Here is a 131922-nt window from a genome sequence, read left to right as displayed (position 1 = left end):
GCTCCCCCTCAAACTGTGCATCATTTCCCTCAAAAATTGCTCCCTCTTTTTGACCGGAATGGCCAAAGGAGCTAGAATTGCTCAGATTTTGAGTTAGATCCTTGCGCCATTGTCATGTCTTCAATTTGTGACAATAATGCAGTAATTTGGCATTGGATATACGCAAAATGATCGCGGTGTGCTACATATGGGATTCGAGCATATGCCATACATCTACTCTACCTTGCAATAAGGTGATCAAGGCGATTGGCCCCCGTGCTTATGCTTGGGAAGAAGCTGTGCAAATCCCTCCGGGGCTGAGGTGAATCTATCAATTTCTTCCTTAGTGTCTCCACCTTCTTCCTCAACATCATCCCTTGGAATTTGAGAAACGTCGGTTCTTGATAGAACAGATCATAGATATTGGTTTATTTTGGTGGTTTAGTGGTTTAATTTTCTTTTTACCTTATAGTTTTTGTAACTCTTGTTTATATTTACATTCTTTCTTTTAAAGCTTTAAGTACTTTGGTTTAATATCAGTTTAATATTCAGTACTTTATTTTGTATCTTTGCCTTGTAGCATTTTTTTAGTACTTTTAGATCATGTTGCCTTTGTTGGATCTTGTATCCTTGATGCAAATACTTCTTTTATTTCGCATTGGTTATGTATTGGACATGCAATTGATTTTTGCGTTGCTCTTAATTGCATTGCATGTCTAGATGATCATCTACTAGTTAAATGATCATTGTAGTCTTTCTTTAATGATTGTTCCTGTTTGATCAAGTTGTGCTTCATTGTTTATGCAGTGCTTATTACTTTGATCGCATTTTACTAGCTTATATATGTACCTTGTATTCAATTTGTCATGAGCTTAATGAAAGTTTTGTTTATGTGCAAGTGTTTCAGGATATAGGTGTATACATGCAAGTGCTTCACAGCTTCTAGATTAGGTGTGAGTAAGTTTTACCACTGTTCCCAACTCACCTTTAAGTCTAGAGTCTGTTTTAGGAGTTTTGTCACGAAATAGCCAAAGAAGGAGATTGTAAAGTTGTGATTTTCAACTATTTTGTGTTGGCTTTAATTCTGTTCCAAATTTGATTGTAATTTTATTCAATCTTATGTACCCTGTATTTTATGTGGGATTTCTTTGTAAGGGTTATGTGTGAGAGAGAGTGTGAAGACTCAAGGCAATGGAAGACCAAAAATGTTCTCGCAGGTAGCTAGCGAGTAGCCTTCCAGTGAAGTGAAGCATGTGCTCAGCACATGATTGGAATGTGAAGAGTCATGACAGATGGTGTTATCTTGTATTTGCATTCTTCATCCCTACTCTTTTAACTTTCATTTTACTGTTGTGATTTGATGAATATGGCTTAGAGTAGTTTTTATTGTTTGTTTACTCACATTTACACTATTACGCACTTAGTTTAAGTTAGAGTAAAATCAATCGAGCTGTAATCTTTCATTTGGGGGTCTAAACAGTTCTTGTATTTTTACACATATTTGAGCTTTCAGTCACAAATAGACAAATGAATCATGAGGAAGAAGGGAAAGAAAAAGAAGATATGCATGAGGGGTGCAAGATGATGCATGAGGGGTGCAAGATGAATGAGAAAATAAAGCTCAAAGGAAAGACCAAAAACATCTAAAAAATGCTACAAAGCATAAAGTAAACATGACATGCTAAGGATGATGAAACAAAAGTATAGACCAAGGTATGACATAGACACAAGAACATATTATATGTGCTAAAGGTCTAAAAAGACTTAATCTAGCATGAGTGATTGCAAAACATGTGAAGTGTTAGAGTGTGTGCAGCAAAGATGCATCTAGTGTGCATGTGAGGTGCATGACCAATGCATAAGCAAGCACTCACGATAAAGTGTCTAAAACACACAACCAATGGTCAATACATGACAAACATGTATAATCATGGTAATGCCCAAAGTTTGGTACTCATCGGAGTCCAAAACAACGAGAAAATGTCATTTTGGCATTTTATTAAATACTTAAAATGCACACACTACACATGTATGTTAAACAATGCATGTACATATGAAAAACTTGCCTAAATACATGTTATTTTTGCCACAAGGGGCCAACATCCAAAGAAAATCATCATTTAAAACAAAACCCTCCAAAAACATAATCTAAGGATCAAAATCAATGAAGAGAGTTAAAGATTACCTTAGAAATGTTAATGGAATGAAAAACAATTGAATTTAGTTGGATTTTGATGTAGAACCATGAAAATAGGGGTTTGGGAGAAGATGGGAGAAGTTTAAAACAAATGTCCAACGAAATGCCCTTTAAAAAGCTGATCTGGAAATTTTCACGGGAAGTTGGGAATTTTTGTGAGTAAGCCTTGCTCGTGAAATTTTTCGCAGGTAAATCTTACTCGCGAAGCAGTCACGAAACTCTCTATCCAAAGTTGAAAAACTTGAGAATTGGACCATTTAACTCCTAGCTAAGCTTACTCATGAAATGAGTCACGAAAAACACCAAGAACACATGTTTACCCTTCCTCATCCAAACAGAATGATTGTTTAGAATGAGTGTCTCATGAGAAGTGAGACGAGGGTTGGAAGAATGAGAACTTGAGATGCACATAGACAAGGAGGTAAGAACATCAAAAACTTTCTTCAACAACTTACCATTTTCCTTTAAGTCCGGTTTTGCTTTTATAGCTTAACTTTCAAAAAGCTCAAGTTTCTCTTTTCTTTTCATTCTCTAAGAGTTTGAAATTTAGAGAAATGTGGTTTAAAATGACCAAAGGCACCACAATGGTGACAAACAATAGGTTTAGGTCCACTAGGTTTTTTGGAAAGGGATCTAGCAACCTAATTTTGTTCTCTCTTCAACTTTGGACATTGAGGTCTTATATGGCCAATCACACCACAATGGTGACAAGTTGGAACAAACTTAGATCCATCCAAAGCCCTAGGTTAAGGCCTAAACAGAGGCTTTGGCTTAAGAGTCTTTCTCTCCACCTTTTGATTTCTTTTGTGTGGAAGAATGTACACTAATTTATCCTTTGAGGTAGAACACACAATATGCACATAATTAGGTACCACAACATGATTGCAACAAATATTTCATCCTTTTTAGCAATAGGTTCAGCAATCAAACACTTGGCATGCATCTCAAGAGATTCATTTTCACATTTTACTCATCAACTAGTTTGTTAGACAAAACAAGTTTAGCATCCAAATCCATATTCAAACATTCAAACTCCTTCAACTTTTCAAGAGGAATTTTAGCAAGCTTCTTATACTTTTCAACAAATTTATTGGATTCATTGAGCTTAGCAATCAAATCATCCTTTTCACAACGAAATTCAAAAATTCAAATTATTGACCCATATGGAAAATTAATTAATTAATTAATTATTCAAATTAGTTAATTAAGTCAATGTCAATTTAACATGCAATAGTGCGGTAGTACAAACAAATCACTAAATAACTAAATGCAGCGAAAAATAAATTTGACAAAGGTGATTTGTTTACGAATAGTGAAAACGACCGAAGCAAAACCCCACCGAGTGAATTTAAGGTCACCACTCTCGAGAATCCACTATTATCAATCACAAGCGGTTACAAGTAAAAGGAATCTCAATAACTAATACCAACCTACAGTTGAACCCTTACCCCAATACCGAATTGGACTTCTATTGTANTTAGTCACACACATACAAAAAAAAAAAAAAAAAAAAAAAAACTTGAAAAACTTTGAAAAACATGGGTGATACAAATCACTTCCAAAAAACAAACAAAAAGAACAAAAATCTTTTTGGTTTGATCCACATATGTTGAGCACACATACATCACATTTGAACATGTACAAAGACACAAATGAAATAGGCATTCATTGAACATTAAACTTTTATATTTGTGTGTGGATTAAGTGTGGAATAGTCCTTAGTCTAGAGTGAAGCTTCAATGATCAATTCAATCATGTCATACACAACTAGTACTAAGTTAAGTGGTCTATCTCAATTATAGAAATGAACATATATGACCTCCCATAAAAAATGATTACATATCTTTGAAACTTTTCATTTGGCTTCTTTACAAATCATAACATTTGATCTTTTTTTTTTTTTAATCCTTTTCACAACGAAATTCAAAAATTCAAATTATTGACCCATATGGAAAATTAATTAATTAATTAATTATTCAAATTAGTTAATTAAGTCAATGTCAATTTAACATGCAATAGTGCGGTAGTACAAACAAATCACTAAATAACTAAATGCAGCGAAAAATAAATTTGACAAAGGTGATTTGTTTACGAATAGTGAAAACGACCGAAGCAAAACCCCACCGAGTGAATTTAAGGTCACCACTCTCGAGAATCCACTATTATCAATCACAAGCGGTTACAAGTAAAAGGAATCTCAATAACTAATACCAACCTACAGTTGAACTCTTACCCCAATACCGAATTGGACTTCTATTGTAGCGGCAATCTCTCTGTTCAAGGCACAAATCCCACTACGTGACTAACCAATGGTTCTCGGATCCCAGTACATGACTAACACACCAACTTGAAGAAGAAGTTGGCTGCAAAGTTCTTCAGTCTATCAAAAATGAAGATCAGGAAGCTCCTTGGTCACAAAACCCCTGGCGTAATGACAAAGTAGCTTCTATAGAGAGAAAGATGAACTAGAGAAAATTCTGTCTCCTGTCATAATATGCATGAATAATAACTTTGCATCAAGTGTGACAGCCTTTAAAATAATCCTTATATATGTCTAGAATTGTGAGAAAAGAAACCCTACACAAATACTCAAGGATATGTGTGTAATCAAATCTGGAATTTCTAATTTCGTAATTCTCGACATATACAACTTGTGTCAAGCTTCTGTCGAGCTTCAGCAGTAATTCTCGATAGAAAGGATTCTGTCGAGACTTCTGTCAAGCTTTAATGAGCTGCACATTCTTCACTTGTTTCTTGGTCAAATTTGCAGGGCTTTAATACTAAATATGAACACTTGTTTCTTGAAGTACTAAACTCATCATAGATCTACCCAATTACAAGTAAAGTGCATTTTGTTAAAGGATTAGCCAATTACGTCAAATATATCCTTAACAATCTCACCTTTTGGCAATCTGTGACAAAACCACAATAAACAAATGAATCATGAGAGAAGTCTTAAATCACTAAACTCATAACCACTTGTTGAAATATAAAATAAATCTAACCCTAACATAAACTCTTGAAAACTTTGCAAGAAGAGGGTTCATGGCATGGTAGACTTTCACAACCTATCTTTCTAAAACACTTAAACAAAACTTATCAATGCATCATGTGTAAAACAAAAATAAAGATTGCATACATAAAGAAACATGTGTATAAAGAGAGAAAAGAAACAACATATGGAGAGATAGCAGAAGAAACATACATCATCATCATATATATGAGAAAAAATAAGTACAATGTATGTCAATAAATGGTCACGAAACCAGTATACAAGATGTAAAAGAAAGAAAAGAAAAGTACATAAGAACCTCACTACATCCCTTAAAAAGCATACACACTCCCCCTAACAAAAATATCTTATGCTAACTCTCCCCCTAACTACAAGACTACTCTTATCCAAAACTACTCCCTTTTTTTGTCTCGAATGACAAACTGCAAGTCACCGAGAGGTCGTCATCTCATCATCACTGAAAGAGGCATCCTCATCCTTATCCTCATCATCACCATTATCACCATTCTTATCTGCCGAAGCCTCTAGAGAATGAGATGGAAAGGGAGAGAAACCACCAAGGTGATCCTGTCGTCATGCTATACGACCGATATGAGTGTTCACCTGACACATCTCATCAGTGAGAGAGTCAAGGCAAGCATCCATGTGCTGAAGCTGCACCATGATGGCCTCCAAGGTCACACTAGCTACCGAAGAAGAAGGAGCAAAGGTGAAAGGAGTTGAAGAAGAAGGAGCTATAGGATCTGCATGATCAGTCGTCTTCATCCATGGCCGCTTTAGTCGAAGCTAGGCCTTACTCTGTCGAATAGAACCGGCACTAATGGCACTTATAATGATGAAGTAAGGAGAAATAGGAATTAGGATGAAGAAGTGGCGAAGAATTCGCATGATAGCTAAAGAAAAGATGGGTTTATCACGGGTCGCCGTATCCTGATAAACATCGAGGATATATTACAAGTATTAAAACTTAAAACTAATGAGCCCTCAAAGATAGGAAAGTCTCAATCCGTGAGCCAAAGCTCATTTGAAAATAGAAAAAGGAAAGCCCAAGCTCATGAATGGGCAAGCCTTGGGCTTTAGGGAAGGAAGAAAAGGTAGAGGAAGCTTGGCCAATCCTCTGTGAGAAGAATTCCCAAAGAGCCTAGAAATAGACTGGACCAGGATATTTAGGAGTTGCCACAACCAAGGAAGGGGATTCTTGGGAAGTGCAGGAAAGAATCAGCTAGGAGTTGGACAGCTCAAGGAAGCATGCTCATGGATACAAGGAACAAAGATAGACATGTTCCATCAGCCACCTATGACTCAGAAAAAAGTTAGTGACTTAGGAATCAGCACTTGGTAAAAAAGAAGCTTGGTACCTAGGGAAAAGTAGGAAGGTGAATCATAAAGGAAGGTGGTTAGGGATCTTTCAGCTTGATAGTGGTAATTTGCCTATTTAAAGAAAATGACAAAGGGTGAGGTAGCTGAAAGGGGTTCTGAAAAGGTCTCTCTAGAAGTCTTGGAAAAAGAGATTAAAAGTTAGACCCAGGACCCCCTAAAAAAGGAAGGTTAGCTAGGGACTTTTGGGAGGAAAACCTCAAAAGAAGAACGTAGAGAGAAAATGAGGAAATGACCAATCACCAATGTTGCTGACATAATATTGGTTTTGGTACCCAGGGCAGCAAATGAAAGGAATCAATGACACACTAAAAACCCTAGGAAGGTACTATAAAAGAGGGATCATGCCCTTAGTAAAAGGCATTTAGCAACAACTAATCAGGGCAAAAAGAAGCATTACAGAGAGTCACTAAACCTCAAAAAAAAAAAGAGAAAAGAGAGAAAAACACCATGAGGGATCCTATGATAAGTACTTGAGGATACACTTGGATTCAAGGGGATTCAAACTTCACAAGTCTTGAAAGCCTACAAAGAGCTATCTAAGTTTGTGACTTTTAAACTTATTTGAACATCGTGGCATATCCCAGTGGGAAATAGGGTCCAATGTACTAAAAACTCAATATAATGAAATATCATTTTATTTTCTGAGGATCCCTAACGTCCGTACTTGCTTTTTCTTTATTTTTTAACTATTCCTCAACCATTTATTTTACAATATATATATTTGCATGTATGAATGTGTATGTGTTGTAGGACCCATGTTTTGTGCATAACTTGGTTCGTAATCAACCTAATATAGCTGTGGTGAACCAAACCCAATTCGCCAAATAACAAGTACAAAACTTTTTGGGGGCCCAAGATCCTTGTTTCTACTTAGGCCTGGGTGCTGTCCAAAATAAGAACCGACATTTTAAGGCAACTTTACTAGGGACTAGGCAAAGAAGGGGGAAGAAGCAGCCCTTTTGCAAGGCAGGCTCCAATGCTAAGGAACAACAAGGTTACTAACCTGCCACCCGCGGCATTAGAACCCATGGGAGAAAATGATGTGGCATCTAGGTGAAGAAATGAGGTACCCTTGGCAGAACACGAAGTTGCCTCAAGGCCAAGGCACGAGATGTGAGAACTAGACCCTATGGTCTGAATAGCAGAGATGATGAAGGACCTCCAATAAGAGATCCGTCTCCTCAAAGAAGGAGGAACCCAAGAGATTAGAGACAATGCCCCTCTCCTGGTCAACCAAGAAAGGGCCTAGCTAAAGGGAGGGTCAGCAGTAGGTGGGGGAGGTAATCCCTAATATCTCACCCTAAAAGACGTGAATGCCCTTCTTGAACAAGAAAGGGAAAAGCTCTTGGGAGTCCCCAAGCAATTCTCTCAGGATCCCCCCTTCCCGGTAGAGCTCCTCGGCAAGCCCTATCCCAAGGGATATGAAATCCAAAATTCCATCCATTTGATAGAAGGAATGGAAGTGTTTTAACATGTGAGCAGATCTATTCACACTATGGGTCTCTATGTTGGGGACAAAGAATTATGTTTAAGGGAGTTCGCTAAGTCCTTAGTAGATAGAGCCTTTACATGGTACACCACCTTGAGGCCTGGGTCCATCAAGACTTAGGATGAAATGATGGACAGATTCTGTGCAAAGTACTACCTAGGTGAAGATAAAGTCATTTTTCAAAGCCTTTAGATGGTGAAGCAAAGGCATGGGGAGAATCCTGTTTGGTTTATCAAAGGATTTGAAGATGTCTCCTTAGATTGTTTTGGGGACCATGAAGAAAAGGAGCTCATGGAGACCTGCATATCTAACATGCTTCTTGATTACAGGCTTAATTTGGAGAACTTATGCATAAGCTAGTTTACTAATTTCCTGCAAAGAACCAGAAGGATAACATTAACTATGAAAACAAAGAAGGTACCGGTTCCCCAAGCCATGACAGTCTCGGTAGGGGAAAAAAGGAAAAGGCCTGAGGGAAAGGTGATCGAGGAACTGCTTGTGTTCCCATGTATTACAAAGGGGCTAAACCACGTCCTAGATAAGTGGATTGGAGATGGAGTTGTTAAGCCATTCACTGTGTCAAGACCACCTACTGAAGAGAAGAGGAAGATCCCTTTATTTTGTAGGATTCACATCTATGTTAAACATTCCACCAAGGATTGTTGGACTCTTCGGAGACTTTTTCACAAAAAGTTAAGGGAGGGGACTCTAAAGCTTACCGAGTGAGAACTTGAGGTACAAAGGAACCCTTTGCCTAATCACAAAGGAAAAAGGGGTAGTGGCTATGACAATTCATAGGAACTCAGCTGATGCAAAAGAGGAAGAGGAATTTCTACCCAAACACAGTTAGGACCTTCTAGAAAAACCCAAGTTTAGGTCCCTGTTATACCAGTTGGGGTTTGGACCAGAGGCAAGAAGGATTGCAATAGAATCCCCTATGAGCATAACAATAGACTCAGGGTGGAGTGTTTTATGGTAGAAACTCATGCGAGTAGAGCTTTTTTAGAAACAACTAATGCAATAAACTTCACGGATAAAGATATGAAGACTGAGTACCCAGACCATTGAAGATCCCTCTATTTGATAGCCATCATAAATGGTGTTCAGGTCAGGAGAGTATTGATAGATATAGGAGTTTCACTCAACCTCATTGCCGTGAGTACCATAGAGGCTGTTGGCAAGGTTGGCAAGAGGATCCTGGGGCCTCCTATGGAGATAATAGGATTTGGAGGAGCTGTAAAATCTACTAAAGGATATGTGCAGTTGGCCCTAAGGGTAAACCCAATAGTAGCCTTGTCTTGGTTCCATGTGATCAACTCAGAGGTTTGAGCTTCTCTCAACTCCATTGCCTTGAATACCCTAGAGGTTGTTGGCATAGCTGGCAAGAGGATCCTAAGGGCTCCTGTGGAGATAACAGGATTTGGAGGAGTTGTAGAATCTACTAAAGGATATGTGTAGTTGGCCCTAAGGGTAAGCCTAATAGTAGCCTTGACTTGGTTCTATGTGATTAACTCAGAGGTTTCTTACCATATCTTGTTGGGGTGACCTTGGCTCTATAAGCACTGCCTAATTCCGTCAACATACCACCAATGTATGAAAGGAAGGCTGAATGGGAGACCCATAAGGATCCCTGCCAACCCAAAATCCCTTCAATCAAGGAGAAGTGAACTACGTAAAAACTATGTTTTATGATGAGTTAGCAGCAAATGACGAATGTCCCATACTAGGGACCCAGGGGGCATTTGTCTTAGAAGAAGAAGAAGAGGCTAACACTTACGATCTGAGGGATCTCCTAGATGGGAAGAGGCAAAGGAAGGAGGCCAGTTCTTCATGATCCTGGGAGTAGTCCTAGAACCTGGAGGCAGGTTGATAAATCGCTTATGAAGGTACACAGGACCTGAATGCACTCTGTCGGAGGTCCTAGACCACTAGACTACATGATGGCTCAAGAGGAGATCCTAGAGGATATAGAGAAGGAAGCACAGATTCAACCCAAAGAGGAGTTGGAAGAAGTAAACTTGGGGGCTGACCTAGGACCCCTAAGACCTATTTTTATTAGCAGCCAGTTATCAGCTAAAGGAAAAGGAGCAGTTGGTGGAATTGCTGAAAAGATATGTAGATGTGAGTGCATGGACATATGATGATATGCTTGGCCATGATCTCGAGCTAATGGTCCATTCTCTCAATGTAGATTGGGGAACTAAGCCAGTAATCCAACCAGCCAAGGTCTTCCACACTAAGGTAGAGGCTTAAATCACTCAAGAAGTCAAGAAGCTATTGGCAACAGGATTCATCAAGACTATCCAACACCCTAAATGGCTTTCCAACATAGTTCCCATGAAGAAAAAGAATGGCCAAATTCGATGTTGCGTGAATTTTTACAACCTAAACAAAGCATATCAAAAGGATGAATTCCCTCTACCCAACATCAATCTCCTCGTAGACACAGCCACTAGAAGTTCCATGTTCTCCTTCACAGATGGGTATAGTAGGTACAATCAAATTTGGATGGCTGCCAAGGACGCCGAGAAAACAGCACTTAGGACCCCGATTGGGAACTTCTATTATATTGTGATGCATTTTGGCCTTAAAAATGCAGGAGCCACGTACTAGCATACCATGATAGCCATCTTCCATATGATGCACAAAGAGATGGAAGATTATGTAGATGATATCGTAGTAAAATCAAAGACCAGAGCAGGACACTTCCAAATCCTTAAACGAGTTTTTAAAAGGTGTAGGATGTACAAGCTACGCATGAAACCCCTGAAGTGTGCCTTTAGGGTATTTGTTGGAAAGTTCCTTGGGTTCCTAGTACATTATAAAGGCATAAGTATGGATCTAGCCAAGGCCACTACAATAGTAACCATGAAGAGGCCTACGGTGGTTAGAGAGCTCAAAAGTTTTTTAGGAAGGGTCTCTTACATCAAATGGTTTGAACAGGCTTAGCTTCGGTCACTAGTGGATTATCCAAACTATTGAAAAAGGGAGCTGAGTTCACATGGGGAACTAAACAACAGGAAGCCTTCCTAAGGATCCAACAGATCATGAACCATCTGCTTACCTTACAAGCACCAATATGTGGGAGGCCTCTGTTATTGTATTTGGCATCCAATTCTCAGGCAATTGGAGCATTGCTGGTCAAGGAAGATGAAGAAAACAATGAAAAGCCCATTTATTATGTGAGCAGGGCTTTAAAGCATATGGAAACAAGGTATCCCAAGATAGAGAAAGCATGTTTGGTGGTAATTTATGCATCTCAAAGGCTGAAACGATACTTTTCAATTAATCAAATTCTCCTAGTGACAAAGTCTCACCCTATAAAAACCCTCCTTTATCAGCCCTTGCTGATCAAAAGGGTAGCCAAATGGCTGGTACTACTCTCCCAATACGATATAGGCCTAAAGACCCCCATGGTTGTCAAGAGTTAGGCCATAGTAGATCTGTTAGCCTAGTTCCCTAGGGAAAAGGAGTGCCCACTAAGTGAAGAGATCTCGGGAGAAGTGGCAGTGGTAGAGCTCCTAGGAAGAAAGTGGACTATGAGGTTTAATGGACCAGCAACAACAGCTTCCAATGGCATAGAAGCTGTGCTGAGCTGCGAAGATGGGAACACCATGTTGTTCTCCTTCAAACTTGAGTTCCCTTGCTCAAACAATGCTGCTAAATATGAAGCGTACCTGACCAGGCTAACTATAGCACTTAGTATGGGTATTAAACACATGAGAGTGCTAGGAGATTCCAACCTTGTGGTCTTTTAAGTCAAAGGGGACTTTGCATTAAGGGAACCAAGCATGGCATCCCATCGGACTTGGGCACAAAAGGTAGAAGGAAGATTCCAAACCTTTAGCATGGAGTATGCCCAAAGAAGTGAAAACCAGTTTGTTGACACACTGGCCACCCTGGGATCCCAGGTACCTTTCAAGGATGAGAGTACCCAAATAAGGGTAAACAAGCAGCAAGGTTACATTATAAAAACTCTCAAAAGGATGTTTCAATAGGAGCCAGGTGCAGAAGATTGGAGGAGTGTGATAAATAAAGAAATGGGGAAGTTAGAACATGGAGGAAGTATCAAAGAGTTAAAGGATTACACCTTAATAGAAGGAGAGCTGTACAGGAGGCTGCCTGGAGGGATCCTGTCCAAATGTATTAGTGAAAAGGAAGGAAAGCTAAAATTGGAGGAATTGCACAACCAAACCTGTGGGGTTATAGAAAAGGTTAGTCTATATAGAAGGACGCAGCGCATGGGGTACTACTAGCCTAACATGAATAAAGATGTTGCCATTGTACAAGAAAAGTGTCAAAGTTGCCAGCTCTCAATGGATAAAGAGGAAAGTTACGTAGTATTTGTTGCAGAAGATTGGAGGACCCCATTCGTCGGATACCTGACTCAAGGGATGTACTAGCTGACAGGAAGTTAGCCCACCAACTCAAAAAGCTAGTTGTTCGATATTCTCTGTAGAATGGGATCTTGTTCAAAAGAGGATACAATGGGAATCCCCTAAGATGCCTAGGGCCTAGGGAGGCCAGAGAGGCAGCAAAGGAAGTTCATTCAGGAGAGTGTGGGAGTCACCTAGGAAAGAGGAGGCTTCATAAATAGCTGCTGTGACTCGAATATTATTGGCTCACAATGAAGAAAAATTTTGAGGGGCTATTTAAAACTTGTCATGAGTGCCAAGTACTAGGGGATGCTGTACACACTCACCTAAATGCACTACAAGATATGACTACCTCGTGACCCTTCCACACTTGGGGGCTTGATCTCATAGGGCTCATTAACCCACCTTCCAACTGCCACATATGGATCTTAGTAGCCACTGAGCACTTACAAAATTGGTAGAGGCTATCCCTTTAAAAAAGGCCACCAGGGTAGTAGTTTCCAACTTCATTTGCGAGCACATCATCACACAGTTTGGGTTCTCCAGGAGGCTGATTAGTGACAACGGGGCCCCGTTTGTGAACAAGGATGTGAGGAGCTTATTGGAGAGGTACAACATCAAACACAGGAGGTCCACACCCTACAACCCCCAAGGAAATGGCCAAGATGAGGCAACCAATAGGGTGATACTGAAGATCCTGAAGAAGATGAAACATGAGTATGGGGGAAAGTGGTGCTTCCATCTGACATATGTACTCTAGGCATGCAGGAGCTCCTTGAAGACAACTATAGGATTTTCACCATTTTCCCATGTTTATGGAACATAGGTCATCAACGCAATAGAATTAACCAGCCCTACACCAAGGAAAGGTTGGTGGACTTGGAAAGGCTAAAGGAGAAACGAGAAGTTGCAAAGAGGCAAAGTCAAAGGTACCGACAGAAAATGGCCAAGGCATATGAGCAAGCAGTCCACTTGAGGATCTTTATGGAAGGGCAACTAATATTGAGGGCAGTAGAATATATGAGCAAGAATATCCCACGGCCCTTAAATTTCGCTCCAAAATGGGAAGGCCCCTATGTTGTTAAGGAAGCCCACGATAGTGGATACTATTACCTAACAAGGATGAATGGACCTCCTTAGCATATCCCATAAATGGAAAATGGTTGAAGTAGTACTACGTGTGAAGTTTTGGGTACCCTAAGCACCTTTTGTCATCCTAAGTTTTGTCAAGTACTTCTATCATCCTTTATTAGGCACTTTCACCCAGTATCTTTTATCATATGTTGTTTTGCCTAGTATTTTATTCAGTACCCCTTTTTTATGATCTATGTGAAAAGGCCATTCTATAGTTGGCCCACTTGTTTTGTGAACAAATCTCCAAGTCATTATGATGAATTACAATGAAGCTATCTTTTAAAAAAATATTAAGGCCATGATTATGTTTTAAGTAATCAATTGAACACATACATTTAGCTATGGCTATGCTTGAAGAATACTACACATGCATATGGCCTAAGTCTGGTCGAGATCTTGGTTGAGTAGCTAGGTTAGTACTTGATTCAAGAACATAATTATCTAGTACATGACCCAGGACCTGCCCTAGAATGATCCAAGTGCATGGCGCAGGACTTAGGATGGGAATAAGCTTCCTAAGTACCTAGCCCAGGAATTGTCACAAAGAAAGCCCGCCTAGTCCATGACCCAGGACTTGGATCAAAATAAATCTCCAAAGTACGTAGCTCAAGGCTTGTGTAGGAGCAAATTCACTAATTACCTGATCCAGGACCTACCATAGAATAAAATTTTAGGAACCATGGTCCCTAAAAGAAAAGAAAAAAAAAAGGGAGGTGGTGGGGGTAAAAAAAAAAAAAACATAAGAGCCTATACATGATTAAAAAATAAACATATTAGTTTGAACTACAAAAAAAAACTAAGGCTTGAGACCAGCCAACAAAGAGCCTTCTCAAAGAATTACAGGGGTAGAGGAAGTAGCTGAGGAAGAAAGGGCCTGCTGCTTCCTAGTCTTAATGTCTTGCAGCACCTTTTGAGCATGAGCTAGAGCCTTTTCAGCAACAACAATCTCAGCATTAAGGTCCTTGGCAACCTTCCTCTGAAAAAGAGTATGAGCTACTGACCGAAGGTACTCCAACAAGAAGGAAAGGCTAAACTTTGCCTCCATAAGATCCTGCACCACCCCCTCCACTCCAAGAGTCTCTCCGCAGACAAAGAATCAAGAGGGATGTCCTTCAAAGAAACCAACACAGCACAAAGAAATTCCATTAGAATGTTCCCCAAGAATTCACCCCTTCTAAATCCATTGGTGAAGTCCCTGTGGACTCTGAGTAATCCCTCCAGGAGTGGTAAGCCTTTAGCAAGCACAAAGAATCTAAGGAAGTTGGTGTAGGGTGGTCCAAAACAATCGAAGTGACTTGCAGGGAGGCTGTTGAACTCTAGAGAATCAAAATGGGTTAAGAAGGCAGGAAGCCCTGAGCTGGGGTCTGTAATAGTTGTTGGAAAAATATATGTTTGTATCGCATACAAGACATACATAGCAGAAAATTAACAAATCTACTTCATTTGCAATTGATAACATGTACTATGTAAATTTCAGAATACAAGAACAAGAGAGTGTACCTTAGTGTGGTGAAATTCAAGTCCAAAGATTAGAAGTACTTAGGAACACTTTTAATCTTCACTCCAATTCCACTTATGCCCAAGAAGCGTAGTCTCTCAATCAGTTTATATGTGTGTGTCCAAGGGAGAATAAGAGAGTGTCCTACACTCACATACAAACCATTTCATTTTACAAAATTCTATATGTTTCTCTTCTTATAACTGATTATCTAATTGAGCTAGCCTTTTAGGCCATTCCAATTAGGCTTTAGTATGTGGCTTGGAGTGGGACTAAAAGGGAACAAATAAGACTCTAGCTTTGATGGGCCTTGGGATTTTCTGTCAACTCTTGACAAGTCCAAAGTTACCGTTAATTATATTTAATACCACTATATAAATATAATTGCACTCTATGCCTTATTAATAAATTATATTCCAAGACTTTATTGTACATGTAACCCCTTTATAAAATATTCATAGTAATACAAAGTCATGAATGTAAACTACCACTTTGAAAATTACTACATCATAATCTTTGAATACCCGGTTTAATATTTTAAGGTAATCATCATATATTTATGAAATCCAATTTCATAAATATATACTTTAGTAACTCCTTACTAAAGTAGTTAGGCCTAACATTCTGAATAACCAAATCTATTAAACTTATCTCAAGGGAATATTTTATATCTCCATTAAGAGATTATGAATTCCATCTTGAGAATATATGTTTCATCAACACTAAATGTGGTTGCCCAACTTTTCTAAGATTTTGATTGTTACTTTAGATCTCACCTATACTACATGATCAAGTCCATTATTCTCTCAAGATTAAGAGTTCATGTAAATAGAAGTCATGAGATTTATTATTCATTTAATAGTCATTAGGAGAATAATAAATCTTACAGCGGTCCAGTTCAATATGTCTTAACTCTTAAAACATATCAACTAGAAGTCTCCACATCCATGATCAAGACAAATCATCTTAGTTGATATGTTATAGTCTTCACAGATGAAATGCTTAATTTCATCACCTGATTACGAGCTAAAATTCTGAGTTTACAAAGAACTTGTGATTTATATCCGTAACTAAATCACATAAATGACATACTATGCATCTTATGGACTGTATGATATGACCAAATATTTATGTTACCATTATTTTAGATAATAATAAAAACAACTTCATTAATCACAACATTAAGTCATACATAATGTCATATATAGCATTGTACAATAGGATTTAAGGGCATTAATCCTAACAATAATCATTTCTGAGGTCCCCTCCGTTGCTGTATCCTTCTCCTTAGGAAGTGAAAGACCCCCAAGCTTTAGGGTAGTTTAAGAGATCCCAGTTTAAACCTTAATAACTTGAGTAGTTAGGAGGCTTCTTTAGTAGTCACAAGCTTTGGTTCCTTGGTTCCAATCTCAATATATGTAGAATTGATGAAGTCATTAACAAGGAAAAATACATAAGGTAGAAGGAAAGGAGAAAGAAGAAAACAAAAGATAGGCACAGCTTCCTGTGTAGGGATCTACTCTTGAACCTAGGTGGCTGCCTCAGTCGCCATAGGAGATCCACTTGCCTACCCTTCTGGTTCCTTAGGGGGCTCTGTAGAAGAGCACGTGACACGTTCAAGAAAAGAGGGAGATATCTTAGCAAAATCACTAAAGGAAGGAAGGGACAGAGATGGTTGACCCATGATTGAGGGAAGAAGAAAAATAAAAAGATAGAATCACAAAAGGAGGAAACACATCTTCAGAGGCCTTTGTCTCCAAGGTAAGATCAATCTAAAGGGTGATCTAAGGGCTGGGTTAGCCTAGGAGGAGAAAGGTAGTGTCTTAAAAAAAAAAACAACAAAAGAGAGATGAACAATATAGACACACATGAATTTAGGAGAGAATGAGGGACAAGATAAGCCATACCTACTCTTGTAAATGAGGTTGTGGCCCCAACATATTCCTTAGCTACCACGGGTCTAGGAGCCTGCTTAGCAATCATAATTCTAGCTAGATCAGGAGTCTTTCTAGATGTGGGATCCTCAAGGCCAAAGGTCTGAGTAGCTCCAAGATCCTGAGCAACTAAAGCGATGGAAGCTTGCACAAACTTAGTACCCTTGACCACCTCAAGAGCTTGCTCGACTTTCTCAGCCACCTCCTTACTTGGGACTTCCTCCTCCATATCAGAGGTAGTTGGGGGCTGAGATGCCACCACCTCCTCTTGCAAAACACCACCAGCCATAGGGAGAGGCACACACACCTACAAAATAAAGGAAGAGGAGGAGAATATCAGGAAACTTAATAGAAGGAAGAGGCAAATTTTAAAGGATAAGGTTAGAGAAAGAAGAAGGGAGGGATGGAAAAGAGTTACACCACATCATCACCAGAGAAGGGCTTTTTGCTCTCTTCGAGTCGGACTTATGCTTAGACTGGAAGATGAAAACCCACTTATGAGTAAAAAAGAAAACAAAAAAAAAAAAAAAAAAAGGATGAGAGAAGAAGGAATGAGGCCTTGCCCTTCTCTCTCTCTCCACAGGATCTACAGAAGTCTTTTGCTTACTACGAGTATGCCCAGAAGGTCCTTGGGGAGATTGGGGAATAATGGCAGAATGCCCCAAAGAACCTTGGGCTAAAGAGGTAACACCTACAGAAGAAACCCCCTTAGGGGAACCCATAGGAATCTGAAAAATAGAAGTTTCTACCTTAGTCTTCACTCTGATCTTTGGGATGGGAGAATGGCTGACCTCCTTCTCAGCAGTAAAAGGGTCCACTTTCCTTGGGTCCTCAGATATAATAAGTTGCTTGCAAGCTGAAGCAGTCTTTCTCTTTTTGGTACCTTGGCCAACTTTAGTACCCTTAATACCCTCCTCAGCCTAGGATTTCTTGCCTGCCTCATTCTTGACCTTTTTCTCCTTGCTCTTACCAATACGAATTGCAGCACCAATTTCCTCAACCACCCTCTCTTGATTGGCACGCCAATGGAAGATCCAATAATCAAATCGCTCCCTGGCCAAGAAGTAGGGAAGTCACTAGCATAGGATACCCAGCCACTCCTAGTAGCATGCCATTCCACAAAACTAGTTTTATTGCTTATTGTAGTAGACACAATACCAGTAATAGGAAGGGCCAAGTGCTTGTTGAAAGTTGGAGTGGATAAAAGATAGGGTCAGGGGTCCTCCAAATTGTACCTGGACCAACATAATTTGAGAAGGATTTCTGAATTCTCCTCCAATAACCAGAAAATCTATTAGAACCAAAGATTGCCCGCTAAGAGTTTGGCACAACAAATTGGGAGCTCCTCTATGACCAATAAGAAAAGGCCTGAAGCCCCAGAAATGGATCTAAAGAAGGAAGTGAAGGGACCACCTCCTTAAACACTGGCGGGATATCTTGGTCCAAATTGCCTAAGTACCTAGTGCATAGAATAGTAGGGGTACTTAGGGCCACTTGTTGAAGGAACTGGGAGCCATGAGGGGTTGGTATAAGCAAGGTACAACAAGCTGCTCCCATCTTCCCAACAATCAAAGGTGTGCATTGGGGAATTTAAGAAGGAAGACAGTGTTGGGGTTTATGCCCTAAAATTCAATTTATTGGCATGTCATAAATAATTAAATTGTTTAATTATATGAGACTATTTATAAATGAACTAATGGGATATTATCATAGTCCTTGAGATGCATTGTATGTGATTTATGTGATTTAGTCATAGAAGATATAAATCACAAGTTCTGTGTAAACTCAAAATGTAGTTCGGAGTTGGTGATGAAATTGGGTGTTTCATATGCAAAGAATATAACACATCAACTAAGATGGTTTGTCTTGATCATGAAAGTGGAGACTTCTAGTTGATGTATTGATATGTCTTAAGAGTTAAGACATATTGAACTGGACCGCTATGAGATTAATTATTCAATCAAAACTGTGACCTGAATAATTAATCTCATAACTTCTAATTTCATAGACTCTTAATCCTGAGAGGGTAGTGAACCTGATCATGAAATGTAAGTTACTTTGAAATATCAGGAGTGAGATCTAATATTCACGGTCAAAACCTCAATATGTTTGGTAACCACACGTAATATTGAGGGAACACATATTCTCAAGATGGAATCCATAATCTCTTTTTATAGAGACATGGAATATCCCTTGAGATAAGTTTAATGGGAACTGGTTATTCAGGGCACCCACTTTAGTAAGGAGTTACTAAAGCTTATATTTATTGAAAGTGGATTTCAATAAATGTGAATGACTAAAAGATTAAACCGGGAACTCAAGGATAAAATAGTTGCTTACAAAGTGACAGTTTATTATGACTTTGTTCCCTATGGATATTAGTTGTAAAATAGTTGTTTACAAATAGTTGTTTTCTACACATATTCCTCTCTCTCAAACACAAAAAACACATCAAAGCCTCTTGATTTTTCCTTCTTCAACAAAATACAAGGTATTGTTCTTATACCCAATCTTCTTCTCCTTGGTTCTACACTTTTTTTTTTTTTTATATAAGTAGTTCTACACTTTGTATTTGGGGTTTAGGGGTTTGGGTGTAGTTTTTTAGCTAGTATCCACACCCCTAACTTTCTAAATCTTTTCTAATATTTATCTTGCTCTTTGTTGCCTTAATAACATGATTTATTGCTTTCTTAGCATGTTTCTTACTTTATCTTGCTCCTAGCATGTTCTTAGTTTCGATCCATGTTATTCCATGCTTGTTTACATGTTATTTTTCTTGATCTACATGTTTTATGCTTTATGTCATGCTTTAGATGCTTAGATCTCTTTCCCATGTGTTGATGTTCGAGTTTACATGCTCACATGCTTGATATTATGTCTTTGGCCATGCCTTGCTTAGATCTACATGTTTGTATGCATGTTCTATTCTCCTATGCCTATGTCTATGCCTCCACATGATTGTATGCTTGGATTCATGTTCTTCCATGCTTTTATGCTTACATCCACATGCTTAGATGTACATTTACATGCCTACATGCATATTTCCATACTTATATGTGTAGATCGGTGTGTTTACATGCTTAGATCAATGTTTCTACATGCTTTATGCTATCTTTCATATGCTTGTACACTCCATGCCATGTTTGTGTGCCTAGACCTAGGCTATGTTTGTCATGTCATGTGCTGTTGTAGCCCTTTTGTCGATTTTGTCTCTCTTTCCTATGTTTTGGCCTATTGGCTTGGACCTGATCTAGACCCTATGGTCTTTGTCATCATCCACGTACCATGGCCCATATCAAAAGGGTTTAGATCACCCCTATTTGCATGTCTATGCTCGGTTGCTTCTATGCTTTATGCTGGTGTTAACCTCTCTAGTTTTAGGCTTTGCCACACTTGACACCCGTAAAGTTGTAATTTACAACTATGTGTTTTGTTGGCTTTTATTTTGTACCAAATTTAATTGTAATTATGTTTAATCTTTTATACCTTGTATTATTTGTGGGATTTCATTGTAAGGGTTGTGAGAGAGAGAGAGAGAGAGAGAGAGAGAGTGTGAGAGTGAAGACTCAAGGCATGAAGACTAAAGCTATTTTCACGGATATCTCGCAACTAAGCATCCCACAAAATGATGCATGTGCCCTGCACATGACTGGAATGCGAAGAGTTAGGACAGGATGGAGACAATTGTGTTTCGTGAGTAGCTCATGGGTAAGGCCTTCTCGTGAGACACCGCGAAACATTCAGACTATCGTTTCTGATACACACTTTCTGTGCTTACATTATTTATACCCACATTACCCATAGATGTTGAGGAGTGTTTCTGAGAGAAAACCCTAGCCACAAACCTTGATAGTTAGAGATTGTTATACCCACATATCTCTACACATTTGCTTGTGGATTTTTCTCTACTCCTACCTCTCCATTTTCATACCATTGAGATGTTAATAGCCCAAACACTTACCACACCCTTTTAGAGTGTTCAGTGAGATTTCGGTGCTGCTAGGAGGCATTGGAAGAAGCCAAGGATGGCAGATGCAACATGGAGCTTTTGCGGGATCCAGAAAGCTAAACAAGACACAGTTCCGAGTAGCCTTGTAGAAGTAGGAGCTTGGAGGGCTTAGGTAGATCGGGTAGATTAGGCTTAGAGGATCCCTTGCTAACTCATGTATCCCAACTGATTGTCTAGTGGATCGATTGCCACTTGGAGAGCGGCTAAGAGGTTTTACACCGAGGACTTCGGTTTCCTCTTCGATAACACATCGTTGTGTTGTTTTTGTGTTTGCATTCTTCTTCTCTACTCTTTTACCTTTCATTCTATTGCTCTGTTATAATGACTATGGATTAGAGTAGTTTGTTTGTTTATCCACATTTACTTTATTCCGCACTTAGTATTAAGTTATAGTAAAATCTATCGAGTTGTAACTTTAATTTGGGGTTCTAAACAGCTATTGTGTTTTCAACACATTTTCGAGCATTCAATTGGTATCAGAGCGGGTACACTCGCTGTGGTTTTATTACCTAAGTGTGATCCTAGACCCCTTGGCTTGCTATGGAAAGTAATATGGCAAAGGCCAACATGAAGCATAGTAAAGGTGTTTGTGATAATGACTCTATGAGCATATTTGGAGATTGTCCCAGTAATGAGCTTTTAGAGTTATTCAAATCAAAGAAACATGCTAGAATCTTTACTGAAATCATTAGTTCATAGAAATCATGATATTTATAATAGCTTGTGTGAGTCGAATTCCTTAATTGATAAATATAGGAAAAGGAATAGACATTTGTGTGATAAACTTGATGATCTGAAAAGAAAGCTTCACTCATTTATCAATGAAGTATAGAAAGATGAGTCTTGCTTTGATGGTCAAGAATGCCTATCTCATGCTTGTCTTTTTGTTCATACCGCTTTGAAAGTGTTTAATTCATATTTCTGGTATCTTGACAATGGTTGTTCAAGGTATATGACTGGAGATAAATCCTTGTTCAAAACCCTTAAAGAGAAGGAAGATGGTTTTGTGACATTTGGAGATGCAAGTTCTTGGAAAGGGAACTGTTGATATTCTAGGACTGCCTTTATTGACTGATGTGCTATACATTAAAAGATTAAAAGTGAACTTGTTGAGTATCACTCAAATATACGCTGAAGACTTAGTCCAGTTTTCAAAGAAAGGGTGTCTAATCCTAAATGAAGAAGGTGTTCAAGTTTTGAAGGGACTAAGGACAACCGACAATTGTTATGGGGTTATTCCCAAACCTGGCATAGCATATTGAAGTGCTCGAGTGAATCTTTTGGAGTTATGGCGTTAACGCCTTGGACATGCAAATTACAAGCAAATGGAAAAAGTCTCAAAGCTTGAAGCAGTGGTAGGTTTACCAAAGTTTGGGAAAATTGAGAAGAATATTTGTGGTCCATGTTAATTGGGAAAACAAACAAAGTCAAACCACCCTAAAGTAAATGTAGTTGCTACATCTCACCCTTTGGAGTTACTACATGTGGATCTAATGGGTCTAACGAGAACAAAAGGCATAGGTGGAAAGTGCTATATTATGGTGGTAGTTGATGATTTCTCGAGATACTCTTGGGTGGAATTTCTTAGAGAGAAGTCAGAAGCATGTGACAAGATAGAAAGGTTATGCAAGAGGCTATAGAATCAAAAAGGGAGTTCCTATAGTCAAAATTAGAAGTGATCATGGGAAGGAGTTTGAAAGTGCAAAGTTTGAAACATTTTGCAATGAACACGGTATCAAGAAGGAATTTTCAGCTCCAAAAGACTCCACAATAGAATGAGGTGGTTGAAAGAAAGAACCGTGTGATTTAAGAGATGGCAAGAGTAATGTTACTTAACAAAAACATTCCACAGAAGTTTTGGGCTGAAGCAGTGAATACTTCATGTCACATTTGGAATAGGATTTACTTCTGAGCAGGAACAAAGAAGACATCGTATGAAATTTGGAGAGAAAAGAAGCCGAAGGTGAAATATTTCCAAATATTTGGAAGCAAGTGTTACATTCTCAATGATAGGGAGAATCCTAGAAAATTTGATGCTAAGAGTGATGAAGGGATATTCCTAGGCTACTCCATAAATAGCCGAGCATATAGTATACAATAAGCGCATTAAGATGGTGATGGAATTTATAAATGTGGTCATTGATGACACCATATCTGAAAAGGATATTAATGATGATGGTGAAGGACCAAACCTTAAGAAGAGTGAGGGTGATGACAACATGTCTCAAGGTGATGATGCTAAGAAAGAATCACCGGAAAAGGAGTCTACACCTCCTATATCAAGAAGGGAAACTAGATCAACATAAGGATCTTCAAGCCTACTCACCCCTCCAGAAGTTCAATCTCCAATCTCTCGTGATGAGGAACCTTCCACTTCCAAAAGACCATCGTCAAGGGTAACTCTCAATCATCCCTCAAGCAATATCATTAGGAATGTAGATAAAGGACTTCGTTTGAGAAAAGGACCGGCCTGTAGTATGAATCATGTGACATACAACTGTTATCTTGCCCAATTTGAACCTAAGAAAGTAGAGGAAGCTTTGAAAGATGAGAATTGGGTAGAGTCCATGCACCAAGAGTTGCATCAATTTATTAGAAATGATGTATGGGAGTTGGTACCAAAACCCAAGGATACACATGTAATCGGCACCAAGTGGATCTTCAAGAACAAGACCGATGAAGATGGTGAAGTTGTCTGAAAAAATTCTAGATTGGTGGCTCAAGGATATACTCAAGTTGAAGGCATATACTTTGATGAGTCATTTGCTCCAGTTGCAAGACTAGAGTCAATTCGAATTCTTCTCTCCATAGCATGCATTATGAACTTCAAGTTTTATCAAATGGATGTAAAGAGTGCCTTCTTGAATGGGTTTTTAAACGAAGAAGTGTTTGTTGAGCAACCAAAAGGGTTTCAAGACCCTTACTTTCTGGACCATGTGTTAAGGCTAAAGAAGGCATTATATGGGCTGAAACAAGCACCAAGAGCTTGGTATGATTGCCTCACCACATACCTCTTAGCTCATGGTTTTAAGAGATGTCAAGCTGATCGAACTTTGTTTGTCAAAAGAGATGAGAGATCTCTCCTTGTTGCTCAAGTATATGTGGATGACATTGTCTTTGGATCCACAATCGATCACCTAGCTCATGAATTTTTAGAAGAAATGAAAAGGGAGTTTGAGATGAGCATGATGGGGGAACTAAACTACTTCCTAGGGCTTCAAGTGAAACAATGGAAAGATGGGATATTTATCTCTCAAGAGAAATATGCTAAAAATCTTGTAAAAAGATTCGGCCTAGACTCTAAGAAACATATTTCCGCCCCCATGAGTTCCTCGGCAAAACTAAGTCATGCTGTAGCCAGTGTAGAAGTGGATCCAACATTTTATCGAAGCATGATCAGTAGTCTTCTCTATCTCACTGTGAGTAGACCGGACATCGCTTTCAGTGTAGGATGTGCTCAATTTCAGGTAGCACCCAAAGAGTCACACTTGACAGCAGTCAAATGAATTATCCGCTACATCAATGGCATATCTGACTATGAAATTTGGTATTCAAAAGACTCTAATGAGTGCTTAGCTAGATATTCTGATGCTGACTGGGGCGGGTGCATTGATGATAGGAAAAGCACTTCCGGTGGTTGTTTCTATCTTGGAAATAACTTGGTGTCATGGATGAGCAAAAAACAAAATTTAGTTTCTCTATCAACAGCTGAAGCTGAGTACATTGCAGTGGTGAGTTGCTGTGCACAATTATAATGGATGAAGAAGCTTCTACATGATTATGGAATTACTCAAGACACTATGTGTGTATTCTGTGATAATACGAGTGCCATAAATTTGTCAAAAAATCCAGTTTAACACTCGAAATCAAATCATATTGAGATCTGGTACCACTTCATTTGAGATTTAGCGAAGGAAAAGACTGTGTATTTAGAGTTCATCAACACTGACAACCAGAAGGCAGACATATTTACTAAACCTCTTGATGATCCGAGGTTTGAGTCTTTGCGTAAGACCATTGGTGTTGGTATCATTCCTTGAACTCTATCTCTTGTGTGAATCTATTTTGCTCATTGTTGCATACCTGGTGTATAGGTCTTACATGTTCAGTTAGATCATGTTTCTTTTACTAGTTTTGATTTGTACCTTTCTTTCTTTTTTTGACCTTCTTTACTTGTTTTGTTTTTGAGTGTGTTCAAAATATACAAAAGCCCATAAAAAATGAAAAATCTTCAAAAATTTTGATTGCTTGTGTTGTGTATATCACATGTGAGTTTGGCCTAGTACCTTCGTACTAATAGCGTAGTGCATTTACGAGCTTAGCTTATTTTGTATGCACATATATCTGTGTAGGAGAAATCTTGAAAACTATGTGTGATTGTTGTAAATAGATTTTCAAACTTGTCATGAATGATTGGTCAATAGTCTTGATGGTTTTGATACTTGCATAGATTTATGCCTATATATCTTCCCACTTTATTTTTATGTTTTTGCAATAGAGCTCATCAAATGTAAATCTCAAAATGAAAAAGAGATTATGAGTTGCAAAAACCTATCGCACATACTAGTATTTGACTAGGAAAAAGGGAAAGCAACTTTTGTATTGAAATGTATGTGCCCAAAAAACCAAAGGCATCTCAATGTTGAAATATCAAAAATTTCAAGCACTGATCTCAAAAAGAGATGTATTATCAAAAAATGATCAAATGTTATGATTTATGTAGAAGCCAAATGAAAAGCTTCTTTGTTTAATAATCATTCTCTTGTGGGAGGTCATATATGCTCATCTAATACTATATATAATAGCAGAAGCTTTAAGGAGGTGCTGCAGGATAGGAAAAAAGGCCCCTTAAAATGTTGCCACGTATACAGTTTTTCCTTTAAAACACCGTATGGTGTGTTTGAAGATTCACTTTAAAGTTACAAAATAGTGCATGTTGCATCGCTTGAGCGCTTTAAATTTTATCCATTTATCGTGCACACGGTTTAAAAACAGAAACATCATTAAATTGAAAGAGACTGAGAGAGACTGATAAATAGAGAGCGAGAGAGGAGTCGATTAGGCACAGAGAGAAAAATCTGAGAAAACTACACAGAGCCCATAGTTTCCGATAAATAAAAAGGGTTAAAATACTATTACGCTTGAGATACTGAGATAGAGAGGGAGGAAAAAAAAAAAAACTTGCGACACAGAGATGAGAAGGAGACACAGTTTGTACGATCAGCCATCACCATCATTTTCCCACCATTTTCCGTTCCCTTGCCAGACTTATACCTCCAGAATCGGCATTGGTAATGCATGAAAGAATTAAGATACGAACATCGAGAGAACTATCATCAGTAAGGGTTTTTTTTTTTTTCCTTAGATCTGGGTATGAAATATGAATTAGTTTTGAGAAATTTGGTTGGATTGATTTTTATTTAGGTATATGGTTTACATTAGGTTTTGATTTGATTTTCTAAAATTTGGGGTTATATATGATTAGGTTTGGAAAGGGCAAAGACAGAGAAATAAGAGAGAAAGTTCGCTATTCGGAAAGAGTGTTGGTTACGAGAGAAATCTGACATCTTCCTGCCAAACCGCTAGAAACCTTTATCAGTAATTTTTTTTTTTCAAATATTGCTTTAAATGTTGCTTTAAATGTTTAAGTTCTTAAAATTTTCTATTGCATGTTAACAATGTTCTATTCAATTTTTATCTATTTTAGATTAGTTCTATGATAGATTTGGTTTGATCCACTTCAATCTTTGTTTCCAGAGATTCTGATCAAGAAAAAAGAAAACCGTCTCCCAGTTCCTCTCAAAAAAGCTTTGTTTCCAGTTACGCTAAATCGACCTTTTTGATTTCTGATTTTTCCAAACATAGAAGTAGAAGGAAGGAGTATGAAGTCGACTAAAAAGAGTTCCCTCTGAATTTTTACTGGTTACTATTCTTTCTCTGACTTTTTTCCCCCAAATATAAAGTTAAATTAGTTCCGTTATATGTTTTCAACTTTTACAATTGCAGTTGGAATTTGGTTCCAGTAATTAGGGTTAAGAAAATTAGAATTATGATATGTGACTATTTTTTAAAAATTATTTTGGTAATCGGTTTTTTGAATTCTTCTCCTTTTGGATTTAAATCATTCAAATTCTTTTTTTGCAGAAATGAAGTGGAATATTTCTACAATCTAGAGTCTCTAATCTAATCAAAGCAAAGTTACTAATTTCTTTTCCTAATATTCTTTTCCATTATGGTTTGCTGTCAATTTAGGAATTTGGATTCATAACCCTTTTTGTTTGTTAAAATCAAGGAAAACCCTTCACAATATGAAAATCCTGCCTCATTTTTAATGGCCTCTTACCTTTTGTGTGTGTGTGTGTGTGTGTGTGTGTGGAAGGGTAAGTGAAATTGTGGGATTTTGAAATCTAATAGTATAACTTTCTTTATACTAAGTTTATTACTTTGTAGATTTTGGTTGGTATTTTAAAAAAAAAAAAAAAAGTCTTTTAAGTCTTAATTTTGTTGTTTTTGATGTTTGCTTTTAATGGGTTTAAATTGTGAAATCTGAAAGTATAACGTTCTTTGTACAAAGTTGATTACTTTGTACGTTGTGGCAAAGATTAATTTTATAAGAGTTACCTAAGCTTTGGTTTAAGTATTTGGTCTTTTGGCCTTCAATCCAACCACTTTCCCTGTTCCTTTCAGCCAATTATATATCACACTCAAGCATTTTACTCTTTCGATGCCATTTTGCTTGGAACGTTTTATCTCCTTTTCATAGCTACTTTCCCTGACTCAGTTGGAGCATGTTTTGGTCACATTGATTTCACCTTCTAATTCAAGGTTTGATTATTTTCTATTCTATAAAGTTTAATTTGTTTGTCTCTCTGCCAACCACCCCTTTTTCTCAAAAAAATTTGTTGTTGCTAGGGTGGACTTAACTAACAAACTTTTTATTATATGCACGGAAATTGTTTGATAGAATACCTGAACGTTTTCTTCTTTTTGTAGAATCTAACATTGTACAATTTCCATTTTACAGGTCTATTACGTGGACATGTTTATTTCTTCCTACAGTATATACAAGATTTGGTAAGGCCCAACAATTTAGCTCCGGGTTTTCATCCTTTGTTCAATTTTGTATCAACTTATTTTTATGTAATGTACTTTTATGTTAAAAAGTAGGAGCAAGCGTGGGCAAGTTAGAAAAGCTAAGGTCTTTCCCCCTTTAGTTGATTGTATAGACGCTCATTTGCTTGGACTCAAGCTCAATGTCTAACAAGCAATACAAACGCCAATTCATGTTCCCTGTTTTAGAGATAACCAATATGAAAATTGATTTGAAATTTTTTGTCAACCCATTTTATGTATGGTGTTAGATGAAAGATATTTTATTCTTGGTCTCAAGTTTTTAAATAGTTCTTTGAATTGTCTATATAAAATATTTTTGAAAAAATGCTCTCTAATTTTATAAACAACATTCTGGTTTGCTTGATCAGAGTTGGGATATTTGTAGTCTGATTTTAATCTAACAAGCTTAGGTTAAAGGTTTGTGATGATGCCTTCTTAGTTCTTAGTGTCCATCTATTATTTTCTTTGGAAAGTAGAGGAGACACCTAGGCTATAGGGATTAGTCTTTTGCGACAAGGACCAATTATAAGGCACTTAAATGAATTCATGTGCTTCAAGTTGAAGACACCACAAAGTTAAAGACCAAAATGAATTTGGTGAAGGTTGTGAAACAGTTGATGCCTTATAAGTTGTAACTTAACAAATTTTATCCCAGAGTGATGATGCCTTCATTGTTCTCTGTGTGTTTAATTTGATATCCTTATTGGGCACATTATTACTAGAGGTATAAGCACAAGTCTAATGATAGTTTCCTGATCACTGACATAGTTTTTGTCTAGATGAAAAGTAGTTTTCTTTTTTCTTAATATGCATGTATTTTAATGCATTTCTACTTTTAAGTTCCTACTTTGTATTTGCCTTTGACAGGCACTGAGTAGAGTTCAATATTGCAATTGCTTTGAATTTAGTGATGGTATTAACTTGACATGTGATTACTTTTGTCCAACATTTAGTTGATCTATTCTAATATTATTTATTCACCTTTGTCTTTGGATATCAGAGCACATTGAAGATGCTACTCTTTACCTTGATGCTGCATCTATATAAAGTTTCCAATTTGTTGGGGGCATTTCATGTGTTGCTAGACCTAGGAGTTTGTGTTGTTTGCAATTTGGAGAGCATGTGTTTTGTTGATGCAGTAAGCTAATAGTGTCATGTATATCTTGAAATATCTTTTATTACTTCTTTCAATCTTCTATGGGTAACATTAAATGACTTCACATGTGAACATTTCATAAATAGATATGTTTGTATCAATATGTGTGTGTGGCGTACATGTTTGCAAGTGTCCCAGCTTTTGTAGCTAACTTATTCAACCCATGTCAAGCATGTTGCAATTTACTAATTTGAATTTGCTTTGAATCCTAGGTGGTAGTTTGGAACTAAAAATCTGATGCTGGAAGGAAAATAGTGGGCATCATCTCAGCATATGTTTGTTAAGCAAGATTTGTAGCTAAATTTACCTGGTATCTCATCTGTCATCCCTCTACCACTTGAGCCAAGGCCCAATTGCAACATTTTACCTTTTTTTTTTTTTTGGTTATTTTTGGTGTGTGATGTGTAGTTACTTTTTTTCCCCTTTGGATAAATTAGTCTATTACATTACTATATTTCAATATATATTGTTGTCATTGTTGAACGCATTACTAGGACTTTACTCTAAATATTAACTTTGTGTTCCTAGATAATTAATTTCTGAAATGGTGCAAAATTAAGAAACTATTACATGTGTTTTACATGCAAGCCTCCTACAGCTTATTATTCTTTGGTCTACAGGTGTGTTTTGAGGATGGTAGGTTATATTAAAAACTAAATAAAAAAATATTAAGGATTAATATAACTAACTAGATAAGGCCTTGGGGAGAGATGGAGAGACACAAAAATGTATTAAATGAAATGCACTATTTCACTATAGCTAAAATAAAAGACTTGAGATTGACAAAACATTTGTAAGAGAAGAAAAGAGAAAAATCTAAGAGGTCGTTACCAGCATCATGTAGGTGTTTGTAATGTGAAATACACATTTTATATCAAATTGTATTCTATAATATTCATCCAAAGTTTTTTTTTTTCTTCTCATTACTTCAATAGAATAATTATAATAGATATGTGTGTGCAATTTATAATTATTACTTCTTATGATGAACTCATTATTAATAAAATTATATAAAAATTATATTATAAAACGCATTGTTTTAGAATTGTATGGTTTAAAAAAAGTGCAAACTAATACCATGTATAATTTAAACCTCTACTAAAATTTTTAATTGTACCCGTGCATGTGCACGGGGCCACATACTAGTTTCTATAATTGAGATAGTCCACTTGACTGAGTACCAATTGTGTATGACTTGATTGAATTGATCACTTAACCTTCACTCTGGTCTAAGGACTATTCCACATTTGACACTCACCCACAACACACAAGACTTTGTTCAAACAATGCTTTTCTCATTTGTGTAATTGTACATGTTCAAATGTGATGTGTATGCTCAATTACTGTTGGATCAAACCCAAAAAGATTTTTGAGTATTTTATATGTTTTTGAAAGTGATTTTATACTTTCGTGCTTTTAGTTTTTGTTCAAAATGCATTTTTGTGTTTTTCTTTAAAAACAGGTTCAGAGGCTATTTCACGAGAATCTCACAACTTAGAGCTTCCTACTAAATGTGCTTAAAGGAAATTAAAAAGTCACATTTTCATACAGAGAGTCTCACGACTGCCTCGCAAGTATTTCATGACCAAACTCTTCTTGCGAAATGTTTTTAGGCAAAAACTGAAAATTTCTCAATTTCATATAGAGGCTATCGCGATTGTCTCACGACTGTTTTGCGACTAAAAGCTTCTCGTGAAAGCTTTAGTGTGTCTCATGACTAATATTGCAACTGCCTACCCCATGAAAAACGCGTGTTTCCAGTTTTTATGTAGCATTTATGACATTTTTTCAAAATCACTTCACTTCCCTTGCACTGTCTCTCTCGAACCCCCTTCAACCCAAATCTCATTTTCTTTCAAAAACCCATCTTTTTCAAGATAATCTCTGCTCAATCACTTCAAGGTATGTGCTTTTAACATTCTTTTTATCTTTTCTACTTAGATTATATAGATTTTAGCTTAGGGGTTTGAAAATTGGGAATTTTCGGAAAAGGGATTGGGGTTCTTATTTTTGTGAAAAGTTTTTCAAAATTTTGATTGGGCTGAGTCCCATTTGCTGTGTTTGTATCTATGTTGGCCCCTTGTGGTAATCTAAACATGTATTGAGGCATTTTCACTTATGTTCATGCATTGTGCATTGGTGTAGTGCATTGTTGCGTGTTATGTGTTTGACAGAATGTCCTAGTGACATCCTTCTGTTGAATTGGACTCAAATGAGTTCCAATACTTCAGTTTACTGTTGATTGAACATGTTTGACATGTTTTGGTCAATGGGTGTGTATTTTACACACTGTGCACATTTTGTGCCTCACGATGCCATGCCATGCATCTCTTAGGCACACCCCATGCACCTCATGTTGCACTCACATGCATCAGCTCATGCACACACATGCACAGTCACTTACTTCATGCATTATGCTTCTATTTACATGTTTTTAACACTTATGGCATACTGTTTTAAGTTTGCTTGCTCTGTTTTGAGTTGATTATACTATATTTTAAGCTGTTTTACTTATGATTTGGACTAACTTGAATCTAATCAAGTTTTATGTTCTGTTTTGTGTCTGTGCACTTATTTTTGTTCTTTGTTCTCTGTGTAAATGTGCAGATGTCTCCTACCAAACATTCTGCGACCAAGAAATCCACAAAATGTGCTTACACAGATTCTAACAACTTCAAATCTATTGAGGCAGATTTGAAGTATAATGATTGCTACAAAAGAGCCACGATTATCGTGGAAAGGGTCGTGAAATTGGATACCCTTGAGTACACCTTCATACCTGAGGTGTTTAAGGAAAGGACGTGGACAAAGCTGCTGAATCCGGTTGGAATTGTATACTCGGAGATTGTAAATGAATTCTTCTCAAATGCAAGTGTGGAAGGGGATCATATAGACTGTTGGGTGAGACACAAAGAGTTTGTCATCACTAAGGAAAGCATTCAGGAGTTCTTAGAAGTTCGTCCTCCTTCACAGCCAATTATAGTCCAATATGAGGATCGCTTGGACTCTATTGAGGAGATGGTGTTGACTTTTGGTGGTACACTTAAGAAGACCTCCATGAACACAATTCCGTTCAATTCGAAGATGAGGACCTTAGCTTATGTGATGATCCATAGTATGTACCCTGTCACTAACCTCACGAAATTGTCCACTCCAAGGACAATCTTCTTGTATGATCTCTTTACTCAAAAGGAGATTGATATATGTGGACACATCTTCCATTTATTGAAGAAGAGCATTGAGAAGCAGAATTCCAGAGCAGTCATGCCATTCCCCTCACTCATAATGGGCCTCATTGCAAAATCAAGGCTCAAACTTCCGAGTGGCCTTACTGTGGTTCAGAGGGACTATCCTATTGGTGCACACACAGTGACTAGGAGCATAGCTCACATCAAAGGCTCCAAAACAGGTATGCATACGATACCACGAGCTTGTGTTGAGGAGGAGGGAGGAGATGTAGAGGAGGAGATTGATAGGTTCACTTTTGCCCCAGATACTTCAGCACAACCATCCTCTTCAGCACCTACACGAGAACTTGACAGACTTGATCGCCTTCTTGCTAGAGTGGACCAGCTGTATACTTTGCTAGACTCCCATGTGCAGCACATCGCAGACCAGTTTGCTTATGTCCAGGGTCAGATCACTGCCTTATCCTCTTAGATCGATGATTTGTCAGTCGACCAGGATTCAGATTCAGAGTCTGATCAGTTCTAGCCTCTTTGGCTATTCTAGTCAAAAAGGGGGAGAAAATTTTGAGGGGGAGCTTGCATAGTTGAGAGGGAGCATAGCTTAGACCTTAGATACATTGGTTTAGTACTTTGTTTATTACAGTCGGTTTAGCTTTATTTATGTTTGCACGCTTGCCTATATGTTTATGCATGAGTCTATGTGTCGTCCATACTCCAATCCAATGGAACTATGGACACTCAATCCAAACCTACATTTGTCCTCCTAGGACATCCCCCTTTTGTTTGATAACGTGCTTCTTTGCTTCTTTGTGTGCTTCACATGTTTGTTTTCCCCCCCGTTTGGCATCTTTTTTTAGCTTGTCTTTAGCATGCTTTTCCTTCCATTTGTTTCTTTGCTTGTCTACTGGCTTGTTTCTTTTGTTTTCGAATGTACACACATGGAGCAAGGAAACTTGGAGCAAAGGTATGACCTCCTAGGTGTGAGCAAAAAGGACAAGGATGCAAGCAAGAGGATGCAAGCCCATAAAAGGCAATGTTCAGTAGATTAAGGGTCTTAGCCCCTCTAGAGCGGTCTTCTCTTTCCCTCTCTCTAAGCCTCTTTCCTATAGCATGTATTAGGGTCCCCTTCCATGTACCCCCTTTTATTTTCCTCTGCCTTGCTTAGGCCGCATTCCCTAGGTATGACAATGTCTATTTTACATTTCTAGTACCTTGCTTGGTCATACCATTGGAACGTTGGCAATGTCTAATTTACTTTCCCGCTCTGTGTCATAGCATTGTGCATGATGTATATGTGTGTGTGTGTGTATATATATATATATATGTATATGCCTACATGTGTGTGGGTGATTGTGCACTTTGTATGATGGACTCTCGTGGCTACATGAGCAACCCTCTCTAGTCATGAGAACTGTTGACCCTGTAATATGGGTATGTGCTTAAGGCAATTATTGTTGGTGCATATTCATTCTATATTGTGTGCATGATCATCGCAGTGTGATTGTCTTGATCCATGTCACCAAGTGACATCGATTTCCCTGTGTATGCAACACACATCAACATGCTTGACATTTTGTAGGGCTTCGGCTCACCACAATGCGAGCCTGTCGATACGCACCGTATACATTGATGCGAAACCCTACAGGTGCGCCATTGCACACACAACGCGAAACTTTATCAAATTTTCACCGTGAAAATGGGCATCCCCATTGCCACATTCTCACATTGAAAGCTTGGTGAGAATAGTTTTTTGCGTGTTATGACACATTTGAGGTGAAGCACTACCCGATTTTTGCCACGAAAATAAGGCGAAATACTATCGGATTTTCATTGCGGAAATTTGGCAACGACTCCAAACACACTTGGAAAGCATCGATCGAGACCACACCCATTTCGAAACCAAACCTCAAAGCCCAACCCATTTAAAACCCCGATAGCTAATGTCAATAGCTTGTTTTCAATTTTCAATGTCCTTAAATTATGATTTTACTCAAACAAAGGAATGTCTATGGACAGGCGTTGTGGGGTGCCTAGCAACTTTCCCACACGTAACCAGACTTCCAAACTCAAGAGTCAAGATTTTTTGCCCATCCACAATAGATTAGGAAAAACGCCCTTTTTCTTAACCTAGGGTTGGTAATACAATCAAATAGAGGCAGGTGACCGATCACACCTTAGAAAAAAAACCTAATGATTAGTGGTGACTTCACTTACTCTTGGTAATTTCCTTAAAATTGACTTATATTCTAGTCACACACCCAAGTTATGACACATCTCCATAACAACTCCCGCATCGAGAGAAAGTCACGTGAGTGTCGCTGCGATGGGTGGTTAAGCAACCGCAAGGCATCGATAGATTGGTGACTCCACTAGGGACACTTAGAGAGTTTAGCCTTTAGAGCTTTTGATAGGATCCTAAACTTTGGACATTAGCTTTCAAAAACATTGAAATTGGCATTAGACTTTGGGGCTTTGTTTTTTAAAATTGCTTTTACTATATCCCAGTAAACTATTTTCAAAAATAAAAAATATTTTCCAAAAATGATTTTCAAAATGGTTTTCCAAAAACCGACTTTGAGGTATTTTTATATGTGTGAAGCTTTACCGCTTTCCTAAAGCATGCTTTACAGCTTTCCTTCACATGTGCGAACCTACGGTAGTAAGATTTAATTTCTACTTCACCTTTATTATGCATATATATGTTGTGCTTGGAAAGTGTTTCCCCTTTCATTTCAAAATGCATGACATCACCCCTCATATTGAGTCGAACCCGAGCTTAGCATTGAAGATGCTAGATGTGTATACCATAGATAGTTACTAGATGCCGAATTGTAGGCTTTTCTTGGGTCCATGGGTGGGCAAGATTATGTTGAAAAGGCCCCCTTGATCCGCTCTATCCCATAACTTCTATGAAGGGGAGGATTAGATGATCGAGGTCCACCCTAAGAATAGGACCAACTTACTAGTTAAGTTGTGTCTCATATAGTTGGCCTAAACTATGTCAAACCTGTGAAGACTAGGAAGAGCCAAAGGTATAAAGTAACAAAATTCGACCCAATGATTATAATTGAATCACAAATCGAAAGTATAAAATTTGAACGCCATAAGGAAAAATCCTTGATAAGTTCACTAATTATTTGAAGAACCAATAGAAGAAGCAAACCTCACGTTTGTCTTGATTTTCATTCAAAAGTAATTCCTTGATTACAATGAGTGCATGCTATTTATAAAACATGGCTAAAAATAATAAAGTAGATATAAATAAATAAAAAAAAGGACTAAATAATAGAAGCCTAAAATTAAGGTTGATTTGGTTTGAAATTAGCAACTCCTCCATGCCAAAAATTAACTAAAATGGGCAAGGAAATCATGCCTATGGAAGGCAAGTCAATCAGCCAATTAATTGGTATGGAATTGGAAAATAAATCAGCTCTGCCATGCCAAAAATAAACTGAAATGGGCAAGGAAATTAGGCCTAAGGAAAGGAAGTCATTCAGCCAATTAATTGGTATGGAACTAGAAAGTCAATCAGCCATTAATCCACACCATTGCTACGAAAATTACGCCCAATTAAGCAAGACCAGCCCTATCAATAGCTTGGATTAAATTTATTACTCATTCATCTTCTTTTAGGCCAAGCTTGGAATGCCCCATTTTAGAATCAGCCCAAATCTCTTAAATCAGCCCATTGAGTGCTTCTTTGATCTTCTTGGATCTTGCTCTCCAACTAGAACATGTAATGGATCCTTTAATGGCGCTTGTTGATTCTCATCAATCTCACCCTAGGTGACACAATCCAAAGCAACGCCGACAGTGGATGGCTGCATCAAGACAACTCTAGTGATCTCGTAGAGAGACCAAGCGTATGCCCTAAGATGAACCTCTGAAGAAAGGCCGGAATATTGTAGGTGCAGGGTTAGGATATACTCGTATGCCCACCATGTCAAAATCTACCAGCAACCCTTGAGGCTCCTAAAGCCACATCGTGAAGCCTACCTCAGGAAAGCGATGAAGAATCCATAAGAGAGGGACCCCCCAATCATAGGCCTTTATATTTGACACTACTCTTATGGCTCCTAGCAACTTGCAAGTCAGCACCGACCAGTTGTTGCCAAACAGGCAACCATTGATGAAATAGAAAAAGAACCACCTGAAGGAATAGGACTCTTTTAGAAATGGTTAGGTCCATGATGAGTTACTCAAATTTACCAGTTTCTTTTTAGGGATATGCACTAAAAACTGCAATGCATATTTTGAATTTAGTTCCATCAAAATCTGTTCCCAACACACCCAAGGAATTTTGGAGTGGGCACAAGCCTAGTATAAGATACCTCCACATTTGGGGATGTCCAGCACATGTGTTGAAAGGGAAGTCTGATAAGTTGGAAGCAAAAACAAAAGTATGCATGTTTTTAGGGTATTCAAAGGAAACTAAGGGTTATTTATTCTATAATCATAAAGATAACAAAGTGTTTATTAGCACCAATGCCAAATTTTTAGAGGATGATTATGTCAATAATTTTAGTCCTAGAAGTAAAGTTGTCTTGGCTAAAATAGATGAACCTATAATTGAACAACCAATGCATGAAACTAGGGATGATGTGGGTGTATTAGATACACCACAAGACATTACTCATAAGATGACTAGTACACAGGTGCTTCGTCGTAGTAGGAGAATTGTTCGGCCTCTTATAAGATTTATAGGTTTGGGAGAAACTTATGAAGCTATCCTAGAAGAGGCTGAATCGGATCCCTACACTTATGAAGAGGCAATGAATGATATAGATGCACATCATTGGGTCCAAGCTATGAAATCTAAATTGGATTCTATGTATTCAAATCAAGTATGGGATCTTGTAAAGGTCCCTAATGACATTGAACCTATTGGTTGCAAATGGGTTTACAAGAGGAAAAAAGGGATATATGGAAAGGTTGAAACATTTAAAGCAAGACTAGTGGCAAAATGGTATACACAAAAAGAAGGTATTGACTATGATGAAACTTTTTCGCCAGTAGCCATGCTTAAATCTATCAGAATTCTCTTACCCATTGCTGCTTATTATAATCATGAGATTTGGCAAATGGATGTCAAGACTGCATTTCTTAATGGCAATCTTGAAGAAGAAATCTATATGATGTAACCAGAAGGTTTCATAGCAAAGAACCAAGAGCATATGGTATGCAAGTTGAAAAGGTCCATTTATGGACTTAAACAAGCATCTAGGTCATGGAACATCAGATTTGATCAATCAATCAAATCATTTGGTTTTGAAAAAAATCTTGATGTACCATGTGTGTACAAAAGACATAAAGATAAAGTAGTAATGTTCCTAGTGCTTTATGTTGATGACATTCTACTCATTGGAAATGATGTAGGGATAATGTCATTGTTAAAGATTTGGTTGTCAAGCCAATTTGATATAAAGGACTTAGGTGAAGCTAACTTTATTCTAGGGATCAAGCTTTGGCAAGATTGCAAGAATAAGATGCTAGGTTTATCACAAACTGGGTATAAGGTTCTAGAACGGTTTAGCATGCAAAACTCCAAGAAAGGATTACTTCCTTTTAAACTTAGAGTTCCTTTGTCTGATGACCAATGGCTTAAGAATCTTGAGGAAGAAAATGTAATGAGACAAGTTCCTTATACTTCTGCAGTGGGAAGTCTCATGTATGCCATGCTATGTACTAGACAAGATATTTGTTATTCAATTGGCATGGTCAGCCGATATCAATCAAATCCAAGACTTAAACATTGGCAAGCTATAAAGCATATTCTCAAGTAACTACAAAGAATGAGAGATTATGTGCTTGTTTACCATAGTGAGGATTTGATTCCCATTGGTTATACAGATTCAGATTTTCAGTCAGTTCTTGATTTCAGAAAGTTCACTTCAGGTTGTGTGTTCACCTTGGGAGGTAGAGCCATAAGTTGGGAGTGTTAAGTAATCATGTATTGCCAACTCCACCATGGAAGTTGAATATGTTGCTGCTTGTGAAGCAACAACGAAGGATGTTTGGCTCAAGCAATTCCTTTACGATCTTGGTGTTGTGAAAATGGAGCAAGTTCCAAGGATCCAAGGAATCACAGCAGTGGAGTGGTTGCACAATCCAAGGATCTAAGGAATCACAAGAAAGGGAAGCACATAGAAAGTTAGTACCTCATTATTCGAGACATTGTTACTCGAGGAGATGTAGTAGTAGCAAAGATTGATAGTGCAAATAATCTAGCAGATCCTTTTATCAAAGCCTTGTCCCAAAAGACTTTTGAGTCACATTTGGAGAGAATGAGAGTTAGATTAGTGCACAATAGTCTTTAGGGCGAGTGGGAGATTGTTAGGATTAGTGCCCTTAAATCCTATTGTATGATGCTATGTATGACATCATGTACGATTTAATGTTACGATTAACAAAGTTGTTTTTATTATTATCTAAAATAATGGTAACATGAATATTTGGACATTATTATATAGTTCATGAGATGCATAATATGTGATTTATGTGATTTAGTCACAGAAGATATAGATCAGAAGTTCTTTGTAAACTCAGAATTTTGGTTCGTAGTTGGTGATGAAATTGGACATTTCATCTGCGAAAACTATAACATATCAACTAAGATGATTTGCCTTGATCATGGAAGTGGAGACTTCTAGTTGATATGTTGATATGTTTTAAGAGTTAAGACATACTGAATTGAACCGCTGTCAGATTTATTATTCTCCTAACGACTATCAAATGAATAATAAATCTCACGACTTCTATTTGCATGAACTCTTAATCCTAAAAGAATAATAGACCTGATCATGAGGTGTAGGTTGCTTTGATATATCAGAAGTGAGATCTAAAGTCACGATCAAAATCTCAGTATGTTAGGCAGCCACATTTAGTGTTGATGGAACATATATTCTCAAGATGGAATTCATAATCTCTAACAGAGATATAAAATATTCCCTTAAGTTAAGTTTAATGGGTTTGGTTATTCAGAGTGTTAGACTTAACCACTTTAGTAAGGAGTTACTAAAGTATATATTTATGAAATTGGATTTCATAAATATATGATGAATAACTTAAAAGATTAAACTGGGCACTCAAGGATTAAGATGTAGTAATTTTCAAAGTGGCAGTCTACATTCATGACTTTGTATTACTACGAATATTTTATGAAGGGGTTGCATGTATAATAAATTCTTGGGATATAATTTATTAATAAGGCCTAGAGTCTTATTTGTTCTCTTTTGGTCCCACTCCAAGCCACAAACTAAAACCTAATTGGAGAGGCCGAAAAGGCTAGCCCAATTAGATAACTAGTTAGATACAAAGGGAGAAACATATAGAATTTTATACATGATACATCATTGTGAAATGGTGTGTATGTGTGTGAGTAGAAGCCACTTGATTATTCTCCCTTGGAAACAGATTGAGATACCACACTTCTTGGGTGTAAAGTGGAATTAGAGTGAAGATTAAAAGTGTTCTCAAGTACTTCTAATTTTTTTTTTTTTTGAATTTCACCACACCAAGGTACCTATATGATACATCATTTTTTTTCTAATCTCATGTGGATTCCATTTGGCCATGATCGTTTAATCCTACCTATATTTCAAGATTCAATTTGACTGTGCTCGGTTCATCTCACACGGATTAAATACGGCCATAATCGTTTATTTCAATTAATCTTTTTGAGATTCAATTTGACCGTGCTCAGTTAATCTCCCACGGATTCAACTCAGCCATAATCATTTAATCTAATCAATCTTCTTGAGATTCAATTCGACCGTGCTAGTTTACTCTCATGTAGATACAACTCGGCCATGATCATTAAATTCTATCTATTGTTTCAGAATTCCATTTGACCAAGCTAGTTTAGTCTTTAGCAGATTCAATTCAGTCATGATCATTTAATCCTATCTATCTTTTTGAGATTCACTTCGACCGTGCTAGTTTAATCTCACACGGATTCAATTCAGCCATGATCGTTTGAATCAAACTATCTTTTCGAGATTCAATTCGACCCTACTCGTTTAATCTCACACAGATTCAATTCAACCATGATTGTTTAATCCTATCTATCTTTTTGAGATTTAATTCAACCATACTCGTTTAATGTCACACGGATTCAATTTGGCCATGATCGTTTACTCCAATCTAATTTTTTGAGATTCGATTCGGTTGTGCCCATTTAATTTGGTCTATCTTTTTGAGATTCAATTCGACCGTGCTTGTTTAATCTCACGCGAATTCAATTCGGCCATGATCATTTAATCCTATCTATCTTTGCGAGATTCAATTCAACTGAGCTTGTTTAATCTCATGCCGATTCAATTCGGCCTTACCAATTTAATCTTATCTATCTTTTCGATATTCAATTCAACAATGCTAGTTTAATCTAGCGTGGATTCAATATGGCCATGATTGTTTAATCTTATCTATCTTCTTAAGATTCAATTCAACCATGCTCGTTTAATCTCACACAGATTAATGTTGTCCTTGCCCATTCAATCCTATCTATCAATTCAAGATTCAATTCAACCATGCTAGTTTAATCTCACGCGGATTCAATTCAACCATGACCATTTAATCGTACCAGCCTTTTCAAGATTCCATTTGACCGTGCTAGTTTATCTATCTTTCTGAGATTCAATTCGACCATGCTTGTTTAATCTCACACAGATTCAATTCAGCCACGATCATTTAATCCTATCTATCTTTTTGAGATTTAATTCGGCCATGCACGTTTAGTCTCATATGGATTGAAGTTCGCCATGCCCATTTAACCTTATCTATCTTTTCGAGATTCAATTCGACCGTGCTAGTTTAATCCCATGCAGATTCAATTTGGACATGGTCGTTTAATCCTATCTTTCTTTTTAAGATTCAATTCGACCGCACTCATCTAATATCATGCGAATTCATGTCGTCCATGCCATTCAATCCTATCTATCAATTTGAGATTCAATTTGATCATGCTAGTTTAATCTCACGCAGATTCAATTCGGCCATGATCGTTTAATCGTACTTATCTTTTCAAGATTCAATTTGACCATGCTCGTTTAATCTCACAATTATTCATTTTGGCCATGATTGTTTAATCCAATCTATATTTTCGTGATTCAATTCGGCCGTGCCCATTTAATCATGTCTAACTTTTTGAGATTCAATTCAACCATGTGCATTTAATCTCATACAGATTCAATTTGGCCATGATCGTTTTATCTTATCTATATTTTCGAGATTCAATTCAACCGTGCAAGTTTAATCTCACATGGATTTAGTTCAGCCATAATCATTTAATCCTATCTATCTTTATGAGATTCAATTTGGTCGTGCTAGTTTAATCTCATGCGAATTCAATTCGCCCATGATCGTTTAATCCAATCTATCTTTTTTAGATTCAATTCAACTGAGCTCGTTTAATCCTATCTATCTTTTCAAGATTCAATTCAACTGTGCATGTTTAATCTCACGCGGATTCAATTCCACCCAAATCGTTTAATCCTATATGTCTTTTTGAGATTCAATTAGACCGTGCTCGTTTAATCTCTCGTGAATTCAATTCGGCCATGATCGTTTAATCCGATCTATCTTTTTGAGATTCAATTCGACCGTGCCCGTTTAATGTCATGGGGATTCAAGTAGGCCATGCCTGCTTGATCCAATGTATCTTTTCGAGACTAAATTCGTCCGTGCTAGTTCAATCTCGCATGGATTCAATTCGGCCAAGATCGTATATTCCAACCTATCTTTTAAAGATTCAATTTGATCGTGGTCGTTAACTCTCTCCTGGATTCAATTCAGCCATGATCGTTTAATCCAATCTATATTTTCAAGATTCAATTCAGCCATGCCCATTTAATCCTGTCTATCTTTTTGAGATTCAATTCATCCGTGCACATTTAATCTAACGCGTATTCAATTTGCCCATGATCGTTTAATCCTATCTATCTTTTCAAGATTTAATTCAACCATGCACGTTTAATCTCACACAAATTCGATTGAGCTATGATCGTTTAATACTATCTATCTTTTTGAGATTCAATTGGACCGTACTCGTTTAAAATCATGTAGATTCAATTCAGCCATGATTATTTAATTTGACCTATCTTTTTGAGATTCAAATCGACCCTGCTCGTTTAATCTCACACAGATTCAATTGGGCCATGATCGTTTAATCGTACCTATCTTTTCGAGATTCAAATCGACCCTGCTCATTTAATCTCACAAGTATTCATTTTGGCCATGATCATTTAATCCAATCTATATTTTCGTGATTCGATTCGGCCATGCCCATTTAATCATGTTTAACCTTTTGAGATTCAATTCAACCATGCGCATTTAATCTCACGCGGATTCAATTTGACCATGATCATTTAATCCTATCTATATCTTCGAGATTCAATTCAACCGTGCACGTTTAATCTCACAAGGATTTCATTTGGCCATCATCGTTTAATCCTATCTCTCTTTTTGAGATTCAATTCAGTTGTGCTCCTTTAATTTCATGCAAATTCAATTCGGCCATGATCATTTAATCCGATTAATCCTTTATAGATTCAATTCAACTGAGCCCGTTTAATCCTATCTATCTTTTCGAGATTCAATTCAACTATGCATGTTTAATCTCACGCTAATTCAATTATGCCTTGATCGTTTAATCCTATCTATCTTTTTGAGATTCAATTTGACCGTGCTCATTTAATCTCTCGAGAATTCAATTTGGCCATGATCGAAAAATCCTATGTATCTTTTTGAGATTCAAGTCAACCAAGCTCATTTAATCTCACACGGTTCCAATTCGGCCATGACTGTTTAATCCAATAATCTTTTCGAGATTCGATTCGACAATGCTCATTTAATCTAACGCAAATTCAATTTAGCCGTGCCTATTTAATCTTATCTATCTTTTCAACATTCAATTCGACCGCGGTAGTTTAAACTCATGCGGATTCATTTCGACAATGATCGTTTAATTCAACCATTTCGAAATTTCATTTGACTATGCACATTTAATCTTATATGGATTCAAGAAGGCCATGCCTGTTTAATCCTATCCATCTTTTGGAGATTTAATTTGGCCATGCCAATTTAATCCTGTCTATCGTTTTGACATTCAATTCGACCATACTTGGTTAATCTCACACAAATTCAATTCAACCATGGTCGTTTAACAAAACCTATCATTTTGAGATTCAATTTGACTTGTTTAATCTCACAAGGATTAAATTCAGCCACGATCATTTAATCCTATCTATCTTTTCGAGATTCAATTCGACAGTGCTCATTTAATCTAACGCGGATTCAATTTAGCCACAATTGTTTAATGCGATCTATCTTTTTGAGATTCAATTCAACCGTTCTTGTTTAATCTCACGCGGATTCAATTCAACCATGATCATTTAATCCTACCTATCTTTTCGAGATTCAATTCAACCTGCTCGTTTAATCTCCCACAATTCAATATTGCCGAGATCATTCAATCCATGTATCTTTTTAAGATTCAATTCGACCACACTCGTTTCGTCTCACGAGGATTCAATTCAGCCATGGTCGTTTAATCCTATCTATCTTTTTGAGATTCAATTCAACCGTGTTAATTTCATCTCATGTGGATTCAATTTAGCCATGCCTATTTAATCTTATCTATCTTATCAAAGCTTGATATATATATATATATATATATTTTTTTTGTTGTTGTAATTTTGAAGAAAAAAACTTGGCCTCTTGCATGTCTCTATGGAAAAACTCAGTTGCCTGCCACCCGATTTATTATCTACACAATTAGGTGGGAGGTATCAGAAAATGCATGCATGCCCTTGTAGGGATGGGGACCCTTAGGACTTAGGTGGATTCTAATGCATAAGCGGTTTTGGAACCGTCTCTCTTAGGGTTTTTCAATGTTATGCAAGTAGGTAAAGATCATACCTTTATTGGAGAATTGCTACCCTGCAAAAAAATTAAAAAATAAAATAAAATAAAAAATGCTTAAGGACATGCTCCTATCATTTTTAGAAATTGGCTTTGCACCCTTGCTTGGGTATTTATCATGGTGAGTTTCTACTATGATGTAAAATTAAGGCACAAGATTGGCAAGTAACCGAAATTTTAATGATACGCTTGGCAATGCGGGATGGACCCTCTTTTGATTATATGCTTCTGCAATATTTACTTTTACAACATTGGGTTGATCGGCTCCAATAGTGGGCCTTTTACAATATAGGGAAATGCAATTATGAGGAAAAGCTCAGCTTCTGACAATGTGGAGTTCTCAGGGGAAGCTCTTGGACACTTAGATCTCTTGGTAACTTGGACAGTATGGATCTCTTGGACCTTTGGATCTCTTTGATGATTTAAGCTTCTACGCAATCTTTTTGGATCTTTTCTAGGAAAGCCCTTGAACTCTTAATGCTTTGGAATTCTTGACAGCTTTTCGGCAACGTTTCCTCTTGAATGGAGTTTCGCCTACTTGCCATGAATTTTATCTTTGCACAATTAGGTGACGGAACCAATTAGTGTATGCATGGGCCCTTTTAGGGTTTTAAACCCTTAAGGATGAGGTATGATCTAGCATGTACAAGAAATGAGGTTGCTTTCCCTAGGGGTTTAATCATGGATGTTGTGTAAGGAGGATAGAAAGAACCTGGAGTAGAGCACACCTGTTACAAAACACTTTACCTTGACTTCTAGTCCTAGAAGGGTAACCTTTCCTAGGCTTGGATGTTATAGTTCTCATGGGTTTGACATAACTAGGCCAACTGTATGCAAAGGCTTAACTAGTAGGTTATTCCTATCCTAGGGGGACTCAATCGCCATAACCTTCCCTTCATGGAAGTTGTGGGGCAGGAAGGATCAAGGGGACCTTTTCAGCTACTCCTGTCCACCCATGGACCCAGAAGTGCCTACAAAGTCAACCATAGATCTAACTATGGGTAACACTACCGATGTTTGTGTCTGGGCATCTGCAGATGGGGTGATGAAATCCCCAAAGAGATGTGACTACACCAGCAGTGCGAAGCCCAAGTTTGTCTAAAAAAGGGTGTATATATCATACAATCCTTAATGAAGGGGAAAGACTTTTCCAAAGCACAACAAATATATATATATATATATATGAAAGCAGATAAAGGTGTAGTGGAAATTAAGTTTGGCTACCCTATGTTTGCTTGTGAAGGAAAGCAGTAAAGCATGTGAGGAAAGCGGTAAAGCATGTGAGAAAAGCTATAAAGCCCCAAGAAAATACTTCACCCTTTTTGGAAAACCTTTTTTGGTCTTTTGAAAATAGTCTACTAGGATATAGTAGAAGCCTTTTTGAAAAAGGAAAGCCCCGGAAGGCTAATGCCAATTTCTATATTTTTGAAAGCAAATGTCCAAAGATTAGGGTTTTATCAAAAGATTTAATGGCTAAACTGTCATCAAACACTGGTGCAGTCACCAGTCTGTCGATGCTCGGCATCGATCGGAGAACCATCGGGGCCTTTGCTGGACCACCTGTTGTGGCGACGCTCTTGTGTGCGCAGGGCCCGTTAGAGGCCCCTCTCAATGGTTGCGCGTTGTGTGTGGCTTACGTAGGGCTTCGGGTGCTATCCCTCTTAGCAGAGGAAGGTAGGTCTACCTTTGGAAGTTTGGTAGGAATCTGGGCCAAATTTTAAGGGTTTACCAAAGGTAAGTAGAGTCGCCACCAATCATTGGGTTTTTCTAAGGTGTGATTGGTCACTTGTTTCTAGTTGATTTTATTATCGATCCTAGGCTAAGAAAAAGGGTATTTTTCCTAATCTAATGTAGATGGAAAAAAATCTTGATTCTTAGGTCCAAAAGTTTGGTTATGTGTGGGGAAGGTGTTAGACACCTGACAACACCTGTCCATGGAAAGTCCTTTGTTTTGATAAAGCCTTAATTTTCGAAGATTGGCAGTTAAAAACATGATTTTGGCATTGGCTTTCGGGGCCTTGCATGCATGGGGGCTTTAAGGTTTGGGTTATGAATAGGTGTGGTCCCAATCTATGCTTTCCTAAGGCATTTGGGCAAAGTGCCAAATTTTCACAGTGAAAATTTGGTGACATGTCACCTTACTTTTGCAGCAGAAATTAGGCATCGCTTTGCCTTACGTGACATGGACTGTGACAGTCACACCAGAAGGGGGGAGCAGGTATATATATACATACATCATGCACAATGCAAGCATACAGAGCAAGAAAGTAAATGCCTACATCCTTAGAGCATGGCCTAAAATATAGGTGTAGGAAAGTAAACAAAGGTTCCCATAATCAAGAGATGAGGACAAATGGTATATGGCATGATGTACCTAATACAAACCATTTAAGAGAGAAAGAGGGGAGGAAGGAAGGGGGTTTAAAAGAGTACATCACCAAATGGGAAAAGCTAGACCTTTAAACCTACTGAACACAGCAGTTTGGCTTATATTGCCATGCTCGCATCCGCGCCCTTTTTGCTTGCACTTGGGAAATCATGCCCTAGCTCCATACGTTCTCGCTCCATATGTGTACATCCAAAGGCAAAGACAAGAAACCAGCAGGCAAGCAATGAAAGGAAAAGATGTAAAGAGCACAATATAGAGTCATGAAGCAGACAAACATAGTAGATATGGCAAACGAGCAAGATAGCAAGTAAACAAGAAAAAAGGCAAGCAAGCAAACAAAATGTGGTGTCTACGAGGGACAAATGTAGGTTTGGATCGGGTGTCCATAGCTTCATTGTGTTGAAGTGTGGACAACACACTAGCAAGCAAGACTCATGCATGGACATGTGAGTGAGTGTGTAAAAATGCAAAGAAAGCCAATGGGTGGCACAAATAAGCATGGCAAACATAACATTGCACAGAGCGAAAATGGGGAAATGTGTGCACGAAGTAACCGTCATCAAGGTGATGCATCCCAAATGCTTACACCCAAATGGGGCCTCATGGGCATCGGATGTAACCACACAAACACAAACCCGCTAAGAGCGTCAAGCGTGGCAAAGCCTAGAACAAGAAAGGCTAACACAACCATAAAGCATAGAGGCAAGCAAGCATAGACATACAAATAAGAATGATCCAAACCCTTTGATGTGGGTCAAGGTGTATGGACAATGAAAAAGACCATAAGGTCTAGATCGCGTCTAAACCGATAGGCCAAAATATAAGAAAGAAAGACAAAGTGACAAAAAGGCTACAATAGAACATGGCATGGCAAACGTAGCCTAGGTCTAGGCACACAAACATGGCATGGAGCACACGAGCACATGGAAGATAGCATAAAGCATGTAAAGGACATAGATCCAAGCATATAGGCATGTGAAAACATAGATCTAGACATATAGGCATAAAAACATACATGTGAACATGTAGAAACTTTGCACATAGACATGGAAGAACATGAATCGAAGCATATAAACGTGTGAAGACTTAGATCTAACCATATAGCATGGAAATAAACACAAACACATAGATCCAAGCAAGGCATAGCCCAACAACATCATACAAGCATGCGAGCATGTAACCTTAACATCAACATAGACCAAAAAGAGGCACAAAATGTAGGAAAACATGGCATAGAGCCTAAAGCACATAAATCTAAACATATATGCATGTAAGGGTGTAGATCTAATCATAAAACATGGAATAAGGCATAAAAGGCAGGGAGATTTAAGCTAGAAGCACAAATAAAGCAAGTAACATGCTAGGAAAGCAATAAATCATGTTATTCAAGCAAAAAAGAGCAAGATAAATGCTAGAAAAAGATTTAGAAGGTTGGGGGTGTGGATAGTAGCTAGAAAGCTACATTCACACCCCTAAACCCCAAATCCAAGATGTAGAACCAAGGAGAAGAAGATTGTTTATAAGAACAATACCTTGTACTTTTGGTGAAGAGAGAAGAATCAAGAGACTTTGATGTGTTTTTTTGTGTTTGGAAGAAAGGATAAAAAGCTCAAAAAATGTCCAGGCAGAGTGCAAAAACCCAGAAAAGTGGTATCCTCCTTTGGTCTAAAGGTGCTTGGGGCCTTTTATAGCCTCAGCGCATTTTTTGAGGTAAAAGGCCGCCTCCTTCCAAAGGCCTCGGATCGGGTCGATCATGACAGCCATGGAAAGATCCTGATTTTTCAGTTTCTAGAAAGGTATGGAACTTGAACATCCAACGGTCAGATCAAAAGTTATGGCTCTAGGAAGTTAGCGATGCATCAATCAGTGTGTTAACCCAGTTTTCATGATATCTCGGCCATTCTAACTCCAATTTCGACCCATGAGTAGTCGGTGGAATGAGAATTTGATAATCTTCGTGATGACATTGGTTTCAACCCGTTCTAATAGCCAGATCAAAATTAGGGTTTTTAGGGCCCACAAAAAGTCGACTACAGGTCAAATTTGGTCAAAGTTGCTAAAAATATCCAAGAAGCTCGGGTTTGATATAAAACCATGAAATATGATGTTTTGTAAGGATTTCAACCTTGTTTGACCTTTGGTCAACCCAAGAGTTAACCAGGGACATTTTGGTCATTTTGGTTGAAAAAGGAACTTTGAGCACACTTCGGCGTTTGAACGGGTTGTGCCACACCATTATATATGTTCTCGTGACTCCATGGAGAGAAAATGATATATTTTTTATTTTATTTTTCGGGGTTCGTCACTCAAATCGATGGCGGAAAAAATACGATATCAACACATGTTTCTGAAAAGGTATGGATCTTGAAAGTTATGACTCTTGGAAGTTAGAGGTGCTTCAATCAGTGCGTTATTTCAGTTTTCATGATATCTCAGCCGTTCTAACTCCGATTTCAACCCATGAATAGTCGTTGGAATGAGAATTTGATAATCTTCGCAATGGCATTTGTTTCAACCTGTTTTGACAGTTAGATCAAAATTAGGGCTTTTGTGCCCACCCATAGTCAACTTAAGGTCAAACTAGGTCAAATTTGTTAAAAATCTTCGAGAAGCTCGTGTTTGATGTAAAACTATGAAAAATGCTGTTTTGTGATAGTTTTGACCTTGTTTGACCTTTGATCAATCCTAGGGTTGACTAGGGTTATTTTGGTCATTTTAGCTGAAAAATGCACTTTGGGTGTTTTGATGTCCAAATAGGTTACGCAACATCATTCTGGATGTTCTTGCGGCCCCATGGAGAGAAAATAATATTTTTGAATTTTTAAGGGTCCAGTATGCAAATCGAGGGTGGACAAAATACGGTATCAACATCTAACATTCAAATATGGAGAGAGACACTTCAAACCCTAAGACGCTGAATCAAATGACCCATCAAAAATTGCCCACATCACAAGGTGGGGAGACACTTCAAACCCCCACATCTAGAGATAGAAAGCCCGGTAGAGGCCTTGAACAAGTCAACCCAACAAACACCCAATGAAGAGGATGAGGTCCTCAAGCAGTTGCAGAAGATGCAAGCCAATATATCTTTATAGGGTTTACTTATGGCCTCATACAAGCCCCGCTAGAACCCGATAGACCTTCTCAATCAAATCAAGTCCTTACAACCACTACTTCTCAAGATCTGAACATGATGATTCAGTCTATAAGTAGGGAACTTACTATTTCCTACTCCAACAAAGATTTGACAAAGAAGGGTAAGCGCCACAATGACCCATTGCACATTACTGTAGATGCCAAAGGCGAAAGGATACCAATGGTCCTAATTGATGATGGAAGTGCCTTGAATGTGTGTCCTTTAAGGATTGCAAGTTGCCTAGGCTTGAGCAATGAAGATTTTGTGCCTATTGATTCGCATGTGAAAGCATATGACAATACTAGAAGGGAGGTTTTAGGAACTGTGACACTAGAACTCACCATAGGGCCAATGATCAAGAAAGTAGAATTCCAAGTGCTAAACATAGCTTTGTTCTTCAACATGCTCCTCGAGCGACCAAGGATCCATGATACAGAGGCTGTACCTTCATCCTTAAACCAAAAGGTTCGGTTTTCGTAAGAAGGAGCCATAGTTACCATATATGGCGATACTTTGACGATACCGAAGCCCATTTTTGTTATTTACTCTTTGAAGGAGCCATTAACCTTGGATGGCTTTGAGATTGAGAAGCTTGGTGAAAGTTCAATATCGGTATGAAACACCTTTGAACGTTTAGACCCCAAGATATAAAAATACCAATTCAAGCTTTATATCAAACAATTAATGTGCGGAACATAATAATAAGCCAATAATAGAATTGATAGAAAATCTAAGCCAAATATAAACACATCCACAGCAGTAAATATAAGGTAAAGATAAAGCAAAGAACGATGCAAACACATGGACAACACACGATATGTTATCGAAGAGGAAACCGAAGTCCTCGGCGTAAAACCTCTCCACCGCCCTCCAAGCGGTGATAAAATCCACTAAAGAATGTAGTTGGGATACATGAACAGTAGAAGACTCTCCAAGCCTAATCTACCCAGGTACCTAAGCCCTCCAAGTTTCTTGCTCCAACGAGGTTACGCCGAACCTATTTCTTCTTTAGCTTCCCGGATTCCGCTACTTCACTATAGCATCAACCAATGTATATTGGTTCCTTCCAAACTGCTTCCCTCAGCACCAAATAAACCTTCTCATAGACGTGGGTGTGGTGAGATAAGGATTTGGTAAAGGACCTCTCAAAGGTATGACAATGGAGAGGAAGAGAGTAGAGGAATTTGTAGAGTTTCTTAGATGAAGATTGAGGATGAGGCAATCTTGTTTTTCTCTAGGGTTTTCTCTCACAAAATTCTCTCTAGAAGCTCTACACATTTAGTGGGTATAAGGGTCTATATATAGTGAGGTGGTATGAGAATACGAAGAGACACATTTTTGCCAAATAGGGTAAATTGGCGGCTTGGTCTCACGGCTTGTCCAAGTCGTTAAATCAAGTCGCGATGTAACGGCCTGGCCAGCCTGGGACTTTTGTCTTGTAGTGCGACAGCTGGCACGACCCTTCAGCTTCCCTGCGTGTATCTCACGTGCCTGAAGTTGGCGACTTGCAGCCGTGAGCCACCTGCAAGTCCTAGCCGCGAAATTCTGCTTCTTTGCACATACTTGAGCTTTTCTTCACAACTTCTCACACACTACCCTTACAATAATCCCACCTAAATACAGGGTTACTAAATGCTTAATCTACAAGCAAATTGGCATGGAATAAAGCCAACACGATGGTTGATAATTTTCAACCTTATAATCTCCCTCTTTAGCTATTTCGTGACAAAACCCTAAAGCAAACTCTAGACTTAACGCGTGACAGTTGGAAAACTCACTCACACCTAACTCTAGAATCTGCGAAGCTTTAGAACCATAAGAACAAGTAACTCCTGAAATACAACAACACAATAAGTTCATTGTATATAGAAACTTGTAATGCATATGGAGCAAGCACAATGTGATCATGCACAATGGAATAAAGCAATAAACCATGGCAAGACCAAAACAAGTAATCACTATAGCCAAGTGATCACAATGCTTATTCACACTTGGAATGAACATCCGGACATTCAAGACAATAAACGCAAGGTAAAATTTCTTGAATGACCAACACTCAACCAATGCATAGTACATGAAGTATGTGCATCTAGGAACAATCCTACAACGGGCACAAGAGTGACAGTACTTAGAAGAAAATGCAAGACATTTAGTTGGAAGTACTAATTTAACAAAGCACAAAGGCTGCTTAAAGCATGGCACAAACCACAAAGGCCTACAAAATGTGCATAAACAAACCCTTAAAGCTTACAGAAGCAACATGGGTACAAAACACAAAAACATAAAGTGCTAAATGATATAAGATGGATACAAAAATATGGTAACAACTAAAGATAGACAAAAAATAGTAAACAAAGAAACTGTTAGCTGAAATCTCCCCCTTACATTGAGCTCTCCTCCTGCCAACAGCATCTCCCCATTTTTGTCATGGAATAGCTAGTCGTCATTATCTTCTAGTTTTCTTTGAATTTCATCCAATTGAGTTTGAATCGAAGTGAACTTCGTATCCCATCGAATGCTGAGATGATTCAAGGTGGAAGTAAGGTTGGATATATTGGAACTCAGTTCATGAACAGAAGCTACAATAGAGTCTAGCTTCTCGTTAGCGGGAAGCGAACTGGAGCACGAGCCACTGTAGGACGCGGAAGCTTCTATTTTGATTCCCTTCTTGCTATGACCAATGCTAGCGTTGAATATGCGCATGTTGATTGGACATGGTTTTGTGTAGGGGAATTCATTCTCAGACGGATGGAGCCCTTTATGCTTCATAATCCATGAGATAAGACAGCAAAATGGGATGCACATCCTTGATTCGGTTCGTAGAATAGTTTTACGAAGGATATGAAAGATATGAGCACAGATGTCAATCTCGACATCAGAAATCGATCATGAAGAAACAGTGCACGCCCAAGATTCATATACCCTGTGCTGGATAGGAGATACAAGTTGTGAAACATGACCATCGTGAGCACCCTCAATTTTGGAGGAAGAGATGAAACACTAACTGAGTTCCCATTTGAGGGAAATTCCAGATTTTTCCCAAGAGCTGTTTTAAGTAGTTCTTCATCCGGATGTAGATCATCATAAACTGGTGGGACCCCAAGAATTGGTCTGTTGATATGCAGAATCTCTGCTAGGTATGCAGGAGAGACCGAGAAACTTTTTCCTTTAACCCAGCACTTAAGTTCATCTCCTTCAACAATTGCATTGGCATAAAACTCTTTGACCAGATCTTCATATGCATCATCAAGGTCAGAGAGGAGATAATTCCAATCCTTGCATGCAAACCATTGAGGAATGTTGGTGTTAAACAGAGAATGTTGGTCAAAGACTCTTTCAATCAAAGGTGTAGCCTTTTTGAAGTAATTGTCATGAGTCTGAAAGGCAGCATATGATCGAAACCTGTTGGGATCAAACACACCAGATGGGGAACGAGCCTGCTTTGGTGTAGGAGAAAAGTCATCAATGTCAATAACATGTTCCATTCCTTTGCTGCTGTCTCCTTTTACAGCTGATCTCTTGAATGGAGACATTTTAACTCTGCACCATGATTTTACACACACAAGAAACACCAAACAGGACAACAAACATTATTAGTAATATGTCAGTGTCATTCCATGTGTAAAGAAGGAAACCCTAAATACTTGACATTTGGGTTCAAAACATTACAATAAGTGTGTGTAACCAATCAATACCACAGTAGGTACACAAGATTGAGAAGATTAGTGTAAGAACCAGCACAAACAAGCCATATATCCCGAAAATCGGAAACCCATGTACAAACATGGTAAGTCACAACCCGCAGCAAGATCTTCACAAATTTAAAAAATGTTCAAACCAGTAAGAATGAAGGGAATGGAAGAACGCCCATACCTTTTTGTGGAAGATTTGAGAGAAGATGATGCAGAAATGGAGGATTTTCACAGAAAAAACTCGAAGTGTTTGTGAGAGTAAAATGAGGAAGACAATGAACAGTCACAAATGGTACGAGGGTAAGAAAAAATTGTCTTAAAAATGCAAAACACGCGTTTTTCGCGATTAGATCAAGTTGCTAGTAAATCGCCAGGTTAAGCCGTGAAACACTGTGAAGAGAAGAAACTTGAGAAATTTCTCTAAGTGTTTTTCGCGATTGGGAGGTCTACCCGCGAGATAGTCGCGATATGAGCCACGAAATTCTCTGAGTACTTCTCGTGACTGGACCTTCCACCCGCGAACCAGTCGCCACACTGGCCCGTGAAAACACGAAAACTCAAATTTTGGAAAAATTTTCTAAGTCTTTTTCACAATTAGGGCATTTACTCGCCAATCAACCGCGAAAAGTCTCTGAGTGATCTCGCGACTGGGACATGCGACTGGGCCAACCCGCGAATTAGTCCCCAAAACAGGGCAACACTGTTTTTGAAATTTTTGACATTTTTTGTAGAAACAAAGTACTTTCCAAAAACAAATCAAAACACTCAAAAATCTTTTTGTGTTTGACCAACAAAGATTGAGCATGTGAGAACACATTTAATCAAGTACAATCACACAAATGAATAAGACATTCATTAAACATAGACTTATGTGTTGTGTGTGGATATCAAAAATGAGATAGTCCTTAGTCCAATGTGAAGCTTCAATGATCAATTCAATCAAGGCATACACAACTAGCACTAGATAATGTGATCTATCTCAATTATAGAAACAAGCATATATGACCTCCCACAAGTACTTGATAACAATTCTATAAAGCTTTACATTTGGCTCCATATTTAACATATAATTTGCAATTTTTGAGCAAAGAAAATCTCATTGAGAGATAGATGCCTGAAATTTTTGATATTTCAATTGATGTGTTAGCCTTTGGCTTTGTGGGTATCATTCATACATTTTATTTTGGTCGCTTTCCCTTTTTCCTAGACGAATACTAGTTTGTGCGACAGGCTTTTGCAGCTCTATATCTCTTTTCATTTGGAGATTTACATTTAGAGAGCTCTTTTAAGCAAAAAATAAAAAGTGGGAAGATATATAGGCATGAGTCTATGCATGTCTCAAGATCAACAAAATCATTCACTAATCATTCATGACAAGGTTGAAGATCTATTTACAACAGTCACATAGATTTCATAATTTCTTCCACAATGATATGAGTGCATGAGAGACAAGCTAAGCTCGTTGAATGCACAAAGCCATAAGTACAAAGGTACAAGGTAAAACATGCTTTAAGACGAAAACTCAACAAAGTCATCAAACCTTTTGGATTTTCTAATTTTTATGTGTTTTTGGATTTTTGACACAAAAACATTAAAAACAAAAAAAAAAAAAATCAGACAAACAAAAGACCCACTCAACAAACCAAAAAAAAATGTAATGGAAGATTGAGTTTAAGGAATGATACCGACACCAATTGTCTTGCGTAAGGATTCAAACCTAGGGCCATCTAGAGGTTTAGTGAATATGTTTGCCTTTTGATTGTCAGTGTTGATGAATTCTAGACATACTATCTTGTCCTCTACCAAGTCCCAAATGAAGTGATAGCGGATCTCGATATGCTTTGATTTGGAGTGCTGAACTGGATTCTTTGACAAGTTTATGGCACTAGTGTTATCACAGAACACACACATAGTGTCTTGAGAAATTCCATAGTCATGCAATAGCTTCCTCATCCATAACAATTGTGCATAATAACTTCCTGTTGCAATGTATTCAGCTTCTGCCGTTGACAGAGATACTGAATTTTGCTTTTTGCTCATCCATGAAACCAGGTTATTTCCAAGATAGAAGCACCCACCAGAAGTATTCTTCCTATCATCAATGCACCCTGCCCAGTCAGCATCTGAATATCCCGCCAAACACTCATTCGAATCTTTTGTATACCAAATTCCATAGTCAGATGTGCCATTTACATAGCAAATGATTCGCTTAACTGCTGTTAAATGGGATTCTTTAGGAGCAGCTTGAAACCTTGCACATACTCCGACACTGAATACAATATCTGGCCTACTTGTTGTGAGATAGAGAAGACTGCCAATCATACTCCGATAAAGGGTTGGATCAACATCAACACCGGCTACATCTATGCTCAACTTTGCTGAGGAACTCATGGGAGTAGAGGTGTGTTTCTTAGAGTCAAGACCAAATCTTTTGACAAGATTTTTGGCATACTTCTCTTGAGAAATAAATATACCATCTCTCCGTTGTTTCACTTGAAGCCCAAGGAAGTAGTTTAACTCTCTTACCATGCTCATTTCAAATTCCCTCTTCATTTCTTCCGAGAACTCGTGAGCAAGTTGATCAATTGTGGATCCAAAAACAATATCATCCACGTACACTTCAGCGACAAGAAGGGATTTTTCATTTCTTTTAACAAACAATGTGCGATCTGCTTGACCTCTCTTGAACCCACGATCCAATAGGTAAGTAGTGAGACGATCATACCATGCTCTTGGCGCCTGCTTCAACCCATACAAAGCTTTCTTCAATCTTAGTACATGACCCGGAAAGTGAGGATCTTCAAACCCCTTTGGTTGTTCAACGAAAACTTCTTCATTAAGAAGGCCGTTTAAGAAGGCACTTTTTACATCCATTTGATACAACTTGAAATCCATGATGCATGCTATGGATAAGAGAATCCGAATGGACTCTAATCTTGCTATCGGAGCAAATGATTCATCAAAATCTATGCCTTCCACCTGAGTATACCCTTGAGCCACCAATCTAGACTTATTTTAGATAACTTCACCATCTTCATCTGTTTTGTTCTTAAAAGTCCACTTGGTGCCAATCACATGTGTATCTTCAGGCCTTGGAACCAATTCCCATACATCATTTCTAACAAATTGGTGTAGTTCCTAGTGCATAGACTCTACCCAATTCTCATCTTTCAGTGCTTCTTCTACCTTTTTAGGTTCAAATTGAGCAAGATAGTAGTTGTATGTTACATGGTTAGCAGTATACTTTGGCCCTTTTCTCAAACTAAGTCCCTCGTTCACATCCCCAATAATATTACTTGATGGGTGATTGAGAGTCACTCTTGATGAAGGTTTCTTGGTAGTTGAGAGTTCCTCATCACGAGAAATTGGGATTTGAACTTCTAGAGGAGTGAGAGGACTTGAGACTTCTTGTGTTGATCTAGTCTCTCTTCTTGATATAGAAGGTGTGGACTCCTTTTCAGGTGTTACTTTCTCAGCATCATCACTTAGAGGCATGTCATCAACATCCTCATTTTTCTTGAGGTTGAACCCCTTTCCATCATCCTCAATATCCTTTTCAAATATGGTCTCGTCTATGACCACATTGATTGACTCCATTATCATCTTAGTGCGCTTGTTGTACACTCTATAAGCTCGGCTATTTGTGGAGTATCCTAGGAATATTCCCTTATCACTCTTAGCATCAAATTTTTCCGGATTTTTCCTGTCATTTAGAATGTAGCATGTGCTCCCAAATACTCTGAAATACTTCACCTTGGGTTTCTTTTCTCTCTATAGTTCGTATGACGTCTTCTTTGTCCCTACTCGGAAATAAATTCTGTTACAAATGTGACAAGATGTGTTCACAGCTTTAGCCCAGAACCTTTAAGGTATGTTTTTGTTGAGTAGCATGATTCTAGCCATCTCTTGGATCACCCGGTTCTTTCTTTCAACCACCCCATTTTGTTGTGGACTCTTTGGAGCTGAAAATTCCTTCTTGATACCATGCTCTTCACAAAATGACTCAAATTTAGCATTCTTGAATTCCTTCCCATGATCACTTTTGATTTTGACTATGGGAACTCCTTTTTCATTCTGCAGTCACTTGCATAATCTTTGCATTTTATCACATGCTTCAGATTTCTCTCTAAGGAATTACACCCAAGAGTACCTTGAGAAATCATCAACTACCACCATAATGTATCTCTTTCCTCCTAGGCTTTCAATTCTTGTAGGCCCTATTAGATCAACGTGAAGAAGTTCCAAACACCGTGAGGTAGCAATCATATTCACCTAGTGATGGTTTGCTTTTGTTTGTTTCCCCATTTGACATGCTCCACATATAGTCTTTTCCACCTTTCCAAACTTTGGAAGTCCTTCAACTGCCTCAAGTTTGGAGACTTTACATACTTGTTTGAAGTTTACATGTCCAAACCTGTGATGCCAAAGTTTCAGCATATCAACTCGAGCACTTCTACATGAGATGGGTGCCGTAGGAACTGCTCCATAGCAGTTATCAGTAGTCCTATTTCCTTCCAAGACTTGAATCCCTTTTTTATCAATGATTATGGACCCCTTCTTTGAGAATTGGACAAGGAACTCTTCATCACACATTTGAGTAATGCTTAAGAGATTTGCTTTCAATCCCTTGATGTATAGCACTTCTTTCAGTAAAGGTAATCCCGATATTTCAACCGTTCCTTTCTCGAGAACTTGAGCATGACTCCCATCACCAAAAGTCACATAATCACATGCTTTCTCTTTGAGAGTCTTAAACAGTGATTTATCTCCTGTCATATGACGAGAACATCCACTATCAAGATACCATAAGCACGAGTTAAATACCTTCAATGAGGTGTGCACAAACATACAAGCATGAGACAGGCATTCTTGACCATCAAACAAAAATTCATTGTTACTTTCCATGCTTTTTCCAGATTGAATTTTCTTTTTTAGATTATCAACCTTTTCATGCAATGTTCTATTCCTTCTCTTGTATTTCTCAATCAAAGAATTAGACTCACATAGACTATTGTGTAGAATGTGGCTTTTATTTTCAAAGTATTTCAGCAAGTGAATGAACATCCTAGCATGTTTTCTGATTTAATTAGCTCTAAAAGTTCATTTTTAGAATATCCTTCAAACATACTCATAGAGTCATTATCACAAACACTTAAACCATAATTTAGCATGACTCTTTTTACAGCAGCATCCATAGCCAAGGGGTCTAGGATCGCACTTAGGTAATCAAACCATAAAGAGTGCACCCGCTTTGATACCAATTGAAAGTTCAATATTGGTATGAAACACTCTTGAACGTTTAGACCCCAAGATATAAAAATACCAATTTAAGCTTTATATCAAACAATTAATGTGCGGAACATGATAATAAGCCAATAACAGAATTGATAGACAATCTAAGCCAAATATAAACACATCCACAGCAGTAAATATAAGGCAAAGATAAAGGGAAGAACGATGCAAATACACGGACAACACACGATATGTTATCGAAGAGGAAACCGAAGTCCTCGGCGTAAAACCTCTCCGCCGCCCTCCAAGCGGTGATAAAATTTACTAAAGAATGTAGTTGGGATACATGAACAGCAGAAGACCCTCCAAGCCTAATCTACCAGGTACCTAAGCCCTCCAAGCTTCTTGCTCTAACGAGGTTGCGCCAAACCTATTTCTTCTTTAGCTTTCCGGATTTCGCTACTTGACCATAGCATCAACCAATGTATATTGGTTCCTTCCAAACTGCTTCCCTCAGCACCAAATAAACCTTCTCACAGACGTGGGTGTGGTGAGATAAGGATTTGGTAAAGGACCTCTCAAGGGTATGACAATGGAGAGGAAGAGAGTAGAGGAATTTGTAGAGTTTCTTAGATGAAGATTGGGGATGAGGAAATCTTGTTTTTCTCTAGGGTTTTCTCTCAGAAAATTCTCTCCAGAAGCTCTACACATTTAGTGGGTATAAGTGTCTATATATAGTGAGGTGGTATGAGAATACGAAGAGACATATTTTTGCCAAACAGGGTAAATTGGCGGCTTGGTCTCGCGGCTTGTCCAAGTCGCGAAATCAAGTCGCGACGTAACAACCTGGCCAACCTGGGACTTTTGTCCTGTGGTGTGACAGCTGGCGCGACCCTTTAGCTTCCCTGCGTGCATCTCACGTGCTTGAAGTTGGCGACTTGCAATCGCGAGCCACCCGCGAGTCCTAGCCGCGAAGCTCTGCTTCTTTGCACATACTTGAGCTTTTCTTCACAACTTCTCACACACTACCCTTACAATAATCCCACCTAAATACAGGGTTACTAAGTGCTTAATTTACAAGCAAATTGGCACGGAATAAAGCCAATACGATGGTTGATAACTTTCAACCTTACACTTGGTTTTGAGAAAAGAGACAAAAAGGTTGAAAAGATCCCTATGGACTTCGATCCCTAAAGCAATAACATTGTGGTGAAAATGATGAGAAAGATGAGTTATTTTCCAGGAATGAACCCAGGAAAGACTAAGAAAGGGGCTGCTGTTCGAGTTTTGACAATTCCTACTGCCACACCACCTTTTAGGCTAGGTTATAAACCTACAGATGATGAATTATTAGAGATGAAAGTGAGGAGGATGGATCATGCAAAGGCTAAAGCAAAATGATTTCCCAGTCCTCCAAAACCCTTGAATCCTTACACTCCCACATTGAATGGAATGTTTGTCAAGGCTGGAGATAGTCAGCCCTATTAGGGATTCCCTAAAGTAAGGTACAATCTTGAATAAAAAACAATGGTGCCTAGATTTGAGTAATTCTTTGATTGTGACAGTGAGCTTCTAGAGCTAAAAGAGGAAGGTACAAATTGGGCCCCAACTGATTGGGCTAATAACATGGATCCTGATGTAATGACTACGCTTTTGGGAGATGCTATCTACAATATAGAAGAAGAATAATATTGTGAGGCTTGCCAACATGCATTGAAAAACCCATATGAAGTAAGAACAGATGATGAAAACGATGAAGGGGGAAAAGCCCCTAGTGATGATGATGATGATGAAGGTAGTAACAACGAGACTGATAATAGTGGTGATAGTAACAGTAGTGTCAGCGGAGATAGTGGGGAAAATAACAGAAATGGTAGTGATAGTGAAAAGAGCAGTAGCGAAGACTATGATAGCCAAGATAGTGGCAATGATAGGGGAGAACCCCCTAGTGATAGAGAGGACGAATATGTGGGATCTTTCTATAAAGGCCATTCTGACGATGATGTGGACTATTATGATGGAGACATAGAGGATGATGTAGAAGCTGAGGATGAAGGTGTAGGAGATGATGTAGAGGCCGAGGATGAAGATGTAGTGGAGGATGCAGAAACTAAAGGTGAAGATTATGATGAATACCCTTAGGGCGACCTTCAGATTGGAGTTGCATTATTGATGCCAGTTTAAAATCAAGCCCTCGATATGACAAGCATGGTAGAGAGATTCTTGACTTAGGTTCATTCCATAATTTAAAACTTGGCTTACTAACCTCGTACACTGAGAAGAAGATGATGTAGATGCTAGACTAGCAACATTGGGCAGAAAGCTAATGATCCACAGTTTCATAAACTTAACTCTAGAGAATCTTGAAGGTGAAGAAGAGAGAATGGAAGGGAATGAATCAAAATACTTCCCCCAATACATCCGCCCAAGCAACAAAGGAAAATAAGATCTATTTAGGGAGTGGATAGACAACATAGAGCGCCTGGATGTCTATGTATTTGACAAGCCCACAAATATAGAAGTTGATGGTGAAGGCACAAATTATTGGATGAAGACCCTAGAGTACTGATGTTGAGGGAAGAAATGACTTACTGGGAGCTAGCTACCATCGTTGAAGCCATAATTGAGTTGAAGAACTGGGCATGGAAGGGAGCCGCCACCCCATGGAAGACCCTCTGGAGAAGATCAAGACCATTGAGCCACTCACTCTTGCCAAAAACATTGTCTCTGTCCATATTGAGTCTATCTCTACTAGTATTGTTATTCCTGTTGAGTTTGTTTGTGACCGTATTCCTATAGAGTCCATTCCTGTTGAGTCTATTAAGAACTCTACTCTTTATAATGTGACTTTTGATTCTGCTTATTTGTTGGCTTTGAATGTTTTTATTTCAAAAATTAGTAAAGAAACTTTTAATAATGAGGAATTAAAATAAGGGTGTGTAGAACCTATAAAAGAAGAAACCTAATCTGTTAACCTGGGAGCTGATGATGAACCTAAGATGGTCCAAATTGGTAACACCTTAACCTCTTCTGAGAAAGATGCATTAATTGCACTACTGAAGGAATTCAAAGAGGTATTTGCATGGTCATATGAAGACATGCCCGAGATTGACACAGATATAGTGCAACATTAAATTCCAATAGACCCTACCATGAAGCTAGTCAAGTAGAAACTAAGAAGGATGAAGCTAGAGTGGACTCTCTAAATTAAAGAAGAAGTTGAGAAACAATACAATGCGGGATTCTTGAGGGTGGTCAACTACCTAGAATGGTTATTAATGTGGTTCTAGTGCCAAAGAAGGATTGGAATGTGAGAATGTGTGTAGACTTCAAAGACCTTAATAAGGTTAGCCCGAAGGATATTTTCCCTTGCCTCATATTGATATCTTAGTTGATAACACAATAGGACATGCCTTCCTGTCATTCATGGATGACTTTTTGGGATACAATCAGATAAAGATGGCTCCAGAAGATATGGAGAAGACATCCTTCATTACTCCATGGGGGACAAATGCTACAAGGTTATGCCATTTGGCCTTAAGAATGCTGGTGCCACTTACCAGTGTACAACCACTACTTTATTGCATGATTTGATACACAAAGAAGTAGAAGTTTATGTGGATGACATGATAGTGAAGTCTAAAGACCATGAAGGACACATACTAGCTTTACGAAAGTTCTTTGAGAGAATCCAATTCTATAAGTTGCAATTGAATCCAAAAAAATGCACTTTTAGTGTGACGTTTGGAAAACTATTGGGATTTATAGTAAGTTAGAAGGGAATTGAAGTAGATCCTGACAAGATCAAGGCAATTGTGGAGATAAAGCCTCCGAGGACTGAGAAGGAGATCCCAGGATTTTTAGGGAGGATACAGTATATAAGCAGGTTCATAGGCGAGCTCACCATGACATTTGAGCCACTTTTTCAACTGCTTAAGAAAGAAGTTCCACGGTGTGGAATGAGCAGTGTCAAGAAGCCTTTGAGAAGATTAAGAGTTATTTGATGAAACCACCAATATTGGTTCCACCGGTACCTAAAAAGCCATTATTGTTATATTTCACGACCACGGATACAACAATGGGGGCTTTGCTTGCTTGATACCTAGAGGTGTCAAGAAAAGAGAATGCAATTTATTATATTAGCAAGAAGATGTTAGCTTATGAAGAGAAGTATTCACCACTTGAGAAGACATGAATAGTGCTTATATGGGCTAACCGAAAAATCAGTCATTACATGCTTTTTTTCAAGGTCTTGTTGATTACAATAATGGATCTTCGAAATATCTAATGGAGAAGTTGATGCAAGATGGGAAGATAGCTAAATAGGTTCTGCTTTTGTTAGAATTTGATATCAAATATGTGACTTAGAAGACTGTAAAGGGAAGAGCAATTGCTGATCACTTAGCCTATTGTTCACCTGAAAAAGCTAAAGAAATCCAATGGGACTTTATAGATGAGGATATCATGGGGATAGAGTTAGAATCATGGAAGATGTATTTTGATGGAGCAATTAATCAGAATGGAAGTGGCATTGGAGTTCTCCTAATTTCTCCAAAAGGGACACATATCCCATTCTTTGGTAGGCTTGACTTTCCTGCCACTAATAATGCCACTGAATATGAGGCTTGCATTATGGGGTTACAAGCAGCCTTAGGTCTTGGAGTGAAAAAGTTAGAAGTATATGGTGATTCAGCCTTGATAATTTCTCAAATTCAGAATAGATGGAAGATTAAGGAACAAAAGCTAATGTGTCATCATGAATGTCTTTAGAAGTTAGCATGGAAATTCGATATGATTCAGTATGTGCCAAAAATGTAGAATCAGATTATAGATTCCTTAGTAACAATGGCATCCATGATGGATGAGCCTAAGGAAGACGAAGCTCGACCGATAGTGGTGGAACAAAAAGAAGAGCCGACTTATTGTATGTCAATAGAAGGAGACGAAGAAATGAATAGGGAAGGTGAGTGGTATTCAGATATCTTACAATACCTCAAGAATGGGACATACTTGAAGTCTGCAAACAAGAATGACCAATTGACTATCAGTAGGTTGTCCACTAATTACATTATTTGTGATGAAAGGCTATACAGAAGATTGTATAATGGAGTTCATCTCCTTTGCATTATTGCCAAGGAATAATAGCAAATAATCGAAAAGGTTTATGAGTCAAGTTATGGGCCACATATGAATGCATACATGCTGTCATGAAAGGTAATGAGACAAGGTTATTATTGGACTACTATAGAAGCAGACAACATAGTTCATGTTCGAAAATGTCATTAGTGCCAAGTCCATAGAGATCTGAAGCACATGCTGCCAATGCCATTACATACCATGACTTCACCTTGGCCATTCTCCACATGAGGGATAAATATTATTGGGAAAATTCACTCAACGACATCAAATCACCATGAATTTATACTTGTTGCTATTGATTACTTTACTAATTGGGTGGAAGCTACCTCATATAAGATTTTGAATTCAAAGAAAGTTGCTCAATTTATTTAGACTAATATCATTTGCAGATATGGGGTACCGCATTAAATTATCTCAGACAATAGGCTGCATTTCAAGGGAGAAACGGAGAAGCTACTTCGACAGTTTAATATTCAGCACCATAAATCCTCACCTTACTATCCTTAAGCTAATGGAGCAATTGAGGCTGCAAACAAGAACATAGGGAAAATTTTGAAGAAAAGCACAAAGAACTACAAGGATTTGCATCTATAGTTACCTTATGTACTTTAGGGGGAATAAGACATCAATTCGGTCATCCATATGAGCCACTTCTTATTCATTGGTGTATGGGAAGGAGGTAGACCTTCACATTGAAATGGGTGTTCATTCATTGAGAACAGTATTGGAGAGTGAAATCCCTAAGGTAGATTAGTTGCAAAGTAGATATGACCAATTATGCATAATGGATGAAGAGAGACTTAAGGCCTTGTATCACATTCAAGTAACCAAATGAGACTTAGAAAAGCCTTTGACAAGAAAGTAAGAGCTAGAGATTTGAAGATAGGAGATTTAGTGCTGAAGGAGATTTGAGCCTCGATAGAGGAAACAAATGGTAAATTCAAGCAAAATTGGGCAGGTCCTTTATCGTCAAACAGATATACTCTAGGGGAGTAGTAAGGTTGATGGACTTAGATGCAAAACCTTTTACAAAGTTGACCAATATGGATTAATTAAAGAAATACCACATCCGAAATGGTAGTCTAAAAATACTGCATTTGATGTGGTTGTAGATTATGTTATTTTCTTTCCTAGGTTTGGCAAAAAGGGGGGGGGGGGGTAGGGTATGTTTAAAACCCGAAATGGTGTGAAATGGTGATCTACGCAAAATGAGAGTAAAAAAAAAAAAGGTGAGAGAGCCTGCTAGGTTGAAAACCCGAAAGGGTGGCCTAGGCAAAAGTTAAGGAAAATAAAATGAATTATGTGATGACTTAATCCTTTTGCCAAGGAGGTATGTTGGAAACCATATTGGTCCGGTCACAACTTACCCAAACCCACCATTTACCCTTCAAATACAAAAGAAAAGAAATTTTTTGCCAAAATTTAATCATTCCATCAAACCATGCCATTACATAAATTTTAAATCCAAACCCTAAACCAAGCCCTAAAAAAAATAAAAATAAAAATAAATAAACCAAACCCTAAACTTGAAAGTCCTAAATAATTCCTAAAACTAAAATTTTCAAACTAACTTTTAAAATAAACATGTTCAAAGCAAAAAGTAAGAGTAATTTTTTCTTCAGTATTTTTTTTCTTTGGTTGTTCGTTGGTTCCATCTGTGGTAGGTACTTCGTCATCCTTGTCTCTCCTTTTGAACTCACAGTTGTTATCCCTGTGGTTGTCTTGGTTATCTTTAAGAAACTGCTTTTTCATGGAAGCCATGTTAGCCTCCTTATCCATAACCTTGATCACCATGCAGTTAGAATATTCCACCATTATCTTGTGAAAGTGAACCTTAACACAAGATTGATCCACTCGGTCAGCCATGTCCAACCCCAACAGCATATTCCTTACAGAAGTAGGAGTTGTGTCCACAGGAGTAAAATGTTTTCTTCCTCTACCACCAGGCATTCCCTGCTCATACTAAAATTATCTCAAGAGTCTATTAGCCTTATAGAAAGTTGACCTCCTTAATCTAACTAAGAAGATGTGATCTAATCTTGGAGATTGCAACAAAGGAGGTGGGCACTTCCACCAATAACAATCCCATCGAATTGAGATACTGGATTTCTTGTTTAGAAATTTCACCTAGTTACTTTCAGTCTAACACTTGGTCTTGAGAATAGCCCTACAATGGAAATTACTAGGACCATAATTAGCAACAGTGGGTGTAGCAATCATGTTCAGTTTTTCCATCAACCACATCTGCAAAGTTAAGGGACTCCCAAGAAATTGTAGTGATTCTCCACCAAGAGATACAGAGTTTAGCCCTAAAAGAGTTTCTGCCAAGATCAAAGAAGTAGGATTATCACCATCCTTAACTTGACTCACAATACCTATGGCTCGAGCATCCATAAAGCCAGGTTTTCCAGAGCAAAGTAAGAATTCTCCATGAAGCAAAGAGCTAAGCCAAATTTTTTTTGCATGTTGTCAAATAGACCATGAGTACGTTTATCAATGAGTCTTGTAACAATTGCACGAAGATTAACCATGTGGCCTTCAATCATGCTACTGGTAATTGAAGTAGAAAGCCTTAGAGCATTAGATAAGATCTCCCTATGTTTGGGATCACAAGAAACTGCTACATATTTTTTGCTAGGCTCATAACCCAAAATAGCAAAAAATTCTTCGATTGTGGGACAAAGTTCAATAGTGTTAAACTGGAATACATGGTCTTCAGTATCCCAGAACTTCATGACAGCAAGGAGAAAATCCCACTTGATCTTGACATTCCTTAGAGCCTTGATCCCCTCTAGCTTGTAGGATGTGAAATTGGTCTTGGTGAAAAAATTAAAGCTATGAACCCATCTACTGATACCATGTGTGATTAAATGGGAAAATTTTTTGTTAGGACATATGTGAATTATGTTAGAAATATATGACAATATAGAATTGGCTAATCCTTTGACAAAACGCACTTTACTTGTAATTGGGTAGATCTAGGATGTGTTTAATATTTCAAGAAACAAGGTTTCAAGTTCAAGTGTTAAAACCATGCAAGTCTGTCCAAGAAACAAGTGAAGAAGTTTTTCACAAGAATATTGTGAATCAAAGACATATGCCCTAGTTCATATTTCTCTTCAAGAAGTTGCTGTGTTTATACAGCGTAGAGTTTTGTAACTAAGGAGCTTAATGATCTTCATCGTGTTAATGAACTGAAGAACTTTGCAGCTAACATCTTTTTCAAGTTGGTGAGTAAGCTGCGTACTAGGATTCCTTTACTTGTAACCACTTGTTGTAATAATAGTGAATTCTCGAGAGTGGTGACATTAAAATCACCCGGTAGGGTTTTCGCCGTGTAGGTTTTCCCCATTCATAAACAAATCATTGTGTCTGTTAAGGCATCAAATTTTCAATAGTAGGGCATTGAATGCAATATTCAATGCGGTTACAAATGAGGAGTTCAAAAAGATATCCTTAACTGAAACTGTGAAAGAAGCATGGACCATCCTCTAGACAACCTATGAAGGAACTAAGTCTGTTAAGGATTTGAAGCTTTAGAGGCTTACTACTAGCTTCGAAGAGATTAAGATGGAGGAGGATAAGTCATTCGATGAGTTCTATGCCAAGCTCAAGGACATAGTGAACTAAGTCTTTAATCTTAGGGAAACTATTCTCAAACCCAAGATTGTTAGAAAGGTGCTTAGATCTCTACCCGAGATATTTCATGCCAAGATCACCACAATTAAGGAATCGAAGGATATTGACAAAATTCCTTTGACAGAATTGGTTGGCAATTTGCAGACCTATAAGTTGGGTTTGACAAGGATAGGGAAATCTAGTAATGGAAAGAGCATGGCATTGAAGGCCAAGAGTAGTGACACTGATGAGTCTTCAGACGATGAAGATTCTAAGATGAAATCCTATACCACTCAGTAATTCAAAATGTTTATGAAGAATGCCAATTCTAAAAGATTTGACAAAGACCATAAGTAGTCTAGCTCGTCTCAGTTCAAGAACCAGGACAAAGAAAAGAAGGATGCTAGAGATGGTGGTTAGTACACTGTTCCCTCAGGACCAAAATGCTTTGGGTGTCAAGGCTTCAGACACATGAAACAAGAATGCCCTACATATCTCAAGATCATTGGGAAAAGCAAGACACTTGTTGCTACTTTGAACGACACCAAGCCTGAATATGATTCCCACAATGGGGATGATAGAATCCTAAATACCTTCACTACCACTGTAAATCCTACTGAAGGGATTGTTGAAGATGTGGATGAAGAAGAAGACTTAGTGGAGTCTAAATTTGAGAAGATGGATGAACAAGATGACATCCACATAGCCTATGCAAAATTATACAAGGTCTGGGAAAAACATAAGAAGTTGTATAGGTTGGCCACCAAGAAGCTCAGTGAAGTGGAGCTTGAACGAGAAGAAATTTCCACAAAGTTTGATAAAGCCAATCAAACCATTGGAGCACTGAGATTTGAGAATAATTTCTTGGCTGAGAAGGCCAAGAAGCTTAAGGTAGAATTGTTCCAAGTTAGAGCTTAACTAGAGAGGATCTCAAGTGTAAAGCTTGACGAGATGCTTAGTCTTTAGAAATCTGCTTCCGATCGAACTAGTTTAGGGTATGATTTCTCTTCTCCTAGTATTGCTTCTACTAGTACTACTGTTTTTGTTTCTCCTACTAATAATGTTGAATCTAAGAACAATGATGTGAAAAATGTGTTAGCTAGTAAGATCGTAGACAAAGGTAAATCTATCTTAGGAGCACCCCCTAAGCTTTATAAGAAAGAGATTAAGAACCCTAGGGCTAAGAAGGGAAACACTCAAAAGTTTAAATAGAAGAAGCAGCATCTCTGTCATCATTATGGAGTAGCTGAGCATACTCAACCTAATTGCTACAAGTGGTTAGCCACTTAACAAAGTTACAGTATGATCTCATCGGGAAACCAAAATTGGTTTCCATCCTCCTTTGCTCCTCTTGGAGATCTTCTCAAAGCCCTCATGTTCCTTTTGAACTTGAACGATTTCAATTTTTCTTCCTTACCACTGGATCAAGGGTTTGCTAAACATAAAGGTTCTTCCAAGGTGTGGAAGGAAAAAGGCTCCAAGTGATTTAGTCACTTTTTCTCTCTCTCCCCTTCTAGTTTTTGTTTCCGCATTACTTGTGTGTTTTGTTTTCATATTTTGAGCTAGTCTAGTTTTATGCATTGTTTTGTTTGTTTATTTTTTAGTTTTGCTTTTTTTTTTTTTTTTTTTTCATTACAATAAAAAAATAAAAATGAAAAATACAAAAACAGTGTGTGTTTTGTACATTAGTCTGTGTACCTTGAGCATTGAAACAAAGTTTTCTAAACTTTTTTTTAACTTAGATGACATCTCTATGCACAACTAGCAAGTGAGCTTTTGCTCTGTTTTGATGAGTAAGTTAAGTGATATTTTGTACTAAACTCTATCACTCTTTTTGAGGGAAGGATAGAAAATTAAGAGAAAGGAATAAATAAACTTTGCCCCCAATCATGAAATGACATCTATTTCTATCTTACTTATCATGTACTTATATCCATGCATGATTGCTTAAAAGAAAAATTTGCAAAGAAAAATAAAAGAAAAAGATTAAAAGCTTTATATATGATGCAAGCTGTTTCTAGAGATGATGAGAGGTTATAGAGATTACCTCAAGGTGATAGTCCCATCAAACAGTTCTGATTGTGTGTGAGTTAAAGTGATTTTCTCATATCTCAAATCGTCATAACATGTAGACACTTATGCAATCTTGTGATGTTTTCACACATAACACGTAATATTATTTGCTGCTTTTGATACATGTGTAAGTATAATGTGATTTGGCCACCACAAGGAATACATGTGTTAATGTATGCTCACTAAATTGTCTTAACTTGTTTTTGAAATATAAAATTGGTTAGACTTGTTTTGTGTGTGTGTGTGTGTGTGTGTTTTGGGATCTATGTGTTTAACATTTTTCTTGATGAGATATGTTTTTGAGAGATTAAAATGTTGTTTGGATACTTGGTTGAGTTACATGTTTAATTGCATTCATGTTTGTGTTTTTCTCTTTTTGAAAAACTGTTTTTAAGCAATTTCGACAACTTCTCGACACCTCTTAACAGCTAGGCTATCTATCAAGCTCTTCAGCTTCTTTTTATCGCAATCTCGATAGTTGCTCAATAGCTCCTCGATCCATCGAGAAAGTTTATGTCTTCTCGATAGATGCTCGATAGCTCCTCAATCCATCAAGCCTTTTTTTGCTATGGACACCTCTGGATATCTGCTTGATAGATGCAACTGTCGAAGTTTAAACCTCAACACCTCTTGACACCTCTCAATCTGTCGAGATTTAAAAGGTTCTATATATAGGATCCGCGCGATCTCAGGTTCATTTTTCTCGGTCTCTCTCGACTTCTGTTGACTCTTCACCTCCTAAAACCTCTCTCTCTCACCTCAAACTTCTTTCCCAAGAGTGTTTTTGGCCTAAAGATCATTTTTTCTTCATTTGGTATGTTGATTTCTCCCTTTTTCTCATGCATTTCATATCTTTTGACCTAACTTTTGGGATTTTTGATAAACTTTGGGATTTTTCAAAATTAATGGAGTTTTTGTGAAATTTTTGGGATGGACTTTGTGAAAATGGTTCTAAATCATCATGCATTGCATCTCTTTTGCATTATGACAATGTTTCATGCATTTTAGATGTGTTTTGACTTTGTTGAAATGATTGTGTGCTGGTAGGTTTGGATTAGGCTGAGCCTATGATATTTTTACTATTGCATATCACATGCTCATGCATTTTCATTATACGAACCTTACATTCTAAACGTTCATAGGTGTTTTACACAGTATTTGAACATTCAATTGGAATCAGAACAGGTGGACTTGTTATGGTTTAATTACCTAAGTGCGATCTTTGACCCCATTAAGATGGATCGATCTCAATCTCTCAATGTTCCACCATATTTTGATGGAAGCAACTATGCATTTTGGAAATTCCACATTAGGGCATTCCTATGTTAAATCGATGAGACTGTTTGGGATGCAGTAGATGTAGGATGGACTAGGCCAGAGGCTGCTAAATCCACTTGGGATAAGGTAGCCCTTGCGGCAGCTAACGCTAACATTAAAGCTTTAAATGGAATTTTTTGTGGTGTATCTCCAGATAAGTTTCACAGGATATCTCACGTTACTGTTGCCAAGGAGGCGTGTAAAATATTGGAGACCACGTATGAAGGCACTAAGAAGGTGAAGGATACTAAGTTGCAGATGTTGACCACTCGATTTAAAGAGCTAAAAATGAGCGAAAATGATTCATTTGACTCATTCTATGGCAAGCTAAATGAGGTGGTTATTGGCAAGTTCAACTTAGGTGAAGAGACGGAGGACTCAAAGATAGTAAGGAAAATCCTTCGATCTTTGTCGGAGAGCTTCTGTGCAAAGGTTACAACAATTGAAGAAAGCTAGTACCTTAATGATATCAAAGTTCAAGAACTAATTAGCTCACTTCAAACTTATGAGCTATCATTGCCATCACAAAGGAAGAGCAAATCCGTGCTCTTAAGATGATTAATGAGAGGGTGAAAGCTCACGACTCATCGGATGAGGATGAGGCGAGAAAGATGTGGCATATCTTGTCAAGAATTTTCGAAAATTCTTGAAGTTCAAGAAGAATGGAAAATTTGCTGAGAAGGGAAAATTCCTAAGTTTCGGAAAGGAGGAAAAGGACTTCAAAAGGAAAGATGGGAAGGAGTCTCAATCCTCTCAAGGAATCATGTGCTTCGAATGCAACGAACATGGACATCTCAAGAAAGAGTGTCCCAATTATTTAAGAGGGAAGGGCAAGGTGTATGCCACTACTCTCAGTGATTCAAACTCCTCTAATTCAAATTCAGATGAAAGCTATGATGGAGAGGGAAACTTCTCTACATTCATGACCATTGCTCCTGTAAAATCTTTGAATGATTTAAGTGTGCTAGTGGAAGAGCTTGGTGAGCACACTGAATTGGAGTCAATGGGGATAGTAGAGGAATCCGATAATGAGGTTGATGAACGAATAGTGGGACTGCAAGAAACATACAATTCCCCCCTTGAGAAGTCAGGAGAATATGCAAGAGTGGCTAAGGCAGCCATTAAAGAGATGAAGAGGGCAAAGGAAGATTATAGAAGTCTTCTAGTGTGATACAAGGAGACCAAATATGAAATGGAGACGCTAAATGGAGACCTAACTGAAGCCTACTCAAAAATAAAATTTCTTGAGCTTGAGGTGATTCAAGCTAATGCTAAAGTCTCCTCAAAGAAGCTTGATGAAGTGCTTGCTCATCAAAAACCTTTCTTCGACAAAAGCAGATTGGGATACACCAGAGAGAGCAGTTCGAGTGTAAAAGTGTCCAAGGAAATGAAGTTTGTGAAAGCTAAGGAACTAATGGTAGAAACTTCAGTTGTTGAGAAAGTGAAACCGGAGAAGAAGCGGAATGTGACTGACCAACAATTTTTAACTAAGCCACCTAACCAATCAGTGGTCAAACCTAAGGCTCAAGAAAAATCACTCCCAAAGTCACAAAGAGGTCCGAGAACTCAACATTTCTATCATCACTATGGAATTCAAGAACACACCAGACCGATTTGTCATAAGCTTTAGGCATTAAAGAATGGCAACTATCAAAGTGAAATTGGAGAAGAAGCGGAATGTGATTGGCCAACGGTTTTGGCTAAGCCACCTAAAAAATCAGTGGTCAAACCTAATGCTCAAGGGAAATCACTCTCGAAGTCAGAAAAAGGTCCGAGAACTCAACATTTCTGCCATATTGTGGAATTCAAGGACACACCAGACCGAATTGTCATAAGCTTTGGGCATTAAAGAATGGCAACTATCAAAGGCCAAGTGGACAAAGAAAGGATAAAGGGAACCCCAAGCAATCAAAAGGGGGAGAAGCTGTGCCTAACATTGGAGATGTAATGAAGATGATCAGTGCATTTACCACCTACTTGACAAGCTTCAACAAAAGGTTTGAAAGCCAAAACAATAGTACCCAATCCTCTAGGGATATCATCCCAAATACACGTACCGTGTGGGTGAAGAGGGATACTCATGCATAAGCATTACAACATGCCTATGCATTAATACTTCCTATGCGTTGTGATTTTGATTGGTTGTGTGCTTTTTGTTATCCTTCCAGCTTATGCTGAAAATTGTGTTTGTTTGCTATTTGCATTGAATGTTTTTGCATTTTTTTTTTAATCAAAAACACATAAAAAGTAGAAAATTCAAAAAGTTTGATTGACATTATTGTGTATTGTTACAAACATGTTTTGCCTTGTACCTTTATGCTTATGGCTTTGTGCATTTACGAGCATAACTTGTTCTTGCTGCACTCATATCATTGTGGGAAAGATCTTGACATCTATGTGATTGTTGTAAATAGATCTTCAAACTTGTCATGAATGATTAGTCAATGGTTTTGTTGATCTTGAAACTTGCATAGATTTGTGCCTATATATCTTCCCACTCTTTTATTTATTTATTTATTTTTGCTTAAAGAGCTCAACAAATGTAAATCTCAAAATGAAAAGAGATAATGAGCTGTAAAAGCCGTCGCACATACTAGTATTTGACTAGAAAAAAGAGAAAGCGACTTGTATGAAAAATGTATAATGCCCAAAAAGCCAAAGGCTTGTTCATCAAATTGAAATATCAAAAATTTCAGGCATCGATCTCAAAATGAGATGTATTGATTCAAAAAGATCAAATGATATGATGTATATGAAGCCAAATAAAAATCTTCAAAATTATGTAATCAAGTTTTGTGGGATGTCATATATGCATATTTCTATAATTGAGATAGGTCACTTATCCTCATGCTAATTATGTATGACTTGGTTGAATTGATCATTGAAGCTTCACATTAGACTAAGAACTATCTCATTTTTGGTACCCACACATATCACACATGCCTATGTTCAATGTATGCCTTATTTATTTGTGTATTGTATTTGATTAAATATGTTGCACATGCTCAATTATATGTTGATCAAACATAAAAATATTTTTAAGTGTTTTAATTTTTTTTGGAAAGTGTTTTTATTTTGAGAAATGTCAAAAATTTCAAAAACTATGCAACCCTATTTTGGCGACTTGCCTCACGGGTCAAGCTAGTCGCGTGTCCCTAGTCGCGAGCTTACTTAGAAGGTTTTTGCGACTCTCTGGCAGGTCAAAGTCCCAGTCTCAAAAAAGACTAAGAAATTCATGAAAGTAATGTCCATACACAACTACCAAATTTTTCTGTAATGCAAAAAGAAAAAATTCCTACATGATTAAGATAAAAATTCCCACAAGTTCATGCACAAATAATTTCTCACATAGCCAAAATCATAACCACAAAAATTTTCTAAGAATCAATATCACATACCCAACAAAATTTTTCCATAAGTCAAAATTTGCCAATACCCACAAATATGTCCATGCACATACCCACAAAATTTTGCCATGTCCGTAAAACTAAGTTTTCATATACCAATAAACTTTTCCCACATATACCATGAGCACATTCATTTAAGCCTAACACAAATTTTTCACAATGCAATACTCTCAAAATCCAAACCAAAATTCATCCAACAACATCACAAATTACCTACATTGTCAAAATTCCATAAGCCACCCACATTATCCAAATTGCACCATGATCAAAGAAAAAACAACACTTCAAGAATGCTCCAAAGCCAACATTTCCAAACATGATCAATCACACAATGCCCCAAAATTTCAAAATAACCAAATGACAATATCTAACCATGAAACTTTCAATAAAATATGTAACAACATTTTTCCAAGCAAAGAAACCAAACAAAAACCCATCTTGGTGTCTACATGACAATATGGAGCATGGGTTCTAGGGTCTTGAAGAAGTCCATCATCATCATGTCAATCAAATGTTGGATCATATTTCTTCCCAAGAAAAGCAAGAAAAGAAGATCCCTTTGAGGAAGAAGCCGTTTTGATGCAAAGAAAATGGGTTTCACCAAAAATGGGTGTATGAAGAAAATGCTCAAAACACAAATATCTAAAGAAATATTGATAGAGATGGATGAGGGAAAGTTAAGAAGCTTAGAAAAGTTCTTTTTGTGAAGAGAAATGGTGAGATAAAGAAGAAAAATCAAGGAGAGGAAGAAGGTGAATAGTGTCAATAGAGGAAGAGAAGTTGATGAAAAATGAAGCAAAAAAAGAAAAAGAGAAGAGACAAAGAAGTGGGGGGGGGGGGGGGCGAAATTTCGGCCCCCACACTTAAACTCAGCCAAAAGCTGAGTCAACTTAGTCAACCAAAAAAAAAAATATATTTTTCAAAGTTTTTAAGTATCTTTCAAAATCCAAATTTTCAATTCAAAATTTTCATTCCCAAATTTTCATTTTCACATTCTCAATGCCCAAATACTAAACTCAAATCATAAGTTTTCAAAATTTAGAGCCTCAGATTTCATGATCAAAATTTCAAGGCTCAATTTTCAAAATTCTAAGTTTCAAAATTTTAGATTTCAAGTTCCAAACTTCAAGTCAAGATTTCTAAGTTCCAAAGTCTCAAAATTTGAAATAAAAATTTCAAAATTTCCAAGTTTCAAAAATCAAATGTTTCTCAAAAGAAAAATCTTTTGTCAATTAAACTTTTCTTGATAAAGTTCAAATCAAGAATAAGCAAATAAAAATCACACATCTCAAAAACAGTGGGACCACGAAGCACCAATCAGTTAAAGTCTAATTCTAAATTTTGACTTTTGCAAGCAACAATTCCAGATTGAGATCAAAGTAGAAGAAGACCTTTGACCGACATTTCAATTCCAGATCGAAGTAAAAAACCTTTGATCAACATTTCAATTCCAGATCGAAGTAAAAGAAGACCTTTGATCAACATTTCAATTCCAGATCAAAGTAGAAGAAGACAAGAAGACCTTTGATCAAAGTAAAAGAAGATCTTTGATCGATATTTCAATTCCAGATCGAAGTAGAAGAAGACCTTTGATCGACATTTCAATTCCAGATCAAAGTAGAAGAGAACCTTTGATTGATATTTCAATTCCAAATCAAAGTAGAAGAAGACCTTTGATCAACACTCCAACAATTCCAGATCAAAGTAGAAGAAAACCTTTGATCAACACTCCAACAATTCCAGATTAAAGTAGAAGAAGACCTTTGATCGACATTCCAACAATCCAGATCAAAGTAGAAGAAGACCTTTAATCGGCATTCCAATAATTCTAGATCAGACTAGAAGAAGACATTTGATTGACACTCCAACAATTCCAGATCAAAGTAGAAGAAGACATTTAATCGACATTCCAACAGCTCCGGTTTCAAGGTAGATAAGTCATTTGATTGCCTTTCGTCAAGATTGAGGTAGAGAAGCCCTTAGGTCACAGACAATTCCAGTTTCAAGGTAGAGAAGCCATTTGATTACCTTTTCATCAAGATTGAGGTAGAGAAGTGCTTTGGTCACCTCAATTACCAAGAATCATGTCTAGAGTCATCAACTACCAGCTAAGTCAAGTATTTTCATTTTTTGTCAAAAGATAAGGCACTAGTTCTCTGTTCCAAAATTTTAGGTTTGAGGGCTAGGTAATTTTTGAAAACTCAACCTCAATTAAATCATGGTGCTAAAATCAGTGTCTTTGTTTTACATTGACATTCGCTTTTCAAGCTCTGTCAACGAGGTGCATTCTGTAGACACTCAATTTTGCACCCATGATTTAATCAAGGAGAATGACTTGAATGACCATCCATATACCCTAAAAATCATAATTGCATTACATGCATCAATTTGTCTTTGCATAACATGCATTACTTCATTCATTTATTGCATATCATAAAATGATCTTGATATTCTAACAGTTGCAATGGTGTTTTCGGTTTTCAAGTTAGACCATCGAATCGAAAGATATCACATAATCAAGTTTGCATGGTCAACATGCATTGTGTCTAGGTAGAGTTGACCACACATGATCAATTTAAATTAATTCTAATTGTTAAACAATTTAAATTAATTAAATAATTTTGTGATTAGTTGATAAATAGTGTTTAAAATAGGATTGCATGCATAGCAATAAAAGGGATGATTGGATAACAATAAAATTGAGGATAATCTGAACTTTATCAAGATTTATTTTAGGATATTTATCTACAAGAAAATTGTTCTTAAATGACCTAAANCAAGTATTTTCATTTTTTGTCAAAAGATAAGGCACTAGTCTTCTGTTCCAAAATTTTAGGTTTGAGGGCTAGGTAATTTTTGAAAACTCAACCTCAATTAAATCATGGTCGCTAAAATCAGTGTCTTTGTTTTACATTGACATTCGCTTTCAAGCTCTGTCAACGAGGTGCATTCTGTAGACACTCAATTTTGCACCCATGATTTAATCAAGGAGAATGACTTGAATGACCATCCATATACCCTAAAAATCATAATTGCATTACATGCATCAATTTGTCTTTGCATAACATGCATTACTTCATTCATTTATTGCATATCATAAAATGATCTTGATATTCTAACAGTTGCAATGGTGTTTTCGGTTTTCAAGTTAGACCATCGAATCGAAAGATATCACATAATCAAGTTTGCATGGTCAACATGCATTGTGTCTAGGTAGAGTTGACCACACATGATCAATTTAAATTAATTCTAATTGTTAAACAATTTAAATTAATTAAATAATTTTGTGATTAGTTGATAAATAGTGTTTAAAATAGGATTGCATGCATAGCAATAAAAGGGATGATTGGATAACAATAAAATTGAGGATAATCTGAACTTTATCAAGATTTATTTTAGGATATTTATCTACAAGAAAATTGTTCTTAAATGACCTAAATTGTCTAGAAAAGAGATGAAAAATCACAGACAGAGGATGAAAACACGTCTGGGTACAAGAATCGGTCAAAAAACCCTAGAAGAAGAGTCCAGACGACACCCGAACATGAAAGAGTATTTGGTGTCCAATGGCCAATTCAGCACTTTTGGAGTGCCGAACAGTTCGGCACTCCAAAAGGGCCGAATTTCCATGTTTTGAGCTTTGGCCCAAACAAAGGCCTTCGGATGACGATAAGGCACAGCCTTTTCGATCTTTTTGCAAAAGGATGCGTCTAGATTCACATCCTAATCATCCATGCCTATTTTTGTAGAGTCCTTTGACCTCTATAAATAGAAACCTCATATTTTATGATCCCCTCTCTGAGTTTTGTTGCTTAAATTAGGGTTTGCAGGTTTCAAAGAAAATTGAACAAATTTCTTTGAACCCTAAAACATCCTCTCAAGAACAAATAGTGCCCAGGCAAAAGGTTGTTTCCATCACCCTTTCTTTTTCTTATGCTTCTTCTTTATGATGATGAATGTTTATATATATATATATATATATATGAATTATTGATCATTGTTTTGTTTAAAGCATGATTTATACAATTGTTACAATCTCCTTCTTGAATGTCAATAATCTGCATGTAATTAACTCTTTGTCTTCAAAATAAAATAGATCTACGTCTTCTTTAGATATAGATCTGAATTTTTCTTCAAAATAAAACAAATCTGCATCTTCCTTAAATGTAAATCTGAACTTTCTTTAATCAAAACTGATTTGTATCTTCCCTAGATACATATTTGATTTTTTAATGCATGCAAATTTTTGAAAAAAAAAAAAAAAAGGTTAAACATGATTGTGTTTATATTTAGTTCATGTTGCATAAATTTAAATAATGAGTGAAACTCTCTTCTTAAAAAAGAAAAAAAAAATATTTTTCATTCTTTTAGAACATATAAAAAACAGATCTGATTTTTCTACTATTAGAAACCCCTTTTTTATTTTTGGCGAAAAGCACATTTTAGTCCCTACATTTTTAGGCGATTTCTATTTTAGTCTCTAAATTTTATTTTTACCGCTTTTAGTCCCTATCCTAAAAAACGGTTTCTATTTTGGTCCCTACTGTTAGTGCCCTAACGGTAAAGTCCTAAGTGGCAGACAGAAACTGACGTGGCGCTAATGTAACAATTAAAATATTATTAAAAAATATTATTTGGCTTTTTTTTAATGCCACGTCAGCTAATTAATTTTTTGTAAAAGGCCATGTCAGCAAATTTTAAAAAATAAATTAAATTAAAAAAAACCTTAAATTTAATTTAATTAAAAATTTTAATTAAAAAAAATTTCTTAATGTTCTTAGTGTTCTTCAACTTGTTCTTCATTTTACAACTTATTCTTCAAATTCTTCTCAAATCAAATCCAGCATCCAAGAACTCATAACCATCACAAGATCACAAACCCAGCAGCCCAAGATCTCAAACCCAAATCACTAGGACATAAATGAAAACAAGAAAAAAAAATTAAATTAAATGCTAACAGGAAGAATGAAGATACCAAGAACTCAAATCTCCAGCAAATCAAGAACTCAAACCCAGCAATCAAGAACTCCCAAATCAAACCCAGCAACCCAAGAACTCAAAACCAAATCTTCAGCAAATCAAAACCACAAACCCAGTAACCAAACCAATCTCCAACAAACCCATAAACCTATAATCAAACCCAGATCCCAAAACCACGACCACCATCAAACCCAGATCCCAAAACCACCGCCACCACCACCACCCCACCACCGACCAACAGATCCCAAAACCACCACCACCACCACCCGCTGATCAAACCCATTTCCCAAAACAGTAAACACCATGACTCCGACGAGAGAGAACGAATCGGAAATGGAAGAAGAAGGAGGGATTTTTTGAGACCCAACAGTTCAGGGTAGCAGCGAAGAATGGTTTGCGTTGGAGGAGCAGTAGCGGCGGAGGAGTTGGCCACGAAGGAGTCCACCGCCACCACCACCGACCAACAGATCCCAAAACCACCACCACCAACACCCCGCCGATTAAACCCATTTCCCAAAACAGCAAACACCATGACTCCGACGAGATAGAAAGAATCGGAAATGGAAGAAGAAGGAGGGATTTTTTGAGACCCAACAGTTCGGGGTAGCGGCGGAGAATGGGTTTGAGTTGGAGGAGCAGTAGCAGCGGAGGAGTTGGCCACTGAGGAGTCGTCGATGTCGATGTCGATGCCACCGTGCCGCCGTCGATGATGCAAATTGTAATGGACAGAGAGAGATAAATAGATCACACTACTTGTGAGTTTGACCCGAGAGGGAGAGAGAGATAAGAAAAGGAAATTTTGGTTTTATATACTTTATTTAGGTTTTAATGTTTGTTTTTAATTTATTTTATTTCTGGGATTGTGTTAGATCTGGGTTTGTGTTTTTAATTTAAGTTTTGTTTTTTAATTTATTTTCTTTTTTGGTTTAAATTTGCTGGCATGGCTTTTTATAAAAAATTAATTAGCTGATGTGGCATTAAAAAAAAAGCCAAATAATATTTTTTAATAATATTTTAATTGTTACATTAGCACCACGTCAGTTTTCGTCTGCCACCTAGGACTTTACCGTTAGGGCACTAACAGTAGGGACCAAAATGGAAACCGTTTTTCAGGATAAGGATTAAAAGCGATAAAAATAAAATTTAGGGACTAAAATAGGAATCGCCTAAAAATGTAGGGACTAAAATGTGCTTTTCGCCTTTATTTTATCATAAAACAGATCTGCTTTTTCTATTATCGAAAACCATTTTTTTTAGTTCTTAGAAAACAAATCTGATACTTTTTCAAACCAAAAGATTTTGTTTTATGTGATAAACACAGATCTAAATTTTTATCTCCAAAAACCACTTTTTTTTCTACGTACTACAAAACATATCTAGTATTTTGACAAATCAAAATCAATTTTTTTTACCAACCAAAACAGATCTAATTCTTTTTAGAAGAAGAGATTTCATTCATAAATAAATTTTTGTGATTTAATTTTTTCACATGTTCAACATATCATTCATGACATGCATAAAAAGGTACATTGGTTACAAGAGTCTAGAAGACCAGACTTTGTCTGGGCGGAATGGGTGCCTAACACCTTCCCATTCTGTAACATAGCCTTTGGATTTAGGTCTTTGGTTAAGTAGATCTAGCCTTGTCTTTATTTTTATTTTGGGTAGATTGTAACTAGGACCTAAAGCCACGTAAATTTTCAATTTTTCAAATACGTAATTTTTATTCAATCAATGAAGAGAATAATTCAGTCATATATTTATTTATTTATTTTTTTTGTATAAAAAAAAATACGTGGCAACTCCATACCACACCCAAAAGGAGAGGTGCGATAAAAAGTACCCAAATCTTTTTTTTTAGAGGCACCCCCAATTTTGGTAGTCTCTCACAACTAGTAAGCAAGACTCATGCATAGACATGTAAACAAGCGTGTAAAGATGCATGGCAAGCCAATGGGTGGCGCAAACAAGCATGGTAAGCATATCATCGCATGGGGCAGAAAAGGGGGAAGGTGTGCATGAAGCAACCAACATCACAACAATGCATCCTAAGTGGCTACATCCAAGCAAGGCCTCATGGGCATTGGATGTAACCACAAAACCACGACCTGCTAAGGGTGTCAAGTGTGGCAAAGCCAAATAGAAAGGCTAACACAAGCATAAAGCATAGAAGTAAGCAAGCATAGACATGCAAAACGGGTGATCCAAACCCTTTGATATGGGCCAAGGTATATGGATGATACAAAGACCATAGGGTCTAGATCAAGTTCGAACCAATAGGCCAAAACACAAGAAAGAAAGATAAAGCGACAAAAGGGGCTGCAATAGCACATGGTAAAACAAATATAGCCTAGGTCTAGGCATACAAACATGGTATGGAGAGCACAAGCACATGGAAAATGACATAAAGCAAGCAGAGCATAGACCCAAGCACACTAGCATGTGAAAATATAAATCTAGACATATAAGCATGTGAAAACATAGATCCGAGCATGCAAGCATGTAAAAATGTAGATCTAGGCATAGGCATGGCAACGTGTGTGTGAACATATGAAAGCTAGCACATAAACATGGTAGAACATGAATCCAAGCATACAAGCGTGTACAGATGCGGATCTAAGCATAAAACATGGCAAAAAGCATACGAACACATTGATTCAAGAAAAGCATAAATGGACATGGTATCAAGCATGTGAGCATATAACCCTAACAACAACATAAAGCAGAGAGAGGAACAAAACAAAGGAAACATGGTATAAATCCCTAAGCATATAGATCTAAACATATAAGTGTGTAAAAATAGATCTAAGCACAAAACATGGCATAAAAACCCTAAGCATGTAGATCGGGACAAATAAACATGTGAGAAAAAATAAAATAACATGGATCTAAGCTAAAAAAACATGCTAGAAACAAGATAAAGCAAGAAACATGTCAAAAAAAACAACAAAGCATATTATTATGGTAAAAAGAGCAAGAAAATGCTAGGAAAAAGATTTAGAAGGTTAGGGGTGTGGATGATAGCTAAAAAAGCTACATCCACACCCCTAAACCCCAAATCCAAAGCATAGAACCAAGGAAACGAAGATTGGGTGAAAAAGCAATACCTTGTGTTATTGGTGAAGAGAGAAGAATCAAGAGACTTTGATGTGTTTTTTGGTGTTTTTTTGGTGTTTGGAAGAGAGAAAGAAAGTAGAGAGCAACTAGGCAAAAGGGAAAATTTCAAAAAATGTGTGTCCTCCTCTGTCTTGGGCGTGCCTGGGGCTATTTATAGCCCTGGGTGCGAAAATTGAGGCTATGGCCATTGTAAGGCCGCCAGCAGCCTTTCAATGGCCGCTGGCCTCAAACCCCCCTGATCAGGCTGATCCAGACTCCTTTGGATAGATATTGATTTTTAGTTTCTAAAAACGTATGGAACTCAAAAATCCAACAATCGAATCAAAAGTTATGGCTCTCGGAAGTTTGCAGTGCATTGATCGGTGTGTCATTACAGTTTTCCTGATATCTCAGCCATTTCAACTCCAATTTTGACCTATGAATAGTTGTTGGAACGAGAATTGGATAATCTTTGCAATGGCATTAGCCTTAACCCGTTTTGGTAGTTTGATCAAAATTAGGGTTTTGGGCCCACTTGGAATCGACTTCAAGTCAAAATTGTTTAAAATTCTCCGAGAAGCTCAGGTTTGACATAAAAATGTGAAAAACGTTGTTTTGCAAGAGTTTGGACCTTGTTTTGGTCTTCAGTCGAATCTAGGGCTGACTAGGAGCATTTTGGTCATTTTGGCTGCAAAAGGCACTTTGAGCGCTTCGGTGTCCGAACAGATTGCACCACGTCGTTTTAGATGTTCTCATGGCCCCATAGAGAGAAAATAATATTTTTGGATTTTCGGGGGGTTCGGCATGCAAATCGAGGGTGAACAAAATGTGGTATCAAGAGTTATTGATATTTGACGATTGAATAAAAGATCTGAACCTACCCCCACCCCCCCCAAACATCACCTTTTTAGTTACCAATAACCACTCGCTACATCAATAGTTTGTGAAATTGTTTGTAACTTTAGGATTTTTGTATTCATATAGCAATAATGCAATAAATATTATCACGCTACTGCTAGATATAAAATTGAAACTAAATTAGTCCTATCATGCATGGTAGTACTCATTCATACCCATCAAGACATATTTAACATGTTATTCATACAAATAACATTTATTAAGCAACCAACTAGTGGGTGTCTCAATCTACTTCAAAATGTTGCTCCTAACTTTACCAACGGAGAGTCTCTCGGTCTTAGGAAGTGAGCTTGCTCTCTTCCCCTAGGCAGTAGAAGTGTTTTTGTCCCTTCTAACGAAGGAGAGTTTGTATCTCTAAGGTAACAGGTTACCTTTAGAGCTAATGGGGTTCTATTTTTTTGGGGTTGTAAGGAAACACAGTTGGTTTGCTCTTTACCTATCACTAGTATGGAGGACTTATTAGATAAATGGAGTCACTTTACTCTATTAGAGAGGGAGATTACAAGTTTTATACTTCATAGGGATCAACAACTCGGTGAGTTCACCATGGCATCACAATTCCATGGTGTTCAGCTGCAGTCAAGAACTTCGATGAAAGAGGGTGAGGGAGGTTCAGTGGTGGTGCAGCCAGCAGAGGGGATGATAGAAGGGGGCAATGATGATGTGGCACTAAAGACCATTGATGGTGAGACGTTACAGACTAGGAAGCACGGGTGCGTTTCGGGATTCGGGTGCGGGTGCGGGGGCGGGTGCGGGACTCGGCAATTTTTGAAAAAGGTGGGTGCGGGTGCGGCGGGACTCGGCGATTAAAAAATTATTAAAAATATTTTTATTTATATTTTTAATATATTGCTAAGTATACTTTTTCACATTATATAAACATATAAACAATTTTGTGGATGTTGTTTTGGATATGGGAGGTGGATTGGTGTTGTTTTGGAGATCAACTATTGATGTAATTGTGGAGGGTTCAGGCACAAATTATATCGATACAATGTTTCAAAAAGAAGATAGGGCAGGGACCGGAGTGATCATCCGAGAATGCTAAGGAAAGGCTTGGCACACATGGTTGAAATCATCCATCTCCCCTAACTGTCATAGAGCTTGAAACTTTGGCTATATCGAAGGCTTTACAGTTTGATACTAATCTGAGTTTGGAAGATGTCACCCAGAGGGAGTTTCAGAGATTGCAATGAACGCTTTGAATGCAGATTTGCAGTCTTTGGAATCCTTTGGTTTACTTAGTCGTGATGTTAAATGTTTTGCAAGTTTATTTCATTGTATTAGGTTTTCACATGTTCGTAGATAAGGATTGTTGTATTCTCACATTAAGAGAAACGACAATGGGGTTGCTCATAGTCTAGCTAAAAATGCATTATGCATACCAAATTTTCAAGTGTAGATGAAAGATGTCCCATCTCATTTTGGTTCGATTTTACAATTGGATGTAGTTGAATTTTATTAATAAAATCCATCAGTTTCTTTCTCCAAAAAAAAAAAAAAAAACTAGTCGTTGTTTGGTAATTATTGAAATAAAAATTATGAAAATTTGATAAAATAAATAATAANACTTTTTCACATTATATAAACATATACCCAAATTAAGAGTAATAGTAGATAATAATTAAAACATGATGTTCATAAATTAAATACAACTCACAAGATTGAAACTAAAACATTTCATAATGTTCATAAATTAAAATACAACTTACAAGTTTTTGATACTTGAATTATTGACAAAGGTATTAAAATAGGTAGAACTTCCTAAAAAAAAAAGAAAAAAGAAAAAAGAAGCTTAGTGGCTGTGGGTCACGTGTTTGGTCAGAGAGCACAAGAACTTCCCATAAATTATAAATAAATAAATAAATAAATAAAAAAGCCTTAGTGGCTGTGGCTCACGTGCTTGGTCAGAGAGCACAAAAACCAAAAGCACAAAAACTAAAATAATGCTTTACCTTCTGTACAGAAAGTAAAGCCTTTTAAGTGAAAGGCATTTAACAAACTTATCAAAAAAAAAAAAAAAAAGGGAACCGCTAGGCTCTAGCGAAAAGAACGGAAGAAGAAGACGAAGAAGCAATAAAGAAGAAGAGAGAAGAAGAAGAAGAAGAAGAAGAAGAAAGGGGTTAAGGCCGGTGCGTTTTGCACTTTTTTTTTTTTTTTTTTTTTTTAAATTTCGGCCTGAACCGGCCATATCACCCGAATCGGCCCGAGTCGGCCCGATTTGAGCCGCGTCGGCGCGAGTCCGCTTCGCCACGTAGCAGGACGCGGCCCGACGTGGCACGGACACGCGGTCAACGGTGTCCGTTGAAGGCAATAAAAAGGCAATAAAAAGGGTGAGGCACAAGAAATTAATTGCGTGGAAGTCGTAGACACATTACAACCAATTCAGGGAATCCAACAGATTTCGGACTCCTTATTACCTCCTATTAATGCTTCTAATAATGAGGGAGTTACTTTGGAGTCCAAATTTTCAGTTCCTACTTCGGTTTCAGAGGTTGACTTATTTGATTTACAAATAAGGGGAAATGATAAGGCTTTAAATACATATAGGGAAAACGCTGAAATTAAGGGAATTAAATTTGATGTAATTAATTCCCACTCAATTTCTCGAATCAATCAAACCGTGTCTAATGAGAGGGAAAGAGCTAGCCAGGCTAGCAGTAGGGCAACACGGGGAAAACAATATGGTTAATTAAATGCGGGGAATGATGACAGCTCAGCAATTATTGCCCCTATTAACTCTAATTCCTAGCAATCCCAATGGCAAGTATTTAATATGGTCAATAATCCAGACAAGGAAAAAAGCGCAACAACAACAACGAAGGGTAATGAGCCAGATTAGTCCAATTAGCCTCCACACCGTGCCATTTGGAAACCACCTCCATGGCCGATCTTGAAGGTGAACTTTGATGATGCGATTTTCCGAGAACAAAATTTTGTGGATGTTGTTTTGGATATGGGAGGTGGATTGGTGTTGTTTTGGAGATCAACTAAAAAAATGGTTAAAATTTGATAGATTAACGTTTAAAGATTATTTAAAATATTTACACTAAAAAATTTAAACATAATAATGACATACTTAAAACAGTCAAGTATATGATCAAATCGTTCCTCAAAAAAAAAAAAGGTATATTATCAAATCCTTATATAATCATATACGAGATCAAATGTTCAAACAGATACATACATAATAACACTAATTAATTTTTCTTATCAAATAAATCAATAAGAAATAAAATTATAAAGGAAATATTTGACATATATTAAAAACATTAACATCACAAGTAAAAGCAATCCATTTGAAGAAAACTATTACAAAAAGGTCAAACAATTAGAATCGATAATAATTAAACCATTCAAAAAAATTTATAATTTTTCTCCATAATAAAAATTAAGAGATAAAATTACTTAAATAATCACAAATAAATTAAGATACTGTACTCCTTAATTTTATTTTTTATATTTTATTTTGATAATTCAAATGTTACAAATTACAATGAGGCGTGGACTTCTCATTTGAAAATATCAAAAAGTACAAGTTGAGTTACAACACTACTTCCTTTTTAAATTTTGTCCCTAATATAACATAGTTGATTGGGTCTAGAATCTTCTATCTTAATTAGATGGCAAGTTCTGGTATTTCAAACAGAAATGTTCATATTCCCTTTGGCTCAACTATCGAATTGTAAAAAATAGAACTAATAATTAACATATAATTGGTTGGCATGGGTCTAATAATATGCTAATCAAGCATATAATTTTTATTTTCTAAAATAATACCAAAAAGCATTCGAGGAACACAAGCATATTCTTTTTGTAATATATATTCTATGTCTTGTTGTGTTACACTTTATACTCCATCAACCAATTACAGGATGTTATATATATATATATATATATTTGTGTTTGTGTGTGTGTGTGTCATTTTTATCCACTTTAAATTTTATTTATTTTATAAGGAAAGTAAAACAATATATATATATATATATATGATAAGTTGTGGTTGGTGTAACAGAAATAATTTACATATAATTGGTTGGCATGGGTCTAATACGGAAAATTATTGTGTACTCCCGGAGTACCATAAATACGTACTTCTCTTTCTCGCATGAATGGTAGGTCCCACCATGAATTTAATTAGTGGGACTCACCATTCTTGCGAAAGGGGAGAATACGCATTTATGGTACTCCAAGAGTATACAATAATTTCCCACCTAATAATTTGCTAATCAAGCATAGAATTTTTATTTTCTAAAATAATACCCTTCGAGGAACACAAGCATATTCTTTTTGTAATACATATTCTATGTCTTGTTGTGTTACACTTTATACTTCATCAACCAATTATAGGATGTTATGTGTGTGTGTGTGTGTGTGTGTGTGTGTGTCATTTTTATCCACTTTAAATTTTATTTATTTTATAAGGAAAGTGAAACAGTATATATATATATTTATATATATGATAAGTTGTGGTCGGTGTAACAAAAATAATTAACATATAATTGGTTGGCATGGGTCTAATAAGGAAAATTATTGTATACTCCCGGAGTATCATAAATGCATACTCCTCCCTCTCACATAAATGGTGGATTCCACCATGAATTTAATTAGTGGGATCCACCATTCTTGTGAGAGGGAGGAGTACACATTTATGGTACTTCGAGAGTACACAATAATTTCCCGCCTAATAATATGCTAATCAAACATATAATTTTTATTTTCTAAAATAATACCAAAAAGCATTCGAGGAACACAAGCATATTCTTTTTGTAATATATATTCTATGTCTTGTTGTGTTACACTTTATACTTCATCAACCAATTATAGGATGTTATGTGTGTGTGTGCGCGCGCGTGCGCGCGTGTGTCATTTTTATCCACTTTAAATTTTATTTATTTTATAAGGAAAGTGAAACAATATATATATATATATATATAAATATGATAAGTCATGGTTGGTGTAACAAAAATAATTAACATATAATTGGTTGGCATGGGTCTAATAAGGAAAATTATTGTGTATTCCCGGAATTCCATAAATGCATACTCCTCTCTCTCACATGAATGTTGAGTCCTACTATGAATTTAATTAGTGAGACTCCACCATTCTTGTGAGAAGGGAGAGTATGCATTTATGGTATTTCGGAAGTACACAATAATTTCCTGTCTTGACAGCGCTCCTAGATTCTCTCTTCCAACTTCCAAGTTGGCGATTTGCGGCACAAGAGATACACCGAAAGAAGAAAAGGGGCATTGAGATTTGAGCTTACTAAGAATTATTTGCCAATGCAAAAGCCAAACACAGGCCCCTGCTGGCCAATTACATTATTTGCACTCTTATAAATATAACAATATATATATATATATATATATAAATGATAAGTCATGGTTGGTGTAACAAAAATAATTAACATATAATTGGTTGGCATGGGTCTAATAAGGAAAATTATTGTGTATTCCCGGAATTCCATAAATGCATACTCCTCTCTCTCACATGAATGTTGAGTCCTACCATGAATTTAATTAGTGGGACTCCACCATTCTTGTGAGAAGGGAGAGTATGCATTTATGGTATTTCGGAAGTACACAATAATTTCCTGTCTTGACAGCGCTCCTAGATTCTCTCTTCCAACTTCCAAGTTGGGCGATTTGCGGCACAAGAGATACACCGAAAGAAGAAAAGGGGCATTGAGATTTGAGCTCACTAAGAATTATTTGCCAATGCAAAAGCCAAACACAGGCCCCTGCTGGCCAATTACATTATTTGCACTCTTATAAATACAAAGCTCAATTGATCCATCCATCTAACTATTTGTTCTCGTCAAGAACCTTGCAATTAGTTATGGTACTTTGCTCCTCTATTCAATTCATTTTCATGTGTCTCTCACACGTTTGGGTTACACGTTATATAATTTTCATGCTTTAACATTATCTATTGTCTTAATTTCTTTTTCGTTCGAGAAGCCTGAGCTTGTTGAAGGAAAGGTTGATTGGAAGGGAAGAACAGCTGTGAAGGGCAAACATGGAGGAGCCAGAACTGCGTTGCTTGTACTAGGTACATAAAAACTCTACTTAATTTGTTTAGAAATATAGCATAATGATCGTATTGTCAATGTGAAGTCTGAAATAGTTTCGTTAGCGCAATATAATTGCAATCTCTTTTTTGTTAGTCTTGTAAAAAGAACATCTTGTTACAAATTCTCAAAATTTGCCTAGTATTTATCAAAATTTTCTCTAGAGAGAATGATTGAACTAGAATGAGTTTGGTAATGCTTTAATTAAGGGGAGCAATCCAATTATCAAAACAATATGATGCATATGAAACCAACAATAATAGAATCAAAGAAACTAATTTCCATGATTTTAGAAAATTAAATAATATATATCCTTTGTTGGAACAATCATCTCTCATTTTATAGATAATAAGATAATTTATTTTATTTTATTTATATATACAACAAAGAGGTAGTTTTATATATAAATTTTTCAACCACTTCTCTTAGCCTGATTTTAAATATCGAATTTATACGCACGACATAATTATTATACTTAGTTACCTACATGATATGTATATTTGCACTATCATTGACATGTAGATTTTACAAAACATGATATATATTGGACGAGTTCAACATGACTCTCGAGACAAGACACCTTCATGAGAGAATGTTCTTAATGCACAATTAAACAAAATTAATCACTCTTCATAATTTTCGTCTTGTGAAAGTACTATTGGTCCCTTTCATCCAAAGTCTTTTCTAAAATTAGTCTCCATGATACTTTGCTAAATTAACGCTTGTGTCCCCTGTGGCAGCTCCTTTTGGTTTTGAGAACATGGCAACTTTAGCTCTGGCTGTGAACTTGACGACATACTTCAATCTGGTGATGCACTTGGAATTAGCCGATGCAGCTAATGAGCTAACCAACTTCTTGGGCGCTAGTTACATCCTGTCTATCTTGGTAGCTATTCTTGCAGACACTTACATCGGCAGATATAAAGCTGTTCTCATTGGAGGATGCCTCGAGTTAGTGGTATGCTTGCAAATCCTCCATCCAACCTCATCATCAAATGATATAGTGATATTAATAACAATCTTTGATAATTAAAAATTTTAGGTATCTTAATTAAAAGTTTAGCTATAATTAAGAGTGATTAGTAACATACCTTGCTCTCCTTTATAAGGATAATCAAGATTTAAATTCTCCATTCTCATTGTTGTAATTATCGAGTTTGTTAAGCTGTAACTTCCTTGTATTTAGTGTTGGTTTATTCCATACTAATTTGATTGTATTTTCATGTTTAATATCTTGTATTCATGGGCTTTGTTTTGTATTTGGATTGGGCTTTCGTGTTAAAAAAAAAAATGTTACTAAAAAGCTATTGAGAAACAATTCATGGATCCCTAGGAATATCACACTCTTGAATTGGTTTACAAATTTGTAAATGAATACCGTGAAATTTGTAAAACAGTCCACTAATTTCATACTCTTGAAATGATATATATATATATATATATGAATTAAGAAATTTGTAAAATGGTCACTTTGCTATTCCATCCCTTCCCCCACATTTATATATCCTTCCATCTCTCACGAATTTTACCCTAAGCACTCACTTCAGAGTTGAGAGAATTGGACCTATCCTTGTGAGAGCCAAACACCATTAGTTCTCTACACTTTTCCCACTCACTATTGACAATCCTTTGAGAGATCAGATTCTTCACACCCATCATTACCCAAGTTTTGTGAGTGTTGTTTGGACCTTTGGGAACCATTGGAGCTGGCCAAATGCCTTGGAGGCTCGAAGGTGCAACCAAACTTGGTTGCGGGATCCGAGAGCTAAGTTAGAGAAAGGACTCAGCATAGTTAGTTGTGAGAAGAAGCTTAGAGGGCTCAAATACAAGGGTAACTTTAAGCTTGGAGGGATTTTTATAAATCTTATAACACGCAACTATATATACTTAGTGGATCGGTTCAGTAGTGGAGCTGCAGAGAGATATTTTTACCGAGTACTCTGGTTCTCCTCTTCGATAACATATCTAATGTTATCTTGGGTTTGTTTCTCTTTACTTTCTACCCTTTATCTTTATTGATTCGCTTAATATGCCTATTCATGCAATTGTTAGTATCCATGTTTAGTTCAATCAATTAATTGCGTACAATAGGTCTTAATTGATAAATTAATTGTAATTAACTTAGCCATAATTAATTCAGCCATAGTTAATTAGGTAATTTTCTATATAAAAACAAATCCAAACCTTAACTAATTAGGGAAAAAAAGAGTAAATATAATCATTTAATAAAGGGTCTATGTTTTTTTGGGGGGGAAAAAAAGAAGAAGAAAGAAAGAAAGGGTCTTGTTAACAAATGTCATACAAGTACGGATTGGGGAATAATAAATTTTCTAATATGAATTGAAATGAACACTTTTTGAAAAGAAAAATACATCTGTGAATTAATACTTCATTAAATGGGTGCTAGTGATCCTATGGCTTTGTTCTCCAAAAATACAGTCATCCAAATGATTTTCAGTTTCTATTTTATGTTCAAGAAAACGAGACCATGATATGGACTATATATGGAGGACCTGTGATTTCAGTAGAGAAAATTAACTAATTTTATAGAATTTTTATATTTGTTGGGAATGTTTCTCCAGGCACTAGTATTACTAGTAATACAAGCTCACTATCCCAAGCTGAAGCCCCCACCTTGCAATGTGTTTGACCCAACTTCTCACTGTGAGAAAATTGGTGGCATCAGTGCTGTCCTCCTCTATGTTGCTCTATATTTGCTTGCTGCTGGGTCTGCAGGAATGAAAGCTGTTTTACCATCACATGGTGCCGATCAATTTGATGAAAAGGACCCAAAAGAAAAAAAGCAGATGTCCAGCTTCTTCAACTGCCTTCTATTAGCAGCATGTATTGGTGGTGCTATCAGCTTAACACTAAATGTGTGGATCCAAGATCATAAAGGGTGGGACTGGGGCTTTGGGATCTCTTCCATTGCCATACTCTTTGCTATCATCGTCTTTGCCATAGGATTGCCAATGTACAGGATACAAGTTATTCAACGAACTAACGCCATCATTGAAATTATACAGGTTTGTGTACTTAGTTAAGCCTTAGCGATCAAAATCTTCCTACTTGTCATGAAATTATTTAGTACACTCAATATACCATACACTCCTCTAGTATAATAATTAATGAGCCTTATGTTAGGGTTACATACATGGGACTTACCCTTATGTAGAGAAAAATGTAGTACACTAGGTGTATAGAATAATTTCTATGGATACTTCCAACTAAGTCATGGTCTAATCTAAAAAGGTTTGTTTACTTGCTGCATTTTTTTAGGTGTATGTTGCAGCCATTCGTAACAGAAATCTTGACCTTCCAGAGGACCTCACAAAGCTCTATGAGATTGATCATGACCATGAAGCTGCTATGGAAACAGAATTTTTACCTCACAGAGACATTTTCAGGTTCTATCCCAATATTGACAAAAATTATGCCTTTTTTCTTTTTCCCCTTTTACTTGATATGTAAAATTTACACAATATATGTATAAAATTTATATTCATATCCAGCCTCCTATATTTTAACACCTTTGCCTTAAGATTCCATGCTAAAATTAATCATATGCAGATTTTTAGACAAAGCAGCCATCCAACATGGTAATCTAGAAGAGGCTCCAAATCCATGGAAACTATGCAGGGTCACTCAAGTGGAAAATGCCAAAATAATACTAGGCGTGCTTCCAATATTTTGTTGCACAATTATCATGACCCTTTGTGTGGCTCAGCTCCAAACCTTCTCAGTCCAACAAGGTCTCACTATGGACACAAGTATCTCTAAATCTTTCCACATCCCACCTGCCTCACTCCCTATCATCCCAATCTTGTTTATTATCATTATAATCCCTGTCTATGATCGGATTTTCGTACCCTTAGCGCATAAAATCACTGGCATTCCCAATGGCATCACGCACTTACAACGAATAGGAGTTGGCCTTATTCTCTCATGCATCTCCATGACCGTGGCTGGCTTCATGGAAGTGAAGCGAAAGGGTGTAGCAAGAGACCATAATATGCTTGATGCAATCCCAGTCATACAGCCATTGCCTATTAGCACATTCTGGCTATCATTTCAGTACTTCATATTTGGAATTGCAGACTTGTTCACCTACGTGGGGCTTCTTGAATTTTTTTATTCAGAGGCACCAAATGGCCTTAAATCCATCTCAAGTTGTTTCCTTTGGAGCTCCATGGCACTTGGATATTTTTTCAGTACTATACTTATCAAAATAGTTAATGCTTCAACAAAGAAGAGCACAAGAAGTGGAGGTTGGTTGGCAGGGAATAATATTAATAGGAACCATTTGAACCTCTTCTACTGGTTGCTTTCTCTTTTGAGCTTGTTCAACTTCTTTATATATTTGTTTGTAGCTAAGAGGTACAGGTACAGGCCTACCAATCCTAAATGAGAAAGCCAAGCGGCATGAGGAAAAGAATACTTAGTCTTAAGTGGTGATATTAATATTATCAAAATGAATATGAAGATTTGGGGTTTTTTATTCGATTTGTGTTTCTATGCCTGTAATTTTTTTTTCTTTTTTAATTTTATTGTTTGATGTGATTATATTACATATGAAGGGTTGGGGACATGTATGTCCTTCATTATAAAAATACTTTAAGCACATCTATATATACTTTAAAACTGAAATTTTAACCTTTATTTATTTTTTTTTTTTTTGTAAGTTCTCTAAAAAAAGGATCATATAACTTTTTTTTTTAAAAATAATTTATACTGTTACTTTAAAAAAAAATAATATATATATATATATATATAAAAGACGACATTGTAACTTCAATAAAAATTATGATATACAGGTTTTCTTCATGTTTTATTCGATTTACATTGATGCCACTGTTTACCATTACAAAAGACATTGTTTACCTATTCTGTTGCATTAAATTTTTATTAAAAAAAAAAGTTCCAAAACAATGTTTGCAAGTCTTTGAATGTTCCTTTAATATTGTCTAATTGTTCTATTGAACTCCTTGATTAGCCAGCATTGATTGTACATTGAATTGGGTCGATTTTGAGATGAATTTTGACATTATGAAAAGTATCATTTGTTTGTACTTTTCCATTGCTTGATATTAAATTGCTTAAAAAATAAAACTATGATGTTATTTTTATTTGTGACTATTTGAACAATTACTTAACCCTATAAAAGCTGTCAATTTTTTTAGTGAGAGGCACTATTTCTTGATTATACAACTTCAAAGACAATTACGTAGTTTTTATTAGAAATTAGCTTTGTAAAACAAAGATATTAATTGTGATAGTATTTGTCAATGTGTGTAATATTCATTTCTATTAAGAAACAATTTGTATATAATGTTTCTTATAATTTTATAGTGGTATTTAGTGGGGGGAAATCCTCCTTATCAATCCTTCTATATATAGTGGTAAAGTGGTACTAGCCTCTGAGCGCACATGTAAGTGCGTGCTTAGAGGTACTCTTCTTCTTCTTCTTTTTTTTTTTTTTTTTTGGGTAAAAGTTAAAAATTTGTATCCTTTATAATTAGGAATTACTACATTTTTTAATTACAAAATTACCTAGGGGTGTGATGTGTGCTATGCATTTGCGGGTGAAATATTTTTTCATCACACTCTTGGGTTTTTTTGTAATTGGAAAATGTAGTAATCTCTAATTATAATAGATGTAAATTATTAACCTTTACTCAAAAAAATAGAAGAGTGTCTGAGTTACGTGCGTGCTGCAGAGGCTAGTTTATAATAAATGGGGTTTTTGTTTGTAGGTTTTCTGTCTTTTGTATATTTGTTTGATTAGTGAGAAAAACAGAAGTGAGCAAATGAAAAATGAATCTAAAGGTTGGATTTTTAAGTGTTCTGTTGCTTTAGTTTCTCATCCAAAGAACCCATGTCCTGGATTATTACTTTTATGGTTTCAAATTGCTATCCTTTAAATCTATAATTTTAAGGCAAATTGAAATAACAAGACCCTAATACAATTTTTTTATATTGTCTTTTGTACTTAGCAGATGCTTTTGGATTGGTGTTTGTATTCCAATTTTGTTAATAATATTATCATTTGAAGATTTTTCCAATACCTCAATAAACAATAAATCCAACAATCATAATTGTTTCCATTGCCAGATTCCAAGTCATGCTCCTTAAAATCACGACACATATGTCACATTTTTATATCATATAATTTCAGCAAAATAATTCGTAGCCGTAATTGCGGAAGGGAGATGATGACAGATAAGAATTGAAGGTTCATAGCAGTCGAAACATGAAATTTAGAATTTCAGCAATATGATTTGAGTGTTGAATGGTACAGTGCATTTTTCTCTTACTTATCAAAAGGATATAAGTGCAATTTCTGAAATTTAGAATAGCAGTTTGTTATCATTTTTCTTTTCAAAATGAAGACAATAGGAAATTTGTTATAGATTTTTTAGTTTGTCATAGATATATGTTTGCAGATGAGTTTGTTTGGTTTTATATTTCTGTCTAATTCATTTATCTCTGTGATTTTTCCACCAAGATGGTTTTTCTATTTTGGTGATTTTTATTGGCTTTACTTATACCAAGTGATGTTTGTATGCAATTTTGTTAATCAAATGGTTTGATAAATCCATATAGAGAATAGACATTTAGTGGAATTTCATAGTGGGTTTATGTGATTGTGTTTGAAATTGGAATTTTAAGATGAATTTGCTTGATTTTGATTGCTCAAATTTATTTGTTCAAAAGAATTTCCCCAATGATACTTTTTGGGCTTGATATTTGAACGTTGGTGGAATTTCATAGTTAAAACTTAGAAGCTGTATGGGTGTGGCCATAAGAATATGTTTGTTCTACTCTTTGCCCCCTACAACACTTCCATATATAACATCAATTACACATTTTTGGATTGAATTATGGATTGAGAATAATTTTTTGTAAAAGGTCGCCATCTTTGTACTCACCATTGGGCCCAAATACTGGAAAAAATGCTTCTTATAGGACCTTTAATCCTGCCTTAACAATTGTAGTTGCTCTTGCGCATACCTATTCGTGTCACCATCAAATAGGAAAGAGGAAACTAATGCAGCAAAAAGACCGGTGATTTTTGCAATTTAATTAATAAGCTGAGTGATATTGGTCCTTTTACATCGCATTTGAAGAGGTTTTTAGGTTGACTTGATCTTATTGCTGATTCCAAACTTTATACACATTCTTATTTAGTGGTCATATGCATCTTACTTTTTAAAACTTTTGAAGGATGGAAGGAAGAGACAATTCTATTGGGACAAATTTTTATCCCCAATCATCTTACAAATGACAAAGAATATAAGAATGTAATTCGTAGATCTATTTAGCATTAGATTTATAAACAAATTAAAAAGTGCTAATGTAAGCTTTTTAAGATTTTCAAATTTTAAAGCATTTAATTTGTTAAAAGTTGGCATTGTTTAAGGGAAGAAGTAGGAAACTAAAAGTTTCCAACTTTTTAAATCAAATTGTTTTCTTTAAAAAGCCCGTACTATTACCAAATCCATTAAATGTCACTATCTATATTTTCATACTAAAAGTTTGTGTTTTGGTCAATTTATATTATTGTGGTGGGGAGTTTAATGTTTTTTTTTTTTTCCTTTTTTTTTTTTTTAATCTCATATTTAATAGTGTAGGGTTAAGGGCGCAAATCATATATTGGGCCTTGGGCCTTGGCTGAGAGCATGAGTAGTCCAAGGACAAACGAATAGAAATGGATGGTTTAGACTCAGGACTTAAGGAGCTAGACGCAAATGGGATGGTGGTCCGAGGAGGAATACCTCCTTGGATAAGGTAAACACAAATCAGATGTAGATCCTATAGATCAAAGTGACCTTCCAAGAAGCTCCAGTGATGGAGACGTGCCTCAAGAACCTACGAGAAGGAAGGGAACCCAAGAATATCTAAGGGAAAAGCTACTACCACAGTATTAAATATACTGCAGCTACTTTTCTGGCTGTATTTATGTGGAGAAGACCCCTGAACAGTGCTGCTTTAGCTACCACAACTCAAATAAAGCCAAAGAGGGTGTCTGATGGGACAGACACTCAAGTAAGGGCTTAAATGATCGACAAGTGTAGGATCAAAATAGTCCAAGGGGAGATATATAATGTAAGAGACCCTCCATGAGGAGGGGATCAGAAAAATAGGGAAGAAATACTATAGCAATCAAAGTAATACCTATAATCGGTTTAATTGATTTATATAAAGATTTGTCTCATCGGACAGAGAAATTCAGTCAATTTTATGTTCCTTGTTCTTAATTAATAATCTCCTAAATCCATACTAGCCATTGTCAAATTCATTAGGGCCGAATTCTTTGACCGATTTTTTACAAATTTATTGTGTTGGGCTTACTAGGCCAACATCCCCTACATTTTGGGCTTAGGCCATAAAATGTGACCGCACAATTGGCGCTATCTGTGGGGAGAACTGGTGCGATAGTGAGTGCAACACTTAGATGTGGTAGGATTAGGTCCACACCAAGTAGAGAGTCTTTAGGATCCTAGCATAGTGACCCCTTTGTCAACCTTGAGCAAAAAGGTGACCATGAAGGAAGTGTGCATATCACACATACTGATAGGAGTCAACCTCGAGGTGGAAGCCATATCTCCCGTGCAAAGAGTAACGAGGGCATGCAATTGGAGATTGATTAGTTGAAGAGGAAGTTGCGCCATACACGGCGAAGGCGAACCACCTCTAACTCTGATGTTTCTTTTGATGACGGAAGGGACGTTAGTTACAGGCGAAGGTCTTGAACCCTACCTAGCGAATCTTTCTCCTATGAGGAGGAGCACCATTGTGAACGGAGGGTTAGAAGCCCGCCTCGTAAAGGCGTGAGAAACGATGCTATGATCAGGGCTTTGAACCAAATCTCCAAGTTGCCCTTCACGCGTAAAATCGAGGGGGCGAAACTTCCTTGACGATTCACCCAGCCCACTTTCACCATGTACAATGGCAGAACAAACCCTATGGAGCATGTGAGCCACTTTAATCAAAGAATGACTGTCCATTCCAAGGACGAAGCCTTGATTTGCAAGGTTTTCACATCCGGTCTAGGACCTGTTGCGATGAGATGGTTCGACAGCCTGAAAACAGATGCCATAGGTTCCTTTAAGGAGCTTACTCAGGCATTTGGTTCCCGATTCGTCACTTATAGTAGGGTTCCTCGGCCCTTGGCATTCCTACTGTCCTTAAGCATGCGAGAAGGAGAGACCCTGAAAACATACTCGGATAGATATTAGGAGATGTTTAACGAAATAGATGGTGACTTTGACGATGTGGCCAGTAGTACTTTTAAGGTCGGCCTCTCGGTTGAGCACGGTTTGAGTAAATCTCTGACTGGCAAACCTGTCACTAGTGTGCGCTAACTCATGGACCATATTGATAAGTATAAAAGGGTTGAGGAAGACCGGCAGTAGGGGAAAGGAAAGGAAAGGATAAGGTTATCCCTTAAGAGAGGAGGGATTTCAAGTCAGACCGATACAATAACAACCGGCCACAGAGAGATTTTTCTAGGCAGTCGGGTCTGCCAGTACTCAGGCGGTCAATGCTGTGTTTCGAAAACTAGTGCATCAGGTTCTGGAGAAGATTGGGAATGAGCCATTCTTCAAATGGCTAAATAAGATGGAAGGAAACCCTCTAAGGCACAATCAAAACCTTTATTGCCAATACCACCAAGACCAAGGACACACCACGAAAGATTGTAAAAATTTGTGGGATCATTTAGACTAACTTGTCCGTGAAGAAAAATTAAAGCAACTCTTGCATCACTCCAGTGGCTAGGAGGGCCAGACAAACTTGGAATCTCGAAAGGATGATTCTTCAAGACCACCATTGGGAACGGTAAATGTCATCTTCGCTGCTCTAGGGAGGATTGGTTCTTGCCTTTCTAGAGTGATGTCTGTGGCTCAGCTATTCGCCGAGGGCACTAATCCGGAGCCAAAGAAGGCTAGAATAGAAATTCAACCGGTTTTGGGCTTCTCAGACGAGGATAAGATCGGAATCATCCAACCCCAGGATGATGCTTTAGTGGTCACCCTCAGGATTTGAGGGTATGATATGAAGAGGGTTTTAGTGGACCAGGGCAGTGGTGCTAAGATTATGTACCTTAACTGTACAACGGGCTAAATTTACGACCCGAGGACCTAATAGCCTATGATTTGCCCTTGGTAAGTTTTGATGGGAAGGTCGTTATTCCGAAGGGCCATATTAGACTACCTGTATAGACTGGTTTAGAAGTGGTGGAGATGGATTTTATCGCGATGGATGCTTACTCACCCTACACAGCCATTGTGGCTAGACCTTGGCTTTATTCCTTGGGAGTCGTCTCTTCTACTCTACACCAGAAGGTGAAGTATCCATCCGAGGGTCAGGTTAAGGAGATTCTGGGAAGTCAATCCACGGCTAGGCAATGCCTAGGGCTGCCATCTTACATCAGCCCAAAGCTGAGTCCTCGGTCTCTGCTGAAGAGGGTTTATAGCAATTAAGAGCTCCAGTGTTGCCTGTCAATAGATCGGCCTCAGAGGTGAAATGTGAGGATAAGGAAATGGTCGTTGTTGGTGATGATCCGGAGAAGTTCTTTCAAATCAAGGCTCAGCTACCTCCTCCAAAGAAGGAAGAGTTGATAGAGTTTCTTAGAAAAAATGTTGATGTGTTCGCATGGAATGCTTACGAGGCCCTAGGGGTGGATCTGAGCTTCATCTGTCATCATCTAAATGTTAATCCCTCCATCATCTCTAAAAAGCAACCACCTCGGCATTCATCCAAGGATTATTCTAATGCTGTCAAGGACTGAAACTAAAGCAAGCAGAGGTTGTCAAGGAGGTGTTCTACCCTAAATGGTTGGCCAATACTGTGGTGGTGAAAAAGAAGAGTGGGAAATGGCAAGTGTGTGTAGACTTCACAGATCTAAACGAGGCTTGCCCAAAAGATCCTTTCCCTATGCCTAGGATAGACCAGCTGGTGGATGCAACTATAGGCCTTCCTCAGATGAGCTTCTTAGACGCCTTTCAAGGGTATCACCAAATACCACTAGCCTTGGATGATTAAGAAAAAACAGCTTTTGTTACCCCTATTGGAAACTATCATTACAAAGTGATATCATTCAGTTTGAAAAATGCTAGGTCTACTTATCAAAGGATGATGACTAGAATGTTTAAACCACAGTTGGGTAAGAGTATCGAGGTCTACATAGACGAGATGGTGGTAAAGAGTAAGGTAGTGTCCGAGAATGTGAGAGACCTCGGGAACATTTTTGAAATTTTGAGGAAGCACAAGTTGTGCCTTAACGCTTCCAAATGCTTTTTTGGTGTGGGATCGGGCAAATTTCTAGGCTACATGGTTACTCATCGTGGAATTGAAGTTAATCCCGATCAGATTAAGGCAATCAACAGTTTACAACCACCTCAGAATCCTAAGAAAGTCCAAAAGCTGATCGGAATAACTGCTGCTTTGAATCGATTTATCTCCCAATCAACAGATAGGTGCAGACCATTCCTCCTATTGATGAACAAATGGAAGGGGTTTGAGTGGACTGAGGAATGTGCCCTAACCTTCTAACAGCTTAAGGATTATCTCTCTCAGCCACCTATCATGTCTAGTCTTGAGGTAGATGAAGTCTTGTTTGCCTATATTGCTGTGGCACCTCATGCTGTAAGCTTGGTCTTGATACAAGTTGATAGCGGCATACAAAGGCTAGTTTATTATATAAGCAAGTCATTACATGAGGCCGAAGTCTGCTATCTGCCACTGGAAAAAGCCATTTTGGCGATAGTACATGCCATCTGGAAACTCGCCCATTACTTCTAGGCACACATGGTAATTGTCCTAACTCAGCTCTCGCTCTGAGTTCTACTCCGAAGTGCCAATTACACGGGGAGGATCGGTAAGTGTGGCACGATCCTAGGGGCTTTTGACATCAAATACATGCCTTAAACCTCTGTTAAAGGTCAAGTCCTTGTTGATCTGGTAACCGAGTTTGCTGAATCCCTGTTGGAAGTAGAAACAGAGAATCAAAATATGGATGGAAAATTGGTTGGCATGATCTCCCATCAAGGTCCCTTACCCTAGAAAGTATATGTTGATGGTGTAGCAAACCAAAAGGGGTCTGGACTGGGGCTAGTTCTGGTCTTACCCAAGAAAATCACCATTGAGAAATCATTAAGATTGGGATTCTCAGCCATAAATAATGAAGCCGAATATGAGGCTCTGCTGATGGGAATGGCCATGGTTCAAAAAATGGATGGAAAAGTTGTAGAGGTGTTCTCAGACTCAAGATTGGTCGTCAGCCAAGTGAAAGGAGAGTTTGAAGCCAAAGGTGAAAGAATGCGAGGGTACTTGAGTCAGGTTAGACGTTTGCAGTCAAGTTTTGAATCTTTCAATCTAATGCATATCCCTAGAAGTGGAAACACACATACTAATTCCCTAGCTACACTTGCAATCTCCTCATCCAAAGCATACCCTGGGTTATCCTTGTGGAAGGCTTATGCAAACCCATAGAGGTGAATAGAGAGGGGGTTAATGTTCACCAAGTTAGAATGGGGCCTAGTTGGGTGGACCCCATAACATTATTCTTGAAGGAGGATATCCTATCTAAGGAGAGATTAGAAACTAACAAAATACGAAGAAAGGAATCTCGGTTCTAGCTATTCAAGGACCAGAAATTGTACAAACGCTCCTTTTCTGGGCCATACTTACTATGCATACACCATGAAGAAAAAGAACTACTCCTGGAGGAGTTACATGAGGGCTTTGTGGAAGCCACACTAGAGGGAGATCCTTGTCACACAGAGTCATCACTCAAGGTTATTGGTGGCCCCATATGCAAAAAAAAGCACAAGAATATGTAAGGAAGTGCGACTAGTGTCAAAGATTCGCACCAAACATACACCAACTAGGAGGAGTCCTTAATCCTCTATCCAGCCCCTGCTCAGTGGGGCTTGGACATTATTGGTCCTTTCCCTAAGCTAGCAAGGGACAAAAGATATTTGCTGGTTGGCACGGGCTACTTCACTAAGTGGGTTGAAGCTTAGCCTTTGGCAAATACCAGAGATGTGGATGCCAAGAAGTTCGTCTGGAAAAAAATTGTCACCTGGTTCGGGGTCTCTCATACTAGCAAATCTTTCAAGAGATACTGCTGTGATTTGGGAATTACTAATAGATATTCTACTCTAGCCTATCCCCAAGGAAATGGACAAGTCGAGACTATTAACAAAGTCATAGTTAATGGACTCAAGAAGAGACTGGACGATGCAAAGGGAAAATGGGTGAAAGAATTATCGCATGTCCTCTGGACATACCGAACCACACCTTGTAGATTAACAGGAAAGACCTCCTTCTCAATGACTTATGGGGCTGAGGCTGTTATTCCTTTAGAGACTAGCTTTCCAACGTTAAGGACTAGCTCATTCAATCCGAGCAGTAATAATGAGTTGTTAGAAAAGAGCTTAGATTTTATTGAGGAAAGAGGAGAAAATACAATGGTTCAATTGGCATACTACCAACACAAACTTAAGCAAGGCTATAATGCCTATGTAAAGCTAAGGCTATTAATGCCTGGTGACTATATTGAGAAAAGTTTTAGGTATTGCAAAAAACTTAGCATTGGGAAAGCTAGTGCCCAATTGGAAAGGATCATACCGCATCACCTCGGTGGTTGGCATATGAGCGTATTTTCTGGAAGACTTAGATGACCATGTAATACCACACCCTTGGAATGTAAACAACCTGAAAAGGTATTATTATTAATAAAAGTTTCCTTTATTAATACGTTCATTTGTTATATAAAAGCATTGTACTTTCTACTATTCTTCCTTTATATAAGTGATTAAATAGAACCTTAGTCATGCTTGGATCTTCAAATTAGATGCTTTGAGAAAATTAACACTTTATGAGATCTTTATATAAGTGATTAAATAGAACCTTAGTCATGCCTGGGTCCTCGAACCAGATGCTTTGGGGAAATTAACACTCTATGACATCTTTATAAGTGTTTAAAACAGAACCTTAGACATGTCTGGGTCCTCAGACCAGATGCTTTGGGGAAATTAATACTCTGACATCTTTATAAGTGTTTAAACAGAACCTTATACATGCCTGGGTCCTCAGACTAGATGCTTTGGAGAAATTAACACTTTATGACATCTTTATAAGTGTTTAAACAAAACCTTAGTTATACCTTAGTCCTCAGACTAGATGCTTTGGGAAAGTTAACATCCTATGATATCTATTTGTTTCTTACTAAGTAGCAAGACAGATCCAAGATTATAACCAACTCCTTAAATTGGTAGCTTTGAGTAAATTGAAGTCCTTAATTATCTACCTAAGTGTTGAGCAGAGTGAAAAATATTTCCCCCTTTTGCTCTTCACAAAGTTTATTACTTATCTTTATTAGATTTGGCTTTCATTGTTTAAAGAGCAATTCACATCATAAATACAGGGTAAATCTCTTCATTGTTGGTACTTAGTCATATTACTTACACTAATGGCAGGGTATTGTTGTTAGTTTTTATTAAAATTAAAGTGGCAACAATTCAAGTTTATTTGCAATAACAGTAAACTTGAAAGCATATAAAGCAAAGACACAAGAGATAGAAAGAAAATTCCATCCATTAATCAAAAAGAGGGAGTACATTATATTTCGTGACAAAATGCCACTACAAAAAAAAAAAAGAAAAAAAAAAAAGGAAAATTACAAGAAAATCTTAAGGGTTAAGCCTTGGTCTTGGGGGCAAAAGGGTCTTCTTTCTAGCTTGGCTGGGAGGTGGCACCGTCCTTGGCTTTAGGATCAACCTTTTTATCCTTGGCCTCTTCTTCTTTTGCTTTAGCTTTAGCTTCCTTGGCCTTGGCAGCGTCTTTGGCTCCTACTAAGGGCTTGTTCTCCTCGCCCTTGCTCTTGTCCTTGACCCCCTCGGCCCCCTGGCCTTGATCACTAACTTGACTGGATCCCATCAAAGCCTCAGGAGGAGGGAGAGCAGCTTGGATGGTTAAGGGCTGCTCCGAGGTCTTTAGAGCATGGTTGGCAAAAGAAGGGATGGCATCTGGGTACTTCACAGATGTCTGGATGGTAGTATATGCTCTCAGCCTGCCTCCAGACTGAGTCTGCAGGGACTTCTACAATGTCAAGGGCCCTATCCTATGATATGTTACAATAATCCCTGCACACCTCAAAAAGCTCCTCAGTGAGCCTTACTTGCATTTCCTCTGCGTTGAGCTGATAAGCGCTTGCTTCTCAGCCTCGAGTGCCTCCTTGGCCAGTTGGGCTGCCTCCTTGGCCTTCTGCAGCTCGGTCTTGAGATCCAGAACTTGCTATTTTTGAGTGGCTAGCTTAAGTTTCGTCGTGTAGAGCAACTTACGTTGGTCCTCGGCTTGGGCCTCAGCACTTTTTAGACCAGCTAGAGCACTCAGGCGTTCCTTCTCTAAGGCAATTAGCTTGTTGGTTAACTCAATATGCTCCTCTTTAAAAGCCCCTAAGATTTTCTCGGTCTCAGCACAGGAGTAGGCCTCCATCCTGACTTGATTGCGGGTGTCCTTTACCCACTCCTCATCCACAAAGACCTGTTGGGTAACCTGCATAAAAATAACAGAAAGATTCCACGTAAGAAAAAGGAAAAATGAAAAAAGCAGCTAAGTATGTAATTCAAAGTATGTGTCAAACCACTTACCATGGCAAGGTTCCTTTTCAGGGACAGGAAGAGGTCAGGTTGTTTGAACCGCCTGTAAACATCCATATCTCTCGGCAGAAGAAGTGGCTGCTTAAGGGCCTCAGCAACATAGCTCGAGTGTCCCCTCTGAAAGTTTCGGACTAAGGTATCCCAAGGGATAGGGGCACCATCCACCTCCAGCCTAGGGAACCAAGTACGCGGTGGTTGGCGTACATCGGCCCCTTAAGAGTCCTCCCTGCTCTCCCCAGGGGAAGCCCGTTTGTCTTTGGCGTGCTTGGGTTGCTTCGCCCCCTTTGGAGGAACCATCTCGCCCTCTTCCACGTCGTGCACCTCTGCACTTTCCTCTTCTTCTTCTTCAGATCAGGGCAAGGGAGCAACTTGACCGAGGTCACGGGGAGAGGTGGAGGTGGTGGAAGATTAGCTGAAATTTAGGACTTGGTGGCTTCTTTAGAAACTGACACCTTGCCCCTTGTAGCCATAAGATCTCTTAAACTTTTATTCCCTCGGTTTAAGGCCATTTCACTTTCCTTTTCTTCGGAGGTATCGTCTAGATGGGAAGTCACAAGGGTCGGGACTTGGACACTAGAATGCCTGTCAAGTTCATCCTCAGTGTCTGAGACGGGAATCACTTGCACCCCTTGAGTCTCCTCCTCCTCAAAATGAAACTTGTCAATCTCTTCTTCGAGTAAGGAACTTGAGGAGGAAATTTCTTCTCTTGCTACTGCTGCTTCAGGTAGAACCTGCTGAAATGGTTGCACAACCAGTGGAAGGTTCTGTTGGAATGGATGTGCGACTGGTGGAAGGTCATCTCAGGCTAGAAAGTTAGGGCGTGACACGTCAATCTGAGCTAACCTTGAGTCACCTGCCCTTATGGCGTGGCCTATCTCCTAATATATTTCTGAGATGAGCTAAAAGTCCAAGATCAGGTGGATAGCTCGCAGTTGTCTATCCTCACTTACAAAGATTTTAGGCCTCAGCAAGTAGTTGAGAGCTTCAACGTTGGTTAGGCTAAGCTGGGGAGCTACTTTCCTTTTATCTACAAAAATGGCCCAGAAGCAAAACATGGTTAGAAAATCGAGATCCATCATTAAAAGAAAGCAAGACGAAAAAGGGCAAAGCATGGTCAGGGTTAAAAAGCCTAAATCTCTTGCTAAGGAGCCTAACTCTAAGGTATCCCATCTGGCACTCCCTCTCGAACAGGGCAATGAAGGCCATCATGCCATGCTCCCGAAGCTATCAGATAGTCGTCTTTCATACCCTTGTTGGATATAGGTAGACATGATAATCGTCTGACAACGTCAGATTGGGACTTGAAATAATATCCCACATTTTTCAAGGAGTAGCACTCGTGCATGTGGACCACATCGTGCCAGGTGAGCTGCAAACCCAGATACTCGTTAAGAGCATCAACGTTACCCAAGAACCTAAATAGGTTGGGCATGCACTGGTGGGGGCATATCCTATGGTTTATGAGGTAGTACCATGTTATTCTACCCATGGGAAGAGTTATTCCCCCTTCTATGAAAGCTATCATGGGGATGATGACTTGGCCCCCTTCTCTGTGTGTTACTATTTGTTCCAGGGAACAATATCGCAAGGCGACTTCTTATGGTATGTGGTATTTTTCTTTCAAGGCCTCTATTTTGGCAGGGGAGTTCACTAAGTGCTTAAATCTACCTATCTGGACAAGCTAAAGGGAAACCACCGAAATTGATAAATGGAGAAATAAAAACTGGAAGGCCGAGAAGACTGGCCGATGAGAAAAAGAAAGGTTTAAAGAAATAAAAACTTACGAGAACTAAGATGTGTGATAGTCCCTGAAACCTTTAGAAAAATTTTCAAAGATTTCTTAGAGAAATGGTGTGGGAAGCTTAGTAACTTAGAAAGTTTTGTGAGTTTGAATGCTTGGGATTTTTGGAGAGCTTGAGAGTTTGTAAAATGAGGGGAAAATGATTTCCCTCAAGGCTTTATATAGAGGGTGAAAATGAGTGGGAGTTGTCCCGCTTGAAATTTCAAGAGAAAGGCCAATCATTGGATCTGCACCTCACCATTAGATTTAGGGAACAAAGCGCTGCCTGGAGCAATTAATGGAGCCTTACGAATGTCGAAACGTTAGTGGAAATTATGGGGCACGTTAAACAGCACTCCCACATGTGCGAATCGAGAAATTAGTTGGTGTTATCTTTTAAAAATCAAAACCCTAATTTTCTCCTCGGATGAGAGGGAAAAATTGGAATTTTGAGGGCTATTGTAGGGTTAGGGGCCCAAATCATATATTAGGCCTTGGGCATGAGTAGTCCAAGGATGAATGAATAGAAATGAATGGTTTAGACTCAAGACGTAAGGAGCCAGACGCAAATGGGATGGTGGTCCGAGGAGGAATACCTCCTCAAATAAGCTAAACACAAGTTAGATGTAGATCCCATAGATCAAAGTGACCTTCCAAGAAACTCCAGCGATGGAGACGTGCCTCAAGAACCTACGAGAAGGAATAGAACCCAAGAACGAATCATATATTAGGCCTTGGGCATGAGTAGTCCAAGGACGAATGAATAGAAATGAATGGTTTAAACTCAAGACGTAAGGAGCCAGACGCAAATGGGATGGTGGTCCGAGGAGGAATACCTCCTCGGATAAGCTAAACACAAGTTAGATGTAGATCCCATAGATCAAAGTGACCTTCCAAGAAACTCCAGCGATGGAGACGTGCCTCAAGAACCTATGAGAAGGAAGAGAACCCAAGAATATCTAAGGAAAAAGCTGCTACCACCGTATTAAATACACTGCAGCTACTTTTCTGGCCACATTTATGTAGAAAAGACCCCTGAACAGTGCTGCCTTGGCTACCACAACTCACAAAAAGCCAAAGAGGGTGTTTAATTGGACGAGCACTCAAGTAAGGGCTTAAATGATTGACAAGTGCAGGATCAGGATGATCCAAGGGGAGATATATAATGTAAGAAATACTGTAGCAATCAAAGTAATACCTGTAATCAGTTTAATTGATTGATAAAGAGATTTGTCTCCTCGGATGGAGAAATTCAGTCAGTTCTATGTTCCTTGTTCTTGATTAATAATCTCTTGAATCCATATTAGCCGTTGTCAAATTCATTAGGACCGAGTTCTTTGACCAATTCTCTACAAATTTATTGTGCTGGGCTCACTAGGTCAACATTCCCTACATTTTGGGCCTAGGCCACAAAACGTGACTCCACAAATAGTTTTTCCGTGCATCACACAGATTAGTAACTAGTTTATAGAAAGAAAAAAACGAAAGAATTTTTCAGTAAAAGAAATAATTTCTTTAATTTTATTTTTATTTTTTAAATGGAACATGAGGCTAAATCAAAAGTTATAATTTTAAAAACTGTTAAATTAAAAAGACCTTAATTTTGGATTTGAATATTATCTTTGAAACGGCCTCTTTAAAAAAAAAAAAAAAAAGAGGAAAAAACAGGGAAAACTAACTGGATGTGGAATTTTTTTTTTTAAATTTTTAAGTGTGCAATTTACTTGTAAAATGGCTTTATAAGTGTGTGTTTGGGATGAGCTGAATTTTTCAGCTTATTTTTGCTACTATTCATGTGTCCTATTACACTTTTTGGAACTATTCATGGGGTCCTATTGCACTATTCAGCTAATTTTTACCTTTATTTACAGTATTTTCAGTAAAAAGTTTTCAGTTTCAGCTAAATAAGCTGTCCCCAAATGGACACTAAGACTCTGTTATCTTTAATTTGAAAGGACTACATTTGAACTAAAAAAAGAGGTAATGTTGTTATAGTGAAAAGTCTAGGTGAACGAGGGGAATTGTGTTATGCCAATAAGGGGTATTTTGTCATAGAGTAGTAAAAATAAATAGATATGATAATTTTACTACACTAAGGTTGTGTTTGGCATCAACTTTTAGCTTTTATCTTTTTTTAGCTTTTATATATAGCTTTTTAAAACCTCATATTTTTCCGCTTTTTCTCACTTTTTCAAAAAATTTCAAGGTTCAAATATACTTTAGCATACTTTTAGTAAAAAAATTCTAGCAAAATGCAAAATAAGCTATTTGCACACAGACACTAAGTTACATGATGTGGTAGTTAGGTCATATTATTGAGAAAGAAACAGCAGGTCTTTGACGTTTCTATTTTCTGAGAATAAGAGAAACATATAACTCTCAACAAGTCTAAAATTGTACTCTCAAAAAAAGAAAAGTCTAGAAATTGAAAAACCATCTAAAAATGATTAATTATTCAATTAATGAATTGGATTCACATTGGTCAACAATGTAAGCCTCGTATCTCTCTCTATTTATGTTAAGATACAGCTATACTACTAGAATTTATGTTTATTATGTATAGCACTCTAATCCAGATCTTTTAATAAAATAAACCAACCAAGCCTCTTAATGTTAGGATTAGTGCCCATAAATCCTATTGTATGATACTATATATAATATTATGTATGACATAATGTTGTAATTAATAAAATTGTTTTATTATTATCTAAAATAGTGGTAATATGAATATTTGGATATTATCATATAGCCCATGAGATGCATAGTATATGATTTATGTGAATTAATCACAGAATATATAAATCACAAGTTTTTTGTAAACTCAAAATTAGTTTGTAGTTGGGGATGAAACTGGGCATTTCATCTGGGAAAACTATAACATATTAATTAAGATGATTTGTCTTGATCATGGAAATGGAGACTTCTAGTTGATATGTTTTAAGAGTTAAGACATATTGAATTGGACCGCTGTGAGATTTATTATTCTCCTAACGACTGTCAAATGAATAATAAATCTCACGAATTCTAATTACATGAACTCTTAATCCTGAGAGAATAATGAACCTGATCATGAAGTGTAAGTTGTTTTGATCTATCATGAGTGAGATTTAAGTAAAGATCAAAACTTCAGTATGTTGGGCAACTACATTTAGTGTTGATAGAACATATATTCTCAAGATGGTATTCATAATCTTTTAACGGAGATATAAAATATTCCCTTGAGATAATAAGTTTAATGGGTTCAGTTATTTAGAGTATTAGGCCTAACCACTTTAGTAAGGAGTTACTAAAGTATATATTTATGAAATTGAATTTCATAAATATATAATGAATAATTTAAATGATTAAACTACGTACTTAAGGATTAAAATGTAGTAATCTTTAAAATGGCAGTCAATCTATATGACTTTGTATCACTATGAATATTTTATGAAGAGTTTGCATGTACAAAAAAGTCTTGGGATATAATTTATTAATAAGACCTAGAGTGCAATTATATTTAAATAGTGGTATTAAATATAATTAATGATAACTATGGACTTGTCAAGAGTTGACAGAAAAGCTTAATGCCCATTGAAACTAGTGTCTTATTTGTTCCCTTTTGGTCTCACTCCAAGCCACATACTAAAGCTCAATTGGAATAGCCCAAAAGGCTAGCCCAATTAGATAATCAGTTATAAGGAGAGAAACATACAAAATTTTGTAAGAGAATAAAATGGTTTATATGTGAGTGTTGGACACTCTTATTCTCCCTTGAACACATTTATGTAAATTGATTGAGAGACCACACTTCTTGAGCACAAGTGGAATTGGAGTGAAGATTAAAAGTGTTCTTGAGTACTTCTAATATTTTGTTTTGAATTTCACTGCGCCAAGGTATACTTTCTTGTTCTTATATTCTGAAATTTACATAGTACATGTTATCAATTACGAATGAAGTAGATCTATTAATTTTCCGCTACGTATGTCTCATATGTGATACAAACATGTATTTTTCTAACACTTGAAACATCAGTAACTAATAATATAGGTAACATTACCTTTTATCAGGCCATATATGTGTCAGTATGTTTGTTGTTCCCCTTATCCTTATCAATATGTTATGGCTGCATTTGATCAAAAGCCAAGTGGAAACAATGTGGGAAAAAACAATTTGTGTACGTAGGCCTAGAATTGAACCACATAAATCTCTGCGTCATTGTTGATTTAATATTTTTACTTCTGTTTCATGTAAATTATCTATAACTGAATGCACACAACAAATTGATATCCGATAAACTTCCTCTATGTCAACATTTAGACTTTTTAGAGATGGGATGGATAGTCATAGCAATTTCCTACAAGTAAATCTTTAACACTCAAAAGTGACTTGGTTGTGTAGCGATTCTTCTGAAATTCAATTTGATTGTAATCTGTATCTTAATCAAATGGAAACTTTGGCATTGCCTATACACGAGATTTATAAATTTTTCCCACATCAAGGAACTACATCTCAGACTTAATTGCTTGAAGCAATTTACATGGTAATACAAGTTCTCTTTTCAGGTTTAATAGAACAATTTATTAAAAGAATAGTTTGCTGAATTGCCATTCTTTTCTTTGTATGTTTGATGCTCAAATGCCAATGAATAATAAGAGGCTGTTTGGCACCAACTTTTTCATCACTCAATTTCCGTCACTCAATTTTCATCACTCATCACTCATCACTCATCACTCATAACTCATCATTCATCACTCATCACTCTAAAATACTATGTTTGTTTGGCACCATCACTCATTTCTCATCACTCAATATTTTCACACTATTTGTGGACCCCATTTCTGTCACACACTGCAGCTTTTTTATTTTATTATTTTTTTTTTGCTTTTTTTTGTTTTTCAGAGTACCCACAGACCCGAACCCATAAGAAAGGAAAAAAAAAAAGAAAAAAGAAAAAAGAAAGTTCAGATCATCCGAACCCAAGAAAGAAAAAAAAAATTAAAAGAGGGAAGAACACCAGGAGACTGAACCCAGGTGATGAAAGGAAAAAAATAAAAAAGAGAGGAAGAAAGGGGGGACGTGAACCCAGGTGAAGATGGAAAAAAAAAAAAAAAAGAAGAAGAAGAAGAAGAACGAACCCAGGAGAAGAATGGGGAAAGAAAAAGAAAAAAAAGAAAAGTGAAGAACGAACCCAGGAGAAGAAAGGGGAAAGAAAAAAAAAAAGAAAAAAAGAAAAGGGAAGAACGAACCCACAGGAGAAGAAAGAAAGAAGAAAAAAAAAGAATTGGTTTGGTCAAAAGGTACGGCTGTGGGTCCCTCATGTGTGTTTTATTACAAGTTTGCCATTGAGTTATGAGAAATTGAGAATTGAAAACTGAAAACAGCCAAAAGTTGTTTTCAGTTTCCACAACTCATAACTCAAAAAGTAGAGAATTGAGTATTGGAAATAGAGTTATGAAAATAGAGTATTGGTGCAGGCAAACGAGTATTTTGCTATGGGTCCCACCATTTTTGAGAATTGAGTCATGAAAACTGAGAATTGAGTCATGAAAATTGTCAATCCAAACAGCCTCTAAACGATCTGTCCATCCATATCATCCATACCATCAATACCATCTCCTCGTCTTCTTTTGTTGTAAACTCGGCAATGAAATCAGCCAAAGCCTGTGCCTTGATCGTAGTTCTGGGTCGATATTGGACGTCGAACTTGTCGAGTTCTATTGCCTATAGACCTAGTCGTCCTGCTACTTCTGGGTTGTTCATCGCCTTCCTTAACAGCTTGTTTGTTTGGACCACTATGGTGTGTACTCAGAAGTACGACCTAAGTTTTCGGGTAACTGTGATTAGTGCCAACTTCTCCATTGGGGGATATCTTCCTTCAGCTCCCCAAAATGCTCAGTTAGTGTAGTAAATGAGTGACTACACCCAGTCTTCCTCCCGTATGAAAGCGGAGCTGACAACCGTTGAGGACACGACTAAGTAGAGGGAGAGCTCTTCATTTGACTTGGATGGGCTGAGAAATTATGGGGACGCAAGGTATGTCTTTAGTTCCTCAAAAGCCCTCTAGCATTCATCAATCCACTCTAAAGCCTTCCTTAGCTCTTTGAAGAGAGGTAAACACTTATCTGTTACCCTGGAGACGAACCTATTAAGGGTTGCAACCTTACCGTATAGGCTTTGCACTTCCTTCATGCTCTTTAGTGGAGCCATCTCTATTACTACCCGAACTTTGTCGGGATTAGCTTCCACACCATACTGTGACACCATAAAACCTAAGAATATCCCTGACGCCACACCGAACACACACTTGATCGGGTTGAGCTTCATGTTGTAGAGGTGAAGAGTATAGAATGTTTCTCGAAGGTTGTCTAAGTGGTTAACCTCCTTTGCGCTTTTCACTAGCATGTCATCTACGTATACTTCCATGTTTCGCTTTATCTTACGTTTTTCAACCCAAATGGCATGACTTTGTAGCAGAAGAGTCCTTGGCTCATGACAAATAAGGTCTTCTCTTGGTCTTCTTATCCAATTTGATTTAATTATACCCGAAAAAGGTGTCCATGAAACCTAGAAGTTTGTGACCTGCTATTGAGTCCACAAGGAGGTCGATATGTGGGAGTGGGTAGCTATCCTTGGGGCATGCTTTGTTTAGGTAGGTGAAATCTACACACATTCTCCACTTGCCATTTGCTTTTTTGACCATTACCTTGTTGGCCAACCATTTGGGGTAATAGACTTCCCGAATGAAATCTGCCTCCAGCAAATTATGTACTTCTTCGGCTATGGCCCTGTCCCTTTCTTGTGCAGAGACCCATTTCTTCTATTGGACGGGGGGAAAGGATGGGCATATGTTGAGCTTGTGGACCATGGTACTCAAACTGATCCCTAACATGTCTTCGTGGCTCTAAAGCAAAGACGTCCCGATCGTTTTTCAGGAAGAAGGCAAGCTCTTTGTGAACCAAAGGGTCGACCTACGTGCCGATACGAATTACTCAGCCCTAGATGTTGTTGTCCAAGGAGATTTCTTCCAAGTCTTCTGTTGGCTCTACCGCAACCCTTATTTCCTCAATGGTCAAAGCTTGTAAGTGATCATCCATCTCTAGCATAGCGACGTAGCACTCACAAGCGGCCATCTGGTTCCCTTGCGCTTCTCCTATCCCGTACTCTGTTAGGAACTTCACCAGTAGGTGGTATGTAGATGTGACCGCCCTCCAGGCATTAAGCGTAGGTCAGCCTATAATGGCGTTGTAGGCAGAGGAATAGTCAACCACCTGAAAATTGACTTCTCTAGCGAGTTGCTGAGGATACAACCTAATGATTACTAGTAGGGTGATAGCTCATACGGGGAAGACCTTGGTGCCACAAAATCCAACTAATGGTGTGTCCGTGGGTGGGAGACATTCTTTGTTGATCCTCATATGCTAGAAGGCAGGATAGTAGAGGATATCTACTGAGCTTCTGTTATCTATTAATACCCGTCGGGTATTGAAATCTACAATAGACAAGCTAATTACCAAAGTGTCGTCATGAGGGTGGTGTAGTCATCTAGCATCTTCTTCTGTAAAGCTGATGGCAAGGTTGTCAACCTTGGTTGCTTTAGAAGGCTGTCTGGAAATCTGAACGCTCTGCACCATACGCAAGTATATCTTTCCTGTCGTTTTATATGATCCTGCCATAGTGTTTCCTCCTACAATTACCCTTATCTCCTTAAGCGGGCTCTTGGCCTTTCCTTTGCCCACTGATCGAGCTCAAGGTCCTGCAGTGGGTTCTCCCCACCCCTAACGAACCACTACAACTTCTCTTGCTTGATTAAGGCCTCGATCTGCTATTTGTAGTTGTAGCACTTGGAAGTATCGTACCCATGGTCCTAGTGGAAGCGGCAATACTTGTTCCTGGACCTCTTGTTTGGGTCACCCTTTAGTTTGTCTGGCCAAGTTAGTGCCATTGTTGATACCGTATTTTGTCCACCCTCGATTTGCATGCCAGACCTTGAAAAATTCAAAATATCATTTTCTCTCCATGGGGTCATGAGAATATATATGATGGTGATGGAAATTTAGACCCCTTAAACAACCAGATTGCATAGCCTAGATTAATTAGCCAAGTTGTTACTTAGTCAAATTAAGCAATTCTAGGTTAAAACAATCCAAACAATCATATCAAGATATAATGCAGCGGAAAATAAATAACACAAGATATGATCACTCAGGAAACCACACGGTAAAAACCTGGGGAGGATTTGACCCACCGATCCTCAAGGCTAACCTGAATTCACTATGAAAGAATTGAAGTTCGTACAAAAGGACTACAAGCTCCCCGCTTGACTTCCTAATGCTACCCACCAGTAGAACTTCCTGACACGACCACGCGCAGGCTCCGAATCCTGCCCATTATCGAGCATGCATCTTGGTGGAGATTCTCTTGCCCAAATTTCTACTAATGTAGAGGCACAGCTTGTGGGCACACTGTCTACCACGGATGGTGAGATATTTAAGTTCCATTACTTGATTTTGTAATTATACTATATTTGGTTCACTTGTTGATTTAATTTATATTATGTCCTTGTAGCATCGATTGGTAGACGTGCCCGTGGCATGACGCGTGGATTAGGGGTACGAGGACTTGTTGAGAAACATGGGAAGCTACCGGTCCACATTGCCCAGAGTTTTGTGCTCCTGTTGGTGAACATGCAGGGAAGTTTGCTAGCCAAATTGGTGTACAAGTGCGTACGAACTTGTCCACTATGAATGCTTATAGTTGGAAGAATGTTGATAGCAGTGAAAAAGAGGCGATCATTCAAAATGTGGCGGTACTTTAAATGTTTATAGTTGTCCATGAGCTTGATTTTGTTGTTTTCATTACATTGCTTTATACTTTATATTGTATTTTATAGTGTATTGTTGATGTTTCACTAAGCATATTGAATTCAAGGAATAATATTTTCTTCATACATACCTCACTTTGCAGGATCAATTTGATATACAAGGAGAATTTGTACTTGTCAGCAAATCTCTAAATACAAAGTGTGGTAGATTATTGAGCAGCCACTACAACAGGTTGTTTACAAAATATAAAAAACTTGTAAAGGATGAAGGAAGCACGTATGCAAGAAACCACCCACCAAAAAATGTTACACGAGAAAAATGGATTGAACTAATTGATGGAAAGTGGAGTGATGAAGATTGGCTGGTAATTAATACTTTGAAAATTTTAATTACAAGTGAAGTATGTTCTCACCTTTCACCTAGATAATACCTACCTATATATGCATTGGATTAATGTTTTATGTAAATCTTATTATGGTGTCATGTCTACTAGATTATTTATTCTATCAAATTTGTTGGATTAATACTTATTTGGAAGGTGGAGTAGATTTATATTGTAATATATATATATATATATATATAACTTAAGTCAAAACTCTAATATTTTCTTGGTCTTTATTCTTTATAGAAAGTCTCAGCAAGAAATGCTAGAAACAGAAATAAAGAGGGAACGGTTGATAAACACATTCATAGATGTGGAAACAAGTCGCTTGCAGTTAGGGTGGATGAGGCGGTGTGTTATTTCAATTTTTCAAAAGCCTAGTATATTACTTGTTGTAATTAATTAACTTGTCTTCTAACATTGAAAAGCATATAATTAGAGACGGAAAAATGGAGGTCATATTCCTAAGCTGGCACAAGTCTACTATGATACCCATTTCAATTCAAAGACAAACAGTGGATACACCCTGATTGCGAACATACATATGTATGTATATCAGTACATGCCTTGAGTTTGCAAAACTAGAATATATATTTTATTTGAATGGTTTATAATTTATTTTTGAAATGACAGCAAGAGATGTTGAGAGTACAAGATGAGCATTGTAGCACTCCTGAAGCACAGCCTTTGACCGAAGAGGAGATATCTATGATAGTTCTTAAGCCGAGATCTGGCTATGTAAAGGGACTTGGCATGAGGCCTTCCTCGTCTCTTAGGACTTTTGCCTCATCTTCCTCAACTCAGTATACTCAACAACTCGAGGGTCGAGTAGAAGAGCTCCAAGATGCAAACTACAAGCTGGAGGGTCGAGTAGAAGAGCTTCAAGATGCAAACTTCAGGCTGGAGGAGAAGATGGATTGCATCATACAATATTTGAGGAGCAAGGGTGACAGTGACATTTGTGGCAGTGGGGGAGCTCATCTACTAACTAGAACACACCTTGGTTAGTGTTTTATTTTCCTCCCTAAAGCATTAGTATTGGGGCTTGTATATGGTATATGCTGCTATATTTTAGCATAAAAACAAAAAACAAGCCTTACCCAGTCTCTCAATTGTAAACATTTTTACAATTGTGCTATAGTAACCTCTTATATGTATGAGGGTACTATAGCACAATTGTGCTACAATTGTGTTTTTTGTTTAATGGTGGTGGTGAGTTTTTTGTTTGTGATGGTAGTTGGAGTTTTTGTCTAATGTTGGTGGTGGGTTTTGTGTTAATGATGGTGGCTGGATTTTTTGTTTATTGTGTGGTTGGGTTTTTGTGTTTATGGTGGTGGTTGGGTTTTTTGTTTATGGTAATGACTGTGTTTTTGTGTTAATGGTGGTGACTGTGTTTTTTGTTAGTGGTGGTTGTGGGTTTTTTGTTTAATGTTGGTGGTGAGTTTTTTGTTTATTGTGATGGTTGGGTTTTTTGTTTATGCAGTAGCTGAGTTTTTGTGTTAATGGTGGTGGCTGTGTTTTTTGTTTAATGGTGGTGGTGGGTTTTTTGTTTAATGGGTGGTGGCTGTGATTTTTGGTTAAATGGTGGTTGTTGGGTGTTTTTTGTTATTGGTGGCTGAGTTTTTTGTTTATTGTGATGGTTAGGTTTTCTGTTTATGGTAGTGGCTGGGTTTTGTGTTATTGGTGGTGACTATGTTTTTTGTTTAATGGTGGTAGTGGGTTTTTTGTTTATGGTAGTGGCTAGTTGTTGGTTGTTTTGTTGTATTTTTTTTTAATAGTGTTGGCTGGATTTTTTTATTCGTTGTGGTGGGTGGGTTTGTGTTTATGATGGTATCTGAGTTTTTGTTTTGGATTTCACTTTATTTGTTTTTTTTTTTTAAATTGGGATTTTTCCTGCATTCTTTATGATTTCTCCATGGTTTGTAATGTAGGTTTGGTTTTTATTTGATGAGAATGTTGTGGGTCTTCTTTCTTTGACAGTTTGGCTTCATATGATGTTGCATTATGATTATTTTGTCTAGTTTGTTATTAAGTATTCTTGGACATTTTCTGCATTGTCTTACTAATAATCTTTTTTTTTTTTTTTTTGTAGTACATCTTATCAGGAATATAGGTTTGCAGTCTAGTTTGTTATTAATATATTTTCGTTTATACTTGTGCAGATATGGGATTGGTGGCAGAAAGATAGCTTTTGTGGGACTACTTGAACTCAAATAATTTTCTATAAACTTTGGAAGCTAAGACATCATTTGTATATAAATGGTTGTAACTTTGTGAACATCTTTATTACATTTTTAGATTTTATGGCTTTTTTTTATTTATTTTATGGATTTGGTTAGAAATGAATGAATTTTTTTTAATTTTTAATTTTTAATTTTTTTTATGGATTTGGTTAGAAATGAACATGTTAGTATAATGGCAAGTAAATGTAAAGAATATTTAGAATAAAAAAAAATTTGGTGACATAATTTATGTCGCCATATCTGACTATAAGCAGAAATTGGTGATGAAATAATTCGTCACCTGATCTATTGAAATTATAAAATTAAAAAAAAAAAAAATTTGGTGACGCAAAACTTCGTCACCTAATCTATTGAAATTGGAAAAAATAAATACATTTGGTGAGGAAATATTATGTCACTAAAAATAAGGTTTAGTGACGAAAATATTAGGTGACGAAAAACTTTTGTCAGCTACCATTTTTTATTGGTGACAAAAAAATTTCGTCACCTATCATTTTTTTATTGGTGACGAAACATTTTCGTCACCATACATTCTGTGACGGAGCTTAGGTGACGAATGCTGTTTCGTCACCATATGTATTCGGTGACGAAATAAGGACATATTGTGACGAAAGGTTTCGTCACCATAGTCCACTTTTGTTGTAGTGTTTACACAGTATAGATTAATATAGATGTGTTTGAATATATAGACGTGTTTGAATATAATTGAAAATCTTAATATAATAGAGTTAAATAACTGTACTAATTTTTGCCCTTGGAAAAATAAATTTAAATCCCTCTAGAGTCTAGACCACCTGAGTAGCACCAGTTGATAGCTTGGGGTCCAATGTTTCATCTGGATAATTGCCATGCTTACTAGAATCATACTTCTCTCCATCACCCCACAATGCATATGCTTCCTCACCATGAACAGCATCATCCCCTATAACTAATAAATCATCGGGCATACGCAAAGGGATCACCAATTTTATCGCAAGGCAGATGATAGTTGTGACAACAAGGTTCCATCCAATGATGAATAAGCCACCTACAATCTGTTTGCCGACTTGTATTCCTCCTTTTCCTCCATAGACTCCTCCCCTAGAGTTTGTAACAGGCAGAAAGAGTTTGCATAGTTCAGGCTCAGCAAAGAAACCAGTAAGAATTTCACCAAGTAATCCAGCCACAGCATGGGTGTGGAACACACCTAGCGTGTCATCAACCTTTTGGAGTAGTTTTGACTTCTTGTGTACTATCATCATAGTGAACCATGGAACACTTCCTGACAAAATTCCCATCACTATAGCTGCCCATCCTTGAACAAGACCTAAGATTAATTGAAGATAATTCAATTAAGTACAATTTAATGATGTACCCCCTCATTGATAATTGAGTAATCATAAGTAAATTAATATGGTTAATTTGAACATCATGTATTTGAAGGACCTATATATTTGACATTTTATGCATAAGGTGTGATTAATTGCTTTTGCTAAAACTATGCAACGCATGTAAGATAATAATAAAAGCATCCTCATTTTTTGTTGACTTTCTCCCCTAATAATGTAGCATTACATAGATGAATTAAATGAAAATCATGTAATGTGGTGTTAGTTGATTCACTTGACTAATAAAGTTTATTGTTGTCAATTGAATATTTCTGCTTGCATTGACTGAAGTGAGGTTTAAACTTTAACGTAAGAGAGAATCTATCTCCATAATAATAATAATTACAGAGAACTTAATTAAGCCAACTGATATCATGCCAATATTCCATAAGCTGGCAAGAATTCTAGATTCCATTTCCCAAAATTATTTTAAACTTGTATTTTACTCAAAAGAATCATGAAATATAATAACATTAAGGCTTAATTAATCCTATTTCATTTTGAATAGAAATAGTTTTTAAAGTCTACATGTACAAGAGGATAATGTAAGATACAAGCATGAATAATTGTAATTTAGAAAACAAAAAGATTATTAGTCCATGATTTGGCATGAAGTGGACTTTAGCCATGCTGGTTCTGAAAGGTAGTACTTTTCTTTAGCAAGGTTTTGAAACCCATGAACCTCTCACAATCACGGTTCTTTTAATCTTAAGAACTGGTCTATGCCAAAAACAAAAAAAGCAAGGAACTGCTCGAACCGCGGTTCAACCGCACTGTTTTGAGAACTGTTATCAGACTGCTTCTCACGGTTCACTTTGAATTTGAACCTTAAAAAAAAAAAAAAAAAAACAAAACAAAACAAAACAAAAAAACAAAAGAAAAAGAAAGCACAATTACTGGGAGTACGTCATGTCATTATGTCTTTAGAAACTCTGCCATTGCCATCTCCAAAGAAACACAACGTGTTTTTATGTTTCTTCTTCTTCTCTTTTCAGAGCACATCACACAGCTCCCTCTCTTCAAAAACTCTTTTCTTGGGCAAAGCAAGCTTTAAATTCTGGCTTTGTTCTTCGCCGGTAATGTGTGTGTGACAGGGTGAGAGTATGAGAGAAAGAGAATGAGAAAGAGAGAGCTAGAGATAAAGAAAGAAAAATAAAAGCAGAGGACACATTGTGTGGAGGAGGAAGAGTCTAGAAAAATAAAAACCAAATGAGAGGAGTGGGGATAGGGATACGTGTGTGGAGGAGAAAAAACAAGAGAAAAAAAAAAAGAAAAAAAAAAAGGAAAAGAAACATATGGATGCAAGGAAAGAAAAGAAAAGAATAAAAAGAATAAAAAATCATAATTAAATGTTACTATAATATTTTCTCAATGTTTCACAATAAATTTTAAGTAACAGATTGTTATTAGTTAATATTGGTGAGTAAAAAAATAATTTCAATAGTAGGTTCAAATTAGAACTAATAACAACTTTTATATAAATTTTGTTGTGAAAGTATTGTTAAAAATGGTATAGACTTCTTTGCGGCTACANTCTTATCAGGAATATAGGTTTGCAGTCTAGTTTGTTATTAATATATTTTCGTTTATACTTGTGCAGATATGGGATTGGTGGCAGAAAGATAGCTTTTGTGGGACTACTTGAACTCAAATAATTTTCTATAAACTTTGGAAGCTAAGACATCATTTGTATATAAATGGTTGTAACTTTGTGAACATCTTTATTACATTTTTAGATTTTATGGCTTTTTTTATTTTATTTTATGGATTTGGTTAGAAATGAATGAATTTTTTTTTAATTTTTAATTTTTAATTTTTTTTATGGATTTGGTTAGAAATGAACATGTTAGTATAATGGCAAGTAAATGTAAAGAATATTTAGAATAAAAAAAAATTTGGTGACAATAATTTATGTCGCCATATCTGACTATAAGCAGAAATTGGTGATGAAATAATTCGTCACCTGATCTATTGAAATTATAAAATTAAAAAAAAAAAAAAAATTTGGTGACGCAAAACTTCGTCACCTAATCTATTGAAATTGGAAAAAATAAATACATTTGGTGAGGAAATATTATGTCACTAAAAATAAGGTTTAGTGACGAAAATATTAGGTGACGAAAAACTTTTGTCAGCTACCATTTTTTATTGGTGACAAAAAAATTTCGTCACCTATCATTTTTTTATTGGTGACGAAACATTTTCGTCACCAATACATTCTGTGACGGAGCTTAGGTGACGAATGCTGTTTCGTCACCATATGTATTCGGTGACGAAATAAGGACATATTGTGACGAAAGGTTTCGTCACCATAGTCCACTTTTGTTGTAGTGATATCAACAAATTTAGCTAACAAGTACAAAGACCTATGGATTTCATAACTTATTTTGTTTATACTAAGATCTATAGATATTGAAAATAATAACTTATTGTTTTCTTTCTCAAATGAAAATAAGCGATCATTATATTTAGACTCAACAAATTGGATCCTTTTTCATAAAAAATAAAAAAAAAATAAAAAAAAAAGAAAGAAAAAGAAAAAGAAAAAGAAAAAGAAAAAAGGGATCGTTTGTATGCTATTATAGTCAAAAACCAGCCATTAACTACATGGTACGTAGTTACGCACTACCTTGCCTGGGTAACCATACCCATCTCAAATCCCAAAGGGTTCATTTCAAATGCATTGTTGGATTTCATAATTGGACACCAATATTGTTCATAAGCCTTTTCTATCTCCAAGCCTTCCTTCAATTCAATCACCACGTGGCTCACGCTTTGGCCTTTGGATGGAAATTAATGGCACGCATGCTATTGCTGTCCCTATTGCCTTCCAAACCGAGTTGGTGTCGAATTTTCCATGCAGTCATGGATCAACAATGTTTCTTATATTGCCTCTTGCAAGAAGGGACGGACCCAAACAATATTGACAAGTTGTGTAAAATGGTTGTCCATAAAGTGAATACTAAGGATGATCATAAGTACATATTAATGCTCAGATATAAATTTCTTACTTAAATGGTACAAGTGTAATGAACGTACAGTCTTTCCAGCCAGTCTTTCTAGCCATCAGCTCATAGCTGTTACAACTATCTCAAGCTGACCATTACACAGCCGTTATAGGACATTGAATGGGGAAGTTAAATGGCTATTAAATGGGCCATTTAACCCTCTAGCTCAACCATAACTAATGGATAGCGATAAAATGCTAGTCCATATTGCAAACCATCCATGTTAATGACGAGTAAAAGTATGGAGGAGTATAAGCACATTAGTTCCAGACAACATTTAATATCCAAATGATAAATGAGCACGGAGCCGTTACTACCGTCCAATTATGCACATTTAATATCCGTTACAAACGTTAAAGGATTGAGGATAAATGGTCATTATTAGGCCATAAATCCTCTAGCTGTGGTACAACGTTAGAGGCCAATAGACTGAGCATTTACTCACACAAAGGCTATATAAAGCCAGGAGAGACAAGTACGTGAGGCATGTTGAACACACACACAAATTACTCTATAGATTATAGATTTCTAAAAAGTTTAAGCTAATTTAAGTACAGGAGGGTCCTTGGTAGGCCTCAAACCGGTGTCATTATCTGCTTAGTGCTTACTTTGGTATAGGATCTCCAGGTTGTCCGTAGTATTGACAATGAACACACTGACAAGCTCCAGGTCATCCATCGTATTGACAAGGAATATACTGACGAGGCAAAATCGTGTTTCATCAAATATTATTGATGTTATCATTCTCATAGCTTTTTATTATTGCCCACTTCCCTGTGATTAGCTCCAAAAGTAATTTTCCGGAGTTGTAAACATCACTTCGCTTAGTGATGATGTAGAATATCGCCTGTTGATTCCCTTCATCCAAAGATGGTGTAGACAATTAAAATTGATCCTGCAAAGAGGTGATTATAAGATAAGGACTCAAGACACTGGTGTGGTGCTAGCCACAAATCCTCAGAAGATCAAGTCAGTGAAGTGATTTGGAGAGAATAAAGAGTATAGAATATTGCTAAGAATATTTGTTTGTAACTTTCTTCCTTTGGTCTAGCCCTTTTATAGGCTTCTTCATCTTATATCCTTTGGAGTAATTATGACCATGCATTTATGGTGTTTGTAACGCTTGCTTACACTGAAGCCTGCTAGCTATTGTTGACAACGATCTTATGTCCGTTTTATCTGATTGCGTGCTACTTGCTGACTCTTTAATGTAGATTGTAACTGTCGTCCAGTCATCAATGGACGACCAAAATTACAGGCGTATCACTTAGTTAACCTGTTGGAAGTGACGAATTGTAGTATCTGCATTGAAGAACAACTCTGATTAAGACCATTAATCTAAGTGCTAAATATCACATCTCTTTAATCCAAACAAGGTCACACGCAAAAACTCTGTTATCTTAAAGTATGACATAACATATGCCTAAAATCAGTTTTTACATCTTATACTTTATATTGCAAATGGAATCCACAAAAATAAACAAAAGCCAATTGTCTTCAGCTTATGGTGAAAAAATTAAATACAAAATACAAGGAAAAAATATGTAAATTACTATTAGGACATATGTGAATCATGTTAAGAACATATGTCATTTAGAATTGGCTAATCCTTTGACAAAACGCACTTTACTTGTAATTTGGTAGATCTAGGATATGTTTAATACTTCAATAAACAAGAGTTCAAAGTCTAGCATGTTCGTTTTTAGACCTCTTAAAACACAACCAGATTAACCTAGTTAATAAGCTAAGTTATTATTTAGTCCAAATTCCTGATCTAGGTTATCATAATCAAACAATCATATCATGCATAGTAGCAGAAAAATAAATAATACAATGATATGATGACCTAGGAAAACCAAACCGATTAAAAACTTAGGGAGGATTTAACCTAACTATCCTCAAAGTAAACTTAAATCCACTATAGAAAGAATTGAAGTTTTACAATAGAATTTAGACTACTAACATTCTATTGCTACCCACCAAAACTTATTGACACGACCGCATGCAAACTCCGAGACCACGGACTCCTTCTTTCTTAGATTCTCCAGCAAGTAAAAGTACACCTGCTTGTGTATCTTTAAGCTCTTATAGCAGCAACTGAATGATCATCAAGTTCTTGAACGAATCTCCTTCTTGATAATCCTAAGCTTGTGTAAAGGAAAGCTCCTCACAGATCTCACAAGAGATTTTCACACAAACAGCAATATGAGCAATAACCTTTAGAGAGCCTTTGGGTACAAAACCCTAAAAATAAAAAGAGGCACACACGGCACTTTAATCTCTCTAAAAGCTCTCAAAAACGTTTTAGGGTTTCCTTTATATATAGGAGTGTTTTACTTAAACCTCAAGACATTTAAGTAGAGTTTGGGCTAAACTGGAATTCTGTAGAAAAATAAATCTGCACGTGGTTCGATTGATTGAGTCTAATTTTCGATCGATCAAGCCTTGCAGATTTAGTCCAATAAATTTTGCAATCACTCGATTCCAATTTTACAAATAAACATACTTTGAGCAAGCCTAAACCTAGACTAAATGTTTTGATTATGGTTTGCCAAGAAAATACAAATTGATGTTCTAATACATTAGTTCCTAAAGTCTTAGAACCTAACATAGTATTAAAGCCATGAAGATTGGACCAAGAAACAAGTGAAGAAAAGCTGTTCATTAAAGTTGGACAGATTCTCGACAGCTATCAACAAATAATATCTATCAAAGTTTAATGAAACTTGACAAATAGCTTGACAGATGTATCTATCAAAGTCTCGACAGATAGCTCGACAGCTGTATCTATCGAGAATTACAAAATTCAGATTTCCAAATTTGATTTTCGGCCCATGCTGACATGTATGTGTATGATTTCTTTTCTTACAACCCTAGGCATATATAAAGCTTATTTTAAAGGTCTTCACAAAAAAGAATACAAGGAGAACACATGCAAAAGGAGACCAAGTGCCTTATTCTCTCTAAAAGAAGCTACTGCATCTTTGCACCTTAGGGTTTTGTAACCAAGCGCTTCTTAATCTTCATTGTTGATGAAGTGAAGAACTTTGCATTCCTCAAGTTGGTGTGTTAGTCACGTACTGAAATTCATACAAAAAGGTGACATTCATATATTGAAGAGTTCAGAGGTTCTGAAGCGGTAGAAGGTTTCTACTATAAGTTCATTTGAGGGATTGTAGAGTCTAGGGTCAAATGTTTTGTACTGGATCTGAAATTTCTCTTTATTATAGTAGATTGCTTTTTGGAAAGGTTTCCCCTCAGGTTTTTTTACTGTGAAACTAATTTGTTTTATTGGTTTTCCTAGGTCATCATATATTGTCTTATTTACTTTTCCGATGTGCATGATATTGATGTTTGTTTGTTTTAATAAAGTTTATTCATAATAAATCTAATTAACAACTTGGGTTTGAAACTTGTTAATTCTATCAACTGGAGTCTAAATTTCCCAACAATTACTTTATAGCATCATTTTGTTAAGGACTTTAAGATCATGAGCTTAATGGATCATAGTGGACCAAAATGGAAGAAAGATCGAAATACTACATTGATATGATTTAACAAGAGTGTATAAATGCTACATTTCAAGTTTCAGATATTATATAGATAAATTTATTTTTAAAAATAAAAAATAAAAATAAATAAAAAGAAGAAGAAGAAGAAGAGCATTTTTGGGAAGGAGGGGGGTGGTAATAGTCTAAACCAAGTCAATACACTTTGCCCTTATTCATCACCATACACTATAGTCTATAATGTAAAAGTAACATAATCTATTGTTAGTCAGAATGCGTTGAAGAAAACATAATTTAATCTCATAAAAATAAGGCTGTAAATGAACTAAATTATTTATAAACAGCTCAAGCTCAACTCAAGAAAAAATTTATTTATGTTTGTTTGTTTAGAAAATAAGCCAAGTTAAGTTTAGACTTAATTATTAAACAAGACAAGATTAAATATAATAATGTGTTCGTGAACAAGCCAGTCTTGAAATTTTATTGTATAAATTTGTCAACATTTTCATATGATGTAAATTATTATTTGCAACTTACTAATGATATAAATAGTCTATTTATAGTGAAAATTCATGATATTTTGAAGAGAGAAAATATTTTAGTCATAGTTTCACAATGTATAGAAAAAAGAGAGTTAATCAAGCAAATCATGAACAAGCTTGAGCTTGCTTGACAAGAAAATGAGTCAAACTTGAATGTAAGATTTTGTTTGGTGATGAGCTTGAGCTTGGCTCATCTTCTAAAAAAAAAAAAAAAAAGAAAATGAGTCAAACTTGAATGTAAGATTTTGTTTGGTGATGAGCTTGAGCTTGGCTCATCTTCTAAAAAAAAAAAAAAAAAAAGCTTGAAATTTTGAAACTCAGCTCAGTTTAGCTCGTTTGCGACCTCACTTAGCTTTAATAGACTATAATGAAGTATGTTGGGAAATTTAGATCCGCGGTTGATAGAATTAACAAGATTTAAACCCAAGTTATTAATTAGATTTATTATGAATAAAACTTGTTAAAACAACAAAAAGAAAAAAAAAATCAATATCATGTCAAAATCATGCAGCAGAAAAAATAAAGAAGACAAAATATGATGACTCAAGAAAACCAATAAAACAAACTAGTTTCACAGTAAAAACTTGGGGGGAAACCTCCTGAAAAGCAATCCACTATAGTAAAGAGAAATTTCAGATCTAGTACAAAACTTTTGTCCTTAAACTCTACAATCTTCATAGATGAACTTACAGTAGAAATCTTCTACTACTTCAGAACCTCTAAAATTTTCAATATATGAACGCCACCCTTTTGCACGGATCCTAATACGTGACTAACCAATGATGCACGGCTCCCAGTACATGACTAACACACCAACTTGAAGAGGATTGTTGACTGCAAAATTCTTCACTTCATCAACAATGAAGATCAAGAAGCACTTGGTTACAAAACCCTAAGGCGCAAAAGAAGCAATAGCTTCTTTTAGAGAGAATAAGGCATCAGTCACCTTTTGCATATGTTCTCCTTGTATTCTCTTATGTGATGGCCTCTAAATAAGCCTTATATATGTCTAGAGTTGTGAGAAAAGAAACCCTACACATACATGTTGGCATGGGCCGAAAATCAGATTTGGAAATCTGAATTTTGTAATTCTCGATCGATCGAGAGGTGTCGAGAAGTTATCGAGTTTATCTATTGCGAGCTATCGAGGAGCTATCGACGGGACAAAAAGTTGCTCTATCGATCAACCTAGCTATCGAGAGGTATCGAAATTGCGATAAAAAGAAGCTGAAGAGCTCAATAGATAGCCTAGCTATTGAGAGGTGTCGAGTAGCTATCGAGCTTTAAAAAATTAGCACTTCTTCACTTGTTTCTTAGACAGATTTGCATGGTTTCAATACTAGACTTGAACTCTTGTTCTTTGAAGTATTAAATATATCCTAAATCTACCCAATTACAAGTAAAGTGTGTTTTGTCAAAAGATTAACCAATTACATAAAATATTGACATATGTTCCTAATATGTAAAACACATGTCCTAACAAAGTAAAAACCAAAAAATGAACTGTATGGAAGTATACCAATGTAAAAACTGGAGCACATGATCATGGTGGCATGGAGTATATGGTGTAATCGGAACGAAGTTCGTCAAGGTAAACCGAGTCAGGAGGGTGGGGCAATTCTGCACAAGGCTAGACTTCTACTCAACAAATTCCAAACAACCAACTTCAGCATCACTCTACCTGTGGCTTAGGTCTATGTCCAATGGAAGGCTCCACGTCCTTCTTGGTATAAGCTTAAAGTTGACAAAGCAGTCTTCTCTAGCTCTCAAATGGCTGGTATGGGGGCTATTATTAGAGACGCCGAAGGAAGAGTAACGACAACTTTAAGCAGGGACGGAATCAGGATTTATACCTGAGGGGGGCCAAAGCTTAAAACAAAAAAAAAAATTATGAAAATAAAAACTAATATCTATTTTATATTCAACAAAATACTACATAAAATAAGTATTTCTTAAACATTTCATATTATAAAGCATATTAACAAAGTATAACATACAAAATAATTGTTTCTTATTTTGTGCGCGATTTTTGTTTAGTCTATTTATTTTTTTTTATTTTTTTTTTTGTAGTTAAAGGGGCATGGATTTTATTTATTTTCTTGTAGATTAATATCTAAATATTTTAGAAGAGAGACAAATATATTTATATATATATATAATATATATTAAAGGGCAAGTCTTTTTTTTTTTTTTTTTTTTTTTGTCTTGTGTGGGGGGGGGGGGGGGGGCAATGGCCCCCCTCTGCNGGGGGGGGGGCAATGGCCCCCCTCTGCCCCAACGTGGGTCCGTCCCTGACTTTAAGCAAACACTTACTACTCCCATTGGGACTGCCAGAAGCTGAAGCTAAAGCGTTAGAAGAAGGTGATCTTTTTTGCTTGGGATTTAGGTATACTTGAAGTAATGTAGAGTGTGAATCCCCGATTATGGTTGATGCTTTGTATGGTGTGAGTGAGTCACCAACTGTGATAAGTAATATTATTGGGGGGATTTATTATAAACTTCTGGAGTTTAGATGGGTACAAATTTCTCATTTCAGAAGACAAGGCAACTGGCCAACACACATTTTGGCTCAATATGCGAAAAATGTGTTTCGTTATGTAACTTGGATATAGGAAAATCCTAGTATGATTGAGTTAGTTTTAACTCAGAAAGTATTGTTTTTATCTTTGTCTTAATAAAGTTACGACATTTTTATCAAAAAAGAAAAAAACTACTCTGGATCAAGGTAACCCATCGTGCCAAGAATAGTAGTGGATATTTTGAGAACCCAAAATCAACTGTATTGGCCTGTAGTTTTTCATTCAATAAAATGTTGACTGTCTTTGTTGCTTTCCCTTTTGATTACTAGATGTGAATCTGATGTAAAGGTACAGTCCTCTGAATTTATTGCTGGTTCTCTTTGATTTTTACTTCAATGGTTATTTTAGTACCATTTTAAAATCTTTATAATGAGAATGAGGTGCTCATTCATCAAAAAAATATATGAGGGCTTTAAAATGAAATCGAAAAGGCCGGGGAACACGTTTATAAAACCAGTTTTCTCAAGACTTCTATTTTGATTCTTCATAATTCAATTCATGATGTAAATTTTATAATAGCAGCTGGTAAGGGTACTTATCAAATACTACAAGTATTGAGTTTGACTTCAATTTAAAATATTTTTAAAAAAATGTACTATTAAAGCAATTAACATATACGCCTACAGTAAAGATTAGTCGACAACCAAAGCTTAAGCATTTTGACAACTCAAATGCCCTTGAAAGTTGAAAATTTTAAACTACTATAAAATATAAATCATAACTTCAGTGAAGTCAAGGTGTTCAGGGGCGTAGCCAGGAATAAATACATGAGGGAGCCAGGTTGTAACATAAATATACAATGATCAAAAATGCCAAAAGAAACGCCAAAAGAAAAACAATCACACGCACAAGACAGTATTTACATGGTTCGGCAATTTGCTACGTCCACAGAGTTGCAGAGATTTCACTATTATTAAAGAAAATTACAATGTGCGGTTACAGTGTTTTTCTTTCTCAAAAACAACAACAAGACAAAACCCTAATCACAAAAAAAAGGCTTTTATATCTTGCGCACAGGATTCACAATAAGCTACAAAATAGGCCAAAAATTTTTTGTCTGCCCAAGCCTCCGCTCCATGGACTAAGCCTTAGTAAATCTCTCATTAAAAACCACGCAACATTATTCAGGTCAGGTCGGGTCATCAACCGGATCAAATCATGCCTGACGATGATTTTTCATGGAATAAAATTCATCCATTATCATCTCTACTATAGTAAAATTCCCAGCAATTTCCTTCTCTATATAAGCTATCATATTATCTGCCAAAAACTCATCCTCCATTCTATTGCGAAGTCTTGTTTTTAACAACTTCATAGCTGAAAAAGCTCATTCTGTAGTTGCTGTAGAAACTGGAAGGGTCAACACAAGACGAATAAGTCTATCAATCAAAAAATAGATATTAGACTTTCCTGAAATTTTAATCCCCTACATAGCTCGGAAATTGTACTCATATTCTAAAATCTAGATGTTTTATCACATCAAGCTCATAATGTTGCAATTGAGACTCCAAAAGTTCTTGTTCATGTTCAGTAAAATCTTGAGGATAATATTTCTTAACTAAATTGCATATATGAACAATTTTGAATAATCTAAAAGCATCCTTGGGATTTAAAGCTGAACTAAGAATGACAAGTTCCGTTGTTAGCTCACAAAATCTACTTTTCAATTCTTGCAATTGAAAGTCTATTGCAATTGTAAAATATGCAAATTCTAAAATGATGTTCCATTGTTAAATCTTCATCTTGACGACGATATCTACCTCAACCTTTAGTGTAACGAGCATTCATATCAGGAATATACAATTTCATGTTGCTCACAAAATGCTATAACACTAGCAAGTAAAGGCTCCCATCCATCATCTCTCAACTTCTGAATAAGTGATTTTGTAGTTGAAAACTAAATGCATGGATTTAAAAGGTCTTGAGAATGTGTTGCAAAGCTTGACAAAGAACATTAGTAATTCCAATTATCTCTTTCATCAAATGCAAGATTAAAATAAATTCAAATGATGTTAATACCTAATAAGCTCCCTCGGCATCACTGCGTTGTTTATAGTTAACCCTTCCTCAGAGATAGTGTTGATAACTTTGCAAGTAGCATTAAACATGTTAATCAAACTACAAATAGATTGAAAATGAGATCCCCACCTAGTATCACCAGCTCGTTGCAAAGTACCAATCTGGTTTGCACCTCTTCCAGTCTCAATATCATTAGAAGCAATCATATTCTCAACTTGTTCTGCTTGAGCATGTTGCAATTCATCATTAAGCTTACTAGAACCAACAACAATATTGATAATATTAACCAAATGATCAAAGAACTGATGAACATCTTTTACTTCTCTAGATGCTGTAACTAGAGCTAATTGCACCTATGAGCCATACAGTGTACATAATAAGCATATGGGCAATCTTTAAGAAAAAGAGCTTGTAATCCATTCCATTTACCACGCATGTTACTAGCCCCATCATATCCTTGACCTCGAATATTTTCAATGTGGAGGTTGTAATGAGAAAGGACAGCACATATCTCATTCTTTAAAGTCAATGCAGTAGTGTCTCTAACATAGGCACAACAAACAAA

General features: G+C 36.9%; 4 protein-coding genes and 1 long non-coding RNA gene across 15 annotated transcripts; 4 read left to right on the top strand and 1 right to left on the bottom strand.

Annotated features, from left to right (window-relative positions):
* Window positions 1-25980: 25980 nt before the first annotated feature.
* Window positions 25981-33285, top strand: LOC112017806 (uncharacterized). Of its 11 annotated transcripts, none has more exons than XM_065768242.1 (8): window positions 25981-26348; window positions 26495-26607; window positions 26767-26931; window positions 27697-27834; window positions 28034-28083; window positions 29491-29588; window positions 31886-32687; window positions 32772-33285. In XM_065768242.1, the coding sequence occupies exons 7-8, from the start codon at window positions 31886-31888 to the stop codon at window positions 32936-32938; spliced, it is 969 nt and encodes a 322-aa protein (XP_065624314.1). In that variant the 5' UTR covers window positions 25981-26348; window positions 26495-26607; window positions 26767-26931; window positions 27697-27834; window positions 28034-28083; window positions 29491-29588; the 3' UTR covers window positions 32939-33285. The 11 variants fall into 11 exon arrangements, with proteins under 11 accessions (XP_065624314.1, XP_065624311.1, XP_023906023.1 ...); XM_065768239.1 differs by adding an exon at window positions 30741-31180 and having other exon boundaries at window positions 25983-26348; window positions 31886-33285; XM_024050251.2 differs by having other exon boundaries at window positions 25984-26348; window positions 31886-33285.
* Window positions 33286-60079: 26794 nt separating this feature from the next.
* On the top strand, window positions 60080-60976 carry LOC112003879 (DNA polymerase II subunit B4-like). Its single transcript, XM_024036103.2, has 2 exons — window positions 60080-60158; window positions 60576-60976. Exons 1-2 carry the CDS (start codon window positions 60080-60082, stop codon window positions 60974-60976), a joined length of 480 nt encoding a protein of 159 aa, XP_023891871.2.
* Window positions 60977-72173: 11197 nt separating this feature from the next.
* LOC112039590 (protein NRT1/ PTR FAMILY 4.5) lies at window positions 72174-93863 on the top strand. The gene is made up of 6 exons (XM_065768237.1): window positions 72174-72446; window positions 89346-89436; window positions 90196-90413; window positions 92038-92481; window positions 92735-92862; window positions 93026-93863. Exons 1-6 carry the CDS (start codon window positions 72174-72176, stop codon window positions 93861-93863), a joined length of 1992 nt encoding a protein of 663 aa, XP_065624309.1.
* A 21411-nt stretch (window positions 93864-115274) lies between these two features.
* On the top strand, window positions 115275-116661 carry LOC136065270 (uncharacterized). The gene is made up of 5 exons (XM_065768236.1): window positions 115275-115364; window positions 115452-115692; window positions 115851-116072; window positions 116337-116441; window positions 116530-116661. Exons 2-5 carry the CDS (start codon window positions 115627-115629, stop codon window positions 116659-116661), a joined length of 525 nt encoding a protein of 174 aa, XP_065624308.1. The 5' UTR covers window positions 115275-115364; window positions 115452-115626.
* Window positions 116662-119007: 2346 nt separating this feature from the next.
* On the bottom strand, window positions 119008-120973 carry LOC136065272 (uncharacterized). The gene is made up of 2 exons (XR_010626900.1): window positions 120598-120973; window positions 119008-119639 (listed from the first exon to the last, which is right to left on the bottom strand). It is a non-coding gene; the product is annotated as an uncharacterized LOC136065272 (long non-coding RNA).
* Window positions 120974-131922: the final 10949 nt, after the last annotated feature.

This window comes from Quercus suber, unplaced genomic scaffold (genome assembly GCF_002906115.3).
Source record: "Quercus suber isolate HL8 unplaced genomic scaffold, Cork oak 2.0 scaffold_911, whole genome shotgun sequence".
NCBI classification, from domain to species: Eukaryota; Viridiplantae; Streptophyta; class Magnoliopsida; order Fagales; family Fagaceae; genus Quercus; species Quercus suber.
Note: the sequence above shows the minus strand (reverse complement) of the source record. Positions and strands in the feature narration are given on the sequence as shown.

Bases quoted from the DNA above. Each gene is read 5' to 3' on its own strand.
- LOC112039590 (XM_065768237.1), top strand. From the start codon at position 72,174: ATGGAGACGCTAAATGGAGACCTAACTGAAGCCTACTCAAAAATAAAA. The intron at 89,437-90,195 runs GTACATAAAAAC...CCCCTGTGGCAG, and splicing joins AACTGCGTTGCTTGTACTAG to CTCCTTTTGGTTTTGAGAAC. The intron at 92,482-92,734 runs GTTTGTGTACTT...GCATTTTTTTAG, and splicing joins CCATCATTGAAATTATACAG to GTGTATGTTGCAGCCATTCG.
- LOC112017806 (XM_065768241.1), top strand. From the start codon at position 31,886: ATGTCTCCTACCAAACATTCTGCGACCAAGAAATCCACAAAATGTGCT.
- LOC112003879 (XM_024036103.2), top strand. From the start codon at position 60,080: ATGAACCCAGGAAAGACTAAGAAAGGGGCTGCTGTTCGAGTTTTGACA. The intron at 60,159-60,575 runs GTTATAAACCTA...AAGTAAGAACAG, and splicing joins CACACCACCTTTTAGGCTAG to ATGATGAAAACGATGAAGGG.
- LOC136065270 (XM_065768236.1), top strand. From the start codon at position 115,627: ATGAATGCTTATAGTTGGAAGAATGTTGATAGCAGTGAAAAAGAGGCG. The intron at 116,073-116,336 runs GTAATTAATACT...TATTCTTTATAG, and splicing joins GGAGTGATGAAGATTGGCTG to AAAGTCTCAGCAAGAAATGC. The intron at 116,442-116,529 runs GTGTGTTATTTC...GCATATAATTAG, and splicing joins CAGTTAGGGTGGATGAGGCG to AGACGGAAAAATGGAGGTCA.